This window comes from Schistocerca serialis, chromosome 2, assembly GCF_023864345.2.
Source record: "Schistocerca serialis cubense isolate TAMUIC-IGC-003099 chromosome 2, iqSchSeri2.2, whole genome shotgun sequence".
Lineage (NCBI taxonomy): Eukaryota > Metazoa > Arthropoda > Insecta > Orthoptera > Acrididae > Schistocerca > Schistocerca serialis.
Window position 1 is genome coordinate 1,154,717,700 of NC_064639.1, and position 144,179 is coordinate 1,154,861,878.

The following is a 144,179-nucleotide window of genomic DNA, read 5'->3' on the forward strand; positions in this document are numbered from 1 at the left end:
GAGCAGACGCGGACTCGGATCCAACTTAGCGAATATATGGGCTGCAAATGAGGAAATCCGTTGACACAAGAGACTTTGACAAGGAGCAGATTATTATGAAACGTCCCCTTAGAAAAATTATACATGACTGTGCTTAAACTGACACACAATATTTTTTACCGCAACGCATCTGACTTTCAATAATCCCTACAAAAGAATGGTCCTGACTAACATTAACCTACACCTTTCACAAATCACTTACCTCACAAAGATCTTCGTTACTCGAACTACTGCAATACAGCGAGCGCCACTACTGCTAACTAAATAAAAGGTTCTAACTATTGAAGGCACTAACTACTGATAGGCATAGTTAGCAAATGAAAGATTTTGATAGAGTACAAACAATGTATTTACCTTAATAGTGTTCAGAAGTCATAATATATATAGCAGTTCATGACGTTCATTCTTACAAACGTACTGTTTCTGATGGACACACGTCCAGATCATCCGCTCTCAAAAATCCGCCATCTCACTTCCCCACATCCACCACTGCTGGCGGCTCACCTCCAACTGCGCAACGCTACACGCTGTTAACATTCAGCTGCACAACACTACAATGGCAGACAACAATTCCAACTAGCCACAGACTGCACACAGCACAGCCAGTGATTTTCATACAGAGCGCTAAGTGGCGTTACCAATATAAAAACCTAAACAGCCTACTTACATAGCCCCCATGCTCCACACAAAAAATTTTACAAATTGTTTTGGGCAGTGGCGAATACATATTTGTTAAAATTTTTTTCACAATTAGAATAACAAAGAAATCAAATGCACACACTTATTGATACAATGTTGGTCAAAAGCTAAAATTTTCTCACAGTCCATAAAGACAGTCCTGATCATCCATCATAGTAAAATTGTAGTTTTCTTTTCCTCAAAGTCTGAGCAGTAAAAGGAAATGCACATGGAAGTAGTGGATTTCCATGCATTCTGGAAGAAGTAGTGTTGTCCTTCCAACGGAAAGACAGTGCTGACTCGTGACATGCAGACAGGTAATGGGCCACAACATAGCAAACCCCCAGCAGAGTCAGTCGAAGTTTTGAAGAATTGGTAGGTGGGTCATCACAGAGCAGACCCACTGTAGTCCTGGTAGACATTATGGTATTGGTGGGCCACCAGAGGTGCAGACCCACTGCAGACCTTGTAGAAATAATGGTATTGGTGGGTCATCAAAGGTGCAGACCCACTGCAGTCCCTGTAGAAATAATGGTATTGGTGGGTCATCAAAGGTGCAGACCCACTGCAGTCCTTGTAGAAATAATGGTATTGGTGGGTCATCAAAGGTGCAGACCCACTGTAGTCCTTGTAGAGACGGCTAGCAGCCATCTGTTACGACTGTGCAGGTGCACAATCACCTTCGAAGAGTTTTGCGGAGAATATAGCAAGTCCATAAACCACCACTTGTCCACTCACAAAAAATTTGTTTGAAATGTCCTTAGAACCAGCAATGCTGTTATCCAGTCCCTTGCTGAATTATTAACACACGTGCAAACACTATCAGTCCCTACTTCTCACATATTGTCCATATACTATGACCAACAGAAACGTGTGCAGTGAAATGTAACTTACAAGTTACTTAATTTGATGAAATGGTGTCAATTACAATTCTATAGCACAATAATAAAATAACAAAGGTACAAAATACATCATTAAAGAACACAACAATACAGATAACATTTGTAGTAATAGGGGCTTTGCAAAAGATCTGTGTTACAGGAATTTTGACATAAGTAAATACATAAAAGATGAGAATAACTTTTGAAACATCAACTTCACACATGAGCATTAAAATAAAAGAGAACAAATAATGTCTAAACATCTTTACAAAGTAAATAACATATTATCAGAAAAATTCTACAACGTAACTCGCACCAGATAAACACATAAAGACAGGAGGAACACAAATACGCAAGGGTACACAAAAACATAGTGGGATAACACAAAGAAAGGACAGGGTTTGTTTTACTGCAGTATTTTGCAAACAAAACTTTCTTTACTTCTCGGAGATCTCCCTTCATTCTTCATTATTTCCAAAAAGTCCTATCTATACCTGTTTTCTGTACTTTTTTCGTATAACTTCTCAATGCATTTCTTCCAATTCATCGCAACTCATTCTCTTATATAGTCTACCCCTGCTTAAGCTAATTTAAATCTACTGAGCTCAGATGCTAAACTAAGGGATGAGGCAATGCAGCAGCACAAAACAATTAACACAAACAGCAATGACAAAAAAATGCAAATTGGCAAAGCAAGCAGCAGTAAATGTAATAACTTTTATCTAAACATGACAAACCCACAAGCAGAAAAAAATAGTACACTAAAGACAACAATGCAGATAAAGGAAATGTCTATTCACATCTTAATATCTATGTCATTAAAGTGGTGCACCACAAGAAGTTATTCTACCAAAAAAATTACCCTTTGTCGAAGAATGTGGATCGTAAAATTATTATTTAATAGATCTGTTGACAGAAAGTGTTCACATTAGCAAATGCATTTAATTTTATTTTATAAAACCAATGTTGCAACACAGCTGGAAACCAGATATCAAATGAAATAATAACTATGTACAAAGTAAAGCATAAAAATATCATTCAATAGTCATGTGGCACTTCATAAATTCTCTCAACTCTCGTAGAAAGACACTTGTCATGATCAGGTGTGCAGATGTAAGTATCTTTCCTAGTAATGAGCGTGTCGTATTTGCAGTGCTTTCTAGAAAGGAATGTCAATAGTGAGGATAATGGCCTCTTATCTTTTTCTCCACCTGTGCCACTGAAAGGCACACACTAATAGCTTTTTTCCAGGCGACTGTCGCGCACCAGGGTACTTACAGTGCATTACATTAAGGTGACCCACGTTCCTTACCGAAATATTTACATAAGTTTCCGCTATAGTGACAGTTTGATACAAATAAGATTTCACAAGTCGAAATATTTGCATTACAAATCTGTGGAAACAAAAGTTTATAAATATAACAGTGTCCAAAAAATTTTCCCCGGCATTGTGGTACATTCACGCATTTACACACATTTCATAACTCTTACAGTACGATTCTTGGTTTCCAACATCATTTTTCACAAACCAGAGTCCCTAACTTCTACTCATCATTCCTTACCTTATTACACATATACATATTCGTCAAGACTTCTTCAATATTTCATCATAATAAATATGTAGCATAATCAAATTCCTCTTATAGCATCAGCTTACTGATCATAAACATACCTCAACAGCATAATACACATCGTCATCGTAATAATATCATAACACCTCAGTAAAATCTCAAAAACGTCGTAGCTTTCTGCAATAATTTCAAAGCCTAAAAAAATTCTCTGCTCATTTCAGTAGTGTCATCTACCTCAAACATACTTTAAAAATCATGATCTCATACCAAATACATCATTCAGAGATCTCATAGTATCACAATGGTTCCGAAAAAATATGAACAGTTCACAAAGCGCAGACAAAATACAATTTCATAAGTGTGAAATTATCCAACTGTGTAATTGCATAAACATGTGTCACTGACGTAGTAAAAAAATGTTTGTTTCTCTGTTAAATAATCAGATAGCTGTGTAATTCTGTGTTAGAGAAATATGGTACCAATGTGTAAAGTTGTATAAGCAAATACCATATTAGCTAGGGCTCCTTGTGCTTGCCACACACATGGTACACAAAGTAAGTGTGTACCCCCCTGAGAATTAATGTAATTATACCCTCAGGTGTTACAGATTACAGCAATGGAATGAAATGTATCACGGAAAACTTTCTTTGTAATTCAAAAATCTTGAAAAATAAATGGTTTAAGTACAAAATTAATCACTCAAATGCGTGTCCTGTAGCGTTAAATGTGCGTTTTGCTGTAAGATAATTCTATGGAAGTGTCGTAGTTATCGTCCTCTGTAAGCAAAGTTCTGCTGAAGTCAAAGTACTTACCTCATCATAAACGAAAGTGAAATGCTTTGCGTATAGATATCTTAGTTATTACGCTTATTGCTGTGATGAAGAAAGTACTGTGCTGTAATGTATTGTTGTGCTACGGAAAAGGCTGTCTCATTGTAGCTATACCACAAAAGTTACTACTAAAACATGTTCTACTTTCCTGAATAATACAGAAAAACTGTGCAGATATAAAACAGATACTGCGCAAAAGCAACAATACAAACTGTGTCACTCATTATTAGTGTCGTGATATAGTCGTGTAGCTGTCAAATAAACTAACAACTGTGTCATCTGGCATCTCTCAGAAAGTACTTTAAATCCAGAATGTATTTTCAAGTGAACCTAAATGTTGCATTAAAATCTCATTAGGAGTACCGGTACATGTTCTAAGTATGTGAGCCTTATGGTCGTTACGTAATCGTGCAACTAACAAGCTAGAATGTACACACACAATAACACTGTGTCGTCTGTTCACTATAACAATGCATTCGTAATTTCTGTTTAAATAAGTTGTCTTGGTTCTTGACTGGATGTTTAACTTCAAACATTGTTGCATGTTAACAGTTTCTAAGTCTGACAAAGCATACTAGTAACGTGAAGTCATAAGTTGTATGGCAAAGACAAAGGTAAAAAGTAGATTATCTCTCAATAAACGGTTTTACATGCGAAATGTGGTGCTATCCTTTACTCTTCCTAGTTCACAGAGTTTAAACTTCAATGCAATTATCATGTGGTATATGTCGGTAATTTTTCTCCCGTCTATGTTATTTTTCTCTGAGCCAGGAGGCGCACGCGGCTGCATGCGGTGCGAGTCATTGTCTGTCTCTTTGTTGGCGTGCGTCGTTATTGGGAATAGGAGACCTAAATTCTACAAATTCACCTTGTCGAGAGGGCCCTGCCCTGTTTGAATCCCGCCAGTTCTGATGATCTTCAGGTCGCTCGTTATAATTATATCGTCTGTCGTCATGTCGGTAGATTCCATAGTTTCTTTCTTGTCGGTCACGTGGTGGAGAATTTCTCCCTGAATCGTAACTGTGCGCTGGACCGTTGCGTCTAAAGTTATTTTGTCTCCCTTTATAATAATTATTTTGGTTCCCATATTGTCTGTTTCTCTGATTGTCTCTGTGATAGTCACTACCACGGAGAGGTGAGCTTTCCCTGTAGTTATTACTACTCTGCCAACGGTTGTCATACGGGTGGTGTCTGTTTTGGTCACTATTTGTGTTGTGAGAATAACCTTGTCGTGTCCAGTTATTATTTCTTTCATCGCAGAATTGCGACGGATGTGACCTGTAATTGTTGTGTTCCTGTTTTCACGTTCCGCGATTGTCAGTGTCAATTTCTAATTCTTGTAAGAGTCCCTGATAAGATTCAATGCCGTCTTTGCAACGTTCTGCCAAAATAATATGTCATAAATGTTCAGGTAATTTGATTAAGCAAATGCGGATGAGTTCTGAGGGGCTGTATGGGTTTGACAGGTACTGATTCTTGTGCAACATGTCTTCAAAATATTTCACAAGACTGGAGAATTCAGATTGTTCGAAATGTTTCATCATTATGATGCTATGTTTTACTCGGTCTTGTATAGCTTGAGACCAACATGCTGAGAGGAAGGCATGATAAAATTCTCCTTCACTGTGGCAATCGTGAATGACCGATCGCATTCTTACAGCTGGTTCATTCTCTAAGTAGCCACACATAAATTCTAATCTGTGCTCTAAAGACCAGTTGGGAGGAAAACAATGAGAGAATTGAGGAAGCCACGCTTGTGGATCAATGTCATTGCCAGAATTCGTAAATGTTTTAAATTTTTGTGTAGTAATGAACAGCTTAAAGTCAAAATCATCGTGTCGGCGAGTCGCATGTCGGTCATTGTTACGTCGTTTCGGCGGTTCCATTTCTAAATTCGGTGCACCTTTCCAATTTCTTTCATAATTTCCGAAATGCGCTGTGTTATTATTTTGTGGCTGTTCCGTATTTCTATGTCCCTCTCCCCGTATTGGTGCGCGAGTGTCCTCTGAAATATGAAATTCTTGTATTACTTGTGCCAACTGATCTTGTACTTCCCAGATATCTCTTTTGTGTTGCGTATTAATTTGATTCTGATTTTGTTTGAATTTCTAAATTTGTTCATACTCTTCTGTGTCAGTGAAGGCTACAGGTCTTGTGTCACTCAGATCATCATCCACCTTTGTAGATAAGTTAGTGAACTGATCCGAAAGTTCGGCTACTTTCTCCGATACTGAACTTATTTCCTCAGTGTGTTTTTCTGAACCAAGTTTCAGAGTGTCCATTTGTGTTGAAATCATATCTACTGTGTCCTTTAAGTTTTCCTGAGTTTTTGCAAGTTGCATAACCGAATCGGTAGACGCAGCTGAGTCAGTTTTAGCTTGCAAGATGTCGTGATTTTCATGAACAATAGTTTGCAGTTCCTTTATGGCTGCTTCGTGATTCTGTAATGCACTTTCATGACAGAAAAAAATAGGTTGGAAATGCTCACAAATTTGTGTTTTTACGTCATTACAGATTTTTTGACATTTCGATTCGATTTTCTGTAACTCAGTAGTTAAATCTTCACGTGTTTGTTCAAGCGTGGTGTCTAACTTTTGAAGATTTTGTTCCATTGCGTCTAACTGTTGCTGTGTTTGTCTCTGGTGTTGTTCCATTGTGTCTAACTTTTGAACATTTTGTTCCATTGTGTCTAACTGTTGCTGTGTTTGTCTCTGATTTTGTTTCATTTGTTGCATTAATTGCAATAATAATGTATTAGTGTCTGGAATCTGTTCCTCTATGCTTTTCGGCAGTGCATTTGCACCGGCAACATTCACATTTTGACGAGCAGAAAATGTGTCTTGACTTATTTGAGAAAACGGTGAAGACGCAAAACCTGAATCTACAGTATTTGCAAGATTGTGTCTTGTCATTTCGGATTCCTGAGGCGAACTGTTGCCGACCGATCGATCGATAATGCTTCCCTGTTCACTAATTGTTTCACTGTCTACACCATTATTTGCAGCCCGCTCCATTTCCCTATGCACAATTACCAAATTACTACTTTGAACTTTAGTTAATTCATTACTCGGCGGAGCTAACACACTGCTTTCGTCTTCACTGTCATTTCTCAGTTTACTTTGGAGCCTAGTATTACGTTTTTCACACTCCATTATTGTCACAATATTTCACACGACAACACAGAAAAGCACAATTTCAAGAGCAAAATAATATAACACATTAACATAGCATTGAAAATAATATCTCCTTAATTGCAAGCGCAGCTGCGAAATACTTGGTGCAAATCTACATGCATGCCACAACTGTTTTACTGTACAACAATGAAAAACTACAACTACAAAGGAAATTTTCTCTATAATTACGCGCTAGCAATAAACAATAGCTACACTAATTCCACAAACTACAAGAAAAAATCAGAAGATTCCAGTGAGGTATCCTCGGCTAAGGGTCGACATATGAAACGTCCCCTTAGAAAAATTATACATGACTGTGCTTAAACTGACACAAAATATTTTTTAGCGCAACACAATCTGACTTTCAATATTCCCTACAAAAGAATGGCCCTGACTAACATTAACCTATACCTTTCACAAATCACTTACCTCACAAAAATCTTCGTTACTCGAACTACTGCAATACAGCGAGCTCCACTACTGGCAGCTAAATAAAAGATTCAAACTACTGAAGGCACTAACTACTGATAGGCATAGTCAGCAAATGAAAGATTTTGATAGAGAACAAACAATGTATTTACCTTAATAGTGTTCAGAAATCATAACATATACAGCAGTTCATGACATCCATTCTCACATATGTACTGTTTCTGATGGACACACGTCCAGATCATCCGCTCCCAAAAATCCGCCATCTCACTTCCCCACATCCACCACTGCTGGCGGCTTACCTCCAACTGCGCAACGCTACGCGCTGTTAACAGCCAACTGCCCAACACTACAATGGCAGACAATAATGAAAACTAGCCTCAGACTGCACACAGCACAGCTAGTGATTTTCATACAGAGAGTTACGTGGGGTTACCAATAAGAAAACCTAAACAGCCTACTTACAATTATTACACAGATACTGTGAACCAGCATCTCTAAAACCGCGAAACTGGTCAGATGTTCACGTGCTGCTGTCGTGAGCACAGTGAAACTACCAGCGAAACTAGCACTAGGCGCTAAATGGTTGAACGTCCACGACTCTTCGCACAACGTGGGGTTCGGAGGCTTGCCTGCTCTGCAAAGTAGGATAGACAGTAATCACAGTTATCTGAAGCATCTCTGCCAAAAGAGCACAATGATGGTGCACCCACAAGTGTTTTAGAGCACACCGTTCATCGTACCTTGTTGAACATGCAGATCCATGGCAGACCACCCTCAAGTGTTCACATGTTGACCCAACGACATCGTCAGTTACGATTGGAGCGGGGCTGGGACCATCGATATTCGACCGTCGATCAATGGAAAAGTATCGTCTCTTCGGACGAATCACATTTTTGCAACACTAGGTAGACAGTCGTCTCCAAAAACGCCGTAATCGAGATGAATAGTGTGGCTCTAAATGTGCAGCGGGCAAGGAGCTCAGACTGTTGGGAGCAGTACTGTACTGTGGGAGTCATTCTGCGGCACTTGCGCGGGACCCGTGGCAGTAATCGAAGACACGCTGACAGCTCCGAACCATCTGCATACCTTCCTGCTTGACGTCTACCCCGACAGCGACATCGTCTTTCAGTAGTACAACTGTCCATGTCTCGCTGCCAGAACCGTGCTGCAGCGGTTTGAGGAGAATTACTGCGAACTCTCGTTGATGTCTCGGCGACCAAATTCGTCTGATGTAAATCCTATGGAACCCCTCTGGGTCGCTATCGGGAGCCATCGCCGCGAACGCAAATCAGTGGCCCCGATATTTACGAGAATCAGACATGTAGCGCCACATACCTCCAGAAACCTACCGTCGGATGTCTGATAAGCAGCATCAGTGATGTCGTTGTGGTCTTCAGTCCAGAGACTGGTTTGATGCAGCTCTCCATGCTACTCTATCCTGTGCAAGCTTCTTCATCTACCACTACCTACTGCAACATACATCCTTCTGAATCTGTTTAGAGTGTTCATCTCTTGGCCTCCCTCTACGATTTTTACCCTCCACGCTGCCCTCCAATACTGACTTGGTGATCCCTTGATGCCTCAGAATATGCCCTACCAACCGATCCCTTCTTCCCGTCAAGTTGTGCCACAAATTTCTCTCTCTCCAATTCTATTCAATACCTCCTCATTAGTTATGTGGTCTACCCATCTATTCTTCAGTATTCGTCTGTAGCACCACATTTCTGAAGCTTCTGTTCTCTTCTTGTCTAAACTATTTATCGTCCAGGTTTCGCTTCCATTCATGGCCACACTCCGTACAGAAACTTTCAGAAACGACTTCCTGACACTTAAATCTGTACTCGATGTTAACAAACTTCTCTTCTTCAGAAACGCTTTCCTTGCCATTTCCAGTCTATATTTTATATTCTCTCTACTTCCACCATCATCACTGTTATTTTGCTCCCCAAATAGCAAAACTCATTTACTACTTTAAGCGTCCCATTTCCTAATCTAATTCCATCACCATCACCCGATTTAATTCGACTACATTCCATTATTCTCGTTTTGCTTTTGATCATGTTCATCTTATATCCACCTTTTAAGACACGGTCCATTCCGTTCAGTTGCTCTTCCAGGTCCTTTGCTGTCTCTGACAGAATTACGATGTCATCGGCGAACCTGAAAGGTGGACTAGAGTGGCCACGCGGTTCTAGGCACTACAGTCTGGAACCGCGCGACCGCTACGGTCGCAGGTTCGAATCCTGCCTCGGACATGGATGTGTGTGCCGTCCTTAGGTTAGTTAGGTTTAAGTAGTTCTAAGTTCTAGCGGACTGATGACCTCAGAAGTTAAGTCCCATAGTTCTCAGAGCCATTTGAACCATTTTTGAACCTGAAAGTTTTTATTCCTTCTCCATGGATTTCAATACCTACTCCGAATTTTTCTTTTGTTTCCTTTACTGCTTGTTCAATATACAGATATGATGTATTTCGTTCCACACAAGAACAAACAAGCTATTAAGCAGGTAGTCATAACGTTTTGGCCCATCAGTGTATATACACTAGGTTCTTCAAACGTTACCGCACTTATACGCTATCGTTCAAACTTATCAAGTACAAGAAAATTTACTTTACTTTCTTTCAGTCGCTATTGTGAATGAGTGTGAGCATCTGTAGGATGCAAGGTTCGCAGGAGAGCTTCAGTAAAGTTTGGCAGGTAGGAGACGAGGTACTGGCAGAAGTAAAGAAGTAAAGTCGTACGTGCGTAGCTCAGTTGGTAGAACACTTGCACGCGAAAGGCAAAAGTCCCGAGATCGAGTCTCGGTCCGGCACACAGTTTTAATCTGCCAGGAAGTTTCATATCAGCGCACACACCGCTGCAGAGTGAAAATCTGATTTTGGAAATCTGTGCTTTTCTTTTTACTAATTCTAGTAATTATGCTCACTAACACTTCAAATTTAGATTTTTCGATGTCAGAGCACTGGGGAGGCCTATGGGAATCGGCGGTGACGTCATGCTTATGGAAAGAATTTGCTTCTAGCGGTGCTGGAATTAGCTCTGCGCTCCGCCGCAGTGTAAAAAGAGGAAAAAAAAATCAATACGCGTACGTAAAAACTTTTGTCAAAGCTGACCTACGCTCGTGCTCACAACAGCACTGGAAAGCTTTTCTGGTCGTTGCCTACTCTGCGACATGATAACAACTAATACTTCACACAAGCATAGTGTCTCTTGGGAAAAAAGTCGTTGATATTCACCATTAAAAATAGGTTGCTTCTTGGAAACCCACAGTCTACAAAGTTAGTGCTTTTACGAGGGCGTGCTGAAAAGTGATGCTCCCGAATCTCAAGAGCCGTTAAGATATTACACGTCACGCATATTTCTCGGTCGACTCCCCCGTTGTGAGGAAGCAGGTTGCATCCCTCTGCCACAAGTGGACTCCACATTGTTGCGTGTCACATGGCCGTGTGTAACGTAACTACGTCGGTGTACTGCGAGGCCCTCAGAATACTGAAAGCACGAATTCAGTGAGTTCGTTCACACATCTAGAACCCTCTCCTTCAGTATAACAACGCCAGACAACCCAGGAGTGATGCGACATCTGCAGCAACCCGACGCCTTGGGTTCACTCTCATCGATCATCCTCCATACAGTCCTTACTTGGCCCCATCCGATTTTCATCTGTTTCCAAAACTTAAAGAACGCCTTCGAGGACCTCACTTTGATGATGATGAAGCGGTACTTCGTCATCAGTGTAAATCATTCTACAGTGATGTATCTACAAACAGGTCCCTCGTTGACAGAAACATATTCGTCGCCGTGGTGACTATATTGAGAAATAAATTCTCAACTACATCAGGTGCTTTAACTTCCCTAGTGACTTGCTGATCATCCTGATTCCCTCTTCTCCTTTCCATATTAACTTCGATACTTATCCGTCATTGCATACATTGACTTCGACCTGTACGTGGAGCAACCTCTTTATTCCTTTCTACAAAATCCTTGAGACTACAATTCCAGTCTTCTTCGTTATCCTTGACAAATAGCTTCACCTTACTGAAATCCAAAAAAATGGTTCAAATGGCTCTGAGCACTATGGGACTTAACATCTGAGGTCATCAGTCTCCTAGAAGTTAGAACTACTTAAACCCAACTAACCTAAGGACATCACACACATCCATGCCTGAGGCAGGATTCGAACCTGCGACTGTAGCAGTCAAGCGGTTCCAGACTGAAGTGCCTAAAACCGCACTGCCACACCGGCCGGCACTGAAATCCAGTGTGGTTGATGTCTCTGTGAGAAAGTGAGCTCCAAGTACAAAAGTGACACTTAACCAAAGTAAATTAATACAGTCCACATCCATTCCATCTCTCCAATCTTAAATATTATTAAATCCTCCTCCTTTGTCACTTCACTCTTGTTCCTTATGGCACTAATGATACTGATTCTGCTAACTGGTAATGTTGGGATGTTTTCATTTTTTTTTAAATTGATTATGTAATACGGCTGATATCACACTGACCTAGCTACCAGACCCTGCTAACATATCTCCCTTCATTTTGTACATCTCAGTCTCAAAATAAGCGTTAACATATCGTTTATATTAATTTGTTTTCGTGTAATAGATATTGCTTCACATCCCTGCGGTATTCAAATTATGCGGCCATGGCCACTACTGATCCATTCCCAGTTTTCATTTCCAATTGGGTACCATTAGAAACCTCTTTCAGTTTCCCAGTTATTGGTGTGATTATCCGCTGTCCTCCTCCTATTATTCATAAGTCAGTGACGGTCATTTCGCTAGGATCCCTGCTGTGCGAACTGATTCCGAAAGACGTTGTGTCATCATCTTTCCCGTGCATGTTGTACACACTGCGATCATCAGAGTTACGACGCATATTTGCTCGCCGATAATCTTCTTTCTTGTGTGCCTCTCAGCTACGGAAGTCGCCACGGCCGCTATTTCTTTGTTCATGACCACACGCTCCGTTCTCTCGTCTGCCTCCTTAATTCCTCCGGCTCTCGTCTTCCGTTATCACTTCTAGTATCTTATCCAACATCAAATATACTTCCTGCACGTCCTGTATTGGCCATTGGATATAATGACTGAAATTTATGCATACTTAGATAACTATTACTTGAAATACTGGTGGTGACAACAACTTATTTCTGTTTAGCTTCAACCGTCGTGACAATCTGTATTCGAAAAGTTGCTTTCAAAATCGGTTGTTAAACTTTCCTCAGAGGATATGCAGATTTAACAATTTTGTTGCTGTGCCTTTGCACCCAGCTGATGATTTTAATCAGTGAGTCTTCGTTTTACTGGCAGACACCTCTTCTTTCTCCAATTACCCTGTATTCTTTCTCATTCGGCAAGAACGAATTTGTGGTTAATTCTTCACACAAGACTTCATGTTCTACATATTCCGCTTTTAGCTCTTAACCCTCGATTTTTTTGTGTGCTTTCCTCTAAATTCTTCTCGTTACATGTTATTATCCTTAAGAACTTCCGCGAATGAAGCCCTGACATTTTTCTCACTTGTCGCAATCATATATCTTGTACAGGATCAATTCGTGACGACAGTTTACAAATTTCTGGTTCAGATCATTTAACTGTATTAATTGTTGGCAGAATTTGTCTGAGGAGTTCGTTACCATCCTTATCTGTTGCTTCCTGAAGACTCATGGGTCTCGTGGTCTGCATTTTCAACTGTCATTTCAGATTCCTGAGTCACTCGCCTGACCAGAAAAATCAGAATTTATTACACTTTTTTCCGTTACTTCCACATCCCGATTGTCTTCCATTGCATTAACAGTTCCATCTTCACTCACTGGTGACTCTGCTGTGGCATTACACTCACTGTCCTAATCGCTTTTCCTGGTTCACTCATTATCGTACTTGGTACCCGAGGCACAGCTATACAGACGCTGAAGCACTTACGATTTGTTGATTCTGTAGATCGGTCGTTTCCGAAGACTGCGTGGTGTCAGTGTCTAGGTACGTATCGCCATGCTGTAACACACCCTTCTCCTTAAAAACATGTACACCACGATCAGAAAGTGTTACAGCGAGATGATTCGTAGTGTCTATGACTTACAGTCTGAGAACTCATGGGTTGATTAAGAGGAGAAACTGAGTGATATAACTACACTTGCGATCTTTATTAATACGTTTCGCTTCGGGTGTAACTAAAACAACTAAGAACGAAGCAAATTTGCCACGCACACACGCCTGCACTGTTAGCACAGCAAGTTACCTCCTAAATTAGCCTATGTACATAAATTAATATGCCTTTCTGTGCTATAATACTATTATAGAGATTAAGTTGCATATCTTACAACCTTTTATGCCTGGTGTGGTTTATATTCACTGCCGCAATTACCTTTTTGCGTAGTTTCTGGGGCTCGCGCGCGTGCGTGTGTATGTATGTGTGTGTGTGTGTGTGTGTGTGTGTGTGTATGTATATGTTCGGCAGAGAGAGAAATATAGAGAGAGGGGAGGGGAGGGGAAAACGAAAAAGGAGGGGAGCGAAGGAGGGAAGGACGTCATACTGTTCTTTCTGGGAATAAGAAAAATTGTGTCCGCAGGCCGAAAGTATAGGTTCGAGGCGATTGCGTTTTGATGGGGTCAAAGTGCGATAAGCTGTTCCAAGGCTACGTTCCTTGAACACTGAACAGTAATGGTGACTAGTATTTTTGTAATAGCAAATTAATTACGTCTAATGGAATTCTAAATACCATCACCAGCTGTTTTGGAAAGCGTAGACTAAAGTCCGATGTGCTCCGTAGACCCTGGATTTACACACGATAAAAAGTGGCATCACGTCTCTTTTCAGAGTGGAAAATACGTAAACTACTTATCACTAGGGAACGTAGACTAATTAACTGTGATACGTGAGGGGGGGAGGCGGTGGAGGAGAAAAAATTAAAAGTTGGCCTCTAGTAGATGTGTTTTTGGCCACAGTATAAGAAAAATGGTAGGACGTCTTTCGCCTTAGTGTGCGCTTAATTCAACTGGCGACCATGTCTCACCTAGAGTTTAAGTAGCTAATTCTAAGTCTTGCGTGCGTGCGGCACAGAAAGGTACAACCAGGATACAGTTCTATGAGCCTGAAACGTTACCTCGGTTTCGCCGCTGGAAATTCCATAGTGTCTCGCCAAGTACTATTCGCAGCCGCTGTCAAAATCTGTTCAGTCTTAGCGATGTCCGGTGCGCGAGACAAATTACGTCAGACTTTGCCCCACAGACTTACTCGGAAACGGTTATGGAGGGACTCGAATTAAAAGAGCTCTCCTACCCTACGAGTCATCTTCTTCCTAAACAATACTGGATAACAGGGTAAATCCAAAACTAAAAGGACATACACGAAAATGCAAATGTCCACTGGAAGGGACCGAATTTATTATCTCCCATTAGACGTCGCCAAGACCGCGGTGTTTATTAAGCAACTCTTCTGTCTAGCTAGTGACTCCGTTCAGCCTGTAGGAACCAACCGGAAAGCGGCCATGCCGGATCCCACATACCCCACAACGTTATACGTTTGCAGACTCTATTTAAATCTTTCTGCAGACGCTCATCAACTTCATGACTCACTCCCTACCTCAATACACTCACCACTCTCCGCCGTGGCTCGCTTCCTACAACCCCTAGGACTACCAGCCGCCGGTTTCATTTCAGCGAGCTCCGAAACAGCTCCACGAAATTTTTTTAACATCCATCCCTGTCAGACGTTTGTTAATGTTGACGTTGAAGCTTTTCACAAAGGTATCCTAGAAATGAGATAAAATTGGAAGGTAATATGACCTGAAATGGTGTAAGCACTACCAAATGTGGCTCAAGCGCCGGGATCCGTTGCTGTAAGAGACCTTTCGAGCTGTATATTTATTTCCACAAAAGCTGTTCACACGAACATGAGTACGTACTGACATTTGAAATAGTTTTCGTAAGCCACTTCTGAGGTGGTACAAACTAGTGTGCAGTTCCAGCTACCACAACCGTAGCCGATGCCGTATTTTTATCGGCTCAAGTATGACCAGGAGGAATTATGTTTAGTTTTACTAGTGTACATCTGTCGTCTTGATGCATAATTATAAGGATGGAGCACTATGATTTCTTCACCAGCTTAACCTGTTGCGTCCACCGTCTCTTTCAATTGTAGCATAATTCTCGGACACTTCTGCAGGAAGTTTCAACTGCAATTTTAACGAGCATTCTACCACTGCACGCGTCTCTTTAGAAAAATTTCTAACGCCTTAATAAAAGTATATAGTTCTATCTAAGAAAACCACAGGTGCTTCAATATCTCGGTTCATGCAACAGTTAAGTAGAGTAACATTAACAATATTAGTCGTAGGTGCTCTTCTGCACCGTCTCATTCACCGAAAACTTCGTTTCGATGTCTAGAACTATTCTCTGAACAAAGGAGCTACAAAGTTCGCGTGGTTCACGCTACAAGCTGTTATTATTATTATAAGGGTCAGGGACAAGAAACTAGTGATCACGTTTGTCGATTTTAGAAAAGCCTACGATAGCATCCATCGTGAATACTGTCAATTCTTAAAGAATATCGTTTACATCAGAAACTTGTCAACCTCGTTGCAGTTCACCTTTCGAAATACTAAAGCTAGAGTAAGGTTCAGAAATTAATTCTCTGAACCTTTTGAGATTCATACTGGCCTTCGACAAGGCGATGGATTGTCTCCATTATTGTTCAGTTTTGTGCTGGAGAAAATCATGCGTGAATGGAACAAGGCATGCCCACCATCTGTTAAGATTGGAAGAAAGATTCACCTTAACTGCCTTGCGTTTGCTGATGATTTAGCGCTGTTAGAAAACAATATTGATGAAGCAAAGGTTCAGATAGAACAACTAGAACGATTAGCGGCAAATGTTGTTTGAGAAAACAGAAATGATGCCCTGCTTCCCAGTTGACACTTCCCATATCATACTCCATAATGATCCATTAAAAAGAATAAATAAATTTTCCAAATTCTTAAAATGTAAAATAGGCTTTCCAGTACCGTATTTACCCGCTGAGACTGCTCAGCGAAATTCAACTAAAATGTCTCCACTTGTAAGGTGTCAGGCAAATCCAACACCTTCCATGAAAACCCTGACATGATAAGCAAATCCAGCAGTATGTCACATAGCTCCGAATAAATCGTGACATTAAATTAAGCAAAGTAATACGAGTAACGAGTGAGCAAATGGAATACCACAGACTAACACAAGAATGCCTAAATGCACGTCATACCTTCCCACCGTGAGACAGACGCAGTTCCGAGGGGAGAAACGAGAACAGAAGCCGAGAGCAGAACTGTGTTAAGCTAGAAGGCCCTACGATAAGGGACGAACATCCACGTCTCCATCCAACCACAAGGACCACCCCCCCAGCCCATGTTAAAAGATAGAGCCGGCCAGAAGAACAGTATAGATCTTACAATAACACTAAAAGGGCCACACCAGCTGCAAGTTTTAGCGTGAGACTTTTTCGCGTCTCTGTTACATTGCAAACGTTAAAAACATTGCCCCACCACGAAAAGTATAACGTTTCTCATTAGATAGACAGAATTTTTGTAGGCGGAGCTTAAGGTTACCATTGAGACCCTGATTAGTCAGATGAAAACACAGCCAGATAGTTTTTTTTTAAACCAACTTCGGTAAATTGTTGTAAGGAGAAGTGAGGAGAGAGTTGCTTCCAAGACGGCGAGGTGCGTGGAGCTGTGCCATCCGCCACCCCCTGACGAACACCGACAAGGTAATCTGTTAATCCCCGTTTTACGTAATACTAGTGTCGATCGTCAATTGAAGCTCATGGTATTCATGTTTGCTAAGTAAGTTAAAATCTGAAACGCGATGATTTTTCTGTTATATAACTATTGAGAAGCCACATCAGCCACTGTAATTTACGACAAGTTAGATAAGTAATTAAAAATAATTGAGGGTCACTGTAGACCATTTTGATAGTTTTCTCTTTTGTGAAACTTAATTTAAACCTAGATTATACATGTGATATGGCATAGGTCATCCTTCGATCCATTGTAGAACTTGAAAACGCACTCAGGGAATATTCGTTCACATTTTTGTTGAATGCAGTTGGTTTTTATCATCCTGTATTAAAATATTTCCTTTTATCAATAGTGCAAATTATAAACAATGTTTTGTGAGTAGAATAAAATTTCCAATGGTAAACTTAACTGCTTTTTCGATGTTATTTTACCAGATAACTAAAAATAGGAAAGCCTTGAACCAAATTTAGTTAGTATTAAGATTCTTTTACAGGGAGTGCAGTGGAGCTGACGCTGAAATCATTAAGTATTTGGTTATATCATCGCTAGTCTCACTGAACTCTTCTGAACTCTGCATGTCATGTGTGGTCTGGCGTCTCCTTCCCAGCAACAGGTCCCAGGTTCAAACTAGTCAATTCCCTAAAAAACACGCTCAGAGCGTCGTTGCGCGAAAGTGGTAGGGAGACACGACGTAGATCAAACAGACACCACGCAGAATTTTAGACAGGAATGTAGGCTACATAATGGATATTTGAAGTGCAGATTCTACTCACATGGTTTGGCGACGTATGGAAGTTTGGGTCTGGCCGGAAAGCGTGTTCGGGATAGCTTAATGGTCCACAGTCCGCTGTTAGCAGCGGTGGGGCAAAGTCGTCATGCCTGTGTCCCGCCTGTTTGCGCACCGCGCGCGCGAGTGTTTACTGTTTACCTTCCGGTGCGGCGAGTGTCACGCGTCCATGTCTCCATAGTGCCATGGCGCACTCGTACCGCAAGTCCACAATTAAGATCACATTTCAGGTGGGCTTTGCAAGACCTCCAGCACTTGATATCGAACGTTTAATCCAGGGAGAACTTCACATTTCACCCCAAGACATCATTGGGATCCACTTTCCTATAACACAAAGTGTCGTATACATAAAACTGATGAATGAAGAGGCGTGCACTGATGTTGCGTGCGTACACACGCATGGACTTAAATTTAAGCATCCTGATGGCCACGTAGGAACTGTAACGATTGACCACGCTGGATGAGGCCTTCGCACTCTGAGGGTCTTTGAGCTGCCATTCGAAGTCCCGCCAGATGTTGTGATGACAGCTTTCAGACCGTACGGCAACGTGCTATGCCACCTGGCTGAAAAATGGGAAACGTTTGAGACATACCGTGTCTTAAACGGAGTGCGACCAATTAAGATTACACTGACGAAGCATGGCCGGCCGGAGTGGCCGTGCGGTTCTAGGCGCATCAGTCCGGAGCCGAACGACCGCTACGGTCACAGGTTCGAATCCTGCCTCGGGCATGGATGTGTGTGCTGTCCTTAGGTTAGTTACGTTTAAGTAGTTCTAAGCTCTAGGGGACTGACGACCTCAGATGTTAAGTCTCATAGTGCTCAGAGCCATTTGAACCATTTGACGAAGCATGTGCCACCATATTTACTCGTAGTAATTGGCGGCTGCAGAGCCATTGTCATGTACGACGGACAACCGCTTACTTGCGTCGGCTGTGGCCAGGAAGGACATGTCCAATCGGCCTGCATTGAACGCCGACTGACCCAGACACCGGTTGGTGAAGTTACGTCCCCGGCGACACCTAGTTCACTCCCCATCACGTATGCAGCGGCTGCAACCGCAACAGCTGTTCCTGCCCAGGATCGCAACACCGTATTGCAGTCACTGGTCGATGACAGTGTGGCGGACAGCATATCCCCCTCTACGACGTCATCGGCAGACCTGCCTCAAGACGGTGATCAATTGTGCCACCGAGACGAGCCTAAAGAGAAGTTGGAAGTAGAAACGGAAATTGTCCCGACTTCTGCCTTCCTACCAATGGAGACCGCATCAGACGATTGCCGCCCGCACTCTCACACAGAACAACATGTCCGGAAACGACGGTCCCCTCGAAAACCCAAGAAACGGCGCCATACGCCATCCGATAATTGCCTGCTTCGGATGTGTGACCCGGACGAGCATCCGGCGTCGGACGACACTCACCCTTCCCATCACGATGCTACGGCGGATACAGTTTCTGAGCCTCGGTCTGGCAACACCACTTCTGCTACTGAACATGCGCGCGAACAATCTACTGACAGCACTAATCAACTGTTACCGATTGCTGCATCTGATTCTTGGGCAGATGGTGTCGAGGATGAGCCACAGCATCCGGAGGAGGCCGAGGCCAGAGATGCTCCCTCGGCTGTACCCAGCACCGACCAACCACAGTGACTACGGCTGTATCGTCAGCCTCTGTGCGGCCGCCCCTGCCGCCCACACCTGGCCTCCTAAACAACCCAGTTGCCGACCTGGCTGACCAAACATACCGTCTAGCGACGATTAACATCAATAACACACGTGCCCGACATAAACTAGCGATGCTACAGGATCTGCTCAACGCAGCAGACATCGACACTGCGCTCCTTCAAGAGGTGTATGTCGCAGACTTCAAGGAACCCTATGGCTACAAGACTTGGGTCTCACATACGTCGGCCAATGGCAGTGGTGTGGCGATCCTCCTCCGCGAAGAAATACACGCAGAAGACGTCGAGTATCTCCCTGACGCCAGAGGCATGGCTCTTACTATCCAAGGAGTCAAACTTATTAACATATAAGCGCGGTCAGGATCTGGTCGGCGTCGCGAACGATCCACCTTTTTCGCTCATACAATCACGCCCCTCTTTATGGGCCGTCAGGACACCTTGATATTCGGATGGGACTTCAACTATAGCCAAGACCTAAGGATCAGTTACCACATCATTCTCCCTGCGCAGAACTTGCGACAATTATAAATAATCTTCAATTGGTGGACTTGTGGGAACATGTTTGTGGCGATCGGCCCGGATTTACTCACTACACCATCCATTCCTCCATCCGCATCGTCCGGATTTACATCTCGCGCTCCATGGCTGTGGCGACAAGAGCTGTCGAAGTTTGGCCCACAGCTTTTTCTGACCACGAGGCCTACCTCTGCGCCATTACCCTCGGCCGCCAGAAGGTATGGCACAGCTGTGGTCCTTGGAAGTTGAACGTCGCCCACCTCGTTTCTCAGGAATGCCGCCGCCTTATAGAGAACACGTGGGACTCTTGTAGCCGCCGGCGTGGCACCTACCGGTCTACCCTGTCGTGGTGGTTACTCTGCCCCAAACCAGCCCTCCGGAAGACCTTGATAGGCTACGGCCGAGATGTTGCAGCATGGAAGAGACATACCATGGACTATTACTACAGCATCTTAAGGAATGTACAACATTGCCGTACTGACCTGCAAGGCAGGTGACGGTGAACCGTGACAAGGCACATATCATCAGATTAACACGTTGCCACCATGAGGGTGCGATCGTCAGAGCGCGCACTCAAGACAGAGTGGCCCAGGAGGAACAGTGCATGTACCACGTCATTGCAGAGCGACGGCGCCGACGTAGGACACTGATCCAAGCTATCACGACGGAAGACGGACGGCGCCTTGATACCCAACGCGATATAGGAAACGCCCTTCATGCTCACTACACTAGGCTGTACTCGGAACACCGGTCTCTCAACTCACTTATGGCACGATCTCTCCGACAGCGGCGGTGGATTTGACTGCAGATGTAACGGAAGAGAAAATCATTGAAGTAATAGAGGCGGAGGTTGCTCATAAGTCCCCCGGACCTAATGGCCTTCCTCTGTAATTTTACCGGACATATCAGCAATTGCTGGCACCAGCATGGACTGATATTTGCCGCGATCTTATGTCTCCCACGACGCAGATCCCTGAGGTGTTCCTAGAAGGACTGAGCGCATACACAAACCACGAGGCGGATCCAGGATCAGTGATTATCGCCCCTTGACCTTACTCAACAGTGACTTGAAGATTTTCACCCGGCTTCTGGCGGCACTCCTAAAGCGATCAGTACGATGTGTTGTGTCGCAGGACCAGGCATCGTTAGGTGGTGACCATAATATTCGCACTGCACTGTGCCGATGTCGAGATATGATCTTGCTAGCCAAAGCTCGCCAACTGCCAGGAGTTTTGGCCTCACTCGACTTTAGCCAGGCCTTTGACAGAGTCGACCACACATTTTTGATGGAGCTACTGCGACACATGGGGTATCCCGCCATTACAGTTAAGGTACTGATGCGTCTCCTACGCGGAGCGACGTCCAAGGTGTTATATAACGGCCGTCTCACGCCGCCGATACAGATCCAGCGATCGGTGCGACAAGGCTGCCCTCTTTCGGCGATATTGTACGCCCTCGTCTTGGAACCACTCCTCTGCGGCCTCCGACAGCGCCTGAGTTGGATGTCCCTTGGTGGACACACTTTTTGATGCACTGCCTATGCGGAAGATCTGGTACTCCTTCTTCGCAGTAATGACGATGTTCGTGCAGCACTGGCGTGGGTGGCGACTTACGGCGCGGCATGGGGGAGGAAACTCAATCTCCACAAATCGCACGCCCTGTCTATAGGCAGAGGCCTACCCGACGAGAGCGTCGCACCGCTACGAATCAGTGACACAATCCGCTGTCTTGGCATTTAATTCACATCTGACTTGAAGCGTTCAACAGCCCTTAACTACAGGCGTTTATTGAATCAGATGAGAGCAGGAATAAGTGATCACCGTCTTAGACATCTAGACCTCCTGCAACGGACGCGATCTGCTAACGTCTACTCGTATTTGGCGTCAGGTATCCCCCATTTTGGACGGATACTCCCGATACGAACTACTCTGGCTCACCGCATGTTGGCGGTTTTGGGATCCTTTTTTTAATACTTGCATGTTATTTAAGATTCGTTACGAGTCCCTAACCCTCCCGAGGAGCAGAGGAAGTTGAAGCCTCCTTCATGTTCAGAACACAGCGAAGGCCCTGTTCGTCAGCTGTCACCTGCAACGGCGGTGACGAAGCCCGACATACCTCCCAAGTCTCTTACTGGAGGCCTTACGACCAATCTCACTCGCACCCCCTGTGATGATATCGGGCATCCCAGCATCTTTCTTCTATATTAGCCAATTGTTCCTTGAATTAAGCTACGTCCGTACCGCACTACTACCCACACGCTTGATGATGACGAGGCGGATATATGCTGTCATGCAAATGAACAGGACGCCGAATGTGATTGAAAGCAAACACCCCACTACAATGTGGCGTGCTGTGTGGCAGGCGGTGAATGCCACCACCCTTGATAAAGACGTACAGTCTGCATGGTACGTAACTTTTAATGGGAAACAGTTGTGCCAGTCCCGCCTACGTCACATCCACCTAGCCCAATCACCCTTGTGCGTCACATGCCAAGTGATTGACTCGGATGAACATCGTTTCGAATGCGGTCCGGCAAAGGGCGTTTGGTATTTGGTGCGCCAGGTATTGGCTTTTCTTACACGCACGACTGCCGACAGGATAACTAGCCGATCACTTCTTTTCCCCGATGAGATTTATTTCCCAAGAGCAAAAACGAACTCTGTGACGTGGATCAGCTACCACGCTGTTCACTACCTATTCGGTAATGGCGAAAAGACAGTACCCGATTTTCGGTATTACATCAACGAACGACATTGTCCGATCGTCAAGAACCCTAAATACAGGCAATATTTTTCTAATTTTCTTTGGAGCGCATCCATAATCCTCCTTCCAGCTGGATTATCGATAACATGAGAAGATAACCATAGCACCTCTTTCCAGTTCCCTTTCTTTATGAGATTGAACAAACAACGGAAACAACACAACATCGAGACGACAGGCATCTAAAAATTCGCAGCGGGCTATAGTATGGAGCATCCTTCTACATCTACATCCATACTCCGCAAGCCACCTGACTGTGTGTGGCGGAGCGTACCTTGAGTACCTCTATCGGTTCTCCCTTCTATTCCCGTCTCGTATTGTTCGTGGAAAGGAGGATTGACGGTATGCCTCTGTGTGGGCTCTAATCTCTCTGATTTTATCCTCATGGTCTCTTTGCGAGATATACGTAAGAGGGAGCAATATACTGCTTGACTCCTCGGTGAAGACATGTTCTCGAAACTTCAACAAAAGCCCGTACCGAGCTACTGAGCGTCTCTCCTGCAGAGTCTTCCACTGGAGTTTATCTATCATCTCCGTAACGCTTTCGCGATTACTAAATGATTCTGTGATGAAGCGCGCTGCGCTCCGCTGGATCTTCTCTATCTCTTCTATCAACCCTATCTGGTACGGATCCCACACCGGTGAGCAGTATTCAAGCAGTGGACGAACAAGCGTACTGTAACCTAGTTCCTTTGTTTTGGGATTGCATTTCCTTAGGATCCTTCCAATGAATCTCAGTCTGGCATCTGCTTTACCGACGATCAACTATATATGATCATTCCATTTTAAATCACTCCTAATGCGTACTCCCAGATAATTTATGGAAGTAACTGCTTCCAGTTGCTGCCCTGCTTTATTCTAGCAAAATAATAAGGGATCTTTCTTTCTATGTATTCGCAGCACGTTACACTTGTCTACATGGAATTCAATTGCCGTTCGCTGCACCATGCATCAATTCGTTGCAGATCCTCCTGCATTTCAGTACAATTTTCCATTGTTACAACCTCTCGATACACCACAGCATCATCCGCAAAAAGCCTCAGTGAACTTCCGATTTCATCCACAAGGTCATTTATTTATATTGTGAATAGCAACGGTCCTACGACACTACCCTGCGGCGCACCTGAAATGACTCTTACTTTCCTATATCGTAACGGGACGAATTCCTACTATTCTGTTCAAATGGTCCAAATGGCTCTGAGCACTATGGGACTCAACTGCTGAGGTCATGAGTCCCCTAAAACTTATAACTAGTTAAACCTAACTAACCTAAGGACATCACAAACATCCATGCCCGAGGCAGGATTCGAACCTGCGACCGTAGCGTCTTGCGGTTCCAGACTGCAGCGCCTTTAACCGCACGGCCACTTCGGCCGGCTATTATTCTGTTTATGTACCCGAAGAGGAACGGCTTTCCTTTATCCATTTGCATAAAAATAAAAATAAAATAGAAATAAAAAACAGAAAAAGAAACCTTCCAAAATCGTTTTTCCTTTTTTTCATTTTTGTTATTAAAAAAAAGAAAAAAAGTGGTAGACGTCGCTAATTCTGAACATATAGTTGCGTGTTCGCGCCCAACTGTGTTTTTTTCTTTTTTTTACCACATTTCAAAAAAAAAAAAATGGTAAGGCGATACATCACGATAAACCGAAAATGCGGGTTCGACTCCCGGTCCAGCATATATTTTCGTTGTCGTCATTCCATTATACAACTCACGGTTGTCCATATTCGGAACTGCGAGCACATTTCGTGCATAAAAAGTACAAACACTGAAAAGAGCAGGTGGAGTGATTTCGTCCGATAATTCGACCCTGGGGTACACGATATTCTACTAGCGGTCATCTTCTCATATGAGAAGCCCTAGTGATTACTACTTTTTTTTAAAAAGAATTGTTTCGTCGACGGCACATACGTTAAATGTAACATCCAAAGAAATGAGCACAGACCGAAATAATCATTGCAGAGTAAGGGACCAGGTCAAATGAAGTTCACCTCTGCTCATTGCCTGGGAAATTAACAACACGGTCTACGAACAAGCGGTGTGAAGGCGGAGCTCGCTAACGCAGACCCGAATCGTTAGACAGCCATTAGCCGCCGGCGACAGTCACGCCGCCGGTGTCGCCTTCCGCGTTGTAACGAGGGTGGCGGCCGGACACCGTGGCTCTAGATTCCCCATCGGGGCGCGGTGCTGCCACCCATTGCGACGACAGGAGACCGGGCGGCTGTGGTGTAGGAAGTAATTAGGACGGGCGGTGGCGGCGCTAGCAGTGGTGCCAACTGCCGCGGCTGCCCGCACCCTGGCCACTGGCAGAAAGCCGCCCCGTCAGCGGTGCCGCTCTGAGAGACCGGCCCCCAGCGTGCATGCGAGCAGGCCTCATTACACGTAACGGCGCCGCACACCCGCGGCTAAATTACGCCGCCGATTATTTCCGCGCTGATAGCAACCCGTAATGGAATGGACTCTGAAACGTTTTCACCCGCTCCGAGGCGGAGGACCATTAATGCAGGTATGCATAGTTCTCGTTCTCGAAACTGCTCGCGCCGATTGCGCTACACGTGACACGTAGTGAACAGAATGACCGAACACTGCGCTGGATCAACTGCTGCGTGCCGAAAAATGTCGTCTGACCCCTGTCGAACTCAATAGCCTTGCAATTAAAGATCGGTATACTGCGAGATCGGGCACTTGTTACGTCTCGAGCTACATGCGTTCCATTCCGATAAAATACTTTCGCCCGGATCACGTACTTCGAATGTTAGTGATGTAACAGAAAGCGACAGTAACTACCCATGCAATAACTGACGTTGACTATAAGAAGTAGTTCGTTTGTTATAACCTTTAGAGCAATTTTCTAAAGTTGAAACTATAACACTTCTTTTGATCAGAACCTTGTGCAGAGACAGACAGAAAGACACACAAACACACACACACACACACACACACACACACACACACACACACACGTACACAGAGAGAGAGAGGGGGGAGGGAAGGGGAAGAGAGAGAGAGAGAGAGAGAGAGAGAGAGAGAGTGAAAGAGAGAGAGTCACCATATACAGGGTGTTACAGAAAGGTACGGCCAAACTTTCAGGAAACATTCCTCACACACAAATAAAGAAAAGATGTTATGTGGATATGTGTCCGGAAACGCTTAATTTCCATGTTAGAGCTCATTTTATTACTTCTCTTCAAATCACATTAATCATGGAATGGAAACACACAGCAACAGAACGTACCAGCATGACTTCAAACACTTTGTTACAGGAAATGTTCAAAATGTCCTCCGTTAGCGAGGATACATGCATCCACCCTCCATCGCATGGAATCCCTCGTACAGTTATTGCTTAAGTGCACAAGCAAAGTTATGCACGGGCTGGTGCCAGACACACGAGTGCAGGAGCAGATTGTCTCTCATGAAGCCCAGACGACAAGCATCTCATACTAGGAGGTTCTCTCCCCTGACATTCTGCAAAGTTTTCTGTGGAAATGTCCGTACATCTGATTGCAGAGCACAGAAATTTCATTTAATAACAAATTTCACTGTAAAACTCTTTTCCCAACCAAAGAATGCACACACGCTTGGCTCAAATAGCTCTGAGCACTATGGGACTTAACATCTGAGGTCATCAGGCCGCACACGCTTGAAATAAGTTCCTGTCTACAACCATTACTGTCTTACAGCAAGTTAGGTTTTTTCCAGTGTCTGCAGGCCTCATGTTTCTCCTAGTCACTCACCTGCCAGATATCTTGAACAAACACTTTTTATTTTGTGAATGTCTGTTTTGTCTCAAGCCCACTGACACACAAGCGAACCACATCCAGTTGGTCTCTGTGTGACACTGGACATGCAACATGGCCTCAGAAGGCAGAAGAGGTTGTTTGGAGGGGGGGGGGGGGGCAGAGGGGGAGAGGTTCCTATGGCGACTTTCTCAACTTCTGACTCGATGTGGTTGTTGTCCTGTCTGTTCAGCTTGGGCAACATTAGATACTCGTACTAAAGTAGCAAAAGTGGTGGCAAAAGCGAGTGAAGATGGTACTTGTTCATTAATTCATACGTTTTCCATCTTTTTGCATAAAACTTGCAGCACAGCTGCCATGATTTTCAGTGCAAGACAAGTCTAAAAACTACAGAGAGCAGCAACATTGACAAAGTTATCCTGGCTACATACCTAGTCATTTGTAAATCACGAATTTCACTGAGAAACATTGTGATATCAGCAATTATCTCTTAGTTCTGGGACTGCTTATGTTCTGGTGTAGTCTGTAGTGCTGCCAAATTTCCCATGACGTTGTCAATGACACTAATAAATAAACACTGTCTGCATCATTCTTTATTACCGACTGGTTGGTAATAAAACAAGTGAACGCCTCTCACCTCTCAGATCTGTGTGTGAATAGTGGGGTAATCTGAAAATGGTGGGAAATTTGAAATAATCCAGTTGAAACAAAAGATTTTACCCTCTAGCACAAGGACTGCCAATGCCGAGCATAAGATGGCGGGAAATTAAAAAATCTACATTGGACCAATTGTCCTTTTGGTGGTAAATTTAAAAAAATTCCAGATGGTGATCGAAGATGGTGCACCTGGGCATAATGGCACAGCCACATGGTTACCAGGTCATTTAAGCCGAACACAAAGATCCAGGATCACAGCCCCACAGACAGTGGCTCAGCCTGCATGGTTCTCCATGGTGATCCAAGGTGGTGGATATGGGATACTGGAGTAGCCTGCATGGTTGTCACATTTCCCAGCTCAATGGCAAACCCTACATTGTTGCCAGGTCACTTGTGATAAGCAGAAAATCTGATATGGCGAAATCAGGGATGCTGATGCTGTCTGCATTCTTGCCTAGTTTCTCAGCTCACTGGTACAACCTGCGTTGCTGGCAAGTCACTCACACTACAAACAAAATCCGGTCTTAACTTTGAAACGTTGGGGAGTTCAAAACCCCACCAGATTTCCCCAAACCAGGCCATCGAAAGTTTAAAATGCAGCTAAATATTTGCAGGGTGTGAGTATAACAGGATAGGAACCACGGCGTCTTTCCTTAAACAAATTCAGTGTTAGAAGGCCATCTCAATGCTTCTGCCCCTGGCACCTGTCTGCAATGTGCACCAAATTCACTCTGGTGGTGCATTCGTAAGTGTTAGCACCACCTAAGCCAGACACGTTAAGCCAGACAGGTGACGGATGACTCTGTAGACTGAAGGCCAATTCCGCTCTATGGGCACCACATCTTGTCTGCCCAGAAGCCTACTGCAGAACATGTGCAATGGTATATCAGCAGACGTCAAGTGACGCATATTTAGGCCCATGTCGTACAGTTTGGAATGTGGATAGATGTTTGTCGTCTATTGTCTGCTAGGGACAGTGCACCCGCAACACAGCCAGCACTTTCCAAAGCCACTCAATATCACACTTCACTTTGATCTAATTTTAGGAATTCAAGGCTTTAATCATCTAGCTTTCCAATATCTGTCTCCAGTGACTGACATACGTTCACCTATGCTAGTTATTCCTAACATTTTTTAGGACCTCCACACATGATACAAAATTTAAGAGGCTGAAATACCTGTACAATTAACAACACAGGAACTGCAATGACCACATCCTTTTTGATATACGGTAGTGTTAGTATTTAACCAATATACATTTTTGTTGTATGTAGAATTTGGTGTGAATGAAATTTGTCAGTAGTCATATTTGAGCAAGACAATATGGGTATCACAAGTGAAAATCTGCTTAAGAGCACGCTTGTTTACCTTCTGGACACAATGCAGCAGTGATTCTGCATGACACAAGCTCTTGGTATTTTTCCAGAGATATATAACATCAAATATTTACAAATTCTTTTCCGATTACACTTCACGAATTGCGATTTTCCGTTATTCCGGCAGAATACGTGGTAACCTCAAAGATATTTATTTATGGTTATACACCATATCCCTTAGGTCCATATTTTAAAGTAAATTCACTTGAAAAGTAATGACTAGTCCTGGAGACGCACATAGAAGCATTGTACAGACACCGGAAATTTTCCTCTCGACATGCCGGAGCTACTTGACAGGTAATACTTAATGCAACTCCAGTGTACTCTGCAGTATTTGATTCAGGATGCTATGACTAGAATAACTTGTCGAAGATGTCAAGTTTGCTTCACGTTACAAATGCACTGCTGTTTCTAGATACCATCGAAGAGTACTACCGTAAGAATAATTACCTTTAAGAGTTAGACAATGTAAAATGACGCAAAAAGCTCGAAACTGTAATAAAAATAGTAGTAAGCTTTATGGAAAGACGAGTAACATACAGTTTGTACAAAAACGAAGAGGGAAGTATAAGAGTGGAACACCAAGAATGAAGTGCAAGGATTAAAAAGAGCGAAAGACAGTAGTTTTTCACCACTACTGTTCAATCTACATATCGAAGAAGCAGTGCCTGCAATAAAATAAATGTGCAAAAGTGGGATTAAAATTCAAGGTGAAAAGATATCAATGATAAGACGCGCTGATGACTGTTGCTATCGTCAGTGAAAGTGAACAGAAATATAGGGACATCGTGAGTGAAATGAACAGTCTAATGAATACAGAATATGAACTGAGTGTAAACCAAAGAAAGACGAAAGTAGTGGTGACTAGCAGAAATGAAATTAGCTTCAAAATCGGCGAACACGAAGTAGACGAAGGAAACATTTGATATGTGGTGCTACAGAAGGGTATTTAAAATTAGGTGTACTGATAAGTCCCGGCGGGGTCAGGGATTTTCACTGCCTCGTGATGGCTGGGTGTTGTGTGCTGTCCTTAGGTTAGTTAGGTTTAAGTAGTTCTAAGTTCTAGGGGACTGATGACCATAGATGTTAAGTCCCATAGTGTTCAGAGCCATTTGAACCATATTTTTTGTACTGATAAGTTAAGGAATGAGGAGGTTCTCCAGAAAATCAGTAAAGAAAAGAACATATTGAAAATACTGACAAGAAGAAGGACAACAGGGAATAACTTCTATGGTACTAGGAGAGGCTGTAGAAGGTAATAACTGTATAGGAAGAAATAGATTGGAATACAACCCACAAATAATTAGGGAATAGTGTGCAAATGCTACTCTGATATGAAGAGATTGATGCAAGAAAGGAATTCGTGGTGGGCCGCATCAAACCAGTAAAAAAAGAAAATGTTCGATTCTCGATCACCGTAATTATATCCTTTTGTGTGCAAAAATACCAAAAAATCCCACATATGTCAGCAGTTCAAGGATGCTAGCGAACGGTGCTACAGCGGATCTCTCCAGCTTTCCCCCAGAGATGTACAACACTGCGTGTTTTACCCAAAATCTAACGATACAGCCACGTCAGATAACGACTATGCAAGAAAGGGTGAGACCATTTGTAAGAGCACTTTTAAGAGACGACTAAGTCACCTATCGAAATACTGCTAGCAACGTGGACTCGTTAGTCCTGAAATCAGAAAACACATGAAATTACATTTTGCGAAATCAGAGACCGATTCCTTGGTGCTTACAAAGAACATAAATTGCACAGCTAATGCATGGTTATTACATCGAAAAGGAAGGGAGAAATAGTCAGGATGAAGTTATGCAAACGTCAGTATGGGAATCCACCGAAACGAAGGAAGACAAATTGACGACAAAAGAAGAAATAAACATAAATAGTATATTGCATACATACAGAAAGTCAGTCACTTTTGTATAGGAAACAGTAAATATCTTGTCGAAATCATTGAATTTTTACTGAAACTAGTTGATATTATGTCAAAAATTAAGAAATATTATGCTGAATTCAATGCATTTTGAACATAATTTAGTAACTTTTGTGTTAGAAATACTCCACTACAGTTGAATCTGTACATCCAAGAACCAATTTTATTTATTCATTCAGTTTTAATCTCTGCAAACAACATCTAGCAGCAAGTCACAGGATATTTACATGTAATTTTTCTGGCGTCAGTGTGTATTTTATGTTGTACAATTCCGGTCAGATGTTTCCACAGTATTTCTAAATAATTTCTGACGACTACATTTGGGATTAAAAAGGGTTGCTCGAGACACATCTATAAATGCAGGATGGACATCAAATGTTTCCAAAGGATTTGTGGAACATTTCTGACGAGTGCAGTATGGTAGCTTCGTAATTTCACTTGGTTGGCAAGAACTTTCGAGTATTGGGAGATGGGACTGAAACAATTGGGCATGCTGACTTGGAGGAACTCTACAAGTCTGCTATATTGTGAGACTGTAATATATTCAACTGTAGGTAGATTTTGAAATATTTCTAACAGTCATCGAACTTACGAGGACTTTGTTGTTGTGAAGACTATTCTGAAATATTTTGGACAATGTTCAGGCACTGAATACTTTATGTGAAGCTGAAATATGGCGCAAAATTGAACAATACTTGCTTTCATTATCATTTAAACTACACGTGGCTCACATTGTGTAATTGTGTTGTGATACTAATAAACGCAGCGGATTGATAATACTAACTTATTCTATCAAACCATGGATACTACATTATATTGCACCATTATACTGACATGCTACATCAAAAATTGTAACAAATTGCCTATTACAACAAAACGGCTCCTCTTCTTACAGGAAAATTTTAACAAACCATCTATTTTTGATCAAAATCAGCGAATTTTGTGTGGAATCAGTAAATTAATTATTGGAATCAGCGAATTTTTTCTGAAAACCTATTTGTGTAATACTTAGGGGGAATTATCGTTACCAATTTCCAAACGACTCAGAACAAGCACAAACAGAATACATTCGTCGCTGTTCTACTGGAGCTTTATCGTGATACTGTATCATAGTTTACAGAACACCAAGCATGCTCCATGCAGGACATTTCATTTGCTACTGTAGGATAGAAAGAATAGCTAAATTTGTGACTATGTTAAAAAAGAATGTGACCAATCTGTGTCATGAAGGTGACAGGTGGGCTCCATAGAATCTAGAGAATGGTGTCAGTGAAAACGGTGGGACGGGAGCTGTCAGAAGCATACATTAGCAGCAGCGCTGCCATTGCCAGACCTCTTGTAAACCAGGTGAAAATAAACAGAGTGACTTAGAAGTGCTACAAACATGAATATCTGAGAACGACGTGATAATCACGAGGTTGAAAGAATATGCCTTCTCAGGACTGAAGTATTACATCCCTGTAGGAGACATCATACCGGACTGAGACCACAGCAATGATTGTTCAAATTGGTCCATACATCACAAAGTTAGCGAAATGCTGTAACAAAGCACCGCATGTTACAGCAAAATTGTAAGACGTCGTTCAGTACATCACTATGTTACAGAAAATTATAATGAATTGTGACATATGTAGTCATATTATGGCAGAAAATTGTAAATATGGCACCTACATCGCCACATAATTACCCAATGCATCACTATGTTACTGCAGAATCTGCTTAATGCCTGCAAGCTCTAGAGTTCTGCAAGAACTGTAGCTTAGACTGTGACAGTCCTGTACAAGTTCATTGTCACCCACATGCCAATCCTGTCGAAATGGAGGAGATGGTAGAGGCAACACCACAGCTTTCACAATCATTCTGGGCCATTATCAAAAATCTCCTAACTCCAACACCTGCATATCATATAAGGTTTTCCATGTTGTGACGTGATGTAGTGTTTGTGGGATCACGAATATTCCATAGCTGGTGTAGATCACGTGGTTGTCTGATTATATTTGTCCAGCTGTGTTTGAGTCTGGTGCCATAGTGAAGTACATCACTTGTGGTAAGCAGAGATACCAAGATGATCACCTGTGCTATTTATTAAATCCATGGCGATGGAAGTAGAGAATCCAAGGTGGTGGACACTCGAAAGATTTAGTCTGTAAACCACAGAAAAAGATTCATCATAATGAAGGGTCTGTCATCCATCTAATTAGATGTCAGACTCAGAAAATTGTTTCACGCATGTAAATATTAACACTTGTCATTTATCGTTATTATTGTTCATTGTGTGTTTGAGTATGTAGATTCTCATAGTATAACAGTTCACCTAGGATGACATTCAGCGTGGTGATTTTATTTCTCTTATAAATGATAGTGATAGGAGAATATATAACAAATAAAGCGTGAATCACCTAAAACTTGCATCATAAATATTGCAGGATTTGAAATTGCTGCTGATGTACGATTTTCACAGAATGGATTGGTAGTCAGTGTGTCTTATTGTTCACCAATCAGAAGACAGTAATATTATTTAGTAAAATGTATTTTTGACCATATAACCACTTTTTATGTAGAACAATTTCTGTAGACATTAACAAACTAGAGTGAACTAAAATGTCACTGTTGTTTGTTGTAGGATTCTAGTGCAAGTCGTTTGTGAGGTAACATATTTTGAAAAGTTCCTATACCGACACTTGTATGATACCTATGGTAGCACACACTAAAGATAAACACAAATGCATACATTAGTTTGGTGAATTTTGACCAGTAAGGAGACAGTTGACCATCACAGGTTGTCTTCAAAATTACCACTGGCAGTAACGATAGATGCTTCCAGCCTGTTATGGGCCGACTGTAGCATACATGTTAGCATTTCAGCAGAGATGTCTGAGCAGGCTGCAGTAATACGTCGCTGTATATTATCTGGTGTATTCCTAGTAAACACCGTTTTTCAGCTCTCACCACAGGAAAAGTCCACAGGTGTCCCATCTGAGGAGCGGGCCAGATATTGTACAGGTCCTCTGCATCATATCCAGTGAGTTTGGAAACCATTTGTGAAGACGTATCGTAGTACTATGTCAGCTATGGGCTGGACAGCAATCATGTTGGTATCAAAATTTCTTTCTAGTCTGCAGAGGAATGTCTTCTAACATTTATGGATGAGGCTGTGATGACTGTGCCCATTCCGTGTTCCATCTATGAAAAATGGGCATATGAGCTGGTGGTTTACTATCCCATATCATACGTTGACTCTCCATGGACGCTGAAGTTCCACCTGACAAAGCCAGTGGAGATAGTTAACAGACCAATGGGGCATGTTTCGGTGGTTTACCTGGCCGTGATTTGTAAATGTCACTTCATCACTAAAGAGGATATATGATACATCTTGAGTGTCCTGTCCTAACGTCCAATTATCGAAGTTAATACAACTCTCAGAAACATTTCGATGCAGATCGTGATGGAGAGAGATGTGATAGGGATGGAAACTATCTCACTGGAGAACGCATAGGACACTTGCAGGCGATGTGACACTTCCTCTTGTGACTGGACGGTAGTCAACGTGCAGATCAATCTGCAACAGTAGATTTCCCCCTGTTCAGTCGTCACCTGTTTCCTTCTATTACGTTGCCTGGGTGTTACGCTTCTAGTTTCACGAAACTGATTGAAGAGGTTGATAAATATTTTCCGAGACGGTTTACGTTTATTGGGACATCTTGCAGCATACACTGTACAAGAACAAACGGCATTCTTCCTACACTGTCCATACTCCTTCAACATGTTGGACTTTTCTGCATTGGTAAATCCTGTCCTCTACTTAGGACCTACTGCCTGGACTGTCACACACTATCTGACTAGCAAGTAACACTGAACCCAAGGAACACACAAGCAGACTGTAAGCAAACATAACAACATTGTATCTGTCAACTACGCAGGTAGAATGGCACAAACATGTGTCGCTGTGGAAAATTTTCAAAATACGGTATCTCGTAAACGACTCGGAACAAAATTCTGCAACAAACACCACTGACATAGTAATTAACCCTATTTTTAATTTGTTAATCTCAATAGGCATTTTTCTATTTATAAAAGTGTATGTTTGCACAAACACTACACCTTATAAGAATTATTATGATCTGTTGATTGGCTAAAAGTATTAGCCCATGACCACTAGTACATTCTGTGAAAACCGTACATCAATAACACTATAATTTCCGCAATATATTCTGTGCAAGTTTTGTGATTCACCCTGTATATGGTTGAGCGACCTGAGAGAGTCGAAAGTATAGGGGTGTTTCCTGTGATAATACGTGTAAAAACTGTTACAGAAAGATTGCTGCAATACCACATAGTATCCGGAGGTGCTGTGGAAGACAAAATTAACTGGGCTAGCCAGCATGAGGAACGACGGCAGGGCGACAATTTTCTAACAGCCATGGAGTGTCGGGGCGCCATTGTTATTGAACAAAAAATACAGAATTGAGTTTTGTACCATCAGTTGTTGCAATGTGTTCTTAATCTACTGATACATGCTATTCATTATGCGCTAGACGTAGATTCTTATTGTCTTAGCTAAATGGAAATCAACTGTTTAAAATTAGCCAGGAGGAAATGTGGCGCAGTGTACATAATATACGTTTTTCAGAATGTATCAGAACTGCATTACAGCATGTATCCCTTGGTTCTGATGTGTTGTTTGGATTTCTTAAGTGAAAGCGTTGCAGAAAGGTGTCTTATTTGAAGTTTAATACAATGAACAATTTTATTTTCATTAGGAAAAGGTAATTACGAGCAGTGCAAAACATTTACTCTTTGGAATATACAGATTTTTCTTAGAGAACCGAAGCTTTTATCTTTCGTGCGCGGGGCAGAAGTTTAGCTAATGTTAATGCAGCCAGAAACAGAACGTTCCAATCAGGGCCACTATTTTAATTAACCACTGCTCATTTACTGGAGACTGATTTTAGGCCCCTGTTGTATATTGGAATTTCTACTATCTCCAACATCTGCACCAGCTGATGAGCAGCTTGTATCGCACAATGGTCCGATAAATATGGTGTTATTCTTTGTTATGTACAAGCTGAATGCAGGCGACAGTAAACGGGTTGTTATGACGTTTTATCAGATCTAGAGTTAGGTGTAATGATAATTTTGAAAATTCATTAGTTAGTGGCACGAAAGTAGTACTGTCACATTATGAATGGTATCAAGTATGTCAAAATTCAGCACAAATAATTCTAACGTTAAACTCTCAAATGCTGACAGTCTTGCTGAATTACCATACAATTTGTGTTGGGATCACACAAGTACAGTGGAGTACACTACAACGAGAATACGACACACCCCACTCACTCTCAGGAATCTACGATCAGATACTTGATGTATGCTAGTAACGTGATGCAGCATGCAGGAGAACGAGAGTATTGTGTGATGTCATTACGTGCAGGGATGTACGAAAATATTTGGCATAGCCTTACAGAGCATTACCTATTAAAACATCTAAGAAGGAGAATTTGCTAAGAATTTTGATGCATGTTGTTCTACAGCATGCAGTATGTACAGTGTACCAGCATTATTGCCAAATATTGGTGAAGAACGACATGTTCATTTCAACTTCTTTGTACAGCTAAATATATGAAATGATATTTTAAAAAATTATACTAAATGACTGTCTATCTCTCATAAATGTGTTTCATTTCTCCCAGCCACCAACATGTTGAATAAAATATACATATATTATTACTAAAGTACAAAACACCTCCCCGCCCGGTTAGCCGTGCGGTCTAACGCACTGCTTTCCGGGCGGGAAGGCGTGCAGGTCCCCGACCGAATCCGCCCGGCGAATTAGTGTCGAGGTCCGGTGTGCCAGCCAGTCTGTGGATGGTTTTTAAGGTGGTTTTTCATCTGCCTCGGCGAATGCGGGCTGGTCCCCCTTATTCCGCCTCAGTTACACTATATCGGTGATTGATGCGCAAACATTTTCTCCACGTACGCGTACACCATAATTACTCTACCACGCAAACATTGGGGTTACACTCGTCTGGTATGAGATGTTCCCGGGGGGTCCACTGGGGGCCGAACCGCACAATAAATCTGGGTTCGGTGTGGGGCGGCGGTGGGGTGGGTGGACTGCTGTAGCCTGTTGTGGGGTTCTGTACCACTGAGGGCTACGGAAAGGACGAAGCCTCTCCGTCGTTTTAGGTTCCCAGTTCCAAACAGTACAATGCAATACAAAGTACAAAGGGCAACTAAAGCAACTAGAACGATTTAGCTCAGTAACCTAGATACAGAGAGAGTTCAGTCATATTTCAGGGAGAAACTTCAGACATTTACCAATGGGCAGGAGCATGAAATATATCTTTAACTCTAGTTTAAATGAGTACTTGACCATGCACTTTATACCTTTCATAGTAGAAGAGTTCGTAATGGAAAGGACCCTCCACAGCATACCGTCTCTGTAAAGGAACTCCAAATGAGAAATCACCTACTGCATGGTAGGTGTAAAAGAATGACAATATACCTCGAGAGAGAGAGAGACAGAGAGAGAGAGAGAGAGAGAGAGAGACTTTACAATCCAGTTGTTGCTACGTGAAAGAGACTTATGATATTTTACATGAGCTGAAACCTAGAAGTTCGGCTATTGCAATGTCGGAGAGAGTAAGAATTAACAGTTCATAAATTTTCTGTTGTTTCCTGTGTTATAAAGTTAGCAGTACATGCTTTTTTGTTCTTGTTGTAAGACTTAGTAGTTCATTATTGGAAGAGACAAAATTTGTGTGATCATTGCAGCGCAGCCAATTAGGGGTAATGGGGAACTATTTTTAGTATGAATGTATCTGAATCAAATGCCGTCACGCTAGGAGATTTTATTAGAGATAAACTCTTTTGCCTACGAATCTGTCAACTTACTAGGTAAGCTTAAGCTCACGCACATCTTTATGGCCCTGTACAAATGTTTTTTTCTCTCCACAGGTGGGTAGTGATGTACTGGCAAGAGAAAAGTTATTACTGTACGGTTATCAGCTTCAAGTTTCGCTATGCACTAATAATCCGTCAGGAATTGCCTGCCCCCACTGCAAGAACGTGGTTGCTCAAAACAGTTAAAGTACAGTATATCTGTGAGTGGAATGGAGAGTTCACCTCATGAATCGCACCCACAAGTGCAGTATAGTGCTGTGGGGCAGTGCCTGGATGCCTTCAGAAGTGTGAGAACTACCTAGCCACGCAGCTGCGATGCTAGTGAGAGTTGCATGCTTCGTCGCCATGCCACCAGATGCTGACATTGACCAGGCTAAATCAACACGTGTTACCATGTTACAATGGTCCAAGTAAAATCTACTGTCTTAGAGAAATGTAATAAGCGCTTGGCAGTCTCCTACACCACCACAGATCACAGATGCTCTTCTTTAACAGTTGTGGGAAATTTAAAATCTAAATTCATTACTCCGTTGCTACCACTAGTATTTTATTTTTGACGGTTCTCCACTCACCTCCGACAAAGCTTATGTGTCCGAAGTTAAAGTAGCAGGGAAATTTGAAAAGGCAAGCCGGCCGGAGTGGCCGAGCGGTTCTAGTCGCTTCAGTCTAGAACCGCGCGACCGTTACGAGCGCAGGTTCGAATCCTGCCTCGGGCATGGATGTGTGTTATGTCCTTAGGTTAGTTAGGTTTAAGTAATTCTAAGTTCTAGGAGACTGATGACCTCAGAAGTTAATTCCCACTCTACTCAGAGCCATTTGAACCATTTTACTAGGATCAAAATAGGTCAATACACCCTTATGAAACTGAAACAGAGTTGCTCTGAGAACTCAAATGAGGGAGTCTGGAATGAAGGGAAACATCTGTAGCCATATGAAACTGCATGTGGAAAATACAGATACAGACATGGAGGTGTTATCAGTAGAAACCTCCAGTGACGCAAAGATGAACACACCTGGTTGGAACACTTGAAGAATACAACTAAGTCATTTGTCAAAGACTCAAGCAAAATATAATCGTTTGTACAGAAACTGAAAACATACGATCAGTCAGCTATGCTGAGAAATGTTAGAGATCAGGTCGTTCATGTCATCATTTCAAACAGTGAGTGAAACAGAAAAGGGTTGTGAAACGACCTGTGAGGAAATGCGGAGGAGCTAGATCTTATAATGATTACAAATTTTCTTTTTATTGTGTTTTAATTAAGCTGTTCATCATGGAGTTAATATAATAAGCTGACTATAAATGTTTTAAATCTAATGAAGCAAAGACACATGTATATAAAACGTGCAGTCATAATGCATAAGGCCTGGAGCAATCATTTTTAAAATAATATATCTTTGTAAAACAAAATCCGTCTTGTTACGGACTCATTGCACTTGTTACTTCCTTCTTTATCTCTCCTCCTCCTACCTGTAAAGTGTTAACACGCGTGTATCAAAATAAGTTTCTTTAAGTAGGAGTAATCACACATTTTTGTTCAAACCTTATGTAATATTCTACATCTACATCTACATCTATACTCCACAAGCCACCAGACGGTGTGTGGCGGAGGGTACTTTGAGTACCTCTATCAGTTCTCCCTTCTATTCCAGTCTCGTATTGTTCGTGAAGAGAAAAATTGTCGATATGACTCTGTGTGGGCTCTAATCTCACTGATTTTATCCCCATGGTCTCTTCGCGAGATATTCATAGGAGGGAGCAATATACTGCTTGACTCCTCGGTGAAGGTATGTTCTCGAAACTTCAACAAAAGCCCGTACCAAGCTACTGAGCGTCTCTCTTGCAGAGTCTTCCACTGGAGTCTAAGTATCATCTCCGTAACGCTTGCGAGATTACTAAATGATCCTGTAACGGAGCGCTCTGATCTCCGTTGGATCTTCTCTATCTCTTCTATCAACCCTATATGGTACGGATCCCACACTGCTGAGCAGTATTCAAGCAGTGGACGAACAAGTGTACTGTAACCTACTTCCGTTGTTTTCGGACTGCCTTTCCTTAGGATTGTTCCAATGAATCTCAGTCTGGCATCTGCTTTACCGACGATTAATTTTATAAGGTCATTCCATTTTAGATCATTCCTAATGCCTACTCCCAGATAATTTATGGAATTAACTGCTTCCAGTTTCTCACCTGCTATATTGTAGCTAAATGATAAAGGATCTTTCTTTCTTGCCATTCGCAATACATTACACTTGTCTACATTGGGATTTAATTGCCATTCGCTGCACCATGCGTCAATTCGCTGCAGATCCTCCTGCATTTCAGCACGATTTTCCATTGTTACAACCTCTCGATATACCACAGCATCATCCGCTAAAAGCCTCAGTGAACTTCCAATGTTATCCACAAGGTCATTTATATATATTGTGAACAGCCACGGTCGTACGACACTCCCCTGCGGCACACCTGAAATCACTCTTACTTCGGAAGACTTCACTCCATTGAGAATGACATGCTGCGTTCTGTTATCTAGGAACTCTTCAATCCAATCACACAATTGGTCTGATAGTCCATATGCTCTTATTTTGTTCATTAAACGACTGTGGGGAACTGTATCGAACGCCTTGCGGAAGTCAAGAAACACGGCAGCTACCTGTGAACCCGTGCCTAAGGCCCTCTGAGTTTCGTGGACGAATAGCGCGAGCTGGGTTTCACACGACCGTCTTTTTCGAAACCCATGCTGATTCCTACAGAGTAGATTTCTAGTCTCCAGAAAAGTCATTATACTCGAACATAATACGTGTTCCAAAATTCTATAACTGATCGGCGTTAGGGATATAGGTCTATAGTTCTGCACATCTGTTCGACGTCCCTTCTTGAAAACGGGGATGACCTGTGCCCTTTCCCAATCTTCTGGAACGCTACGCTCTTATAGAGACCTACGGTACAGCGCTGCAGTTTTGTACAACTAATAGCCTTGTTATGTTATTGACAGGTTTTACAGCGTAAAGGCGGATGTGTCTGATTGTATGAAGACGAATAAACGGCTTGCTGGACGTCTATTTTGTTAAACCCATCCTGGTCGTCAAATATGGGGTGTCTAGGAAACCTGATTTCTCGAGTCGCTAGACAACATTCAAACAAACCGTATTGATGAGTTTTATCACAAATGGAAAGAATTTGAACCCTTAACTTTGTGATTACACAAATGTGTCGTAAGCAAAGGGCGACCTACGAAATAAACAAGCTTCTTCAGTATAAACGATTTCTGAGTCGCTGCTATTTAAGTGCCTAATCTTGAAGCTGCTATTCGACTGGCCGGGACGAGTCAGTCGCAGCCCTTAAGTCCTCTTCACTGCTGTCGCGTTGTCGTCCTGGAGAGGGTCGGTCAGCCTGCGACTGGCTGACCTCTTCTCACAGCCATCTCTGTTATATCGTTCCCAGTTGGAGTGCCGGCGCTTTACTATATGCCGTAACATATTTGGTCACTATTATGGCTTGATCACTGACATCGCTAGAAATTGTAGTAATTATTCAGAACCTGCTAGTTATTTAATTTACGAAGTCCATTTGCTAGTGCAGACAATATTGACCCTTTTGACATATTCGACGTTGACACGATCGCAGAAATAAGAAACCGAGCCACTTATTGCCAAAGGATGTGGCGTAAATTGCGATTATCTGTTAATCGTCAGTTTTACTCCCCGGTAGAGTTAAACTGACGACATCTCGTGCGTCTAGCACAACAGATCATTATTATGCTGTATACCTAATTTTATTTCAAAACATGTGTGTGTCTGATGATTGTGTGTTTCTTTTTTCATGTATCAGCGCCAATGATATATACGTGCGATGTTAATCTGATCTATAAGTATTAAATGTACGAAAATTTCGTTTTAAAAAGAGAACTAAAGTCATGTAAAATAAACAAAATCAAGAAGAAAGGCATGAAACAAGCAGAAATTATAACTGATCCATTTTGGGGAAGACACCATTTTCAACGATTGTAACACAAAGTGAGACGAAATGCATTGACCATTCAGCCGTAGTACTAGTCCCGCCTTTTGAAGCAGTAAAATCAATTTATTTGACGCTTGTAGCTTGAAAATTTTACTCATTTGCAAAATTTGAAATTATTATATAATTATTCCACATACTGTAAAGATGGACGCAAGATGGCGTGTAATCGTAATAAGGCCCTCGCTTAGTAGCGATAAGCATTTCTTTTACAAAGAAACGATTTATTGCGCGAAACTATCATCTGTAAACTGTTAGTTGCATTACGATAAGAACAGATTCGTCAGCTGCATTGTACGGTAGGATAATGGCAACCCATGAGCAGTTTAGAAGGATTGCTTCTTCACGTACAGAAACTGAGTCTAATCAGAGAACAGAAGACGAATTTACCACTGAACATGTAAATAATACGATAGCTGCAACGAGTGAAATTACGTCGCAGGCTACAGTCAAGAATATTGCCGAGCGTGTCAGTGCAGCGACAGATCCTATTATGCAGCTACTCGTGGAATTAAAAAATGAAAATTTGGATGGAATGGAAAATCGTATGTCTAGAATGGGAAACAGTATGTCCACTATGAATCAATAAACGCAAAAACGAGGCACTATAACTGAAGACTTCACCACCGCAATTCAGAAGCAAGAAAATTTGGTTAAGGAATACAGTGATTTAACTATTCACGACATGCACGTTTCCAAACCGAATCAAGATCAGTTTGAACAGTTCACTCAAACATGCATCCATCAAAACACTTCCACAAAGATCATCAATAGCGGCTTAGACCAAACGCAAGAAACATTTTTGCCTAAATGACAATAAAATGTCCAAACTCAGCTTAATGATCGCATGGATAACTTTTGAAAGGGATTAAACACAGTAAAGAGACAGTTTAGTAGTGACACAACACAGGCAGCTCAGCTACCTCAGACTTATGATGTTTATCGTAGTCCACCACCCAACGAAAATAATTATTTTGATGAAATGCATTACAGTGATCTGCACCACAAAACCATACAGCTAGGAGCGTGGGAGCAGAGCCAGTTTTTCTGATATTCTGCCAGACAAAAGTTTACAAAATGAACAACACTACTTGCAGTGCGAATTATTTCTTGCACATGCATGCAAAGTTTTGATGCGGCGCTACGTCAGAAGACGGAAATGTCATTTCGATGACGCGAGCGATGAGTAGCCACATGCTATAAATACGCCGCGCAGAGCGAGGTCCACCTTGTATCAATGAAACGAGACTGACAGAAAGCCAGAAGGTTACAGTCCTCCCGCTTATGACACAATACACTGAACATGACATATTGCAAATGGTATGACGTATTACACAAGCAACGAACCACCAGAATGGGTGGGGGCAGTTTAATTCTAAATCTGGTTATTTTTAGCATCGCCTGCCACTAAAAGGATTAAAGGGCTTCATTCTCACAGAGACTTTAAGAAACAATTTCACCCACTACCTAAGTAGAAAGTGAAAAACTGGCTCGGTAATTACAATTCTATTTATACATGATCGTATTTATTAGTTGTTCAGTTTGATACCGCTGAGTGCTTTCAAACTAAGGCAGAATAAAAAAGAACAGATATAGTCCGACTCTTATGAAGTTAATAATGTCGGGCTCGTCTCTGACATGCTTTGCCCATGTTCTACTAAATGAATCTTAAGAATATATTGTAAGGAACTAGCATTCATTGGTGGCTAGTTGCTGTCATTCAGTAGGTACACACTTGTTGTGGAGAGTAAGGATAGTTATACGACCAGTGTAATTTTTACAAGTTTGTAAAAGGGAACTGAAGTCAAACGACAAGGCCTAAATAAGTGCTTAGGAGCACGTTGGTCGAGAGTATGAAATGTTGGAGAGGAACGAATGGACCGACGTTCAGTACGGAATTGAATTCAACTAATGGAAATGTGAACAGATGTGTAAGGTTTTTTATAAAATGAGTATGAAATAAAGAAGATACTGTCTCATATAGAGCAGGTAAGGTTATCTGCTGATGTTAGGTAAAATATAAATACTAAAAGTCTCAGAGGTCTGAATGAATAAGTAATGTGGAAACAAACGCCTATATGGATCAAAATTCAACTGTGTAAGCTGATAAATTAGATTTTTTGCACGCATTGGTGCGTCTAATGATTTCGTTTGCGCATTGGAATTTATTGTCTTCACTTCTCAACGAATGAATGAGTGGTGTATTGTCTTCCTAAGCACAATTGATGAGTATACTACATGTACTAAACTGTGTTCGCATCTGAGCGGAACTGAAGCAAGAAATACTTTAATCCGATCACTCGAATAATCTCCCACAGCTAAAGAAAGTTGTATATGTATAAAATGTAAAAGCATCGGATGAACCCTTGGCTAAATGGTATTCAAATCCTAGTGAGCGACGCCTAGACGCGTATAAAATGTTCAGTAAGTAAGGCGAGGAGAAGAGAATACATTTGTTTAGTTCAGTCTTGGCAACTAACTGTGTTATGTTCTTTCACGACTGCTTGTGCTGCATGGAATGTAAAACAGCGAAAGGCAACGGTGTCCACACTCGAGGGAAACAAAAAATGTAGTGTTATAAGGTGTTTTTCTTTCAAGAAAATGATTTAAAAGTTGGTATTACGCAAGTTTTTAACAGTGTCAGAACGGGAACTATTCTATGACTACTTAAAAGTCGATATTTGTCTTCAAAATATTAAAAACACTCCATACCTCCAGATGTAGTCCCCCAGCCACCTACGGACTGTGGTAGGGACGCCGTTGGTGACAGATGGTGGCACAGCAGAGTAACTGTGTTGTGTTTTGAATAAACTACGCGAATATGAAAGCACATTTCACTTCCCGGTAGTGGGACACTGCACAAGTGAGCGGCAGTTACTCACAGAAGAAGTTCTTGCTTCGCCCAGTGAATAATGCTAAATACTGTGAATTGCTGGTGATACGCACATCTTGAACGTTCGCTGAATCAACAGAACGTGTGTACGCGCCAATCAGTGCGGCAACACGGCGCAGTTCAAACAGTCGGGTGCCTGGCGTGTTCACACAACACTCCAGTTATTGTCGGTGGTCTGATTCAGACGCCTGTATTCTTAACATTCAACGGACAAATAAAGTTTATTTTAAAATGACAAAATGAAGCACAAAGACATTATATGCTAGGCATTTCCCTAGACTGAACATTCCCAAACGAAAATGAGCTAAGAACTATCTGAAGTACTTACAAAGTAAACTGTGCTAAAATAAGAGTTATATAGACATGCAAGTATGTTGTAACCTCAAATTAACCCTCACGAGAATTGCTTAAAAAATAAATACTGATGCAAGTAAAAACAACTTTCAAAGGAAAAGAAAAAAATAAATTCATTGTACCCTAAAAATAAACTTTTCTTATCACACGCGCAGTCATTTCATGACCATTCTAATATGCATCTATCTATCTTCTCCAGTAATCCACAAAATGTGGACGTCGTCTTAAGCTCCTGGAATCATGTGCTGAACGGCTTTGAGGTATTTTGTCTATTACTTCTGGAAATACCTTCCTGGATGGTCCCGGCTTCCGATGGTGGGTCCTGAGACGCTACACCATCGTGTCAGCAGTCCTACGAACCTACTCCGTCGTCTGCACTGCACACACCATCATACCTTTCCAGCTGAAACTCCATTTAAAATTTACTTGAATGTTATAATTAATCAAATTCGTTCTATCACTTTTAAAGGAAGAACTAAAACAGTAACCAAGTCACTTATCTTTTAGTGTCACACATTGATAAACTAAAATAAGGAAGTGTAGAGTACAAATACTACTCGTGATAATTGTGAAACTGATATGACTCTCAAATCCACTGACAACTCACCATAATGAAGGACAGCACTTTCAAATCCGCTAACAACTCACCACATTGAAGAACAGCACTATTTTTTTTCTATGTGTGTTTGAACAATGCATGGTTCTGGTAAAGAAAATAGTCCAAGACTTTATTTCTGTTCACAGACGTATGCTTATTTCAACCTTTAGCCAGTTTATGACACGAAATATTTATCATGTATTTATCTTACCTTCTATTAGTGGAAGAATTTGAGTTTGATTTCGCACGTAAATACTATAATTTTCTTGTCTCAGTCAAAGGAGGCTGGATAACAACATATTAGTAATTTTCTTTGTTTCTCCTCGTTTTAATAAAATCATTTTTCCTAGTAAATATAGTAGTCCGACTATGATGTGTTATATGTGATGGAAAAATCAAACATGTTTACGTAACATGCAGCCATATTGCTTAAACTCAGGAGTAGTCATCTCATTTGTAAAACAATATCCGTCTTTTGTCAGACAGAATTCACTAGTTACTTTCCTCTGCGCCCCTTCTCTTCCTAGTCACGATCTGCTACGATATATGTATCAGTGTTAGTTTCTCTAAGTGAGAATAGTCACTCAGTTTTGTTCAAACCTTGCGTAATATTATTTTGTATCCCTAATACCCATGGTGCCAACGGCCTTTTCGCAGTGGTAACACCGTTTCCCGTCAGATGACCTCATGTAGTGTCACATGCAGACGGTTTGCCTGAAGAGCTTGCCCATCTGAAGAGGGTTTTCGAAGAGAATGGATATACTACCCGGCAAATTAGCAAGGCACTTGCAATTAAGCCAAAGAAACAGGGAGTGGAGAAAGAAGAGAGCACGTCTACTAAATCTTTAGCTTTTCTTCCCTTTGTTGCCAACATTTCCTTCAAAATTGCAAGAATCCTCCACGGTTTCGAAGTGAAAGTAATTTTCCGTCCACCACGGAAGATTTCCGACCTGCTGGGATCAGGGAAAGACGATCTGGTGTTGCGGAAGGCGCGAATTTATAACATACCTTGTCAGTGTGGCATGCCATATATAGGACAAATATTGCGAACAGTAGAAGAACGTTGCACTGAACATCAGCGCTGAACTCGCATTTTGCAACCTAGCAAGTCTGCAATTGCTGAGCACTGCATTTCCACTGGACACTCAATGGAGTATGACAAGACAACAATTTTGGCCACAGCAACATCCTTTTGGGACTCCGTCATAAAAGAATCAGTGGAAATTCGCATGACAGACAATCTTATCAACCGTGACAATGGCTACCAGCTAGATAATGCGTGGAACCCCGTCATCTCTAAGATCTCCTCCAGACGAAGACGTCAGACTACTCCGATGGCCGCGGCAATTGACAACGCCGAAGACAGCTGAGTTCTGCAGTTCCACCAGCGAGGGCGCTGCTGGCGGGCGGTGTGGTTCGTCTCTCCATACGATTTTGACGCACGCGCGGAAATACTCGCTGCACACTATATGTTACGGAACGGAGGGCGTCTTCGTCAGTCCTCGATGGCTCACCTGAGGATGGCTGGCAGTTGTCCAGTCGAAATATCGTGGATGGAAGCTAACGACGACCGTCTGCAAGCCCGAAATCTTTTTGAATATTCAGTTCACCGGGAAAGTTTTAAATTTCACATGAGGGAACGATTTACAAGAATGGAGGAAAGAAATACAGTAGAAGAAGAATGGGTAGCTTTGAGAGATGAAATAGTGAAGGCAGCAGAGGATTACGTTGGTAAAAACACGAGGGCTATTAGAAATCCTTGGGTAACAGAAGACATATTGAATTTAATTGATGAAAGGAGAAAATACAAAAATGCAGTAAATGAAGCAGGCAAAAAGGAATACAAACGTCTCAAAAATGAGATCGACAAGAATTGCAAAATGGCTAAGCAAAGGTGGCTAGAGAACAAATGTAAGGATGTAGAGGCGCATATCACTACGGGTAAGGTAGATATTGCCTAAAGGAAAATTAGAGAGACCTTTGGAGAAAAGAGAACCAGTTGTATGAATATCAAAAGCTGAGATGGAAACCCAGTTCTAAGCAAAGAAGGGAAAGCAGAAAGGTGGAGGGAGTATATAGAGGGTCTATACAAGGGCGAGGTACTTGAGGGCAATATTATGGAAATGGAAGAGTTAGACAGAGCACTGAAAGACCTAAAGTCGAAACAAGGCCCCGGGAGTAGACAACATTCCTTTAGAACTACTGACAGCCTTGGGTGAGCCATTCCTAATAAAATTCCACCATCTGGTGAGCAAAATGTATGAGAGAGGCAAAATACCTTCAGACTTCGAGAAGAATATAATAGTTCCAATCCCAAAGAAAGCAGGTACTGATAAATGTGAAATCTATCGAACTATGAGTTTAATAAGTCACGGTTGAAAAATACTAACACGAATTCTTTACAGCTGAATGGAAAAACTGGTAGAAGCCGACCTCGGGTGAAATCACTTTGGATTCCGTAGAAATGTTTGAACACGTGAACACGAATTATCTTAGAAGACAGATTAACGTAAGTGAAATCTAAATTTCTAGCATTTGTAGAATTAGAGAAAGCTTTTGACAATATTGACTGGAATACTCTCTTTCAAATTCTGATGGTGGCAGGAGTAAAATACACGGAGCGAAAGGCTATTTACAATTTGTACAGAAAGCAGATGGCAGTTATAAGAGTCGAGAACCATAAAAGGGAAGCAGTGGTTGGGAATGGAGTGAGACAGGTATGTAGCCTCTCTCCGATGTTATTCAATCTGTATATTGAGCAATCAGTAAAGCAAAAAAAGAAAATTCGGAGTAGGAATCAAAATGCAGGGAGAAGAAATAAAACCTTTGAGGTTCACCGATGACAGTGTAATTCTGTCAGAGACAGCAAAGGACCTGGAAGAGCAGCTGAACGGAATGGACAGTGTCTTGAAAGAAGGATATAAGATGGACATCAACAAAATCAAAACAAGGATAATGGAATATAGTCGAATGAAATCAGGTGATGCTGCGGGAATTAGATTAGGAAATGAGACACTTAACGTAGTAAAGGAGTTTTGCTATTTGGGGAGTAAAATAACTGGTGATGGTCAAAGTAGAGAGGATACAAAATGTAGACCGGCAATGGCAAGGAAAGCGTTTCTGAAAAAGAACGTCGAGTATACATGTGTCAGGAAGTCGTTTCTGAAAGTATTTGTATGGAGTGTAGCCATGTATGGAAGTGAAACATGTGCGAAAAAAAGTTTAGAGAAGAAGAGAATAGAAGCTTTCGAAATGTGGTGAGGCAGAAGAATGTAGATGAGTAGACCACACAACTAACGAGGGGGTATTAAATAGAATTGGAGAGAAGAGAAATTTGTGGCACAACTTGATTAGAAGAAGGAATCGGTTGGTAGGACATACTCTGAGGCATCAAGGGATAACCAATTTAGTATTGGAGGACGTCGTGGAGGGTAAAAATCGTAGAGGGAGACCAAGAGATGAATACACAAAACAGATTCAGAAGGATGTGGGTTGCAGCAGGTACTGCGAGATGAAGAATCTTGCACAGCATAGAGTAGCATGGAGAGCTGCATCAAACCAGCCTCAGGACTGAAGACCACAACAACAACAACATGTAACATGTCTTCGGCTTGTAATCTCACTGACTGAAGTAAAATTGTCTTAATTGATGAGTCCCGCTTCGTATTGAGCGCCGATGAAGATATGTCTGGGGGTGCCCCAACATAATGTTGCCCACAAGTACATCGCCCTTGTGTAGACCCTCTATATACTCCTTCCACTTTTCTGCTTTCCCTTCTTTGCTTAGAACTTGGTTTCCATCTGAGCCCTTGATATTCATGCAAGTGGTTCTCTTTTCTCCAAAGGCGTCTTTAATTTTCCTGTAGGCAGTATCTATCTTACCCGTAGTGATATGCGCCTCTACATCATTACATTTGTTCTCTAGCCATCCATGCTTAGCCACTTGGCACTTCTTGTCGATCTCATTTTTGAGACGTTTGTATTCCTTTTTGCCTGCTTCACTAGTTGCATTTTTGTATTTTCTCCTTTCATCAGTTAAATTCAATATGTCTTTTGTTACCCAAGGATTTCTATTAGCCCTCGTGTTTTTACCTACGTGATCCTCTGCTGCCTTCACTATTTCATCTCTCAAAGCTACCCATTCTTCTTCTACTGTATTTCTTTCACACATTCCTGTCAATCGTTCCCTAATGCTCTCCCTGAAACTCTCTACAACCTCTGGATCTGTCAGTTTATCCAGGTTCCATCTCCTAAAATTCCCACCTATTTGCAGTTTCTTCAGTTTTAATCTACAATTCATAACCAATAGATTGTGGTCAGAGTTCACATCTGCCCCTGGAAATGACTTACAATTTAAAATCTGGTTCCTGAATCTCTGTGTTACCATTATATAATCCATCTGAAATCTTCTAGTATCTCCAGGCTTCTTGCTTGTATAGAACCTTCTTTCACGATTCTTGAACCAAGTGTTAGCTATGATTAGGTTATGCTCTGTGAAAAATTCTAGTAGGCGGCTTCCTCTTTCATTCCTTACTCCCATTCCATATTCACCTACTACGTTTCCTTATCTTCCTTTTCCTACTATCAAGTTCCAGTCACGGATGACTATTCAATTTTCGTCTCCCTTCACTGTCTGAATAATTTCTTTTATCTCATCATAGATTTCATCAATCTCTTCGTCGTCTGCGGAGGTAGTTGGCATATAAACTTGTACTACTGTGGTAGGCATGGGCTACGTATCTATCTTGGCCACAATAATACGTTCACTATGCTGTTTGTAGTAGCTTAATCGAATTCCTGTTTTCCTATTGATTATTAAACCTACTCCTGCATTACCACTATTTAATTTTGTATTTGCAACCCTGTATTCACCTGACCAGAAGTCTTGTTCCTCCAGCCACAGAACTTCATTAATTCATATCATATATAACATTAACCTATGAATTTACGTTTTAAAATTTTCTAACCTACCTGCGCCATTAAGGGATCTGACATTCCACGCTCCGATCCGTAGAACGCCAGTTTTCTTTCTCCTGATAACGACGTCCTCTTGAGTAGTCCCCGCCCAGAGATCAGAATACTGGACTATTTTATCTCCGGATAATTTTAGCCAAGAGGACGCCATCATCATCTAACCATACAGTAAAGCTGCATGCCCTCGGGAAAAATTACGGCTGTAGTTTCACATTGCTTTCAGCCGTTCGCAGTACCAGCACAGCAAGTCCGTTTCAAGGCCGTTTTGGTTAGTGTTACAAGGCCAAGTCAGTCAATCATCCAGACTGTTGCCCCTGCAACTACTGAAAAAGCTGCTACCCCTCTTTAGGAACCACACGTTTGTCTGGCCTCTCAATAGATCCCCTCCGTTGTGGTTGCACCTACTGTACGGCTACCTGTATTGCTGAGGCACGGAAGCCTCCCCTCCAACGGCAAAGTCCATGGTTCATGGGGGGGGACATGTTACATATAGGAGAAAAAACCTCGGTTAGACACGTGTTTTGTCCTTTAACAGTTTCTTGCTGTAGTTGTAGTTGAACGAAATGGTTACATTTTTGTTTTAAAAAAGGGGGCTAGTGTGCGTGGAAGTCATAAGAAAGAAGTGGTAACCCTGCCACTTTGTGTAGGCAATGTTACATTATGCCTAGGTTCGTACTTCGCTAATAATCGTTGAAGTCTGATAAAAATTAATAAAAGTGGATGAAAGTGTCGACTGAGAGAGAGCAAATAATATTGTCTGAGATGAAATACGTCGAAATAATTTATATTTTAGTGCCACTTGAAGGCCCATGTAACTGTATTTCTAGTGAAAAGACGATGACATTTGGAACCAGACTCAAATGATCAACTGTGTAAATTACATCTATGCTTCCATTCACATGATATTTTCTGGCAGTGTGGAAATGTGACAAACATTACCTGAGAACGATAAACTTATGCGGAAGTATGTCTGATACTTATCACCCTGTGGGAAGAGAAACAGCTACAGTACAAAGACCACGAATAGGCAAACCGAGTAGTGCAGAGTGTTAAGTGTAGTTTGGTATTTCGATTGACTTTGTAGGAAGGTCGCGTGGTCATTCCTGCAGACCTTGACCCTTCCAAACGTCAAGGCGCGGTACACCACCGCTTCCGCGATAACATCTCGCACACGAAGTCGTGCCTAGCCCACATAGCAACGGAGCTGTCTTTTAGACTGTAAGCCACGTCCAACCTCTGCACTCCGACCCGAATAGCACATGTGATGCTCGCTAATGAGTGCTCATTTGCTACTCTGATCGGAGGAGACGCGCTTCATATCAGATGAATGAATAACAGACAGTTATACTGAGTCCTCATTACTTACCAGCTGAAAGGGGAGATAAATATTCACGCTCTTAAGATCAAAGTGCTGATGACTGTAAATGGTGGATTTGAAATTTATCATCTGACGAATAATTAATTTGTTGGGTGTTGAAATAGCTCTTGAGAACATAGATGCTTTGTAGACAACTGTCCCTTATTTAAACGTTACCATCAAAAATATTATTAAAACACTCAAATACAAATACTTGATTCTGTCAGAAGTAAAATGGGCCTTGAAGAAAATTTTGTAGAACAAGTTCCCCGCCACAGTCATCCAAGTACATTTCGCATAGTACTATTGCAGACAATGAAAGGTATACACACAGATTATAATCACAGCGAAGTACGACAAAAAGACCTTAAGAAACAGAGTGCACATTGATGACAAAAAAAAAAAAGAATCAAGACCAACTCTAACGCATGGATTCAAGTCTCGAAAAAGGTAACGGTGTGATCAATCCGAGGGTTGGTGCGAACTACACAGCGCTTTATTGACATATTTCTGTTGAGGGTGGTATTCCATTGCCTTTTTCCTCCGAACCTTTAAACTGACTTACCTAGTCAGTTATTGGGGCTGTACAGTTAAACGTGGTTTCATTTCGGTATTTTCCTCATTAAAAGCAAAAACTTTGTCAGAAGTGAAATAACTGATAAATGAAAGAAAAATGCCCTCTAAATGATTGAGGTCTTAATCCTTGCTTGGTAGACGTAGAAGTAACGGAGAATAGTTAAAATATGGTAAGGGATGTATGAGGATAGACTAATTTTGAAACTTGTACCTCCCCAACAAATGCATGTTCCTGCCAGTAATAAATAATCACCAATTCTAGGGATAACGGAGAGAAAACCCACTCAACGACTGGTGGCTTTCCATTATTCTGATGAAATTGTCTCAGAGGATACAGGTGTAAAATATTCGTAGTCTGCAGTCATAAGTCAAATGGAGTTACGTGTGGACGAGAGTACAGGCAGTAGTTGATGACGGTCTGCAGTAGCGCTGTATCAGACAGTGTTTTACAGATACCTGTTTTTCATGCACTGCTATAAATCCTTGTATACTGTTGTAAAAAGTAAAAGAGCTTTGTTCATTTAATTATCCAAAATACAATTACGGTAATTTCCAGCTAAAACAGAGACGTTTGATTTCGCGTAGGAAAACTGTTTACTACGTGTCAAACATAGGGAGGGACTTTACAGATATTTATGAAAAACAGTTAGTACCGTAGTTCTTTAGATATGCTACATTTTTTTTCCAGGTAATTACGAGCTGATGAGCTGTTATGTGAAGTATCCTTACTTAGCAACAAATAATCCTGAGTTAATAACCAGCATCAAAACCGATATAGTGATTAGTGAACACAGGGTTGACGTAGTGAGATTGAATATTGTAATCCCGAAATCCTCGAAAAATAAGCGAAAATTATACCCATTCAAAAAAGCAGATAAAAATTCACTTGAAGCCTTCCTGAGAGACAATCTCCACTCATTCCAAATTAATAATATAAGTGTAGACCAGATGTTGCTTCAATTAAAAGAAACAGTATCGGCAGCAATGGAGAGGTTTGTACCAAACAAACAAACGACGGAGTTGATCCTCCTCGGGACACAAAACGGGTTAGAACACTGTTGCAGAGACAACGAAACAAACATGGCAAAGTTAGCAGACGCAAAATCCCAAAGACTGGCGATTCTTTACAGAAGTTCGAAACTTAGCGCGGAGTTCAATGTGAGACGCCTATAACAGTTTCCAAAACGAAACTTTGTCTCGAAACCTGGCAGAAAATCCAAAGAGATTGTGGTCGTATGTGAAGTATGTTAGCTGCGAGAAACAATCAATGCCGACTCTGTGCGATAACAATGGAGATACTATCGAAGACAGTGCTGCCAAAGCAGAGTTACTAAACACAGCCTTCCGCAATGCCCTCACAAAAGAACACGAAGTAAATATTCCAGAATTCGAATCGAGAACAGCTGCCAACATGAGTAACGCAGAAGTAAATGTCCTCGGAGTAGTGAAGCAACTCAAATCACTTAATAAAAGCAAGTCTTCTGTTCCAGACTGTATACCAATTAGGTTCCTTTAGGAGTATGCTGATGCATTAGCTCCATACTTAACAATCACATACAACGGCTTGCTCAACGGAAGATCCATACCCAAAGACTGGAAAGTTGTACAGGTCACACCAATATTCAAGAAAGGTAGTAGGAGTAATCCACTAAATTACAGGCCCATATCGTTAACGTCGATATGCAGCAGGATTTTAGAACATATATTGTGTTCGAAGATCGTGAATTACCTCGAAGGAAACGGTGTATTGACACACAGTCAACATGGGTTTAGAAAACATCGTTCTTGTGAAACACAACTAGTTCTTTATTCACATGAAGTGCTGAGTGCTACTGACAAGGGACTTCAGATCGATTCCGTATTCCTTGATTTCCGGAAGGCTCTTGACACTGTATCACACAAGCGGCTCGTTTTAAAATTGCGTGCTTATGAAATATCGTCTCAGTTATGTGACTGGATTTGCGATTTCCTGTCAGAGAGGTCACAGTTCGTTGTAACACGGAAAGTCATCGAGTAAAACAGAAGTGATTTCAGGCGTTCCCCAAGCCAGTACTATAGGCCCTTTGCTGTTCCTTTTCTATATAAACGATTTGGGAGACAATCTAAGCAGCCGACTTCGGTTGTTTGCAAATGACGCTGTCGTTTATCGACTAATAAAGTCATCAGAAGACCAAAACAAACTGCAAAACGATTTAGAAAAAATATCTGAATGGTACGAAAAGTGGCAGTTGACCCTAAATAACGAAAAGTGTGAGGTCATACACATGAGTGCGAAAAGGAACTCGTTAAACTTCGGTTACACGATAAATCAGTCTAATATAAAAGCCGTAAATTCAACTAAATATCTAGATATTAGAATTACGAACAACTTAATTGGAAAGAACACATAGAAAATGTTGTGGGGAAGGCTAACAAAAGGCTGCGTTTTATTGGCAGTACACTTAGAAAATGTAACAGACCTACTAAGGAGACTGCCTACATTACGCTTAACCGTCCTCTTGTAGAATACTGCTGCGCGGTGTGGGATCTTTACCAGATAGGACTGACGGAGTATATCGAAAAAGTTCAAAGAAATGCAGCACGTTTTGTGTTATCGCGAAATACGGGAGTGTCACAGAATTTGGGCTGGAAATCGTTAAAAGAAAGGCGTTTTTCGTTGCGACGGAATCTTCTCACGAAATTCCAATCACCAACTTTCTCCTCCGAATGCGGAAATATTTTGTTGACACCGACCTACATAGGGAGGAACGATCACCAAGATAAAAAAGGGAAATCAGAGCTCGTACAGAATGATATAGGTGTTCATTCTTTCTTCGCGCTATACGAGATTGGAATAATGGAGAATTGTGAAGGTGGTTCGATGAACCCTCTACCAGGCACTTAAATGTGATTCGCAGAGTATCCATGTAGATGTAGAAGTGGCAAGAAACTTACGAAATATTTATTTATTTCCAGAATCTAGTTCTCATCCATCTTCAGGCTCTTACATGTAGGGTAGACGGTAAACTATTTACCGTATTGTCGCCCAACTTTATAGGGACGATGTTTAGGCTGTGCGCTGCAGGATATGCGTCGTTAGTCCCGTCGGTGTCACGACACGCCGTTAGACGCCGAAAATGGTACGGTGACGTAGGGCTGATAAACAATCATCAGTCCGCATCACAGCTGCAGACAAGCACCGTGGTCTGGACAAGGTGAACAGGGCTTTACTCGTAAAGCTGCATCATCCAACCAACAGCAAAAGTACTGCTGCTCTTGTCGAGCATCGACGCATTAAAGAAGCGCGCAGAGGTCCTGTTTCCGCATATGGGTCGAAGAACACGATTCGGAACTTCAAATTAATGGCGATTTCGGAATTGCTCCTGGGAGAGGCCGACAACCAACTGCGCCACAATCTGTTGAACAAGTTACTGTTGCTGAGAATGCTGGACGCAGCGCGCGATCTTGATGAGCTGCAGCACGACGGCTGAACATTCCACGGCCCAGCACTCAAAAAATGGCGCGATGAGTTCCGAAATGGTCTCTCTAGAGAGGTTCCAGACTGCCGTAGATGCAGGTGGTCGTGGCTTTCAGCAAAATTTTTAACCTGGAACGTAAACACGGTACTTAATTTACAAATTTTTTTTTGTAACCATATATATTTATTTAAATATTTTAACAACGATACATTTAAAAAAAGACATTTTATTCTATTAATCTATTATCCTAGTGATGGTTAATATTATTGTCATTTTATATGTTTTCGTTTTTCTCTTATTGTTTGTTCCTTAAACCCTTTTACATGGCCATTTGTCGTCTTTTTTTTGAGGGGGGTAGACATTGCAGGACAGGCATAACAGTTTATATTTGGCATCGTTGCATTGATTTGAGTTTTTTGTTTCTGTATGTGATGCACTTGTGATGACACAGGCACATTGTGTATCCTGGTTTTGATCTCTTCCTCTAGTTACACTGTTTAGTGGGACAGTATGAAGGAACGTCACCATGATAGGTGGAGCAGAAGTGGAAGAAACTTTTTTTTTTTTTACATATACTACAGAATATACCTAATTGAAGAAGAGAGAAAATTTTGTCATATTACATAAGAGAAGCAGAAAGGATAGTGTGAGTAATCAATAGAATTTTATAGGCACAAAGTAAAGGAAATCAAAATATCTAATAATAATGACTAGTTGGCACTTTCCACTAAGGAGCACTTTGTGTCACTGATTCCACTAGGAAGAAACACTTTATACTACTATACTTCACTATTTGATGCGAGAAGAGAAAGCTCTTTATCTTTTGTGTTGCACTTGTTCTCTATCACTGCACACGTTATTCTTGTGGTGAGTGTGGTGAGGTGGCTGGTGGCGGTGCTGAGGGTCACAGGCTGGGGAGGACTCTGGCGATTGCTGCCTGCAGTCGAATCTGCAGGAAGTTTTTGAAGTTCTGGTACCCTCTCATAATCAGGTTAGAGCGTTCAGAATGAGATTTTCACTCTGCAGCGGAGTGTGCGCTGATATGAAACTTCCTGGCAGATTAAAACTGCGTGCTCGACCGAGACTCGAACTCGGGACCTTTGCCTTTCGCGGGCAAGTGCTCTACCATCTGAGCTACCGAAGCACGACTCACGCCCGGTACTCACAGCTTTACTGGCAGAAGTAAGGCTGTGAGTACCGGGCGTGAGTCGTGCTTCGGTAGCTCAGATGGTAGAGCACTTACCCGCGAAAGGCAAAGGTCCCGAGTTCGAGTTTCGGTCGGGCACACAGTTTTAATCTGCCAGGAAGTTTCAGGTTAGAGCGTGTTTCAACAGTTTACTCGTTATTTCCCTCCTGCTCGTCCTTACAAATGTCTTCGCAAAATCTCATTGCTCTACGGTTACGCGCTTTCACGGGAGACCTCTCAAGTAGTGAAAGTTGAATTATGACCACACTGTACACAGATGATGTGACGGATAAGGTGGGCAGCAGTCTGTGGCTACAGTATGCGGGAAGGTATCGTCGTTGAGTTACTATAGAACGATACAGGACGACTACGGCAGACGCTAAATTTGGTGTCATTAATGATAGCTTATGGTTTGCACAGTGTTTGTGTTTTATACAGTGTCTGCATATTACATTACAATGTCCTTCAGACACACGTGGATGTCTGCAGAAACAGCCTCCGCTTTGACGATTACAGCCGTTGTGAATGTTACGAAATGGATTCGCATATTGTGAAGGCTTATTTACGTCTTCTGTACATTTAATTAACGACAGATGAAAGTTTGTGCCGTACTCGGACTCGAAGCCGCGTTTCCCGCTTATCGCCATCAGTCGCCTTCAGGGGACCACACCGTGGTTCGGGTCGAAAAAAATCGATTTTCGGTTGTCATATTTAGAAGGATTAAAGTTTTATTTAAGTACTCTCAAAAGGATTTTGCCAAAAAAATTTTTTTTCGAGCATTTAAAGAGCATTTTCCTACCTCTTGTGTTTATGTGCCACGCCCACTTTTCCTTCACGCACTTTTCTGCATACATTTTAGATCTTTATATCCCCTATATTGTACGTTAGGGATTTTTATTTTTTTGTTTCTGCTGTTTGTAAACGACACGCTTTCAAACACGCGGTTAGTTTTGTTCAAGTGTGATTGCGAGTAGTTGTTATACTTACGTTTGCAGTGCTTGTTTACGCGTGTTTTGTTGTGTTTGTTGAAGATGACGAAACGTAAAGGTACTTTCAAGAAACGACAATTTAGAGGAAACAAGTTTAGAAAGCTTTCAGTACAAGAGGTTATGTCACCTGGCACCGAAGTTTAAAATTGTAGTTCCTCATCAAGTGTATCAGCAAAGAAGCTCTCACCATTTCAAGAGAGTTACAACGAATTTACTGCAAGTGACAAGGGGTGCAGTAATATTATTATAAAAAATGGCTCTGAGCACTATGGGACTTAACATCTGAGGTCATCAGTCCCCTAGAACTTAGAACTACTTAAACCTAACTAACCTAAGGACATCACACACATCCATGCCCGAGGCAGTATTCGAGCCTGCGACCGTAGCGGTCACGCGGTTCCAGACTGAAGCGCCTAAACCGCACGGCCACACCGGCCGGCAATATTATTATAAATCTGAGAATATTATCAGATGTCATTTCTAAATTTGTACACTGTAGGCAGTGTGGTGAGTCACAGAGTATGAAAATTTGTGAGGGTGGCAATGGGAGAAAAGGCCTAGCAATTGCTTTCGATTTAATTTGCACTAAATGCTCAGCTGTGATTTCATTTATGAGTTCTTCAAAAGCAGATGCAAGTCGCCCTTATGAAATCAATACCAGATTAGTTTGTGCCCTACGATCCATTGGCAACGGCACGGCTGCAGGGAGAACATTTTGTTCAGTGATGAACTTACATCAACCACCAAATAAATTTGAAAAACTGACTGCAATATTAGAGAAAGCTGTATGTGAGGTCAGTGAGGAAAGCATGAAACTGGCTGCTAGGGAAGCAGTGGAAGAAAATGGTGGATGTTCGGATATTGCAATTGCACTTGATGGAAGTTGGCAGTAAAGAGGACATACTTCTCTGAATGGAGTAGTGACTGTCACGAATGTAGACATCGGTAAAGTGTTAGATGTGGAGATAATGTCTAAATACTGCAAATGTTGTAAAGTGAATGAACATAAAGGACACAACTGTGTGGCTAATTTTAGAGGAACAAGTGGTAGTATGGAAGTTCATGGAGTAAAACAAATATTTCATCGCCGATTATATTTCATAGCCGATGCAGACAGGTCTGCATCTAATATGGCCAAGAAAGCAAGACAAACATCCAGGAAGGTGAAAAATAAGCTGGAAGACCCGCCAGAGGCCAAAGAAGGGCCATCATATGCAGCAGAACAGTTTTAATTAACTGTAAGTAACAAATTTCAGAAGTTTTTTCTTTAAAGTCAGTTTCCCGCAAACTAAGATTTTCAGTACATGTGCCCCATTATAACAGAAACTATCATAGATAAATGAATGAAATTTTCAGAGACTCTGCGTAACATAAGAAGCCAACTCTGGTACTACATTCGTTAATATTCCCCCATTAGGAAGCTCACAAAAAATATTTTCTGCAGAAAAAACTTAATATTTTTTGTTAATAAATTAAAAAAAGTACTTCTTAAAAACTATAAAAAGGATAAAGCAGATTTTAGTACAGTTGACTCTATTAACATCGTGTAACGTACAGTAAAAATATTAAGGTCCTGGATCAAATAGTTTTTTCAGAAATGTGTCAAATACTGGCCTAAATTAATATGGGTTAGATAGGCAGGGTGTGGTCCCCTTAAACACATCGGCTCTCTGTGTGGATAACACGACCAAGGGCGTACCCAGGATCTGAACCAGGGGAGGGGGGGGGGGGGGGAGGGGCAGGTCCTACTAGTCTCAGGAAACAAGGACTCGAGACAGCATACAGCACTTCTTATTAAATAAAACAGTAAACCAGTGAAAAACTGCTTTTAATAAACATTTTAAATACAAGAATGCACTTTTACAATCCGAGAAAATATGCAGCATTTCTTATTAAATAAAACAGTAAATTAGCGAAAAACTGCTTTCAATAAACATTTTAAACATAAGAATGCACTTGTTTAAAAATACAACTTTTTAATTCAGTAATAATCTTCTAGGATTTGCCGAAAATTTCTCAGTTACTTTCTTCTCTAACATCTCGCAGTTTTCTTTTACATAATTGCGGTGTACGCTCATCGGGCACAATCCTGTGAGCCTTTCTTCTCCCATAGTACTTCTGAGCCACGTCTTCACTCTTCCAAGTGTGCTGAAGGATCGTTCCACAGTCGCTGTTGTGCATGGAATAGTGCTCAAAATTTTTAGTGCTTTTTTCATGCTAGGGAAAAAATATTGGTCTCGTTAAACACGTCAACGACTTCCATATCCTTTAATTTTGCTTCAATTATATTCTTTTTCCTCCACAAATTGTACCATAGTTCCAGTTCTCCGGCAATATCATCCAATCCATAAAATTTTTAAAACTATTCTGCACTTTTAAGGAAGTCTGTCACACTAGAATTGCTCATTTTCAAGGGATGTAGCTTATTTAGAGCAAAAGCTGCTGTATTTTCTGGTGAAAATCGTATATTTAATGATGACATGAATGGTTCGATGTATGGTATTACCAGCGAACGTCGCCAGTATTCGTTGTCATTTTGGGATGGTGGATTGTTTCTGAATTTTTGCTTGCAAGCAAAACGTGGAACAGTAATTTCTATTTCCAGTTCCTCTGCTATAACGTGTGCTTTTGCAAGTAATACGCTAGTTACTCTGTCTGCTTCCTTTCGATCATTACTGAGCACGTCAAGGATTTTTCTGATGTCTTCCCTCACCGCGTTCGTATCTACAGACTTAGAAATGGTTCAAATGGCTCTGAGCACTATGGGACTCAACTGCTGAGGTCATTAGTCCCCTAGAACTTAGAACTAGTTAAACCTAACTAACCTAAGGACATCACAAACATCCATGCCCGAGGCAGGATTCGAACCTGCGACCGTAGCGGTCTTGCTACAGACTTAGACTGCAGGACATTAGCTACTGGTTCCAAAACTGCTAAGTATTTGGCTATTGTTTGTAAAGATAAGATGAACACTGGATTGGTAACGGCTGAATGCAACTGATACGCAGATTTTCTCGTTGCGTAATTTCCCCCAGTAGACAATTTTTCTAGAGCTCTCAGAACCTCTGGGAAATTTTGATAAAATAGTCTGATGGATTTATATGTTTCAGACCATCTCGTCTCACATATTCTTGTTAAATTGGGAGCGTATTTCCGACGTGTACTCGATTCTCTAAAAAAGTTTATAGTGTCTTTCACAGTGGCAATAGTATTCCTAATTTCCGGCACTGCGCTTGCATCGTTCACCGCAAGGTTGAGTTTGTGGCTTGAGCACTGAAGGTATGATGCTCGATAATATTTCTTTATTAAAACGGTTTGTACACCACTCTCTCTACCTGCCATTGTAGAACAGCCATCGAAGCCAAATCCTACACAGTCTTCTGCTGGAAGATTATTACTGATCAAGAAACTGTCAATTGCTTCGGCAATTGACGAGGCATTTTGTGACTTCAGTTCTATAAAACCTACAAATTCTTCCCGGATTTTCACTTTTCTTTCGTCGTAGAACCGCATGCGTTCAAATGGCTCTGAGCACTATGGGACTCAACTGCTGTGGTTATTAGTCCCCTAGAACTTAGAACTACTTAAACCTAACTAACCTAAGGACATCACACACATCCATGCCCAAGGCAGGATTCGAACCTGCGACCGTAGCAGTCGCACGGTTCCGGACTGCGCGCCTAGAACCGCGAGACCACCGCGGCAGAACCGCACGCGTATTGATAGCTGTTCCTTCCCAGCTATGTCAGCTGTTTCATCAGCCAAGAATGCATAAAACGTTGCTTTTTTTAATGTCAGTGATTATATTCTCCTTAATAACATCGCCACACACGTTTTTTATAATTATTTTATAAATCACTTGCACTAAATATCTCGCCATCCACTGCTTGTCATAAGCTGCACGTCAACTGCTATTAATCTACAGTTAGCGTCAGCTGTAACTAAAAAACTAATAGTTTAGGAGGAGGAAAGCATTTTACATTTAAATATGGTCGGAGAAACGATGTTGTTCGTTGGAAACTTCACATACTCATGATCCCTTACTGCCTACAAGTAAATACGCTGTTCCTTGGCGGCGTAACATGGCTGTGAATAGCAGAGCGGATTGCTTATCGCTAAATTTATTATTTCTATAAACTTCCCTGCCGACAGTAACGTGCCGAAGACGCAAAAATTACTCCCGGATCTGCGCGAATGAGTTCGAATATCTTCTAGGGGGAGGGGGCGACAGCTGCCCCCCCCCCTGCCCCTCGCTGGGTACGCCCATGAACACGACCGCTCGCGGTAAGCCAGAAATCCAGTTTGGAGTACCAATATGGAACAAATTTCCGTCTGTCAGACACTGTATAAAACACAGGCACATTCCACCACTCTCCGGGGCGTTTCCACACACGTAGTAGGCCTGGACTGTCACTGAGTGGAGCAGAATTGTCATCACTGATGTGCCTCGCTTCGAACTGAGAACCGATGACCAGCGAAGAAGTGCGTGGTGACGCCCCAGACTTCAAGCTGACTGCCGCCCGGCATGCAGGCCGACAACCAGGAGTGGTGGTTCGGGGCGCCATTTCTTTTCATTGCGCGACCCATTTGGTTGTTCTCCTTGGCAGCCTAATAGCACGGCGGTTCGTCGACAATATTCTACGTCCCACTTTGTTGCCCTTCATGACAAGCTGTCCCGGGTTAAGATTTCAGCAAGATAATACCCGCCCGCTCACGGCGAGTGTTTCCATTGCTGGCCTTCGCGCTTGCCGAACCCTACCTTGGCGAACAGGGTCGCCGAATATCTCTCCTACTGAGAACGTTTGGAGCATTACAGGCAGGGCCTTCCTATCAGCCTGGGATTTTGACAACCAACGCACGAGCTGGACAGAGCTTGGCACTGCAGTCCTTCGGAGGAACCCTAACAACTCTATCAATCAATGTCAAGCCGAATAACTGCTTGCATAAGGGCCAGAGGTCGTGCAACTCCGAAAATGGAGAATGCATGGCACCTACTACCGATATATAACTTTTTTTAATTATATGTAAATATTTCTAATTTAAATTCTTTCTTTTAATAAGTGAGGACATTGCTTCACTGTATGTCTACATTTAAGTAGAAGTCTACTGAAGTTTTATTGTATTTATCTGTGTTTTACTGTGAAACTTATAAGCTCGGGGAAAAAGCCAAAGGAATTGTTATTTGCATCGACTAACAACGATAAAAACAGTGCTTGTGCGTTGTAAAATCTTTGGGTAGGGGGTTGTTGCGCAGAGCGCGCGAGGAGAGCGGGAGACGGGTTCCAGCGCTTGTAGTGTGTGGAAGTGTGGTGTTAAGGCTCTCGCGGTAGAGAGTACCATTTCGGCGGCATCATGTACGCGCGCCGGCCAGATGACTAGTAGCAGGAGGAAGGACAGTTGACGGGCGGAAGAGGCTGTATTAATTACGATTGCCCGTTCCTGTGATTAGCCGTGGCTCCACAAGATGCTACCGTCTTAAACAACCGCAGCAGTTCCAGCAACATAGATTCGTCGTCGGCTCCGAGTTTCGTCGTATTCACAGCACTGAAGTAAGACTGTTCATTGGTAGAAAGTATTGACGGCTAACCCAGTAGCACAACTGAATGTGATTTGAGTAATGAACTTTATTTAAACAATAAAATTCAGGGCGATTGTGTCCTCATTGCCACCAGACATTGTTACCAAGCAGGGTCCTTGTCCCCTTTTTTCCTTATATGCTAACCGAAGTTTGAGAATCTATCACTGGGAAAAATCCAGATCTAAAGAAAATGCACGAATTAAGAGTGCGGAAGTTTTATTTATTTTACATATAGCTAGGAGCACATGACTGGTTTGGTACGTATTCTAGTATTTAATTCGCTTCAAGTCAGTAAAAAAGGCTTAGTTGTTCAAACAATAATATGAAATCCAATTTGAAAATTAAGTAACTGCTAAGTAAAAAGTGCTTGCCTTTCTCTAAATTTCTTTGATGACTTTATGTCGAGGTCTCTGAAAGTCATTGTTCACGTAACAAAGTTCAATACTAACATACAGTTGAAGTGTGTGTTTTCAAATAATTAGTCGATTGCCTTTTTCAAAATTTAACGCCAAACATAACGTAAAAGTGACTTCTCAGTTCTCTTTATCATTACATACTCACTTAAAATTAGTGTCAAAAAACGTGAGAACCATCAGTTGCCACGTCAGTGTTTAATAATAAATGTTTTTCTTTCCCATCATCTTGTACAGGATTTTGGATGTAAATTGCCCTAGTGGGCTGGCGACCATTAATTATTTCCTTTTCGTTCGTTAGTGTAACTTTTGGATTCATGACCAGTGGTACCCCTTTTCTGTCCAGTGTTGTTCGTTACTGAATGCACAAAATAACTTTCATTTTTCCAAATTGTAGCCCTGTTCGGTTTTATTACTTTTTTTTATTTTTAGTAGACTTTTCTATCAGAAAGATCGGTTGTACACTTTTTCCCTACTTATCGGTATTACTTCTTCGGGAAAGATAGCTTTATGCAATTAGAACAAATCCATTAGGTATACACGCGATCCACGGTCATATTTTATATTGCAAGCAGGATAGGCCGATTAGTAAGGGGGAGGTTACGGTGGATCACGTTATTAACATTCTGAGTTTGTGAAGCTCTTTATTTTGAATAGAACATCCAATTTTTCTGAAACTGTAATCAGTTGTTTATCTGTACATGACACGAGATCTACCGATTTTATCCCAGCCGGATAATGAACAATTCCTTCGTGGTGCGTCGCTCTTTTATGCTTAGAGTATATTCCAACTATTCGATTGCTCTAACTGTCTAAACGTAGAAAACTGTAAGTTCATACAGATTAATGGGGGAAAGCATCGCGTAATGTTCGAATACATTATCAGCGGTGTGCTGCTTCACACAGTCGCATCGATTAAATATCTAGGCATAAGCTTGTAAAGCGATATGAAGTGGAAGAAACACACAAGTCCGGCAGACGGAAAGACGAATGGTCGAAATCGGATATTGAGAGAGTTTAAGGGAGATTTAGCTCGTCCTCAAAGAACGTCGCGTATAGAACACTTGTGGGACACACTCTTGAGTTCTGCTCGTTTGTTTGGCTTCCGCACAGGTCGGATTATTGGAAGGCATCGAAGCAATTCAGAAGCGCGCTGACAGAATTGATACCGTTAGGTTCGATCGACAAGACAGTGAAACGGAGATGCTTCGTAAACTCAAATAAGAATCCCTTGACGGAAAATGACGATCTTTTCGCGGAATACTGCTCAAAAATGGTGCAAATGGCTCTGAGCACTATGGGACTTAACAGCTGTGGTCATCAGTCCCCTAGAACTTAGAACCACTTAAACCTAACTTACCTAAGGACATCGCACATATCCATGCCCGAGGCAGAATTCGAACCTGCGACCGTAGCGGTTGCGCGGTTCCAGACTGAAGCGTTTAGGATCGCTCGGCCACACCGGCTGACGGAATACTGCTCAGGAAGTTTGGAGAATAGGCATTTGCAGCTGACTGCGGAACAGTTCTACCGCCACCGACCGCTAAGAGAAGAAAGAGAAATTAGGACTCGTACGGAGCCACATAGACAATCGTTTTTCCCTGGCTGGATTTGCAAGAGAAATAGGAAAGGCAGCGACTGGTAGGGGTATCTGGTACCCTCCGTCAAATACCATAGTCGGCCTGCGGAGTATGTAAGTAGATGTACTTGTAGATCTCCAGATGGGGTACGCTGAAATTACGTAATTATTTCTGTAGCACGATGCTGGATACTGGATTGCGTCCCTGTGGGCGGTATTGTTGTTACTATCCACAACGCAGCTTCCATTTTCGTAACCTGTCGACAATATACACTCCTGGAAATTGAAATAAGAACACCGTGAATTCATTGTCCCAGGAAGGGGAAAGTTTATTGACACATTCCTGGGGTCAGATACATCACATCATCACACTGACAGAACCACAGGCACATAGACACAGGCAACAGAGCATGCACAATGTCGGCACTAGTACAGTGTATATCCACCTTTCGCAGCAATGCAGGCTGCTATTCTCCCATGGAGACGATCGTAGAGATGCTGGATGTAGTCCTGTGGAACGGCTTGCCATGCCATTTCCACCTGGCGCCTCAGTTGGACCAGCGTTCGTGCTGGACGTGCAGACCGCGTGAGACGACGCTTCATCCAGTCCCAAACATGCTCAATGGGGGACAGATCCAGAGATCTTGCTGGCCAGGGTATTTGACTTACACCTTCTAGAGCACGTTGGGTGGCACGGGATACATGCGGACGTGCATTGTCCTGTTGGAACAGCAAGTTCCCTTGCCGGTCTAGGAATGGTAGAACGATGGGTTCGATGACGGTTTGGATGTACCGTGCACTATTCAGTGTCCCCTCGACGATCACCAGTGGTGTACGGCCAGTGTAGGAGATCGCTCCCCACACCATGATGCCGGGTGTTGGCCCTGTGTGCCTCGGTCGTATGCAGTCCTGATTGTGGCGCTCACCTGCACGGCGCCAAACACGCATACGACCATCATTGGCACCAAGGCAGAAGCGACTCTCATCGCTGAAGACGACTCGTCTCCATTCGTCCCTCCATTCACGCCTGTCGCGACACCACTGGAGGCGGGCTGCACGATGTTGGGACGTGAGCGGAAGACGGCCTAACGGTGTGCGGGACCGTAGCCCAGCTTCATGGAGACGGTTGCGAATGGTCCTCGCCGATACCCCAGGAGCAACAGTGTCCCTAATTTGCTGGGAAGTGGCGGTGCGGTCCCCTACGGCACTGCGTAGGACCCTACGGTCTTGGCGTGCATCCGTGCGTCGCTGCGGTCCGGTCCCAGGTCGACGGGCACGTGCACCTTCCGCCGACCACTGGCGACAACATCGATGTACTGTGGAGACCTCACGCCCCACGTGTTGAGTAATTCGGCGGTACGTCCACCCGGCCTCCCGCATGCCCACTATACGCCCTCGCTCAAAGTCCGTCAACTGCACATACGGTTCACGTCCACGCTGTCGCGGCATGCTACGAGTGTTAAAGACTGCGATGGAGCTCCGTATGCCACGGCAAACTGGCTGACACTGACGGCGGCGGTGCACAAATGCTGCGCAGCTAGCGCCATTCGACGGCCAACACCGCGGTTCCTGGTGTGTCCGCTGTGCCGTGCGTGTGATCATTGCTTGTACAGCCCTCTCGCAGTGTCCGGAGCAAGTATGGTGGGTCTGACACACCGGTGTCAATGTGTTCTTTTTTCCATTTCCAGGAGTGTATTTAACCATTATCTACCATTGACACAGTGTGCCAGTATAAATCCATCAGACTCCAACAAGTGGTTTACTGCTGATGTATACTATTATTATTTTATTTATCTGCTGGCGTGGTATTTTTTCCTACTATGTACGTGCTATAGCAGGTTGTCTTAATTTTACTATCGCAAATTTTAACTCATTGCACATATAGGATATTTTACAGATACGTTGCGTTAATGCTTAGTACACTACTATTATGTGTCTTAAAGTGGTATGTTGGTGTCTTACTATATTTTAATTGAGTTACAAATACACACCATACTAAAACTATATTAATATATTTAAATTTTCACTTCTCATTTTTGCATATTAGATAAATTGTTTACCATTTCATTTCCCAGTACTAGGGACCAAAACAATCTTTGATTGAGAGTGTGTTTCATTCAACGCATTAACCGGTTTCGATAGTTATGATCATCATCAGATTGATCTAAAACAGCATCGGCATACTTATAAGTACAAGCATTACAGTAATTTACAGAATTACAGTAGGACTGATTCACTTGAGCTGGAAAACATCCAACAAATAACATACCTTAATTTTGAAAAGAAAGAAATAAAAGGTGTGGGCGTTTTTCGCATCGCCACATAATATAAAAATACGGTAAAACTACGATGATGTTTCGTGGTACATACGTACCTACTCTCTTAGAGCGTCGGAGGATGCTCATAGTAATAGAAACCGCTTGTTGCATTGAGTGAAGCAAGAAGTGGTTTGATTTCCACGAATTCGAACTGGATCGCTGTTACTTTCAAGGTGTGGAAGTCAGCGCTCGTCACTTCTTTTCTAGTATTATTGTACTACATTTCTGTTTTCGTGACTATGCCTCCCGCCTGTGAGGGGCGTGAAAAGTATACAGTCTGACATGAAAAATAGCCGGACACCTATTAGCAGACATGAATGTGGAATGTGTCCACCCTCGCTCTTCTGGCGGCTTCAGCGCTGTCGAGGACACTTTCAATGAATGGCGAGCCGCTCTTACTCAAGAGCTGAAACCAGGGATGGTGGTCATGTTGGACGCTGTTGTCTGGAGCAAAGTCGACATTCTCACTTATCCGAAAAATATCCCATTGTATTCGAGTCGGGGATCTGGCCAGGTATGTTACTGTCCACAAACCACTGCCTCGCACATACAGCTTTGTCACAGGGTGCACTGTCACGCTGAAATAATCTATGTGTCCTAACTGTTGCTGTATTGTACCAAGCACACTTTACTGTAAAATGTTTTTCTATCCTTTTTCTTAAGCGCATTAAGCGGACTACAGCCTAATCACGAGAAACGTCCTCGTGGCGGAACACCATCACCTCTGTACTTTATTGTTGCACAGTATATCTTGGGAGGTAACTGTGTGTAAGCATTTGCTAAACCCTAACCCTTCCATCGGACTGCCACAGTATACGGTGTGATTCATCATCCCAAATCATTCGTTTCCAGTCATCCACTATCCATTGGCGTAACTATTAACAACCCTAACGACGTTCAACACTGGCTAAAGAAATTTCTGACTTACGAGGAGCTGATCGATCTTTGCACTCTCGCAGTCATCGTGCTGGCTGGACAGCAGGTAGCACTTTGTAACTCACGTATGAGAGCTTCTCTGACTTCATACGATGTTTTACTTCAACCCTCAGCAATGCTCAACGGTCCCTGCCCGTCAGTATATAATGTCCACCTGGTCATGGATTAGCTGCGGTCGTTCCTCCCGTTTACACTTCACAGTCACATCGCCAACAGTAGATCTGATCAGCTGTGGCAACACCCAATGACTAGTCCGCCTTAGAGGTCACAAACCTCTCCCGACCGGCCCATTTTGCTCATTTTGCTGCTATTCCTCCTCCACTGACAACACAAAATTCCACTCCCTGCTTCCTTTGGCACTGGCGAGTCCGCCTATCGTGATGTCTAATGCTCAACCTCGCGTTACCGGGGGCGGGGGAGTGATTATCCTGAAGTTTGAAGAGATAGTTGTATAGACCCCTCAGTTAAAGCCTCTAATTGAGTGACAAGGACTGATGTATACTGAAGCATACTACTCGTCTCTACAGTAAGCTACGGATTTTTAGACTTCCGGATCATTTTGCAAATCTTGATAAGACTATAGAGTCGCTGCTGCAGTTTTTCAACCGCATCAACGAGAGTACCGAATGCTTGACTGCTTAACCGACCGCAACAAATCAGGGGAGTGAAGTCAGGTGATATTGGAGGCCAAGGTACAGACACTACGCACCTGTCTTCGGTCATACTGGCCAAATAGAGGTCGACTGACATCGGCAACAAAATGTGTCCCATAGTGCATGCGCCACATTTCCTTACGACCACTCGTGGATGAAATTTGAGGCCAATTAGACAGCGACCTTACCGAAACGTTTACATTTCAAATACATTTGTACTGACTTTGATGATATTACATAATGAAGTCAGTGTTGGCTACTAACCACCACTGGGTGGTACATTATTCAGCTGAGTAAAAGCGTAACAGATGAAGCATGGATGCAGGAGGGCCCTGAAGGGAATCGTGAAGCCCTCCTCTCCAAGAATGTGTTTTACACGATCCAGTCACTTGACGTTGCGAGGTGCCGGGGCTAGCAGTGTATTTAACACTAAATTCTAGAATCTACATATGTAAATGATGCTCTAAGCCCCCCCCTATTCTAACTCCGACTTTTGCTGTTGCACAAGCATTAAAAAATATACGCGAACTGACTGTAATCAACCCTGCAAGTGGAGTAGAAAAGAGTTTGGCACCTGCAATAATTTAATTGGATAAGTAAGTTAAATAAAGGAAGGTTTCATTAACGTAGTGAGAATCGATGGGTTGCTCTACCGATTAACAGAATGAAAGTTCTGTCCAAAATAACAATATGATTTATTAAGACTAAACACAAAATAATAAACAAAAACACATGAAACATTTATAATACATCAAATTGGCTCAAATTGGATACTCAAACAAACGCTGTGAAGGTGAAGTTGTCCCTAAACTAGATTGTGAGGTTTATGACGAAGTGGTATGTGGAGACAATTCCTTGCCACTCAAATCTTAAGAGAGACACACAGCTAACCCAACATTAATTGCTGCTACTCAAGACAGAACAAAGTTAGAAAAAGACGAACAGGTGCGCTCTGCTGAGCTCTGATTATCACCTAGGAAAATCCCTGTCTGCCGGTGCTGCGGACGTACATTACCAAACTGTCTGCTTAACTGCCAGAACACGATCTGGCGTACCGGAGGCGATGGCTGGTTGCTTCGACGTCCTCGACCGAAAGGCGAGAGCCGGCTACCTAGAGCACACGTACAGGCCGAACCCACCTCATTCCCGCCCCCACGACAGTGGCCGTGGTTAAACGTTCCATTCAGCAACTCGAAAACCGGCGGAAAATTCCACTCTATTGCCGGAGCACTACCATTCCACCAATGGAGATTCTTGGCGCCAATTTCTGCGCTGATTTTGCTACGTCACGGAGCTATGCCCTGAGCAAGCCAATCAAAGTTACTATTTTGCAGAAAGCGCGGGAATTTTCCCGCCACAACTGCCTGGGTACACAAGTCATTCCCACGCCTCGCTGGTAGCCCGCCAAAAAATGTTTTCGCTAAGATTCTGCGAAGTAACGGAACCTCTAGCCCAGCCGCTACTTCAGACCCCTCTGGGCGTGTCTTTTGACAATGTCGGCGTCTGCAAAGCATTCACTCGACTTCCTCACACCCGTCGGCTTAACCCTTTCCAGATCAGCAGAGCCCGCCTGTCACCGGACCACCCGGGTGACGAGAGACGCTGCGTGGGAAGTCCGCGTGTGAAGGAATAGCGACTTTTCACTGCATGCAATTAGAGAGGAAAATCGTAAGATAGAAATATGAGAGGGGGCTCATGCCACCTCTCAACGTCACCATCTCGTATGTTCCAAGTCAACGTACAATAACCACCCACAGGCTGCAGGTGGCAGTAATAACATGGCAGGGTATATAAAGAGCGTCCTGGAGAGCGGAAAACAGTGCAATCGTTGTTGTTAGGGGGAAACACAACGCTTTATCAGACGTCCAGTACGGCTTGCTCATTGCCTTTCGGGCCAAGGGTGGAAGCGCATGCCTAAACGGCTAAGTTCGTAAGCCGATCGCGCGCAGCCGTGGTTAAAGCATAACGTGCGTGGCCAAAAGGCGGAATGCGAAGCCTGCGCGAGAGACGACTATGGTGCACCACGGGCCACACATCACAGAGGCGAACAACGGGCTATGGAAACGTGTACGAGCGAATACACATGCAATGCTGAGTATCTGACTGCCGAAACGAACCAAGCGCCGACCCACACAATCTCCTTAACGACCGTCAAGCGAACATTTTTGCGTCGTGGCCTCCGGAGCAGGCACCTGGTCTATGAGCCCATGCTGACTGCCGATCATTGGCGACGAAAGCTGGAATTTGCACGCCAGTACCGCAACCGGGAGATACAGGATTTTGTTTAGATTATATCATGGTCTGGCAGAGATTCTGAAATTAGATACTCGATTGTAAGGCTTACTCAGGGGCAAGTATGTATGACCGTCTCTTCAAAGTCGCTTGTGTCAGTGTATTTCCCCATTTACTTCCTTAACGACGTTAAAATGATTCCGCATAAGTCTCTCGTCGGCTTACATACCAGGTGGTTATAAGTGCACCTACTTACAGCAGCCGGCCGCGGTGGCCGTGCGGTTCTAAGCGCTGCAGTTTGGAACCGCGGGACTGCTACGGTCGCAGGTTCGAATCCTGCCTCGGGCGTGGATGTGTGTGATGTCCTTAGGTTAGTTAGGTTTAAGTAGTTCTAAGTTCTAGGGGACTGATGACCTAAGATGTTAAGTCCCATAGTGCACAGAGCCATTTGAACCATTTGAACTTACAGAAGTACAATGTGGTCTGTAATTATGGCATGTCAGTGAAATGTCATAGGTATTTTAATGCCTTAGTGCGGAACCGCCTTAAGCTGGAGAAAAAATACTTCCAATTTTAGCCATCGGATGAAACTATGGCGCTGTGTGTGCAAGAAAGACGTATACAATTGTTTCCATATGTAGTGGATTAGGAAAGGGACGTGGGCAGAAAAGGTCAGACAAGTGAGAAAGGCGTAATGTTGCTTTCATTACTAATTGCCACTTACACAATTTATTCAACATAAGCACTGTAAACGACGACGAGATTCTGCATCCGCAAAACGATGTGTTGTACAGTTGCTCGCAGCAGTTCCGGTATAATATGACCATCGTGTTCCAGTATACTATCTTTCCGATCAGGTAGAGACGGGACGTGTCCTTGCAAACGCGTCCTTTTACATATCCCAAAACCAAGGGTCACATGGACTCAGATCAGGTGGTACTGCATGTCATGCGTCGGAAACTGTGTGGAGGTAACACGTTCGTGGAAAGGTGCATTAGACAGATCCTCCACTGGGAGGTCGTGTTGCCCTATTTTGCATGAAGACAGCGGCGTTCACACAGATGCGCCCTTACAAGGCACGAATCACATGCTGTGCAAAGAGGTCTCGATGAGGTGCAGACGTCACGGTACATCTGCTCTGGGTGTATTCAATTCAAAGAAAAACAGACAGAGAATCTAGGTGCTCGTGTACCCTCATCACATAGTCACATACTGCGAATGCAGTGGCTGTTCTTGCACAACGCGTGTGGTTTAACAGTACTGCAAATTCTCCAGTTCTGTGTATTCACTGCACAGCGTAATGTAAAATGTGCCCCGTCACTCCTTAGACTATTGCCCAGCCACATGTTATCAACTTTGATCCGTGCCAGAAACTGAACAACAAACTTATAACGTCGCTGCGGGTCATGAGGTTTCAATTGTTGCACCATCTGGATCTAGGACGGGTACCAGTGTAAAAGAGACGGCAAAATTTTCCGTACGCTTGACAAAGGGTTGGACATTTCTCTTGAGACCGCGTGAGCATTTGCCCTACCCGGGCACGTGTTGCACGGTCAGTTGTAGCAACAGCAACTTCTTCAACAGCTTCCACCGGAATGCGATGACTTCTTCGTCCAGATGCCACACCAAGCTCACCCCTGTTTCCAAATTTCGTAGTCATCTTCTTTAAACCATTTAATGACGTTTCCAGTTGGCATTATTGTCTCATTGCTGCACCGTAAATGCAGCCGTTGACATAAAACAACTTAACTAACAGTGCACGTCTCTCTTCTCGAAAGACATACTGTTCGCTCGTGTTAAGCTTGTCAAATGGCAGTGCTGATATGCTGTCATGAAAACAATATACAGCGCCGGACGTGCACCTGGTGGTGACAATAGGAACTAAGGGTCTTTTTTTCAGAAAAAATGTGTCCCGCATTAGTATTTCCACAAGTTTCGTTACCATACGATAGTTACATCACACACTGGCCTTTCGAAATAGCTGCATACACAAACATAAAAAAAAGTTTTGCATCACCCCTGTTCCGAGAACTCCTGAAGATAGACATTGACTGTGGGTATTGTATCACAGAGTCCCTTTGACTGTTCAGATACGTCATTAAACCCGCCCAAAGATGCAAATAACCATTCATGTTCAGCGCCTATTAGACGGAGGGGGTCAGACAGCCTATCAGTTCCAGTCATTCCTCCAGGAAGGAGGCATATGGCTCGTGTTGTCTATAGTTCAACCATGCCTAGACGGTCAATACCGCGGTTCGATCGCGTCCGTATTGTTACTCTGTGCCACGAAGGGCTCTCAACAAGGGAAGTGTCCAGGGTTCTCAGAGTGAACCAAAGCGATGTTGTTCGGACATGGAGCAGATACAGACAGACAGGAACTGCTGATGACATGCCTTGCTCAGGCCGCCCAAGGGTTACTACTGCAGTGGATGACCGCTACCTACGGATTATGGCTCGGAGGAACGAATAATGCTTTTCGTGCAGCCAGAGGACGTCGTGTTACGACTCAAACTGTGCGCAATAGGCTGCATGATGCGCAACTTCACTCCCGACGTCCATGGCGAGGTCCATCTTTGGAACCACGACACCAGGCAGCGCGGTACGGATGGGCCCAACAACATGCCGAATGGAGCGCTCAGGATCGGTATCACGTTCTCCCCACCGATGAGTGTCGCATATTCCTTCAACCTGACAGTCGGCGGAGACATGTTTGGAGGCAACCCGGTCAAGCTGAACGCCTTAGACACACTGTCCAGTGGGTGCAGCATGGTGCAGGTTCGCTACTGTTTTGGGGTGGCATTATGATGGGTCGACGTACGCCGCTGGTGGTCATGGAAGTAGCTGTAATGGCTGTACGATACGTGAATGCCATCCAACGACTAATAGTGCAACCATATCGGCACCATATTGACGAAGCATTCGTCTTCATGGACGACAATTCGCGCCCCCGTCGTGCACATCTTGTGAGTGACTTCCTTCAGGATAATGACCGCCCGACTAGAGTGGCCAGCATGTTCTCCAGACGTGAACCGTATCGAATATGCCTGGAATAGATTGAAAAGGGCTGTTTATGGATGATGTGACCCACCAACGACTCTGAGGGATCTACGCCGAATCGCCGTTGAGGAGTGGCACAATCTGGACCAACAGTGCCTTGATGAACTTGTGGATAGTATACCACGACGAATACAGGCATGCATCAATGCTACATGACGTGCTACTGGGCGTTAGAGGTACCGCTGTGTACAGCAGTCTGGACCACCATCTTTGAAGGTCTCACTGTATGGTGGTACAAGATGCAATGTGTGGTTTTCACGAGCAATAAAAAGGGTGAAAATGATTTTCATGTTGATCTCTATTCCAACTTTTTATACAGGTTCCGGAACTCTCGGAGCCGGGGTGATGCAAAACCTGTTTTGATGTGTGTAATTGTAACCACCTACTACTTTGGTTATAGCGTCACGTGCCCACAAAGCCAGCAATCAGCATTCTGCCTTGTGTTACCAGAACAGGAAATTCCTCTGGAATGTTGCCTAGTGAGATTCTCTCTTACCCGCCAACACCGAGTGAGAGGGCGCATTGGTTAACGCAGTGGTTTCGATTTAGTCGTTGCCACGCATTACACGGTGGTTTCTCGAAGGACTGCAACTAAAATATAATAAGAGATATAAAATAACAGAAGAAACGCGGTTTACAGGTTATGAGGGCCTTGATGAATTACGTTCCTGTATACGTCTGTACTGTTCAGTTAATTAAGAAAAGTGCATCCCACAACACTTGTAGCAGCCAATTAGTTGCAGAGTTTACGAGAGTATTTAAACGGGCGACATGCGGCCCGGTGTTTCCCCGTGTCCGACGGTACACGAGGAACACGGCATTGTGGTTTACTGCGGTGTAGCCGCCGCGCCGCGCGCAAGGTGTGACCGCGGAGGCCTGTTGTGCTATCGCTGCCGCCGCCCACGGGGCCGGCGCGCCGCCCACGGGTCGCAAGGTGCGCGGACGAGCGCGTGGGAGGCCCCCGCCTGCAGCGTACCGCACCGCACCGCCGGCCGTCCTGTACTCCTCTGCTGTGCCTCGAGGCTGGTGACTTTCCACTCTCGCCACTTTCGGTCTCACGAGGATTTGCTGGTCCAACGGCGTAGGCGGCGTGCGCTGCTGCGGTGAAGTGACCTTCGTTACAGTGGGCTACTAATACAGCACATTTCATGCTACGATACCGCTGAGTTATTCGGTCAATATGCTGCAGCCGCGATTTTAATTTAATGTACGTTTTGGGCGCGGGATGAGGAGGGAACACTTTCTTGCTGTCTCTCTCTTTGCCCTCCCGCCCCCCAAAATATAGCTTTGCGTCGTAACCAATTTCAACATATGAAAGACTATTAGAAATTTAAAAACGGTAGTGAAATACATATGGTGCGATCAAAAAGTTAACGTTTGAGGGCTTTGCGGCCGCGTATATGCAGCGTAGCGCGTCTCCGATGCGCTTATATAACCACATTCGTATTCTCCCGTCGTGCGTACTGTAAATGAAGAAACGGGAACTCTGAGGACGGGGACGTTATTACCAAATGCGCCCAAACAGCACTAATGTGCCATTACTCCTTTCTTGGCTACAATAACATTATTTTTAATTTTTTTTAATAAAGCCCACAAATAGAGTAACATGTCATACTTTCACTTTGTCGCCATGATACGACGAAAAGAATAAGCACATACAATATGCTACAACGAAAAGAATAAGCAGATACAATAAAAGATGTAGAAATGTACAACAACAAAAGTAAAAACAATATCTTTGTCTTTTTTGGTAGATAAAAGGAATAATGTCTCTTTGTTCATACCTTATTTTTTGTTCGATGCCACCCGGATTAAAGTGAGCTATATAAAGGGTGGTCCACTGATCGCGACCGGGCCAAATATCTCACGAAATAAGCGTCAAACGAAAAAACTACAAAGAACAAAACTTGTCTAGCTTGAAGGGGGAAAGCAGATGGCACTATGGTTGGACCGCTAGATGGCGCTGTCATAGGTCAAACGGATATCAACTGCGTTTATTTAAATAGGAACCCCTATTTCTTGTAAAATATTTGTGTTGTACGTAAAGAAATATGAATGCCTTAGTTAGACCACTTTTTTCGCTTTCTGATAGATGGCGCTGTAATAGTCACAAACATATGGCTCACAATTTTACACGAACGGTTGGTAACACGTAGGTTTTTTAAACTAAGATACAGAATGTAGGTACGTTTGAACATTTTATTTCCGTTGTTCCAATGTGATAGATGTAGCGATGTGAACTTATCATTTCTGAGAATGCATGCTGTTGCAGCGTGGTTACCTGTAATTACCACATTAATGCGATAAATGTTAAAAATTATGTCCCTCAACCTTAATACACTTCCCAAAACGTATAACGACATTCCTCTCAACAGCGAGTAGTACGCCTTCCGTAATGTTCCCACATGCATTGACAATGCGCTGACGCATGTTGTCAGGCGTTGTCGGTGGATCACGATAGCAAATATCATTCAACTTTCCTCACAGAAATCCGGGACGTAATACCCGGTGAAAGTGCGGGCCATGGTATGGTGCTTCGACGACCAATCCACCTGTCACGGAAATATGCTATTCAATGCCGCTTTAACCTCACGCGAGGTATGTGCCGGACATCCATCATGTTGGAAGTACATCGCCATTCTGTCATGCAGTGAACCATCTTGTAGTACCATCGGTAGAACATTACGTAGGAAATCAGCATACATTGCACCATTTAGATTGCCATCGATAAAATGGGTGCCAATTATCCTTCCTCCCATAATGTCACACCATACATTAACCCGCCAAGGCCGCAGCCATCGTGGATTATCCGTTGCCCAATAGTGCATATTATGCCGGTTTACCTTACCGTTGTTGGTGAATGACGCTTCATCACTAAATAGAACGTGTGCAAAAAATTAGTAATCGTCCCGTAATTTCTCTTGTGCCCAATGGTAGAAATGTACACGTCGTTCAAAGTCGTCGCCATGCAATTCCTGGTGCATAGTAATATGATACGGGTGAAATCGATGTTGATGTAGCATTCTCAACTCTGACGTTTTTGAGATTCCCGATTCTCGCGAAATTTGGCTGCTGTTGATGTGCGGATTAGCCGCGACAGCAGCTAAAACACCTAGTTGGGCATCATCATTTGTTGCAGGTCGTAGCTGACGTTTCACATGTGGCTGAACACTTCCTGGTTCCATAAATAACGTAACTATCCGGCGAACGGTCCGGACACTTGCATGATGTCGTCTAGGATACCGAGCAGCATACGTAGCAACGACCGTTGGGCATTTTGATCACGATAGCCATACATCAACACGATATCGACCTTTTCTTCAATTGGTAAACGGTCCATTTTAACACGGGTAATGTATCACGAAGCAAATACCGTCCGCACTGGCGGAATGTTACGTGATGCCACGTACTTATAGGTTTGTGACTATTACAGCCCCATCTATCAGAAAGCGAAAAAAGTGGTCCATCTAAAACATTGATATTTCTTTACGTACTACACGAATATGTAATAAAAATGAGGTTTTTATTTTAAAAAACGCATTCTATATTCGTTTGTCCAATGGCAGCGCCATCTAGGGGGCCAACCATAGCGCCATCTGGATTCGCCCTTCAAGCTAGACGAGTTTCGTTCCTTGTAGTTTTTTCGTTTGATAGTTATATCGTGAGATATTTGGCCCGGTCACTAGCAATGGACCATCCTGTATATGTACACTGAATCGGCAAAGAAACTGGTTCAGGAACGCGTATTCAAATACAGACATAAGTAAACAAGCAGAATACGGATCTCCGGTCGGCAACGCCTATATAAGACAACAAGTGCCTAGCGCACTTATTAGATCGTTTACTGCTGCTAAAATGGCAGGTTATCAGGATTTAAGTGAGTTTAAACATGGTGTTATGCCCGCATCTCGTGGTCGTGCGGTAGCGTTCTCGCTTCCCACGCCCGGGTTCCCGGGTTCGATTCCCGGCGGGGTCAGGGATTTTCTCTGCCTCGTGATGGCTGGGTGTTGTGTGCTGTCCTTAGGTTAGTTAGGTTTAAGTAGTTCTAAGTTCTAGGGGACTTATGACCACAGCAGTTGAGTCCCATAGTGCTCAGAGCCATTTGAACCATTTTTTGAACATGGTGTTACAGTCGGCGCATGAGCAATGGGACACAGTATCTCCAGAGGTAGCGATGAACTGGGGATTTTCTCGTACGATCATTTCACGAGTGTACCGTAAATATCAGTTATCCGGTAAAACATCAAATCTCCGACATCTCTGCGGCGGCAAGAACGGGACCGACGACGACTGAACAGAATCGTTCAACGTGACAGAAGTGCAACCTGTCCTCAAATTGATGCAGATTTCAGTGCTGGGCTATTAACAAGTGTCAGCGTGCAAAACATTCACCGAAACATAATCGATATGGGCTTTTGGAGACGAAGGCCCACTCGTGTACCCTTGATGACTGCCTACATAAAGCTTTACGTCTCTCCTGGGCCCGTGAACACCGACATTTGAATGCTGATGAGTGGAAGCATGTTGCCTGGTCGGACGTGACTCGTTTCAAATTGTGTCGAGCGGACGGATGTGTACGTGTGTGGAGAGAACCTCATGAATCCATGGACTCTGCATGTCAACAGGGGATGGTTCAAGTTGGTGGAGGCTCCGTAATGACGTTGGACGTGTGCCGTTGGAGTAATACGGAACCCCTGATACATCTAGATACGAATCCGGCAGGCGACACGTATGTAACCATCCTGTATGATCAACTGCATCCTTTCATGTCCGTTGTGCGTTCCGACAGACTTGGTCAATTCCAGCGGGACAATGTGACACGTCACACGTCCAGAGTTGCTACAGAATGGCTCCAGGAACAATGTTTTGAGTTTAATCACTTCCGCTGGCTAAGTCGCAGCGATCTCCGTGGATTATTGTAATGAATATTTTACCGGGCTGGGTAGGGAGTATATCGAGAGTTAACGGCATCACAGGTTGAGTGATCAATTTGAAGGACACAGAAGTGCCAAGTACTCTAGAGTAAACGTTATCAGAAATTGATAAAGCTTGAAAGTGACCGAACTGCTGGTCTCCAATGGATCGGATGATTGAGTCTTGCAATATCCAGATTTCTAGGGTATGCGGGTATGATAGTTCCCGATGTCGGACCGCATGGGAACGTGTGTCAAGCATACTCATCGTCAAAATTCCGGTCGACTGCGTCTGAGCACAGCGGAGGGTCGCTGTATTGTGCACCAAGCACATCGTAACATCTTTTACTCCTGCGGCTGCCATCCAGGAAAAAGTAACGCACTCCCTGCAACATACTGCGTCATCCCGAACCATTGATCAGCGACCAGCAGTAGCTGTGGTAAAGGATAATAGAGCCATGCGTAGGATGCCGCTAACAGCACAACACGAACAGCTGCGTTTGGAGTGGTTCTGTGACCAGGAAGCACGGATGAATGACGACGCATCGTGTTCAGTGAAGGACCACTATCCTGTACTTTCCTGGATGATCATGGTGGGCGAGTACGACCGGGACCTTGGGAGAAATCCTATTCTTCCAATGTTTTGGCTGTACTCGGCGGTTTTACTCCTGATTTCATGGTACGACGGGTCATCGTGTATGACTTTCAAGTAGCGGCTGGAACTGACTGATGAAACTCTGACGGCGTAATCGTTCGTCACAGACCTTTCGCGTGATGGTGCAGTGCTGTCATTTTTTCTCAAGACAATCCTCATCCACATATGGCACGTGTTACTATAAACTGTCCGCAGTAGAATATGTATGAGTCTAGCTCTGATATTAACGATTTTCCAGTGCCATTCGTAACGATTATGGCGGTACTGCATACTATTAAAATTAACTACTGTTTAACATTATCTTCGTATGCTACACAGTGCGTTCCTGAATGCAACACTTCCCACCAAAATGATTTGCCAGGGTCAACCAGCGAGCTGGATTTCAGTAAGTAATGTCCACGCTGACTTTCCCCGGCAGAACTGCAGGCAACTTGCTTACTACTTGTTTTGTAAAAGACGTCTCGTAGTCGACGTCGCTATTGGTTTCTTCTCCTTTGCTGTAGGCTCTGACGTGCATGCACTTAACAGTGCACAAAGAAGAGGCTAGTGGGAAAGAATTCAGTGCTGTTAAAAATGAAATTACGGAACATTAGGATGCAATCATGAAGTCAAGGAAAAGATTCCGAGAGCCATTCTACTATCAGTATTCGTGGCAGCGTTTCCGCAAGCTAATTGCTTCTAGAGCATCCGAAAAAGACACAATAAAATGATCAACACGATTCTAGAATTCACACGGAATTAACGTAAGAGCTAGCAAGTTGGTCATTCAAGGCAATTTTAATAAATTATTCCGTCTTCATGCGACGTCACATTTTACACACGGATTCACGTATTGCCTCCTCCAAAACCGATCGCTCTGGTAGTGAGCTGTCTGAGGAGTTTGGTGCCTGCCCGATTAGGAGGCACTGTGACTGGTCAATAGTTGTCACAAGTGACTTTAAACATTAACTGAAATCTGCATTCGGTTTTTGCATGTGGACTGAAAGTTGCTGAAATTATTATTAAGAAGCTATCAGTGCAAGGAATGTCAGGAGCACGGTTACTGATGTATATTAAAATTTCAACAGAAAATGTAAATAATTAAGTTATCCTCCTTCGTTCAAAGCCTCGCAGGCGAATCCCCACTATCGGAATAGTCCAGCACGGTTCCTCTTACTCTCCCCATCATTCTTACACCCTGAGACCATCTGTTGAGTGACGTCAATGTACGCTTCTTGCTACCTTACAGAGGTGTGCATCTTCCTATAATGAAAGTTAAAAGGTAGCTATAGAAATGTAATGAAATGTAGATGGAGATGAGGCGTAAACGCCATACAGTAACCGCGTTATTATGGAGCAGTTGCATCAGTTATCGACCAGCTTTCATCAGGACAGGATACAAAGAATTTATGATTCCATTACCAATAAAACTAGCGCCTGCATTCAGGCCAGAGCTGTTGCTCATTCAACCAAGTTCTATCTACATTCCACACAATTTCATAATCACTGAAACAATATCACATAATCTCTCAATGCTTAAAGTTTAATTTCATTTCCTTCTTTCCTTCTGTGTGCTTCACTATTTTCTTCCAGGCAGTGAAGAATTGTTTCTCATTTAATACTGTTGGTAGATGTTCGCTCAATACTTGACATCCGTCTTCAAGCTATACCAGTACAGATTCTTCAGCATTTCCGGCACACTGTTCTATGAATAAAATAAACATGAGACCATTCGTGCTGCCTGTTTTTGTCTACGTCTATTAAGAGCTGTTAGTTCAATATGGCATGGGTACCACACAATTCAAAATTCTTGAATGGGTCACTCCGAGTACGTTGTAAGCAGTATCTTTTGATTACTGTATATCTTTTACCATGAAACTACCTCGTTAATTATCTTTATTAAACAATGCCCTACCTATCGAATTTTCCCTGAAAAAGACAACTCAAACCTAACCTATTCGTCTGTTACCCATAATCTACAAGCCCAACGCAAAGTTACTTCTATACTTTGACAACATGACTTGCAATAATTAACACAAAAGAATGGCTTTGAACTGCACGATATTCCAACAATAATACAAATCTAAAAAAAAAAATGAAATGAAAGAAATATGAAATTACCGCCAACTCTCGTTATTTGCCTAAACTCATTTCAGTCACGAATCCCAACAGTGCAAACCCCATTCATTTTCGTAAGTCACTTACGCCAAAGAAAATCTTCATAACACGAACTACAGCAAATACAGCACGTGGCAACTACAGGCAGCTAAATAAAAAGATTCAAACTACAGTAGACTCTAACTACTAGGAGGCATGAGGTTAGTGAAAGAAAGATTTTGTTGAATAACAAACAATTTATGTAGAAAGTTTTACCTCATTCATGTGACATCCAGTACCAAGAATTATATAGTAGTCAATAATTACATTGGCCAAGCATTATCAATCAAACATCTATCATCATACATTCTCTTGCGTATTTTCTTATGAACACATGATTTCATCTCACTGTACAATGTATGTCCTACGAACACAGAGTCACCACTAAGAATATCATGTCCATACACTTTCCTATACAGTCGATAACTGCTAGTCTGTCCAACCACAGAATCTCTTGCTGAGGGTGCAGAGAACTGTGTGATATATCACTGCCAACATACATCAGACTACTTAACAACGAGCACCCTGTCCATGTAAAAAAGTCTGCCCCCTGGTTTACTTACGACTAAGTGTATGTGATTGCTCAGTAGTAGTAGGGCTGTACTAGTTTCAGCTCAAAGGGCTTTAAGGAACCATTTGCACTCGAGCACAGACAATATTTAATTTAGGTAACTTCGATTATATGTATCGATTTTTTAAGACAAGAGAAAGCAAAACAAATCAATTAACACCTCTCTCTTGTCACATCCAGCAGGCATCTACACTATTATGTCATTCGTTGTCCTAGAAGGACTTAATATTTTGTGTGGCTCCACAGTTAGCCATATTGATATTTATTTGCAGAAGAGAGGCGCAGAATTAATAAGTCGCTCTCATTTGTGAATGATCTGCCATTATTTATCTAGAATTTTACGTAAGTGTCATTTACATCGTAATATATGTTAAAATGAATATATGTTTTATTTAATCATATGCTTTTCTCTGTTTTAGTAGTCTTAGTCACTCCATTCTCATGATTGAAGCTGAGGTCAGATAGCAGACTTTGTCTACAAAAGATATATAATGAGCCCTGGCTACGTTCCGTACATGTTCGGACGTGGGAAGCTCGATAAATTCACGGCGTAAATTTTAATCTCTCAATTACTCATCTAAACAAACAAACAATAATAATTATTATTATATATTATTATTGTTATTTTATTTTATTTTATTTTTTATTTGTTAAACTGGCGACTGTGTGCCAGAACACATTATCGTATCTGTACTACAACTAAGTGTTCTTTTTCATGTACATCCTGACCGGCAACCAGCTATGTGGCGAGAATATTGAAGAAAACGAATAAAATCTGGAGACGATTTGGACTGGGAATGCAATCTTCGCATCAAGACGACATGTACGGTAAGACGCAGTACACGCGCATCCACAATTGATTCCAAGCACATTTTTAATTCAAAATTATTTTTCTCAGCGTTAAATTCAGTATTCAGTTTCCATTCAGTAATTTCTTCCATAGTCTTTGCTGTCGCTGACTGTATTACACTGTAACCAGCTAACTTCAAGGTATTTATTTATTCTCCCAGAATTTTAAGTCTCTTTCTAAATTTGTCTCTGGTTTCCTTTACTTCTTGCTCAATCGAAAGTCAGAATAACAGCGGTGAGATATGTACAACCTATCCCATGCCCTTTAACTCTTAAAACTGCAGTCTGGTTTCTTTACAAGTTGTAGATAACTTCTTAGTCTCTGTATTTTACCCTTGCTTCCTTATTCAACATTTCAAAGATTGTATTTGTCAACAATGTAAAAAGCTTTATCCACTCACTTGCCTTAAATGTAGGTGTTTCTTCAGTCTGTCTTCTAAGAAACGTCACAGTGAGAATTCCATTACCCGTTTCCACATCCTTTGGAACCTAAAATGTTCGTCCGTGAGGTTCCTTTCTATCAGCATTTCTTTTCTTCTGCGAATAATTCGTGTCAAAATTTTGCAACCAAGCGTTATTAAGCTAATGGTTCGAAAAGGTTCATACTGTCAGCACCTGCCTTCCCTAGCATAGAGATTATTACATTATTCTTGAAGTCTGAATGTATTTCACCTGTGTGTCTCCCATACAATGCTTTGTCTTGACAGGCTCTTCTGAGGATATTAGTAATTCTGAAAGAATGTATCTTCTCAAGGTGACTTCTTACGACTCACATGTTTCAGAGGTCTTTCAAATTATTCTCACAGTGTCGTGTCTCCCATCTTATCTTCATTTACTTCGTCTTCATTATCTGTATTATCATCTTCTTCGTTTAATTCATGTAGACCTACCATGTATTGTACGTTTGAGCCTCCTCCTCTATGCATAGTAAGGAAAGACCATCTCAGCTCTTAATATTCTCAGAAATTCTTCTGTTTTCTCCAAAACTTTCATTAATTTTACTGTGATCTGCTTCTATTTTTCCCATTGTGTATCAAATCTGAGGGCTGTAAATTCTACTAAATACTTCGGGATTACAATTACAAATAATCTAAATTGGAACGATCACATAGATAATATTGTGGGTAGAGCAAACCAAAGACTGCGATTCATTGGCAGAACATATAGAAGGTGCAACAGGCGTACTTAAGAGACTGCTTCCACCACGCTTGTCCGCCCTATTGTGGAGTACTGCTGTGCGGTGTGGGATCCGCATCAGGTGGAACTGGCGGATGAAATCGAAAAAGTACAAAGAAGGACAACTCGTTTTGTATTATCGCGAAATACGGGAGATAGTGCCACAGACATGATACTTGAATTGCAGTGGCAATCATTAAAACAAAGGCGTTTTCCCTCTGCGACGGGAACTTCTAATGAAATTTCAATCACCAGTTTTCTCCTCCGATTGCGAAAACATTCTGTTGGCACCCACCTACTTATGGAGAAATGATCATTACGATAAAATAAGAGAAATCAGGGCTCACACGGAAAAATTTAAGCGCTCGTTTTTCCCGCGTGCCGTTCGAGAGTGGAACGGTAGAGAGACAGCATGAAGGTGGTTCATTGAACCGTCTGCCAGGCACTTTACTGCGAATAGCAGACTAATCACGTAGATTTAGATGTATTTTTCCCATAATCATGCTGCATTTATTATACTTTCTCCTTTTGTCAGTTATATTGAAATCGGGAAAACATTGGTAAATATAAGGCGCGATAAAAAAAAATTGTGTTCGAAATCCGTACAGTCTGGAGTCGGAATGCTAATCAGGCAAAATCATTGTGAGCATTGAGGCAATCATCCCAGCGATGCACCAGGTTGGAGATAACTATTTGGTGTCATGCTGCATGAAGAAAAAGTCCACAAGTGCCTGCTGCAAATCTGTGTCTGATAGGAATCATTGATCCTTCAAGACATTTTTTACCAAACTGTATGCTTCACAATGGCCTGAGGAGACATGAATACTACAGGGCGAGTGTTCGAGTGTTTCCGTCTTGAACTGGCGTAACGTCTGTATTGTGACATTTGCGATATGTGAACGTGTGTTATTATGAAGTAACAGCATCTCTTGTATCACCATTCCACAACGGTGGTTGTCGACACACATGCCATCGCATTCACATTCTTCATTCTTTGATAGATGTCGGCTGGTGTTCGTCCTTTGCCAGCCAAGAAAAGAATAACAACACGTTGGTCCTGTTTGGACGCATTTGGTGATAAATTAATTATAGTTCAGGTTTCCACATTTACCACACGAACACACGCTGGAAAGACATGATTGCCACACTGATGCCTTGGCTACATGTTAGTGTTATACACGCTCATCGGTGGCAGTAATGCCCAGAAATGTCGAGTCCCGGTCCAGTCCTGCTCGACCTTTGTACACTGCTCCATGTCAAAGGTGTCTCCCTGTGCAACTACCTAAGGTGAAGTGACTTCTCAACAGCACACCTGAAGTAGCAAGTGAGTGTTCTCTGATTATGCTCTCCGAAACTAGGATGGGTCTCCCAGTGTAAGAATCTTGGCAGCCAGTTGCAGCAGACCTTGCGAGTTCCAACGAATAATAATTTCATAAACAAGTTTAACACATCAGTATCTCAGATTTTATAACGGTTAATCAATAATGGTGGGAATTTGAGGAGATGTGATCTGGATAAACTCAAAGAACCAGAGGTTGTAGAGAATTTCAGGGAGAGCATTAGGGAACGGTTGACAAGAATGGGGGAAAGAATTACAGTGGAAGAAGAATGGGTAGCTTAGAGAGACGATTTAGTGAGGGCAGCAGAGGATCAAGTAGGTAAAAAGACGAGGGCTAATAGAAATCCTTGGGTAACAGAAGAGATATTGAATTTAATTGATTTCAAAAATGAGATCGACAGGAAGTGCAAAATGGCTAAGCAGGGATGGCTAGAGGACAAATGTAAGGATGTAGAGGCGCATATCACCAGGGGTAAGATAGATACAGCCTACAAGAAAGTTAAAGAGACCTTTGGAGAAAAGAAATCACTTGCATGAATAACAAGAGCTCACATGGAAAACCAGTTCTAAGCAAAGAAGGGAAAGCAGAAAGATGAAAGGAGTATATAGAGGGTCTGTACAAGGGTGATGTTCTAAAGGACAATATTATGAAAATGGAAGAGAATGTAGATGCAGGTGAAATAGGAGATACGATACTGCGTGAAGAGTTCGACAGAGCACTGAAAGACCTGAGTCGAAACAAGGCCCCGGGAGTAGACAACATTCCATTAGAACTACTGACAGCCTTGGGAGAGCCAGTCCTGACAAAACTCTACCATCTGGTGAGCAAGATGTATGAGACAGGCTACATACCTTCAGACTTCAAGAAGAATAAAATAATTCCAATCCAAAAGAAAGCAGGTGCCGACAGATGTGAAAATTACCGAACTATCAGTTTAATAAGCCACGGCTGCAAAATACTAATGCGAATTCTTTACAGACGAATGGAAAAACTGGTAGAAGCCGACCTCGGGGGAGATCAGTTAGGATTCCTCAGAAATGTTGGAACGAATGAGGCAATACTGACCCCACGACTTATCTTTAAGGAAAGGCAAACCTACGTTTCTAACATTTGTACACTTAGAGAAAGCTTTAGAGAATGTTGACTGGAATACTCTCTTTCAAATTCTGAAGGTGGCAGTGGAAAAATACAGGGAGCGAAAGGCTATTTACAATTTGTACAGAAACCAGATGGCAGTTATAAGAGTCGAGGGCATGATAGGGAAGCAGTGGTTGGGTAGGGAGTGAGACAGCGTTGTAACTTATCTCCAATGTTATTCGATCTGTACATTGAGTAAGCAGTAAAGGAAACAAAAGAAAAATTTGGAGTAGGAATTAGAATCCATGGAGAAGGTATGAAAACTTTGAGGTTCCGCGATGACATTGTAATTCCGTCAGAGACAGCAAAGGACCTGGAAGAGCAGCTGAATAGAGTGGACAGTGTCTTGAAAGGAGGATTTAAGATGAACATCAACAAAAGCAGAACGAGGATAATGGAATGTAGCCGAATTAATTCGGGTGGTGCTGAGGGAATTAATTAGGAAATGAGACGCTTAAAGTAGTAAATGAGTTTTGTTATTTGGGGAGCAAAATAACTCATGATGGTCGAAGTAGAGAGGATATAAAATGTAGGCAAGGAAGCGTTTCTGAAGAATGCAAATTTGCTAACATCGAGTACAGATTTAAGTATCAGGAAGTCGTTTCTGAAAGTATTTGTATGGAGTGTAGCCATGTATGGAAGTGTAACGTGGACGATAAATAGTTTAGACAAGAAGAGAATAGAAGCTTTCGAAATGTGGTGCTACAGAAGAATGCTGAAGATTAGATTGGTTGATCACATCACTAATGAGGAGGTATTGAACAGAAGTGGAAGGAAGAGAAATTTGTGGCACAATTTGAATAGAAGAAGGGATCGGTCGGTAGAACATATTCTGAGGCATCAAGGGATCACCAATTTAGTACTGGAGGGCAGCGTGGAGGGTAAAAATCGTAGAGGGAGACCAAGAGATGAATACACTAAACAGATTCAGATGGATGTAGGTTGCAGTAGGTACTGTGAGGTGAAGAAGCTTGCACAGGATAGAGTAGCATGTAGAGCTGCATCAAACTAGTCTCTGGACTGAAGAACACAACAACAACAACCAATAATGATGTGGCATAAGGAGCAAGGCACAAAATTTCTTCTATTATATGACATGTTTACAACATCAGCCAACAGAATGGCTTGCACACAAATATGTGCCAGCGCCATAGTGAGTAAATCACAGGCTCTGTTACTCGGATTCATATGAAAATTCCTTCATGGTGTGGCTGTGGACAATGGACAATCCCACGGCCTCAGCTTCTGAGCGCTTTTCCTGGCTTCCAGATCTTTGCAAAAAACGATTCCATCTAGCATTTTTCAGCGTGCACTTTTCACAGGACACAGGGCCTGCTCCTACGTGCCCGCTGGGCGGATTCAAGGCACAGTGACTCCCCTGTCCTCTGGGGCTGCTTTCGGTGCTAAACTTTTTTATGACACTTATGAACTTTCGGTCCTGAGTCAGCCAACGACTGCAGAAAATAACAGATCCCACTTCGTGCGATAAAAGCAAATGAGAAGAGGAAATAATTGGCTTTGAAATCGTTGGCTGTAGTCAATACTGTCCGCATTTTACACGCAGTTCAGATGCGCAAATTAAGTTATCCAATACACAGGTAGTGTGACAGTTCGGTATAAACGTCCACATAACTGCGTGTACGGTATTTATTCAGCTACCTCACTGGTAGTCAATCATGAACTGTTTATGAAAAAGCCGGGCGGGATTAGCCGAGCGGTCTTAGGCGCTGCAGTCACGGACTGCGCGGCTGGTCCCGGCGGAGGTTCGAGTCCTCCCTCTGGCATGGGTGTGTATGTTTGTCCTTAGGATAATTTAGGTTAAGTAGTGTGTAAGCTTCGGGACTGATGACCTTAGCAGTTAAGTCCTACAAGATTTCACACATATTTTTTTTGTTTTTTTGTTTATGAAAACAGAAAACTTGAAGGTGTGACGAAATTAGGACTACAGGAAATTGGTATATTGATAGACGGTACAAATTCTGATGTAGCAGGAGTGCAATTTTATCTTCTGGCTGCTATCATTAGTACAACCAAAATCAAGATATACACTGTGTTTTATTGGCTGGAAGAATGGTTAGAAGTATTAGCTACGGATAACCTGACTTTCTTTGACACGATCTTGAACACTGACTATCACACTCACTCGATGAACTTATAGCATCGCAGGGAAGACAATTTCAATGTAGCAAATGTTCCTGTTTATTCAGAAATACCAAGATGAACAACGTTATAACATTACAACTACAAATGTTGCAACTACTAATACTGTCGTGGTTCCACCAACAATTTCGGTCCATGGTCTTGCTTACAAAATTACACTGCCCATCTCCCTGAGTTACCAGTAAACCAGATTCCCGTGGAGTGGCTAACAAGTACAAACAAGGAACAGAAACCGTAAAGAAATGAAACTGAGAATTTGTGTTAGTACATGGGGAATTAACAGAGAGAGACGAGTTTCATCAACCAAACATAGAAATTTGTGTTATCGAATTAAGAAACGAAACAAGAAACTTGCGGTTTGGTTCCCATGAGCATCCAAGTAATAAAACTTGTACACTGTGCAGCTGCAATGTAATAATACGTGCGATGAGAATGTTTCAAAGCTAATCTGATGGAAATTCAGGGTGAATCTTATAAAGGAGAGGAGAATGTTGCAGCACAGAAAACTATCCTAGGCGAATGTAAAATTTTTGAAGTCTCTCCTTGACCAAGTCAGCCCAAGGCAGGCTCGGGTGATTTATCTGCCTTGGAATTTCAAACAGACAGGAGAGGTGATACTGCGAGTAACATGACACACAACCAAGACCACTGTTTTAAATCAGTCGAGTGAGGTGTCTGAACAGCCGGTGCTGCAGTGTGACCTCCATGTGAAGGGATCATCTCGTCATTCTGCCAGCCACGTACAACAGAGTAACAACACGTAAATCATATGCAAGAACAACTTTTCAGACCACTGAAACTGCAGAAATTAACGAGCTGAAAGCCTGAAATGGAAGGTTTCCGAGATGCTACTCCAGGCTGGTGTAAAATGAATGTGCGCAACGAAAAATACTGAACGCGAAAATGAAGATTTGGCCCTGTCAGACTACGCACTGAGGTAGATCTTAGGATCTCTTAGTGGTGATATTATCTCCTCCTTCTTGCTCTTTAAGATATAAAGTACAGCATTAACATAAATGAATGATTAAGGAAACTAGTAACTACAAAATAATAAATGTTTCTGCTTATACATTTATTGTAGATCAAACCCCCTTTATATACTACAAATGTTAATATATCAATGTCCAATGGGCATAAAGCGATACAAATAAATTTCGTAACTAATATTATTGATCAATTGACCAAATCTGCTCCTCTTTATGGCTACGCGATCTAATAAAAAAATAACGTGAGATGACTGACACCATCTACGTACCAAACACTAGAAGACACTACTTTCAAAGGTGTTCTGCAGTGGTGTGCAACCTCAGAGGAAATAAGATTTACGTGATCCCAGCTGTTTAGCTTTATAGCCCTAATAAGCTGAAGCAATTAGCAATACCACCGGATGTACTGCATCCAGTGAGTCGGAGTGATGGTTCTCGTACACTTCTGTGACGACGGAAGAATTCCAGCCACAAAATATGAAAAAAAACTCATTCAAACATTAGGACGGTCCTTGACTAGTATAATCTAATACTGTCTTCTCCTCTCTGTGTTCTGCAGATGAGAAACGCCAAGTCCCAGCCTCAAGTAGGGAGTTCAGATAACGTCTCTACATGAGTGTAGGCAGAAGAAGTGCTCTCAATCACTGAATGCTGCATACTCAATGACGACTCCCTACCTGGAGGCGAAGTCCAGAGACGTATAAGTTCGCAACAGTACAGTGCCTAACTGTTCCAACTATAGAATCGCCTGAGAGCAAAGACAGCAAGTCCGTCCCCAGCAACAAAGCTGATACTGAGTCATCGTCAGACACGGGCGCTCAAAATGGAAGACCATTTGTCTCTCTCCACCACTGGCTTCCCAGAAAAGCTCCCCTCCCCTCCCTCGTAACTGCAGAAGGCGAATCATATTCTTGAAACCACGGAATAGTCTCCCTCTCTATAGATTCTTCTGAAGGCCGACCAACCACATTTTAGTCTTTTGTCATCCAGCACGGAAAGTTTGCGAGGATATACACGTTAATTAGAAATTCATACAATGGTACGCTTCTCAGAGTAAAAATCCTCGGCAATAACCCAGCCTGCGATTTCCGAGGTAACGCTTTCTCGTTCCTCTCTGCTGCGTCCAAGATTTTCAGAGTTTCCAAAGTATTATCCTTTTATTCTTCTGGCCCTGCTACTATACAGGCCGGCCGCCGCTGCATTGTGCTTCAGCGCTCAGGTGCCCCGACCGTCCGTCTTGGGATATTTCCTGTGTTCAAGCAGACCAACACACCTGTGAAGGCTTTTCCACCCAGGGCCTGAGTTACGCCTGCCGTTTCATTTCCACTGCCATTCGAAACTCTCTAGTATAGGCAATCATTCATTAAGCCGTTTTGATAATAAAGACAATCCATCACCTTTCACGCAGTAAGTGTTACCAGCTATTGTAGATAGGTGTACGTGACAATGTCAGTCTTCTTTAAATATACATATATACGATGTACAACCTATCAAACGATACCTAATTCCTGTTGTAAATCACGGCAAATTGGATAGATGAGCGCTTGTAAGGTGCAAAATTGTATCCATATTAGAGATTGTGACGCTGCGACATGGTGAAGAATGTTGATGGGTCCAGAAAACCAGGCCACATCAGACATCCTTGCCCCAAGAGATAACATCATTGTCCAAGACAGACAGCTACAAGTACTCGGACTTTTGGGCCCTACTTCTCTTCAGCTACAGTGGGCCAGTACTGAGGTGGGACATGTGGTGTGCTGACTCATTTCCCAGGCTACTATCTCTGAGACAGCACCCAGCCTGGCCTGCTGGAATTAATTGACCATTATGAGCTGCTACCCTTTCCTCTGATGATAAAAAGACTTGGGGTCTTCTACCACCTGCTCACTGGTGGACATACTGAGAATACGATGTACATTGTCGAACTATTGCTGTTGTGGGGAGCATGCTAGCTGCTGCTGGTATCGCTCACATGAATATGTGAGTGGGCACTGGCGTCACATACTGAGAATATGTCGTATACTGTCGAACTGTTGCTGTTGTGGGGAAGCATGCTAGCTGCTGCTGCTATCCCTCACATGAATATGTGACTGGGCAGTGGCGTGCACGGCCTTCCTCTGGTGCCGAGGCCATGACCTAGTTTGGCACCAACCTCACCAGCTGGTGCAGAGCTGCTGAGACCTTAGTGAGACCCTTTGATGACCGTGAGAGCACTCTAGTAAACTGTGATGTCACTTCGGTGGGCGTCAACACCAAATGGGCAATGCCTGGCACCAACTGGACTGGCTACCTGGCGAGGCATGCCTTCTGCTGTGCTGGTGTTCTTGACTAATCCGACACTCGTGACATCGCTGAGGTGGACATACCAACACATTACAGACCTGTGTGCTCCATCAGCTGACGCTGGCACTGTCACGGAGAAGATGATTCAACAGTAAAACCAAAACCAATAAGTGTGTAGACCGCTAATGTTGTCTCTTCAGCATCCCCGGGCAGCCAACAGGCCCTCTCTACTGCACTCCACACTTCTTCATCCGGCATCCGGAGGGACGACGTCCCACTGACCCCTGCACTAGAAATTCGGCACTCTGTCCCTGTGTCAAAGAAGTGAGATGAAGAGAAAGACTGCCCAAACAGAACTCTGTGTCTGCTCTTCCCTCAGTTTTGAATCTAACTTCATCTATCAAAGAGAAAAATTTATTCATCCCTAGCCAACGGCGTGATTGTTTGTTGTTATTTTTCTCCTACGAAATCTACGAAAACAAAACCTCAAATCGACCAGTCTCCCATCTCTCTGCTCAGAGAATTCTATGCTCGTGTGCCTACGACACCGTTTCACATCTAGTTTCCATCAATATGCAGTTTTTTAAGAACACTCAACACGTGTTTCTCTCGTCTATAGGAAAAGGAAAGAATCACCCATGTGACCAAGGTTTTGGCGCCTGTTTGTCGCACTCCTTCAACAAGTGGCAAAAAAAGTTTGGAAATATTTTGCTGTCCGTTGGACATTGACAAATAAACATTTGTAATATATAATGGGGTTTTAATCTAGAATAAATGTATAAGCAGAAACAACATTTATCATTTTGTAGTAACTTGTTCCCTTAATCATTCATTTATATTATGTCAAACTTTTCAAATGGACCTGCTCTCACCTTTCTTCTTGGAGCTCCTCGGACGAAATGCAATACTTTCAGGAGGAGACACCTCGCCAGAAGGGACTAGCTGTAAATAATTCATTTAGCCGCTGAGGCGAATCTCTAAGGGACACCGTTTATTATGCTTTGCGCTGAATTCGTGTATTGTGACTCGCATCTTAAAACGCGTAAGTGAATAAATTATTCTACAGGTCGCTATCCTATCATCAGGGCTCAAATGATACAGTGGTCCAGTTGCCTTCTTGTCTGGTGTCTGGATGGAGTGGGTGAGGGGCCTACCCCGGGCAGCCGGATTACAAATTCCTCAGCCAGACATAGAATGGGGTTCTCAGACCGCACCCCCCAATCTGACAAAAGTTGCCTTCCCCTAGATCCTCCTCTCACTACCGAACGAAAGAAAAACTACCATTACATGCACAGAGACCCAATTAGAATACAGAAAAGAAAATGCACGTCCAAAGCAACAGGTATTGCTGCGGCAGAATAACACATTCACTGCAACATCTTATTTCTCTGCAGATGTACAATGTCTGACCTGTACGGGAATATACATGATGGACGTACGAGTCCAGATCGTAGACACGTGGTTGATGACATATGGAATTTTCCATATGGCCGGATGTCGTGCACGGATAGCCGAATACATTAAGGCGACCGCCCGCGATAAGCGGAATATTCGGGAGCGAGTCCCGGTCCGACACAAATATTCGTTGTCGTCAGTCCATTCTACACGTGATAGTTGTCATTATTCGCAATTGCGAATACGTTTAACATATTGTATGCCATTTTTTTAACTTCGTACACACAGTCACTGTGTTAGCTAGGCTGCCTGTAACACTTCAGAGCTCGCAAATAGTTCCTTCTGCTGATTTCATGCAATATTTTGTGACTACCCTCCACAATTCTGAACGGTCCCTGTCGGTCAGTGCATGAGGCCCGTGTGCGGGTGGGTTTTGTTGTGGCTGCTCTTTCGCATTTCCTCTTCTCAGTTACATCACTGTCAGTCGAAGTTTCAAATGTCTCATAGGGATACGTTACCTGGGAGACATCCAGTGACTAGTCGATGTTTCAAGACATTGAATTCTCCTGACTGACCCATTTTGTGGTTATTTCTTCTCTAATGACAACACAATACTCCCACTTGGTCCACCTCTAATAGTATATATTGTTCAATTCCACATTGCATCCAGTGTCCGGTTAGTCAGGTTGGTCCATTGATCGTGACCGGGCGAAATATCTCACGAAATAAGCGTCAAACGTAAAAACTACGAAGAACGAAACTTGTCTAGCTTGAAGGGGAAACCAGATGGCACTATGGTTGGCCCGCTAGATGGCGCTGCCATTGGTCAAACGGATATCAACTGCGTTCGTTTCAAATAGGAACCCCAATTTTTTATTACATATTCGTGTAGTACGTAATTTTTTCACTTTGTGATACATGGCGCTGCAATAGTAGCAAACGTGAAAGTACCTGGTATCATATAACATTCCGCCAGTGCGGACGGTATTTGCTCATAATACATTACCCGTGTTAAAATGGACCGTTTACCAATTGCGGAAAAGGTCGATATCGTGTTGATGTATGGCTATTGTGATCAAAATGACCAACGGGCGTGTGCTATGTAAGCTGCTCGGTATCGTGGACGACATCATCCAAGTGTCCGGACCGTTCGCCGGATAGTTAAGTTATTTAAGGAAACAGGAAGTATTCAGCCACATGTGAAACGTCAACCACCTGCAACAAATCATGATGCCCAGGTAGGTGTTTCACTTGCTGTCGCGGCTAATCCGCACATCAGTAGCAGACAAATTGCGCGAGAATCGGGAGTCTCAAAAACGTCGGACTTGAGAATGCTACATCAACATCGATTTCACCCGTACCATTTTACTATGCGCCAGGAATTGCATGGCGACGACTTTGAACGTTGTGTACAGTTCTGTGACTGGGCACAAGAGAAATTACTGGACGATGGCAGATTTTTTGCACACGATCAATTTAGCGACGAAGCGTCAATCACCAACAGCGGTAACGTAAACCGGCACAATATGCACTATTGTGCAACGGAAAATCCACGATGGCTGCGACAAGTTGAACATTGGCGAGCTTCGCTGGTTAATGTATGGTGTGGCATTATGAGAGGAAGGATAATTGGCCCCCATTTTATCTATGGTAGTCTAAATGGTGCAACGGATGGTGATTTGCTACGTAATGTTCTACCGATGTTACTACAAGATGTTTCCCTGCATGACAGAATGGCGATGTACTTCCAACATAATGGATGTCCGGCACATAGCTCGCGTGCGGTTGAAGCGGTATTGAATAGCATATTTCAGGACAGGTGGATTGGTCGTCGAAGCACCATACCGTGGTCCACACGTCTACCGGATCTGACGTCCCCGGATTTCTTTCTGTGGGGAAAGATGAAGGATATTTGCTGTCGTGATCCACCGACAACGCCTGACAACATGCGTCAGCCCATTCTCAATGCATGCGTGAACATTATGGAAGGCGAACTACTCGCTGTTGAGAGGAATGTCGTTACACGTATAGCTAAATGCATTGAGGTTGACGGACATCATTTTGACCATTTATTGCATTAATGTGGTATTTGCAGGTAATCATGCTGTAACAGCATGCGTTCCTAGAAATGGTAAGTTCACAAAGGTACATGTATCACATTGGAACAACCGAAATAAAATGTTCAAATGTACCTAGGCACTGTATTTTAATTTAAAATACCTACCTGGTACCAACTATTCGTCTAAAATTGTGAGCCATATGTTTGTGTGTATTACAGCGCCATCTATTACAAAGCGAAAAAGGTGGTCCAACTAAAGAATTGATATTTCTTTACGTACTACACGAATATGTGATGAAAATGGGGGTTCCTATTTAAAAGACGCAGTTGCTATGCGTTTGACCTATGGCAGCGCCATCTAGCAGGCCAACCACAGCGCCATCTGGTTTCCCCCTTCAAGCTAGACAAGTTTCGTGCTTTGTAGTTTTTTCGTTTGATGCTTATTTCGTGAGATATTTGGCCCGGTCACTATTAATGGACCACCCTGTATATTATCACCTTCTGTAAACTGAGCATTGGTGTCAAATCAAGCTTTGTTCATGAAATTTATCAGACATAAAAATAAATCTGTTACTGCGAATAGCAGGTGGTTCAAATATCGAAGAAATCCAAAGGGAAACTAAATCCGCGAACCTAAATCACGTTAGGGGGAACAGATAAAGCAAATACATTTAAGTAAAGGCGCACCACGAATAATTTAACCAAATGGGACGAAAATCAGCACATGTACATGTACAGAAAATGAATGATTACATACAGAAAAACTGCATGATTTATTCAAGAGAAACAGTTTCACGAACTGAGAAAGTCAGTTAGACGATGGTTCACCTATGACCCCCACGCAAGCAGTTATTTGACTTGGTACTGACTGATAGACTTGATGGATGGCGTCCTGAGGTATATAGTGCCAAATTCTGACCGATTGGCGCATTAGAGCGTCAATATGCCGAGCTGATTCGAGGAACCTGCGTATAGTGCTCCCAACGTTCTAAAATGGGGAAAATTCGACGACCTTGTTGGCAAGGTAGACACGAAGACAAGCAGCAGAAACTCTCGCCTTGTGCTGGTGGCCATTAATTTGATGAAATGTAAGCCGAGGATGGCTTGTCACGAAGGGCAACCAAACACGGCGTAGAATATCGTATATGTACCGCTGTGGTATGAGGCTGCTAAGGACGACAACCAAATGCGTCCGGCTATGAAGAGAGTTGGCACCTCAAACTGTCACTCCTGAATGTCTAGCCACATGGCGTGCGACAGCCAGGTTGGAACCCCACCGCAGTCTGCGGCATCTCCAGACACGTCTTCGGCCTGGAATCTCATTGACTAGAGCAGATTTGTCTTCAGTGATGAGTCGCACTTCGAACTGAGCCCCGATGACGGGATATCTCCTGAACTGAGAGCGTTAGAGCATTATGGACTGGGTTGTCCAACCTACTTCTGATTCGAACAACTCTGTCATTCTATGTCACGTCGAGTAAATTCTTGCATAAGGACCAGATGTGGATAAATACACTGTCGACTTGCTGAGTTAGTGAAGCACTTTCTCTTGAATAAATCATCCATTTTTTCTGAAATTTTAATCATTCGTTTGTCTGTACATGTACATCATGTACCAATTTCCGCTCATTTGGGTAATTCAAAGTGCGTCAATTTTCTTTTGTTTTTTTAAATGTAATTACAGATTGTGATACGAAAAGAACTGACTGTTTCAGACAGTTTTATGTTATAACCGAATTTGTCTATTATTGTTAAAAAAAGAACTAGTTTTTACTATTGTAGTCATGCGTGTAATATTACGGCATATTGTTAATTTTTACTTATTGACCGTCTGATGTCAGATGTTGGAAGTATGAAACAAACCATTCGACATTTTCAGAGCATTTAAAACACCATAACCATCATCCTACTATCGTGGAACTAGAAATTAAAAAAATGAGAATAAGCAACCATGACAAACATCTTATACAAACGCAAGAAAACTTTCACATCCAGAAAGCCAAAGCAGAAAAGAAACATGTGATAAATGAACAAACACACATCAGCACAGCCTCCCTACTACACTTAGTAAAGGAAATGATAACATAAAACAAGAAAAACATCTTCCCCACAACATCTGGACACACACACACACACACACACACACACACACACACACAAACAGCATTAAATAATTATATCACACCAAAACACACACACACACACACACACACACACACACACACACACACACACATATATATACACATACACACAAATGCATACACGAACAGATCACATATACTTCAATAATTACACTCGAAAGTTTGGCAATAACATTTTATCTTTGGCAAAAACATTTGACAGTTGGCAACAGAAACCAAAACATTGCATTGAAACAAGCGTTCAGTTCATAGTGCTGTGGAATGTTGGAAAAAACCGCATATTGGCATTCCTAAGAAGAACAACAACACCAAAAATGCAACAGGAGTGTAATACGTAAGAAATTGTCCACGCAAACTGTAAGTACAGTTCAAAACATTACTACTTAATAGGAAATACCAATCACCAGAACTGTTTAGAACCTATAGGCTCAGTGACAAAAATGTAAATTAAATAGGTAACATGTGTACATATTCCAGGCCACTGATGATGCCTTGAAGAAAATAAAGGCGAAACGCGTATGGCACTAAATTGTGTTTTATTCAGTTTCTGTCAGACGGTCCATAAGTAAAAATTATCAATATACAGTAATAGTTTTTACTAAGTGAAGATGTAAGTTTTGTTAAACAGAGAGCTCATCGTCAGCAGCAGTCGATTAGATAGAGGCTATTTTCGCTGTTTGTCTTTCAAAAAGATCGGAGCAGCCAACAGAATTAGAACGTACTAGCCTCGAATGGCGTGCAGTGTAACGCCATAATGTAATGTCATATCTGATTACTATGAAATATTCTAGGCACACAATTTAATTTACATACGGAGTTTGTACGTATTCTGTTTGTACACAACCGTGTACGTTTCAAGTCGTCCTCGATAAGATAAACGAAAAATGCAGTCCTGCTGCCGCAGCTTGATTTACGTGGTTGCTAAACGGATTTGTAGAGCGCAGAGGTGACCAGAAACGCTAAGATAAATACGCGAGGGCAGAGAGGCTGTAGAGCCTCCTTTGCGTGGCGTTGATATGATTTGCGCGCTCGGCTGCTGCCGCTGGTAAAGTGGTGCTGGCTGTGACGCGTGCCCCGCTGGGACCCCTGGAGAGCGGCGGCGGGCGCCACGCCCCGTGAGCTCAGCCGCTCACAGCGGGAGGGCCCGGGCAAGGCGACACAGTGGCGGCGGCCCGCACAGCACTACCACCACACAGCACATTACCGTGTGTCGCTTTCGACAAACCTATCGTCCACTCTTTTGTCTCTTTATATGCTTCAAGTGATTCAAAGGAGTTTGCCACTTCATCTAACTGGTGTGAAATAACACTAGGTGTTCCACAAGGTTCAATCTTGGGTCCCCTCCTGTTCTCGATATATGTGAATGACCTCCCTTCTTATATGAAACAAGATGCTGAACTGACACTATTTCCTGATGATACAAGCATAATTATTAATCTAGTAAAAGAAAGTAGGACAGAAAATGATACAAATAAGGTCTTTGGAAAAGTTATTAATTGGTTTTCTTGGAATGGGCTTCCTCTGAACTTCGAAAAAACACAGTTCATCCATTTCGAAAGTCTCTTCGGGTTTGCTGCCGGATCCTAAAATGAAATTGACTCGATATTTCTGCGATCCAACTGGTCGCCATCTCCAGGAAATGCTGCTTCCGCTGATGAGTCCCACTGAGAACTGACGCCTGGCTGCAAATCGACGTCCTATATGGCCCAACGTTCAGTACACGGCGCATGCGCCGCCCATCACGGTTGCTGCCCTCCAAGACAGGGAGGTGGCGCCACCCTTAGTGGAACACTGCTGACAATGATATATCGCACTCAGGGCCGCACCGCAGAACGTTCAATTTTGATGCGAGATAATACAGGATTCCACGTCTTGCTAAGAGGAAGCCCACCTAAGAAACTTCATTCTGGTGCCGCCGTTCCTCCTAGGTAGTGTGGTCTGCCTAAGTTGCATAAGGAAGGGGTTCCTCTACGCCCTATTGTTAGTAATTTCGGTGCACCCACTTATAACCTGGCAAAGTACACTCCTGCAAATGGAAAAAAGAACACATTGACACCGGTGTGTCAGACCCACCATACTTGCTCCGGACACTGCGAGAGGGCTGTACAAGCAATGATCACACGCACGGCACAGCGGACACACCAAGAACCGCGGTGTTGGCCGTCGAATGGCGCTAGCTGCGCAGCATTTGTGCACCGCCGCCGTCAGTGTCACCCAGTTTGCCGTGGCATACGGAGCTCCATCGCAGTCTTTAACACTGGTAGCATGCCGCGACAGCGTGGACGTGAACCGTATGTGCAGTTGACGGACTTTGAGCGAGGGCGTATAGTGGGCATGCGGGAGGCCGGGTGGACGTACCGCCGAATTGCTCAACACGTGGGGCGTGAGGTCTCCACAGTACATCGATGTTGTCGCCAGTGGTCGGCGGAAGGTGCACGTGCCCGTCGACCTGAGACCGGACCGCAGCGACGCACGGATGCACGCCAAGACCGTAGGATCCTACGCAGTGCCGTAGGGGACCGCACCGCCACTTCCCAGCAAATTAGGGACACTGTTGCTCCTGGGGTATCGGCGAGGACCATTCGCAACCGTCTCCATGAAGCTGGGCTACGGTCCCACACACCGTTAGGCCGTCTTCCGCTCACGCCCCAACATCGTGCAGCCCGCCTCCAGTGGTGTCGCGACAGGCGTGAATGGAGGGACGAATGGAGACGTGTTTCTTCAGCGATGAGAGTCGCTTCTGCCTTGCTGCCAATGATGGTCGTATGCGTGTTTGGCGCCGCGCAGGTGAGCGCCACAATCAGGACTGCATACGACCGAGGCACACAGGGCCAACACCCGGCATCATGGTGTGGGGAGCGATCTCCTGCACTGGCCGTACACCACTGGTGATCGTCGAGGGGACACTGAATAGTGCACGGTACATCCAAACCGTCATCGAACCCATCGTTCTACCATTCCTAGACCGGCAAGGGAACTTGCTGTTCCAACAGGACAATGCACGTCCGCATGTATCCCGTGCCACCCAACGTGCTCTAGAAGGTGTAAGTCAACTACCCTGGCCAGCAAGATCTCCGGATCTGTCCCCCATTGAGCATGTTTGGGACTGGATGAAGCGTCGTCTCACGCGGTCTGCACGTCCAGCACGAACGCTGGTCCAGCTGAGGCGCCAGGTGGAAATGGCATGGCAAGCCGTTCCACAGGACTACATCCAGCATCTCCATGGGAGAATAGCAGCCCGCATTGCTGCGAAAGGTGGATATACACTGTACTAGTGCCGACATTCTGCATGCTCTGTTGCCTGTGTCTATGTGCCTGTGGTTCTGTCAGTGTGATCATGTGATGTATCTGACCCCAGGAATGTGTCAATAAAGTTTCCCCTTCCTGGGACAATGAATTCACGGTGTTCTTATTTCAATTTCCAGGAGTGTATTTATCATCTCTTCCCAGTACATTCGTTGGCAAATGTGAACACCATATCTCCAGTTAGGTTGATTTTATTCGACGATTGGGTTCTTTGAAGTTGGGTCCTTCAGATCTGTTAAGTTTCGATGTGGTATCCTTTTTTACACGAGTTCCTCTGGAAGAGTCCCTTAGTATTATCAGTGAAAAACTGGATGAAGAGCTGGTGAAGCTTTGTCGTCATGTGCTGACGTCCACGTACTTTTTATTTAACGGTAACATTTTTGAACAGAATGACGGAGTGGCTATGAGTAGTCCTTTATCACCCATAGTCGCCAATTTATTTATGGAGGACTTCGAGGATATGGCACTGAGGACTTCAGCTTTGCAACCAACGTGCTTCTGGAGGTATGTGGATGATATCTTCTTCGTCAGGCCGCATGGACGTGATGCTCTTAATAGATTATTGGACCACTTCAACTGTCTTCATCCCCGTATCAAATTTACTATGGAGGTTGAAAATGATGCGATGCTTCCATTTTTAGATGTTATGGTGTATAAAAAACCAGATGGTACTTTGGGACACAGTGTTCACCGAAAGCCAACGCACACAGATTGGTATCTGCATCCTAAGAGTTGTCATCCACCACATCAACGCAGTGGCGTCCTTAGGACATTGGTACGGAGAGCATATGCCATTTCCAACGCGGACAGCTTAACCCAAGAACTTCCGCATTTGATGGCTGTTTTAAAGGAAAATGGATACTCCGAGAAGCAGATTCGTCGGGCTATGGAGTTTGGACCATCTCCGGAGGTGTATGAAGAGGAACATAGATCGGTGACCTTTCTTCCTTATGCTGGAGGCTTATCGTGTAAGATTGGACGAGTTTCAAGGAATTTTAACATTAAGAGTGTGTTTCGTCCACCTTCTAAGATTACTGCACTGCTCGGCTCTGTGAAAGATGATTTAGGGCTTAGGAAACCCGGCGTGTACAAAATTCCGTGTCAGTGTTGCAAAGCTTACATTGGCCGTTCGATTCGCACAGTGCATGACAGGTGTGTGGAACATCACCGTCATACGAGGCTACAACAGCCGGAAAAATCGGCAGTAGGAGAACACTGCTTAAATGAAGGACACAGTATGAAATTTGATGAAACTGTGGCAGTTGCCAATATTTCTGGTTTTTGGAACAGTGTATATAAAGAGGCGATCGAAATTAGGTTGGCTGATAATTTAATCAACAGAGACAATGGGTTTCCTCTTAGCAAGACGTGGAGCCCTGTATTATCTCGCATCAAAATTGAAGGTTCTTCGATGCGGCCCTGAGTGCGACATGTCGTTGCCAGCAGTGTTCCACTAAGGGCGGCGCCACCTCCCTGTCTAGGAAGGCGGTCACCGTGATGGGCAGTGCATACGCCGTGTACTGAACCGTCGCCTATGTAGGACGTCGATTCGCAGCCAGGCGTCAGATCTCAGCGGGACTCATCAGCAGAAGCAGCATTTCCTGAAGATGGCGACCAGTTGGATCGCCGAAATATCGAGTCAATTTCATTTTAGGATCCGGCAGCAAACCCGAAGAGACTTTCAAGACCTATTACGCCGGGAAAGCCTACGTAATCACACAGTACATCCAATTTTCTGGTGCAAAACGTATAATTCCTTCAATAAACATAAGACATCAAAATAAGTCAGTAGCCAGGGTACAGCGTACTAAGTTTTTGGGTGTACATATAGAAGCGAATCTTAATTGGAAAAGTCATATTCTGGATCTCCTAAGGCGACTAGGTTCAGCAACATCTGCAATCAGAATAACTGCCAATTTTGAGGATGTAGAAATTAGTAAGCTAACATACTTTGCATACTTCCTCTCTCTGATGTCATACGGAATAATATTCTGGAACAACTCAACACTTAGGCAAAAGGTATTCACTGCTCAAAAGAAAGTTGTTAGGATAATGTGTGGGGTTCATAGTCGCACATCTTGTAGGCATCTGTTTAAAGCAGCAGTTGTAAAGCGCATGCTGGATGCTGGTAAAGTGTCACTGTTAAAGCGTGAACTAATATAGTTCGTGTGCAAGTGTTCTGGACATCAAAATGGAGGCAGACAGATACGAAAAAAGCCGCCTATACTGTCGCAAACCAGCACCCAGCATTATGCTACTACCAGTAATGATGTAACTTCCCGGATTCTCCCGAAATCATCTGAAGATGAACCTGAAAGGGTTCGAAAACCGGTTAATGTAATAAAGCATTATTAATGGAAAAAGTGACTGGTTGCAGTTGTGTGTAATTTATTTACATTAATATACAGTCACGGTTCTAAAATATCCGTAATGGATAAGCATAATCTGTTTAAAAGGTTAGGAGTTCTTACAACTGCTTCACAGTACATTTACTCAGTAATGAAATTTTTTCTCAACAACATGGACCAGTTTAAAATCAACAGCGACATTCATGATTACAATATCAGAAAAAAGAAAGACTTACACTATCCTTTACTTAACCTATCTTTGGCACAGAAAGAGGTAAAATATGCTGCTGTAAGACTTTTTGATACATTACCAGATTAAATAAAATGTCTGACAAGACATCAGTAACAGTTTCAAAAACTCCTTGACAACTCCTTCTATACCATGGATGAATTCTTGAATATGAGTAAATAAATCTGGAGATATAACATATGCATTTTGTGTCATTTAAGGGAATGTGATAGATAACAGAAATATTTAGGTATAAAACTGTAATGTAAAAAAAAACTAGTTTCCTGTGCATTTGACACGTTCCATCATAACGGTTTTCCGTGCTATTGATCAATGGAACACATAACTAACTAACCCTTTTATCAGTTTTTGTCCTTCAGAATGTTCAGTAATCTGGCTTCTTACTGTTATCTCAGCTCCCTAGCTCCGCCAGAAGATTTTGCGATCACTAGTCTTTTCTTATAGTCGCTGACACCCTTTAGACGTTTAATTAGTTGTTGAAAAGACACAGAGTGCGTTTTGTACAATATTTGTATGGAGTTTGAGATATTCCACCAGTTGCAATAAGTTCATGAAATATACACTACTATATAAAGGCAAGTGGTTGTTTAATGTTGTTACCGAAAATCTGGAAAAGTTCTTGACTGATTTACTTCAAATATTTACACGATGCATTCATAAGCTATTTGTAGGTTTTGATGTTGCTGAGCAACAGTTAAAAGGGTACAGTACCGCCCAACATTGAAAATAGGTACAACATACTTCATTATTTTTGTCAGAAGAACACTTTTTTGTAAAATAAGTCAATTTCAATTAATACCAGTGTAGGAAAGAATGACATTTTATTTATTTAATTGATCACATGTGCACTCCCACAAAATATATCCCTACATCCAGTTTGGTGAGATCTGTGAAATGAATGAATGTATGGTCGTCTGCTAAAAGCAGATAGTGAATGTGAATATACGATCATCTTTGAGACGATCCTTTGGCCACCTTTGGTGGGACCAAAGAGATGAAATTAACCTCAGCCTTGAGCGCCTGAAATGTGGCTGACCAATATGGTAGCAAGGTGCTCCCCCACTTCGACAGAGGTGCGAGAGGACCTGAAGAACGGCCATGTTTCAGCACTCTGCCGCTGGATCTTGTGCTGTTAAGACCTGTCTTAGTTGTGCTCCGTAAAGACAAAAGAGTGGAGACATGGTATGCATGTGGAATATTTAAGAATAGTTTGAAATAATAATTTCTCTATTTCAGGAACTTTTGTGGGGAGAATTAAATGTCAGGCAGGTAATATTAATGGGATCGTAGTAATCTTCGGAAGTGACCAACGGTCGCAATGAAACCACGTGTAGCAATAAGTTGAAATACTTCCGTGTGCTTAAGTTAAGCTGAATTACTAGCGTGTGTACTATAAGTTGAAATATTTAAGAAATAGCGTGTGCAGAACTTGAAATTAGAGGCGAGTACTTCCACGTGGTGAGTACTGTGTGAGTCTCAATCTGTGTATGAGACAAAGAATAAAGAGAAGTACTCGGCCATGGTATCAGTTGAGGACTCGTGTGTGTGATGAATTTGTTCTTAATATCACTTTGCGAGATATGTTTCCGTGTGACGCTTGATTCAAACTATAACACTCTGAGAGAGAAACAAGGTGAGTCAGCCGTCTATCCAGCAACGCCACTTGGCTTGAATTGCACAGGAAGACGTGCATATATCTCCAGAGTTCATAGTAGGAAAGTAGAATTACGAAGTGGGGCAGTGTCGTGTGAAACTGGGATAAATATTAATTGAAGTGGGAAAGCTGAAAGTGATAATGTTGTGACTATTCCCTGTGTAGTTTTTCATGTTGTAGTGTGGTGTATGTCATGTAATTTAAGTATGTGTGGTTTGCATGGGAGAGTAGCAAGGTAGTTTCAGAGGTAGTGGGTTATGCGTGTTCCTTTCGTACTGCTCGGTCTGGAGGAAAGTTTCGTGATGATGATTGTGAGAGTCGAAGTGTGAGAAATAATAAAAGATCCACCATCCTATCCAGAAAGTGCACTGTAGCGTTAAATAATTACGAGACCATAAGATAGAGATTCACCAATGTAAAGCCGTGCCCACTGGGCGGAATTTCTCATGTGTTATTGTTGTAGGTTATAGAATTTGTGTGTTTAGGTTATAGAATTTATCGGAATAAGTAAGATAGTGAAAAGAAAAAGATTGGTGGCCTTTTCCTTCGAATTGTATGTTGTCATGATATCCAGAATTTATAATGTGTGCGCCACACATATTCAGTGCGATGGCCACGTGTTGATAAAAGCCGTTAAATAAAAAAAAGAAAATGTGGTACTGCCAGTGCGTAGTGAACAGTCAAGAGTTCTGTAAATTACTGATAGTCAGATGTGCGTTTCCGTTGCGTATTATTCATAATTTGTAACTTGATTGTGAGTACGAGAGTTCATGTTACTCGATAAATAAGAATGAATCCACTCGCTTGGCAGACCACTCATCTTGCAGGCCTGACTGCTTGATGCCACAGTATGAGCAAGGCATGTGGGTGCCTCTCACAGTCACACAATAATTTTTAAATGAACACACCGCCATTTGCCTGTATTGTTGTTCATTTAATTACGACTCCGGTTTCGGACTTTTATACCATTTTCAAGTGACTGAGTCTATGTCGTTAACATATAATCTGAGCTTGATGTCGTGCAGTACATGTTAATGACACAAACTCAATCACTTGAAAATGGCATTAAATGTCGAAACCTGAGTCGTAATTAAATAAACAATAATACTGCCAAATGGTGGTGTGCTCATTTTCAAAAATAAGCTATATTTATTTTATATACGTAATGTAGAAACATATATGTAATATATAAAGGGGAAACTTCGTTGGCAGAAATCTGGAAAGGTTTTGGACTAATTAATTTCTGAGTTTTACAAGATTCTCTAATGAAAATTCAGACGAGCATCGGCTGTATAATTTTTAATATATATAGTACATAAATATGTATTTAATTTATAAAGAGGAAACTTTGTTACCAAAACTCTGGACAAGTTTTTGACTTATTTACTTGGAATTTTTATATGAAAGTCCAAAGAACATTCGGAAGGACATAGGCTATGTCTTATTTAAACAGCAATGCTCAGGTTTTCTGTTGTTACCAACTGCTAGAAAGAAAATGCAGTGCCGTACTCTACAGCGAAAATGACCAGTTTTCTTCGCAGTTTCAAGTGGATTTTAAGTAAGACAGCAGGGCATTTAAACCATTAGACAAACTCTTTCATCTATACAGGGTGGTTGGAAATTCCCGTTAATGAACAGGAACCCATGTGCGGAAACGTCGTACACGGGGTGATTGCGTGACGATGTTACAGACATTCTAGGATGATGGAGAACGATAGATGTTTTAATTTGAAGTAAGGATCCCTGGACTAGAAACGAACGAGTCTAAAGTTATAAACGAAAATCGATCTGATACCTCTGACAGTTGAATACATGTACCGGTTCTTGTGTTGCCAGGAGTGTACGGTTGGTGACTTTCAGTGGTGGTAGCAGTAGAGTACTATCTGTAAAACCGAATTGGAATCCCATCAGGACCTGGCGATTTATTTTCAGCCCATTCACCTGCTTCACAACCCCAGGGATTCCTATCACTATGTCCTGCATACGGAAATCTGTACGAGACTCAAACGGCGGTATGTATGTACGAAAGATTTCTAAAATGCTAAATTTAAAATTTCAGCTTTCGTTTTGCTGTCTTCCGTTGCCAGGCCAGACTGATCAGTGAGTGACTGGATGGAAGCCTTCGACCCGCTTACCGATTTTACGTAAGACCATAATTTCCTTGGGTTTTCAGCAAGATCTTTTGCTAAGGTATGACAGTGGTAGTTGTTGTATGCTTCGCGCATCGCTCTTTTTACAGCAGCACGAATCTCTACTAACCTTTGGCTGCCTCATTCTCCCGATCTTTCTCGTACAGCGAGTGCAACTGTCTTTGCTTACTGAGCATTCTCCGAATTGTGCTGTTAAACCACGGTCGGTCTTTTCCGTCCGTAACCCACTTTTTCGGCACATACTTGTCCAATGCGTGATTTACAATGTGTTTAAAATTTGCCCATAATTCTACCACGTCCATCGTACCGGAAGTAAATGAAGTCGATTCATTTACTAAGTGGGATGCTAACAACTGCTTATCTGCTCTTTCTAGTAAGAATACTATCCTAACCTTCTTGGCCGACTTTTTAACTTTCGTAACTATAATCGTAATGACAGCATCATGATCACTAATCCCTGTCTCAACACTGACACTGTAGGAGGAGGCCTGTGTCCCGTAAAGACTGCACGCTGAAAAACGCTAGGCGGACCCGTTTTTTGCACAGATCTGGAAGCCAGGAAAAGCACCCAAAAGTTGAGGCCGTGGGATTGTCCATTGCCCACAGCCACACCATGAAGGAATTTTCATATGAATCCGAGTAACAGAGCCTGTGATACTCACTGTTGCGCTGGCACATATTTGTGTGCAAGCCACTCGGTTGGCTGAGGTTGTAAACATGTCGTGTAATGGAAGAGATTTTCTGCCTTGCTCCCTGTGCCACATCATTATTGGTTAATCATTATAAAATATGAGATACTAATGTGCTAAACTTGTTTATGGAATTATTATTCGTTGGAACTCGCAAGGTCCGCTTCAACTGGCTGGCAAGATTCCTACACTGGGAGACCCTTCCAAGTTTCAGAGAGCATAATGAGAGAACACTTACTTGCTGCTTCAGGGGCGCTGTTGAGAAGGCACTTCGCTTTAGGTAGTTGCAGAGGGAGATATCTTTGACTCAGAGCAGTGTACAAAGGTCGACCAGGACTCGACCGGGACTCAACATTTCTGGGCATTATAACACTAACATGTAGGAAAGGAAAAGTGTGGCATTCATGTCTTTTCAACGTGTGTTTGTGTGGTAAATGTGGAAACGTGTGTAACCTCCCCCTCGCTAATCGAACTTAATGACAGTGAAAAATTAAACCGTGTGTACCTAATGTAAATTTGGGAAAAGCAATCGTCACCGAAGTTAATTTGTCGGTAAAGAGGGAGGAAAGGGTTACATCTTAATGAAAGGAAAAATGCAAATGAAACTGGTGGAAATTAATTTTGAAAAGGGGTAAAGTTAATAAAGAAAGTAAATGTGCGGCCGTTACGTTAACAACTAACTAGCGGTAATTAGATATTTGAGATTTGGGGGCCGGCCGAAGTGGCCGTGCGGTTAAAGGCGCTGCAGTCTGGAACCGCAAGACCGCTACGGTCGCAGGTTCGAATCCTGCCTCGGGCATGGATGTTTGTGATGTCCTTAGGTTAGTTAGGTTTAACTAGTTCTAAGTTCTAGGGGACTAATGACCTGAGCAGTTGAGTCCCATAGTGCTCAGAGCCATTTTTTGAGATTTGGGGGAAATTACGGTCGCCAGTCCTATGGACAATTACTATAGTAACTAAAAAAGAAAGGTTATAACAATTATAATTAGCACTAGAAGCGTGGCAACTGAAAGTTGACACGTGTAGTGTGAAAACTGAAAGTTTGTCAGAAGTAATAAATTTCGCTACACTCTGACTTAATTTAGCAAAAGAATTAATAAAACTGGAAAATCGAAAGTTAATTTAGTGACTGAAATTAATAGTGAACTTTGTTTCTGAAGCATATCGAAATTCAGTAAAATACAGTTAGTCTTGGGCTACCTCAACAATCATTTCAAAAGCTACTTGAATCTACGCAATTTAGAAATAAGAGATTTAACTTCAAACTTGAATTAAATGATTCTGAACAATTAACAATAGTAAAATTTAGTACGTACCAAGCTGAGCTGCAGTCACAGGTAAGCTAAAATACGGTAACAAAACTCGCACTCTTAATTTGTGCTCGTGTAATCTAAATATTGTAGCCACCTATGTATACCTTAACTGAACTTTGAAATTAAAGCAGTGAAATCGAATGATGCTGGCGTTTGAATTTCAACGACACTCGGGTTCATTTCGGAAAAGGAAGGGACCCTGCTTGGCAATGCAATTGGGACAATGAGCAACAAAGGTTCATGCTAAGTTACTGTAATTTGGTGATGCAACAATTTTAAAAGCTGAGGTCTGCCATACAGTTCTGAAACTTTACGTGCTTTTAGTCTTCCTTGTTGGTTGATTGAAGGTTTGAAGCCGTCGATCGAGGAGGTGGCGACAGTCACTCATTGTCGGCCGTCGCTGTTGCAGAAGCTGGATGCTGGCGCGCCTTCTTCTCGACACGGTCTCCAGCCGAAACGGGCTCTTGATGTGTGCCAGTTAATGCTTCCCGTCCGCGACACCGTGCTAGAAACTATTATAGCCAGTCGAGCGCAATTACATGCTGCCCAACACCGAACGCGCGGCAACTCGCGGGAGCGTCACACAACACACCTGCTCCACTGCACTACTCCAGCCAGACCCTTTCTGCTCAGCCCGCGCTCCACGTGACAGAGTTAACACTCCCAAAGACCCTAAACACTTTCGTTCTCCATACGACCTATCGATGTATCTGTTCGATAGCATAGTTTTCCCTAGGCCAGACCCAGCGTATCAATACAAATAATATTCACAAAACAAACCAATTATACATCGACATAAATGCATATATATACAAATAGTAAAACAATTACAATATACAAAGACACAGAAATGTTATATCTTCAGGTAACAAAATGAGGAAAAAAAATTGCAGTGCAATACATGGAAATAGCAGGATATGCATTTCCGGCGTTACACGTGAACTACAGGGTGTTACAAAAAGGTACGGCAAAACTTTCAGGAAACATTCCTCACACACAAAGAAAGAAAATATATTATGTGGACATGTGTCCGGAAACGCTTACTTTCCATGTTAGAGCTCAATTTATTACTTCTCTTCAAATCACATTAATCATGGAATGGAAACACATAGTAACAGAACGTACCAGCGTGACTTCAAACACTTTGTTACAGGAAATGTTCAAAATGTCCTCTGTTAGCGAGGATACATGCATCCACCCTCCGTCGCATGGAATCCCTGATGCGCAGATGCAGCCCTAGAGAATGGCGTGTTGTATCACAGCCGTCCACAAAACGAGCACGAAGAGTCTCTACATTTGGTACACGGGGTTGCGTAGACAAGAGCTTTCAAATGCCCCCATAAATGAAAGTCAAGAGGGTTGAGGTCAGGAGAGCGTGGAGGCCATGGAATTGGTCCGCCTCTACCAATCCATCGGTCACCGAATCTGTTGTTGAGAAGAGTACGAACACTTCGACTGAATTGTGCAGGAGCTCCATCGTGCATGAACCACATGTTGTGTCGTACTTGTAAAGGCACATGTTCAAGCAGCACAGGTAGAGTATACCGTATGAAATAATGATAACGTGCTCCATTGAGCATAGGTGGAAGGACATGGGGCCCAATCAAGACATCACCGACAATGCCTGCCTAAACGTTCACAGAAAATCTGCGTTGATGACGTGATTGCACAATTGCGTGAGGATTCTCGTCAGCCCACACATGTTGATTGTGAAAATTTACAATTTGATCACGTTGGAATGAAGCCTCATCCGTAAAGAGAACATTTGCACTGAAATGAGGATTGACACATTGTTGGATGAACCATTCGCAGAAGTGTACCCGTGGAGGCCAATCAGCTGCTGATAGTGCCTGCACACGCTGTACATGGTACGGAAGCAACTGGTTCTTCCGTAGCACTCTCCATACAGTGACGTGGTCAACGATACCCTGTACAGCAGCAACTTCTCTGACGCTGACATTACGGTTATCGTCAACTGTACGAAGAATTGCCTCTTCCATTGCAGGTGTCCTCGTCGTTCAAGACCTTCCCCAGTCGCGAGTCATAGGCTGGAATGTTCCGCGCTCCCTAAGACGCCGATCAATTGCTTCGAACGTCTTCGTGTCGGGACACCTTCGTTCTGGAAATCTGTCTCGATACAAACGTACCGCGCCACGGCTATTGCCCCGTGCTAATCCATACATCAAATGGGCATCTGCCACCTCTGCATTTGTAAACATTGCACTGACTGCAAAACCACATTCGTGATGAACACTAACCTGTTGATGCTACGTACTGATGTACTTGATGCTAGTACTGTAGAACAATGAGTCGCATGTCAACACAAGCACCGAAGTCAACATTACCTTCCTTCAATTGGGCCAACTGGCGGTGAATCGAGGAAGTACAGTACATAGTGACGAAACTAAAATGAGCTCTAACATGGAAATCAAGCGTTTCCGGATACATATCCACATAACATCTTTTCTTTATTTGTGTGTGAGGAATGTTTCCTGAAAGTTTGGCCGTACCTTTTTGTAACACCCTGTATGTATGTGTGTGTGTGTGTGTGTGTGTGTGTGTGTGTGTGTGTGTGTTTTTGTGTGACCATCTTCCACCGTGTACAGACTCTAGGGAATGATCGATCAGACGATACGGAACAAAACATGTCGAATGAACTTACGTTCGGAAATGCATGGTCTCCATACTAGAGACCATTTATTCAATCATACTTTGTTATGGAGACTGTGGTCTAATGTGCGCCGTACCCACAGTTACAGTATGTGTTGTAAATGTTTTCCATGACCCTCAGTGCCTACATGTACGCCCCGTATGATGCTCTGTCTCACATGTTCGCATTCGCCAGGCTGCATCCGAACAGTGTCAAAGGCAGCAGGTATAGGAGCTTCAGTGTCTCCACACCTGGAATGGGCTCTGCATACACGATACTTCTGAGATGGCCTCAAATCCAGAAATCGCACAGGTTGAGATCTGGTGAACAGGCAGGCCATGCAACTGGACCCCCTCGTCCGATCCATCGACCAGGGAAGGTGCGATCGAGATGCGTCCGAACGTTAACGGCGAAGTGGGCTGGAGCACCCTCATGTAGCAGCCACATAACCCTTAGAATCATCAGTGGCACTTCTTCCAGCAGGGGAGACAAAGTCACCAGCAAGGAACTCCGATAGTTACGGCCTGTTAGGCGACGTGGAATGAAGACTGGCCCCAAAATGCGGTCGCCAATTATCGCGGCCCACAAATTCCGGTTGCACCGATGCTGACGATTCGCTGTCACCATACCATGGGGGTTCCGCAAATTACCCCACAGATGACTGTTATGAAAGTTGAAGATACCACTCCAGGTAAAGCAAAAGTGACCTCATCTGTGAATAGGACGGATGACACAAAACCCGAAATGAAGTGAATTGGACACAACATTATCAATGACAACGGCAGGAGACGGCGCTAGGGCATGTCTTATGAGGAATAGCGTCATCCTCTAGGAGGAAACCATGCATACTTAACTGTGGCTGCATGGTACAGCGCGTATTAGACCGCAGTCTCTGTATCAAAGTATGACTGAATGCACGGTCTCTAGCAATGAATCCATGCATTTACGGACATAAGTTCATAGCACATTTTTTGTTCCGTATCCTTTCGTCGATCAATCCCTAGAGTTTGTACATGGAGGAAAAGAATCATCCTGGGTTGTTGGAAGTTAGACTCCGCAAGGGAATTCTTTCACTTTTATCAGAAATAAATCCCGCTGAAAATTTTAAAAAGTATCCGCTCGAACGCATACATCTGCTTCCGCTCTATCATTTGAACACGTGTCGCAGAATGTGACAAAGAGAGTACCTAAGAAAGACTGAACACGGCAATGAATTTTACTAAAGCATATCCTATGGTTGCAGCTAAGATGAAATTACGTTAAGGGATGGTTTCGTGTATTAAATACTCCTTCGGCTATAATTAATATTTTTTTATAACGTAAAATGCATTCCGATGTCTGTCGCTTTATCCTCAGGTACACGTTGGTGGAACTATATTTTTTTCCTGCCTCAAAATGACATGCTACTGGGCTTGAACGACGAAACTTGTCTATTTTACTAAGGCTCTGCAGTGAACAAGTAAATTCCATATGAAATTTTGTTACGGAGCACTTGTTATTGACAGCTGGTCGCACAGTAAACGTATTTTCCGTTAAAAACCGTTTTAAAAGGATCAAATAATGTTGAAGACAATTAGAAGGTAGCAGGAAACAAAGAAATGGGTCACAAGACCACTGGAGCAGACGAGGTAAATATATTTGTAATGAAAATAAAATTGATGACCGGGGTCTGTCGACAGGCGAAGGATTTAGCAGTTTCTATATTGTGATTCTGTAAGCCACTGTGTAGTGCATGGAGGAAGATACTTCCCATTGTTACACTTCCACTCCATTCGCGTATGGAGACTGGGAAGAGAGATTGCTTAAAGACATATGTGCGCAAGGAAATCAGTGTAACCTTCTCTTCCCGATCAATAGGGGAGTCTTAAATAGTGTGTAATGCTTTCCTAAATTTATTACTTTAATTTGGTTCTCCAGATGTCGTAAATAGGCTTTCACGGAATAGATGGTGTGTGTTTTCTAGAGTCTGCCAAGTTAAATTTTTCAGCATATCCGTGATTCTCAAACATTAGTGAAACAAAGCTATGAAGATTCGTGCTTCCTTCTTCGTTCAACATTCCCTGTCAGTCCTGTTTTATACAGCTCCCACGCAGTTGAGAAGTTTTCTCGGGTGGACTAAACAGTGTTTTGTAGAATGATCGCATTTTGGTAGTATGTTACCACTGAACCGAAGTCAGCCTCCTATATAATCGTTCCGATTCATTTCCGTACAAATTGTTGCATTCTGATATTTGTATGAGTTCAAATACCTCCCCGACTGGACTCATTGACAATGTATTTATAGAACGCCAGGAGGTCTTTTCGTTTTATTAAGTTCACGACTTCACAGTTTTCAGCATTTAAACCAACTTACCAACGTTTGCACAACTTTGAAATCTTATCAGAATCTTGTTTAATGTTTTGAAGCTTTTTTTCATAAAGTACAGATTATAGTTTTGTGCATCATGTATGAAATATCTGAGGTTATTAATAGCACTCATTTGAATGCAAGGTGTCTGTTCTTACGCAAGAACAGACACCAGGCAGATACCGCATCTGTGAAAAATCATGTGAAGAGGGATCACTGCTATCAGCTGCAGTGGGACATTCAGCGCAATCAGCGGCGTTGGGCGGAAACGTTTACCGCACAGGGATTCGAAACCGGGTCCCTCTGCTTACTAGGAAGGTGCGGTAACCACTGCGCCATCCGGGACACAGCATTATCGCAGCTGTATTTACAACACTGACTGAGAATTACGAAATTGACAGTCCTTCTGTCATGGAACACACAATTAATGACATATCCTCATACAATAGATATCTCTTTGTCCACATCATCAACACAAGGCGGAAAGGAATGCTTACTTCAAATGTGTATTGGGAACAGCTGTTTGCTTTTATTAAACTGTCGCAGGAGACCAGCTCACAGCAGCTCGAGATGGATGGATAAATCTGAAAGGTAAATGTATAATATAAGAATAGAATTTCAACTTTTTCATATTGTCGTGTATGACTGTTTCCTTATACATTTCCCTCCACATCGACCATATTGTTCTGAAACTGAAGTTCCAATCCCACACTATACAAACGGTGCCGTCTCGGGTCCTGTTACGTGACAGATTCATCGCCATTCTCATTAAACTACAAACATACAAGCACACGGCATTTACAATTTGAATACATGAGTAACGCATGTGTAGTATCAGCAGGAAAAATATATTTTGATTTGTTACACGATTTTTTAACTACCGCTGTACTGCACACATGTCGATAACGTAGTACCTCAGTGAGCACAAAGCAGGATGCAGGACTTGAAACAGGTTCTTGTTATGGTCATGCATGCCAGGCGCAATTGTCTAAGGAAGCTGTAGACGGCTGCCAAATGGCGTTCGCGATGCGGATGTAGCGTTCGACGGCCAAGGTCAGCCGACGCATTTATTTATGCGCTTCCACGAGCCAACCCAGCCTCCTTTTGTCCCGAAGCCTTAGGCGGTACTTGAAGCACGCAGCAATGGACGCTGGCATTAGCAAATGAAACTCTCAACGAAGTTTATGATTGGTCAATAAGTAATGAAGTGACATTGAACATAAAGAAAACTAACGCCATGAATTTCAGTATGAAGAGGAAAAATGACAATGTTAAATTAAATGTGGATGGCACCTCTATAGACTGCGTAAGAAATGCAAAATTTCTAGGAATGAATATTCATTCTCATGTGAAGTGGTGTGAACAAACAAAGGTACTTGCAAACAGAGTGTCATCAGTATGTTATGCCCTTAGAATCCTATCATCAGTGTGTAACATGCAGTGTCTTTTAGTTACATATTATTCACATGTACACTGAATTCTTAGCTATGGAATTCTTTTTTAGATAACACATGCACAAAATATGAACACAATTTTCAAACTCCAGAAAAGAGCCATAAGAATAATAACTAAATATACTAGTTGAGTTCATTGTAAGGATCTGTACAGAATGCTGGGGATTTTAAATGTTCCATGTGAATACATATACCAGTCAGTTGTACAGATAAAAAATAACATTGGTAATTGCTGCACAAACAGCTCTGTCCATGACAATGCAACAGGAGATAGACTCAACTCACATTTACTAATAAAAAATAAACAAACAACTCAAAACAGCATTTTCTACAAAGGAATGAAACTTTACAATAAATTACCAAAAGAGATTAAAGAAATTTCCAAAATACACTTATTTAAAAAGGCAGCTAAAAAGTACCTGTTATGCAGTACATTTTATACATTGAAGGATTACTTAGCTAAAACAGAGTAGGGGGCTGATAAAAAATGTTATACAAATAAATAATAATGATTATAAAATATCCAAGATTCCACATAATACTTTCACTCTTCCTCTTCCTGAGCTCAACATCTCACTCTTTACGGAGGGACGCAGACTCAGTTTTTCAGGATAGCAAATGGGAAGTTGCGGTACAGAAAATGGCCCAGAGATCACCAGTGTGCGTATGCGTGTGTATGTGTGTGTGTGTGTGTGTGAGTGTGTGTGTGTGTGTGTGTGTGTGTGTGCACGCGTAGAGAGTGAAGTGATATGAAACAATGTGTGCACATCGTGTGCAGTAACTGATAGTGAGATATGAGTGAACAATGTGGCATTACATTATTAGATAAGTTATTTGTAAAAAAAAGTATTGTATACCAGGATTTCTAATGATTGTCTCTAACTAGAAGTCTATAATATATGTGAATACGAGTTAGGTTATTTTAAATTGATCTAAATTTGTAAATACTTGTCACTGTGTTAGCTAGGCTGCCTGTAACACTTCACAGTTGACGAGTTCCTTCTGTTGATTTCATGCAATATTTTGCAACTACCTTCACAATTCTGAACGGTCCCTTTCGGTCAGAACACGAGGCCCGTGTGCAAGTGGGTTTTGTTGTAGCTGCTCTTTCGCATTTCCTCTTCACAGTTACATCACCACCAGTCGGAGCTTTAAATGTCTCTTACGGATACGTTACTCGGGAGACATCCAATGACTGGTCCATGTTTCAAGGCTGGTCCTGACTGACCCATCTTGTGGTTATTTCTTCCCCACCGACAACACAGTACTCCCACTTGGTCCTCCACTAATGATATCTATTGTTCAGTTCCACATGTCCTATATCCTTGTAAAAAGATATCTGGGGATGAATAAAACTACCACTACTACTGGTAGTAGTTCATACGAGGCAGGAAGCGATGGAGTAACGTGCTTCACATTAAGTGGCAGGATACTCGTTTCGCTTTGTCTAGCGATAAGTTTCCCTCATAATGGAAATGTTTTACATACTCGGTACTCCGTAGCCGGGAGGAAGCAAATGCTATTTACAGCGGATCTTCATTTTCGAAAGGCTTCAAATAATTTCCGTTATGTCAAACCTGAGTGTCTCCTGGCCTATTGATGTTCAAGTAAGAGGAATGAAGTCTTGTAACGTCCTCAGAGACCGTCGATATTTCGACAGCTGAACGTCTCGCGATTTTCAGGGCGCAAGTGAAAGAAGAGATGGTTTTGCACCTTGGTTACTACACGCTAAGACATAAAACATTCACCATGAAAGAATTATCAGAATGGGAAGGGAATCGGTACATGTGGTGTACATTGTGGTGTCACAAGGCTTGGGCCTATCCCACCCCTCGTTAAATCGACCAAGATTTATACGAACAATTGTAAGAAAAGTTATTATTATTATGTTCTTTAAGTTTGTTTTTGGGAAGAAAGTTTATTTATGTTGCAGATAACATGGAAGACGTTGCCCAACGATCACCACGCAAGTTCGACTTAGCGACAAGTGGGCAAGGAATAAAACGAATGCTGCAAACTACCGCGAGCCATGGAAGAGCCTGGGCCGCGAGGGCGTCGAGCTTCCTGGGTCGTTGTTGGAGGACGTCAAAGGAAGAGATGTTCTGCTTTCTCTTTGTAAACAGATCGATCGTGTCTTGAAAGGATCATGTAAAACGTATGGGCGGGTGACACATTAGGTAGGACCCGATGCCTGTAATACTTCCACAGTTATTGAAAAGTTGTTAAACGGCAAAACCAATACTTCATCATTTATATAGATAAAAAAGTAGTAAAGATATAGGAAAGGAAGAGTTGCGGCGTCGGAACGAAAAGTGATACATCGCTCAGCGACGAAGAAGGACGTGAACAGAGGGCATTACGTGGTGAAAACAAATCAACTGATAAAATAGTAAGTCTGTAATTAAGCATAAAGCCACGTAACACTGCAACATGTACAGACAAACAAATGATTGTACTTTCAGAAAAAAATTGGATGATTTATTCAAGAGAATGAGCTTCACAAATTCAGCAAGTCAGTAATGGGTCGGTCGACCTCTGGCCCTTATGCAAAGAGTATTTCAGCTTGGCACTGAACGAAAGAGTTTTTGTACGTCCTCTTGAGGGATACCGTGCCAACCACTGTCCAATTGGCGCGTTAGATTGTCAGAATCCCGAGATAGCTGGACAGGCCCTGTCTATAATGTTCCAGATGTTGTCAGCTGGAGACAGAGCTAGCACCCTTACTGGCCAAGGTAGGGCTTCACAAGAACCAGCACAAGCACTACAAGTGTGCGATGTGTGCGATTGGGAGTTATCTTAAATGAAATGTAGGCCCAGGATGACTTGTCATGGAGAACAGCACAACGGGATGTAGAATATCGTCGATGTACCGCTATACTGCAAGGATTCCACGGATGACTACCAAAGGCTCCATTATGAAAGGAAACAGCACCCCAGATCACCACCCGTGGTTGTCTGGTCGTGTGGCGGCGACAGTCAGGCTAGTACCATACCGCTGTCTGGGGCATCGCCAGACTGAAGTAGAATTGTCTTCACATGATTTCCAAACCCTGCCTGGACCAGAAAGTTCGTCGCATCTCTCCCAATTGAGAATGTTTGGAGCATTATGGACAGGACACTCCAGCTGGCTCCGGATTTTGACTGTCCAACGCACCAATTGGAGTCTGCACGATATGCGCCATGAGGTCATCCAACAACTCCATCAGTCAATGCTAAGCCGAATAACTGCTTGCATAAGGGCCAGAGGTAGACCACCAACACGTTACAGACTTGCTGAATTTGTTTGAAGGTTCTTCTCTTGAATAAATCATTAATTTTTTTCTGAAACTTTAATCATTTGTTTATCTGTACATGTACATCACACGTACCGATATGAAAGATAATGATTACTATAAATATTTTTTGTCATAATAATGAGTTACGTATTATTTTCGATTAACAGACTCCACATAAGTGAAACAGTTTAAAAAAAAATAAAAAAAACCATGAATTTCAAACGTGAAATAACCGTCTGAAATATAAACAAAAGTAAGTGACACGGATAATTAGAATAATAATGAACGTTTCGATATGTTTATTAGATATGTTGAAAACACTCCAACAACCCACTGTGTAAAGCCTATTTTCCTGAAATGGTATTTCAGAAACCAGCTTTATATACATGTATGGATCTAGCATGAAATGTTCTTTAATTTACGTTGTAACAAAGGTTCTAATCTTTCAAAATTAATTAATTATTGTGGGGTGGTTTCCAAAACTTCTTATTATTATAGAAGTTGGTTACACAGTTCTTAAGAACGTTAATTACCTTTTAATTTTTACTTGAGACTCATTTGTTACATAACTTGATTTGGAAGACATTATCTCTAAAACTGAAATGCCAAATTATCTTTTGGGGTATGCTTTACTCCTTAAAAGAGAAAGTGAACAAAGACGAAAAAACACGTTTTGCACTATCTTGACCAATCTACGTCCTAGCCAAGCTTCATCAAGATTGTTTATTTGTGCCTGGGAATGTTCCCTTGTGAGTAGTGTATTCTCTTGTTTCGCTACAATACTTATGTATTAAACCTACTCTGAGGGAAATTGATACACTTTACTGCCACAGGTCTGCAGTTAGCTTTTAAAGAGACAACATCCCGGAATATTTAGAGAATGGAAGTTCTCTTTTGCCAAGTGTCACGAAAGTTTCTGTCTCTTTTTAAGTCAGCATAAATGTACCGTCCAAACTAGAGGTTACTTTCGTCCGCAGCTCCTGCCGATTCGTCTCTTCCTAGCGGAAACCGAGCGAGGTGGCGCAGTGGTTAGCACACTGGACTCGCATTCGGGAGGACGACGGTTCAATCCCGTCTCCAGCCATCCTGATTTAGGTTTTTCGTGATTTCCCTAAATCGTTTCAGGCAAATGCCGGGATGGTTCCTTTGAAAGGGCACGGCCGATTTCCTTCCCAATCCTTCCGTAACCCGAGCTTGCGCTCCGTCTCTAATGACCTCGTTGTCGACGGGACGTTAAACACTAACCACCACCACCACCACCTAGCGGAAATCGTAACATTGAGACCCTTGCTCAAAAGCTGTCGTAAATAGACAGGGGTCATACCCATGTAATAATTCAAAACGGGATAGCCAGTTTCAGAATTAATTATAATTTCTACATCTTAAGTCCTGATCTAAAGCTAAATACAAAACTGAATGCTGGCTGTCATACTAAACAATACGTCTTTAACTTTGTTGTACGTTTTACAATTTTCTCGTAAAAGGATAATAGTTCATTTTGTGACTTTGGACAATCAGTACCACTCAATAAAACTATTAACAAATGACATATGAAAATACAGCTCTCACATTATTCTTGCGGTATTTGCAATACTTTTCCACGCGACGTTGTCAAAATAATCGTATGCAGCACATTTTATGAGATATTACCTTAATTGACCTAACTGCCGATTTGTTGTGACCTGGCAAAACTACTTGCGCCCGGCCACAACAGCAGGTTTTTGATTACTCTGAGAGAAGGCTCTTCATACTAGAACCCTTGAAGTGTGAGTTCATTTTATAACATTATGCATAAAAAGTTATTTAACTTTGGCACAGATCTTCGCTGCAAAATTGCACGAAAAGTTACAACTATTATTGACTATTCAAGCATCACTTCCTGCACAGATGAACTAAGTGTTTCCAGAATGAGATATCCACTCTGCAGCGGAGTTTGCGCTGATATGAAACTTCCTGACAGATTAAAACTGTGTGCAGGACCGAGACTCGAACTCGGGACCTTTGCCTTTCGCGGGCAAGTGCTCTACAATCTGAGCTAGCCAAACACGACTCACGGTCCGTCCTTACAGCTTTACTTCTGCCAGTACCTCGTCTCCTACCTTCCAAACTTTGCAGAAGCTCTCCTGCGAACCTTTCAGAACTAGCACTCGTGAAAGAAAGGATATTGCGGAGACATGGCTTAGCCACAGCCTAGGGGATGTTTCCAGAATGAGATTTCCACTCTGCAGCGGAGTGTGCGCTGATATGAAACTAACTGTTTTCTTTTTGTACAGTGGCCCGTACTTATATGAACGAGTCCCTCAGAGAATTTAATCATAATGTTGCTTCTGTACTATTACGCTGACTTCTTCACATGACGTGACAAACTGGGGCAGAGCTCTTGCTAGCTCGACCCTATATTGACCTCAGTGTGAGGGCGCTGCAGTGGGGAGGCGTGGTCTTCTGGAGGCCTCGCAAATGTCGTTGTGGATTGCTGCGAACCCTTGCTAATGTCTGTTGTATGGAGCTTCATTGCCAACTCTGGTGTGGCAACGCGATCTCCATACGATACTACACTAATAACATGCAAGAAATCTGGCTGCAATAAATAAATCCTAAAACGTTACATCGTTGAGTTTCTGTAAATGTTGTTGGATTGAATAGATACCATGAGAGTGGTTATTCATTTCTGTGTAAAAAACTTTGATATCATGGTTTGATTCTATGCGATGTAGTGTATCTACGAGGGCAGTTCAATAAGTAATGCAACACATTTTTTTTCTCGGCCAATTTTGGTTGAAAAAACCGGAAATTTCTTGTGGAATATTTTCAAACGTTCCTGCTTTGTCTCGTATAGTTTCATTGACTTCCGACAGGTGGCAGCGCTGTACGGAGCTGTTAAAATGGCGTCTGTAACGGATGTGCGTTGCAAACGACGGGCAGTGATCGAGTTTCTTTTGGCGGAAAACCAGGGCATCTCAGATATTCATAGGCGCTTGCAGAATGTCTACGGTGATCTGGCAGTGGACAAAAGCACGGTGGGTCGTTGGGCAAGGCGTATGTCATCATCTCCGCAAGGTCAAGCAAGACTGTCTGATCTCCCGCGTGCGGGCCGGCCGTGCACAGCTGTGACTCCTGCAATGGCGGAGCGTGCGAACACACTCGTTCGAGATGATCGACGGATCACCATCGAACAACTCAGTGCTCAACTTGACATCTCTGTTGGTAGTGCTGTCACAATTGTTCACCAGTTGGGATATTCAAAGGTTTGTTCCCGCTGGGTCCCTCGTTGTCTAACCGAACACCATAAAGAGCAAATGAGAACCATCTGTGCGGAATTGCTTGCTCGTCATGTGGCTGAGGGTTACAATTTCTTGTCAAAGATTGTTACAGGCGATGAAACATGGGTTCATCACTTCGAACCTGAAGCAAAACGGCAATCAATGGAGTGGCGCCACACCCACTCCCCTACCAAGAAAAAGTTTAAAGCCATACCCTCAGCCGGTAAAGTCATGGTTACATTCTTCTGGGACGCTAAAGGGGTTATTCTGTTCGATGTCCTTCCCCATGGTCAAACGATCAACTCTGAAGTTTATTGTGCTACTCTTCAGAAATTGAAGAAACGACTTCAGCGTGTTTATAGGCACAAAAATCTGAACGAACTTCTCCTTCTTCATGACAATGCAAGACCTCACACAAGTCTTCGCACCCGAGAGGAGCTCACAAAACTTCAGTGGACTGTTCTTCCTCATGCACCCTACAGCCCCGATCTCGCACCGTCGGATTTCCATATGTTTGGCCCAATGAAGGACGCAATCCGTGGGAGGCACTACGCGGATGATGAAGAAGTTATTGATGCAGTACGACGTTGGCTCCGACATCGACCAGTGGAATGGTACCGTGCAGGCATATAGGCCCTCGTTTCAAGGTGGCATAAGGCCGTAGCATTGAATGGAGATTACGTTGAAAAATAGTGTTGTGTAGCTAAAAGATTGGGGAATAACCTGGTGTATTTCAATGCTGAACAAAACAACCCCTGTTTCAGAAAAAAAATGTGTTGCATTACTTATTGAACTGCCCTCGTATCATTTAAATTCTTTGTCTCATTTGGAGGGAACAAAACGTAGTGAATGTAATTGTAATTTTGTTTAAATAATTTTTTTGTAGAAATACCATATGTGCAAATGTTCTGTTTTACTTAATATGCTTGGTAGTTATTATGTTATTGCTGATTCTCACTTAGGGTTCTTAGTTATATTGTATGTAAAAGGTGTTGTGGTTCCCCTCCGGAACGGAACTTAGTAGCGCGCGCAAATTGTGGTTGGCATAGGTAGAAGAAGTGGATTAAGAGTCAGTCGGGGACGAGCTACCAAATAGTCAACTGCTCATGTAAAAGTTGTGTATTGTGCTGGTGCCGAGAGAGGCTTTCCGTGCCGCGTTGCAATGCCCCGGATGGATGAATAAAGAGCTGGAACTGTTCTGAAATTGGTATCTATCATCGCCACCAAGAAATGACAGAGTCCAGCAGTTCCAACTTCAAATCCACCTACCAACATGCAATCGCCACCACATTGCGCAATCACTGAAAAGGAACCAAGGAATAGTAGAAAATGTATGGCGAAGGATCAGCTCATTGGATGTTTTAGTGTGCTCAAATATAAGGTAACTTATACTCGAATTCTTATACCTACCTTGATTTTATATCCCTAGTCACACAACCACTTAGGGTCCTTCCCATGCTAAAGTGATTACCGAGTGTCCTTACTGAAAGAACATTAAAGCTCAGTGTTTTAGCAGAACTGAGTAATAGTAAATAATGCTTGCTGAAAATATTTTTTCTATTAATACTGCTTATTAAAATTCTGTTGCTAACTTCTAAAGTGAAAGTTCTCAAAACTGAGGCGTATAAAGTTTTACTTAGTAAATGATCACAGTGCAGTCTGTTGAAAATCAACTAAAGGTGAGCTATTGTCTTATAACCACATAAAGTTGTGTTCTACTGCAGTAAGAGTAAAGAAGTAATACTGTTGAAGGTTACTTGTTCATACTTGTTAAGGGCTTGTTCCTTTAGTGTATTGAAACTGTGTATAGTTTGCTCTGCTACAGTGGTCAAGATTAAGGGCCACCCTCCACTGAAAGTAGTTCAAATGCACAAAGTTACTTAATTATAGCAAATTTCAATTATCTTGCTATTCAAGTGAAATTCTGTACAATATTGGGCTCCCCTTGTGTATTTAAAGTGCTTATTAATGGTGTAACGGGATCAACAGTTTGTTTATCGTGCTCATACTAGATAAAGATTAATAGAAAGACCACTATCTATGAAAATAATAATTTCTTTATTCAAAAGACAGTGAGAAGTAATATGTTAGTGAATTCCATTTGATTTTCATTCTAAGTAGAAAGACCTTTAGTAGCGAAAGACTTAATCTATGCAACAGTAACTAACATATCTATATTTCATGTCAGATAGGAATATGTTTGGAAAGTAATATTGAACCTATGTACAATTTTTGATTGTAAAGTGCACTGTAATAGTAATATTATTGAAACCACTGAGTTTGACTAAGCCCTGAATATAGTAGTGTGTACCGTTATCTGTTATATTTATGCAAATAGTTTGCTCTGCTCTAGCTGTCAACTCCAAACTTAACGTTAACATATGCAGGTGTCTGAGTTCATTGCACTCGCCTGTGGCAAAGTATAGGTTGTGTTTGTCCGTTAAAGTTACTCATACTGGTTTTCTTGAACAAGAATGTCAATCATTCTATTGCCTAATTAGGCTGGCGACGGTTTTCTTTGTTCTTTGAACAGTCTAGATAGGTAAAATATTGTTTGTTACTGTTTAAATATTTACGCAATTTTGACTTTCATTTCCGATAAGCCATATCCGTTAGGTACAACACGGTCAACAAAACAAAATTCCTCTCAGAGGGTAACACTGCTCTGCTTGTTTACCCTATAATTGCTGAGTAATAATAATTTCAATATGCGAACTGCCGCCAGCTTTAATGTTATAGTAAAACAGTAGTGGACGTTAGTGTTATAAACTTACAGGAATCCTCACGCTGGCGGAGGGAATTATCAAGGCGTTTACCGCTCCTTAAGTAATGGATAACGGCCGCAGAACAAGACACCTCCGAATCTGCATTTCGAATGCCAATGGAGCAAGACGTAAACAAACTGAACTGAACGAATTTGTTAGTCGGCACAGGATGGACATAGTTCTGCTTTCGGAAAAGCACCTGACGGAGATGGCTAGTTTCAAATTACGCAACATGCATGGTCACATGACGGACCGGGTCGGACAACGAGGTGGCGGAACTGCAGTGCTCGTCAAAAACACTGTACGGCATCATCAGGAGGATCTATCGCCCCTGGAATCACTGGAAGCCACAGCGGTTAGAATCTTCACGGAAACAGGAAACATAACTCTGGTAGTGCCTTATCTAAGCCCAAAGAAACAGTTGGTGGCCGGGGAACTTCATGCTCTCTTCGACCGATTCAGGAAGGTTTTGCTCGGAGGAGTGAATTCCAAAGTAAAATTCTACATACCGACTTGACAGAAAATCCTAGGACGTTCTGGTCTTACGTTGAATCAGTAAGTGGATCGAAACAGCATATCCAGACACTCTAGGATGATAATGGCATTGAAACAGAGGATGACAAGTGTAAAGCTGAAATACTAAACACGTTTCTCCAAAGCTGTTTCTCAGAGGAAGACCGCACTGTAGTTACTTCACTAAATCACCACACTAAGGAAAAAATGGCTGACATCGAAATAAGTGTCCAAGGAATAGAAAAGCAACTGAAATCACTCAGCAGAGGAAAGTCCACTAGACGTGACGGGATACAGTTCGATTCTACACAGAGTAAGCGAAAGAACTTGCCCCCCTTCTAACAGCCGTGTACCGCAAGTCTCTAGAGGAACGGAAGGGTCGTCGAGCAGATGCGCAAAACTATAGACCTATATCTCTGACGTCGATCTGTTGTAGAATTTTAGAACATGTTTTTTGCTCGCGAATCATGTCATTTCCGAAAACCCAGAATCTACTCTGTAGGAATCAACATGGATTACTGAAACAGCGATCGTGTGAGAGCCAACTCGATTATTTGTTCATGAGACCCAGAAAATATTAGATACAGGCTCCCAGGTAGATGCTATTTTTCTTGACTTCCGGAAGGCGTTCGATACAGTTCTGCACTGTCGCCTGATAAACAAAGTAAGAGCCTACGGAATATCAGACCAGCTGTGCGGCTGGATTCAAGAGTTTTTAGCAAACAGAACACAGCATGTTGTTCTCAATGGAGAGATGTCTACAGACGTTAAAGTAACCTCTGGCGTGCCACAGGGGAGTGTTATGGGGCCATTGCTTTTCACAATATATATAAATGACATAGTAGATAGTGTCGGAAGTTCCATGCGGCTTTTCGCGCATGATGCTATAGTATACAGAGTAGTTGCAGCATTATAAAATTGCAGCGAAATGCAGGAAGATCTACAGCGGATCGGCACTTGGTGCAGGGAGTGGCAACTGACCCTTAACATAGACAAATGTAATGTATTGCGAATATGTAAAAAGAAGGATCCGTTACTGTATGATTATATGATAGCTGAACAAACACTGGTAGCAGTTACTTCTGTAAAATATCTGGGAGTATGCGTGCGAAACGATTTGAAGTGGAATGATCATATAAAATTAATTGTTGATAAAACTGGTGCCAGGTTGAGATTCATTGGGAGAGTCCTTAGAAAATGTAGTCCATCAACAAAGCAGGTGGCTTGCAAAACACTCGTTCGACCTATACTTGAGTATTGCTCATCAGTGTGGGATCCGTACCAGGTCGGGTTGACAGAGGAGATAGAGAAGATCCAAAGAAGAGCAGCGCGGTTCGTCACAGGGTTATTTGGTAAGCGTGATAGCGTTACGGAGATGTTTAGCAAACTCAAGTGGCAGACTCTGCAAGAGAGGCGCTCTTAATAGCGGTGTAGCTTGCTGCCCAGGTGTCGAGAGGATGCGTTTCTGGATGAAGTATCGAATATACTGCTTCCCCCTGCTTATAGCTCCCGAGGAGATCACGAGTGTAAAATTAGAGAGATTCGAGCGCGCACGGAGGCTTTCAGGCAGTCGTTCTTCCCGCGAACCATACGCGACTGGAACAGGAAAGGGAGGTAATGACAGTGGCACGTAAAGTGCCCTCCGCCACACACCGTTGGGTGGCTTGCGGAGTGTAAAAGTAGATGTAGATGTAGACCTTAACTCCAAACATGGAGCTTGGCATTCAAGAAAGGCCAACTGAAAGGGACAGCTACCCTACGATCTAGAGAACGATCTTGAAGTCACCATCTATGGGACACGGGAGCAGACACGCATCCCTGAGTTCGCCGTCCAGGAGGCTGACGTTCTCGATAAAGCGATTGTTAAAAACATCGTGACGGTGAAGACGATCCCTATTCCCAAAAGAGGGAAAAAACCAACGTTGGGAGACAGCTACCGCCCGATTAGTCTGTTGCCCACACTCGGCAAATGATTGGAACGGGTTTCTGCGAGAGCGTCTCAAAGACTATCTGGAAGAGAATAACATCTTCCGATACGAACAGTTTGGCTTCCAGCCACGGTTATTGGAGGAGCTTGGGCTGATTCGGATCACAGAGTCCATACAACTCAACCTGAATAGACGGAACTCCGCAGTTCCAGTTTTCCTAAATACCGAAAAGGCATATGCTCGGGTGTGTCGTGACGAGCTTACAGTCAAACTAGTCGATCAAACCCGTCTCTCCGACTGTTACATTAAGCTGATTGATAGAGTAATGCAGGACAGGCGTCTGTATGTACAAATAGACGAGAAGCAATCATTACCGAAAACTGTCTCAGCTGGCATCCCACAGGAAGCGGTGACATCGCCATGCCTGTTTAATTTGTATCTTAACGACATTCCCACCACTCAACACGTCACCGCCAGTCTGTACGCCGATGACACGGCCTTCCTATCTTCTGGAAGGAACATTAAACAATTTGTCAACAGTATTCAGCGACAACTTGTCGTCACCGAACAATAGGCAAAGAGCAATAAAATCACCATAAACCCTACGAAAACTGCAGCAATACTGTTTACGGAAGAAACGGCCGGAACTGAGGATGCGACATGACATCAATGGACAGCCAATACCCTGGACTACAACGACGAAATACCTGTGAGTGATAAAGGATAAAGGAATGACTTTTATACCACACATACGAGATGGAAAACTGAATACTACGAAGATGATCCGGGCACCTATGCCGTTTTTCACGAGCAGGAATGTAAACCCGTCAACGAAATTTAAACGTTATAGAGCAAGGGTACAACCTTCCCTGCTGTACGCCTCGACATCTTGAGGAACGACATGTGACTCTAATATACGCAGTTCGCAACCACTAGAAAACAGGTGTTTGAAGTGGAGCCGAGGCGCCCCATGGTGGGCCAGGACGAGAGAAATTCACGATCTGACTGGAGAAAAATACATCTCTGGGAAGATAAGAGACCAGGCAAATCGTCTTTTTCACAAATGAGACGAGTATCAGGGAAAGGTCGGCCAACTACCGAATGTAGGCCAGGCCCTACCACGACATTGTCACAAATACAAAGTGCCTCTAGTCATTGTTGTTTCACCCCCACAGTACCATGAATGCTGACGTAATCTTCAGCTACTCGCTATTTTACATCAAATATACGACTCGCCATTAAAACTGCTACACGAAGAAGAAATGCAGATGATAAACGGGTATTCATTGGACAAATATATTATACAAGAATTGACATGTGATTAAATTTTCACGCAATTTGAGTGCATAGATCCTGAGAAATCAGTACCCAGAACAACCACCTCTGGCCGTAATAACGGCCTTGATACGCCTGGGCATTGAGTCAAACACAGCTTGGATCGCGTGTACAAGTACAGCTGCCCATGCAGCTTCAACACTATACCACAGTTCATCAAGAGTAGTGATTGGCGTATTGTGACGAGCCAGTTGCTCGGCCACCATTGACCAGACGTTTTCAATTGGTGAGAGATCTGGGGAATGTGCTGGCCAGGGCAGCAGTCCAACATTTTCTGTATCCAAGAAGGCCCGTTCAGCACCTGCAACATACGGTCGTGCATTATCCTACTGAAATGTAGGGTTTCGCAGGGATCGAATGAAGGGTAGAGCCACGGGTCGTAACACATCTGAAATGTAACGTCCACTGTTCAAAGTGCCGTCAATGCGAACAAGAGGTGACCGAGACGTGTAAGCAATGGCACCCCATTCCATCTCGCCGGGTGATACGCCAGTATGGCGATGACGAATACACGCTTCCAATGTGAGTTCACCGCGATGTTGCCAAACACGGATGCGACCATCATGATGCTGTAAATGGAACCAGGATTCATCCGACAAAATGATGTTTTGCCATTCGTGCACCAGGTTCGTCGCTGACTACACCATCGCAGGCGCTCCTGTCTGTGATGCAGCGTCAAAGGTAACCGTAGCCATGGTCTCCGAGCTGATAGTCCATGCTGCTACAAACGTCGTCTAACTGATCGTGCAGATGGTTGTTGTCTTGCAAACGTCCCCATCTCTTGACTCAGGGATCGAGACGTGGCTGCACGATGCGTTACAGCCGTGCGGATAAGATGGCTGTCATCTCGACTGCTAGTGATACGAGGCCGTAGGGATCTAACACGGCGTTCCGTATTACCCTCCTGAACCCAGCGATTGCATATTTTGCTAACAGTCACTGGATCTCCAACAACGCGAGCGGCAACGTCGCGATACGATAAGCCACAATCGCGATAGGCTACAATCCGACCTTTATGAAAGTGAGAAACGTGATGGTACGCATTTCTCCTCCTTACATGAGGCATCATACAACAACGTTTCACCGGACAACGCCGGTCAGCTGCTGTTTGTGTATGAGAAATCGGTTGGAAACTTTCCTCATGTCAGCACGTTGTAGGTGTCGCCACCGGCGCCAACCTTGTGTGAATGCTCTGAAAAGCTAGTCATTTGCATATCACAACATCTTCTTCCTGTCGGTTCACTTTCGCATCTGTAGAACGTCATCTTCGTGGTGTAGCAATTTTAATGGCCAGTAGTGTAGTTACTATCAATCACTCTCACAACTTCGTAAGCAGCACCCTGAAAGGACCCACAGAGAGACCAAGTCCCTTTGCAAGCGAATACATAATGAAGAGAGACTGCTTCTCATACCTTGCCACTCCAGAAGAAAAATTGCGAAAGGTGATCACTCTTTGGACACAACATGCCACAAAAAAGGGGAGGGGGTTGGAACTAGCAGTTCAGGACACACTTCTGGAGCCATTTCTATCCGTGTGTCTGGGGGTAACTTAAGTCTCGGCTAGAATTATGTGCTGAGGATGGATGTTGTGCGCCCGAACAAACATCGATGATGGTTGCAAGGAGTGCTTTATTGAGGACTGTATACAATGATTGGTTGGTGGTGCAGTAAATATGATGGTGTTTGGCCAGTGCTACTGCCTCCGGCAGCAGGCTGTGTGTCCCGTGGCTGTTGCCGTCACTGCTGCCTCGTCGTCAGGTTCCCGTGTCTCCCGGCCATAGCGACTGCGGCCGGCTGCGTGGCTGCGAGGTCGTCGGACTGCGTCACGCTGCAGGGTCGGGATCGTAGTGGTCCTGTGTTGATGCCCCGGCGAGGTTAAGGACTGGCTGCATCCACACGTAGTACTCTCGGGACAGCGGCCAAGAGCACGGCTACCCCTGACGCCCGTATGCCTAGGCGGCAGGCAGTGGTTCGTGTTCTGGCGTTGGTAAAAGTATTCGCGTCATCGGCGAGGTGCGGAGGAGAATAGGTTCGACGCCCCACAACTGCCCATCTGTTCGAGGATTATGAGTAGACTCCGCCGCGTATAAATAATGTCTCTCCTTGCTGACATCGCGGTAATGTCGGCGTTGGTGGATCGCACTGTGCGTCCTGGTGCGGGATTGGCTACCCAGTTTTCGAAGTCAGACTGGAGTATTTCCCTGTACGAGCGCCCAGAGTCGGCTGTTTAAGCGTATCAACACAGAAGCAGTTGGGAAGCCACTGGCCATGCAGTCCACTGGCCATCCCCTGATTGCGGCGTGGCATGATTCTGCCTTACCGCTGAACTGCTTGTTGGCTGATCTCATTTAAAAAATGGTCCAAATGGCTCTGAGCACTATGGGACTTAACATCTGAGGTTATCAGTCCCCTAGAACTTAGAACTACTTAAACCTAACTAACCTACCGACACCACACACATCCATGCCCGAAGCAGGATTCGAACCTGCGACCGTGGCGGTGGCGCGGTTCCACACTGAAGCGCCTAGAACCGCTCGGCCATACTGGCCGGCCGATCTCATTTCAAATCTTACCCCTTCAGGGTACGCATCTCATTTTAGTGTGAACCAGTTAGTGAATCTGTTCAACTTCTGACATGCTACGGCAATTATTTCAACTCAGGAGGATGTGATGTAGTTAAACTCCAAAATTATTTTCTCGTCTAATACATATTTTTAACTCACGAAAAGACTTGTGGTTCTACATGGGCACCTGCAGAAGTGACTGTGGTTCTGTCCACTTCAGCAACATCGTCTGAATTCTTTCTCAAAAGTTTGGAATACATGCATACATAACAATTACTGTAGACAAAGGAGATCTTTTTTCCTTATTCGCCGAGTCATCGAAGTTATGACGAACCTTTCAAGTCCTATCTTCATCATTTCTCCTTCTTCTGTTTTGCAATTTCGTGAGAATCTCACACCTACGAAGAATTCATCTACATCTACATGGATACTCTGCAAATCACATTTAAGTGCCTGGCAGAGGGTTCATCGAACCACTTTCACAATTCTCTATTATTCCAATGTCGTACAGCGCGCGGAAAGAATGAACACCTGTATCTTTCCGTACGAGCTCTGATTTTCCTTATTTTATCGTGGTGATCGTTCCGCCCTATATAGGTCGGCGTTAACAAAATATTTTCGCATTCGGAGGAGAAAGTTTGTGGTTGGAATTTCGTGAGAAGCTTCCGTCACAACCAAAAACGCCTTTCTTTTAATGATTTCCAGCACAAATCCTGCATCGTTTCTGTGACACTCTCTCCCATATTTCGCGATAGCACAAAACGTACTGCCTCTCTTTGAACTTTTTCGATGTACTCCGTCAGTCCTATCTGGTAAGGATCCGACACCGCGCAGCAGTATTCTAAAAGAGGACGGTCAAGCTAAGTGTAGGCAGTCTCCTTAGTAGGTCTGTTACATTTTCTATGTGTCCTGCCAATAAAACGCAGTCTTTGGTTAGCCTTCCCCGCAACATTTTCTATGTGTTCTTTCCAATTTAAGTTGTTCGTAATTGTAATACCTAGGTATTTAGTTGAATTTACGGCTTTTAGATTAGACTGATTTATCGTGTAACCGAAGTTCAACGAGTTGCTTTAAGCACTCATGTGTATGACCTCACACTTTTCGTTATTTAGGGTCAACTGCCCCTTTTCGCACCATTCAGATATTTTTCCTAAATCATTTTGCAGTTTGTTTTGATCTTCGGATGACGACAGCGTCATCTACAAACAACCGAAGACGGCTGCTCAGATTGTCTCCCAAATCGTTTATATAGATAAGGAACAGCAAAGGGCCTATAACACTACCTTGGGGAACGCCTGAAATAACTACTGTTTCACTCGATGACTTTCCGTCAATTTACTACGAACTGTGACCACTCTGACAGGAAATCGCAAATGCAGTCACATATCTGAGATGATATTCCATAAGCACGCAATTTCACTACGAGCGGCTTCTCATAACAGTACTCAAGACGATGGTTCCGAGTGTGACTTCCAAAGAATGAATCTTATTTGCAGCTGCAAAGACGAACAACCATCAGCTGTGCAGGGGAATACAGTGCCTGACCGGGACTGGAACCCGGATTTCTCGCTTTACGCGAGCTGTCGCCATAGCCGCTTCGGCTATCCGTGCACGACTCACGGGCAGGGCTCAAACTTCCATATATCGTCGTTCCTGCGTCACAACCTGTACTCGTACACACACTCGTATACAGTTTAACTGAACGCCACTGCCCGGTACAGGCGGATAAATCCAATATTGCAGTGCATGCATGTCCAAATGCATCGTTCTTCTTAACAACACAGGCACTGCAGTTTCGTACTTCCAAAGGCCAAAGGAAGCATACCGCCGCACTCGTCAGTACCTCTTTTCCTGACGTCGTTCCAACTTCGGTCGCTCCAGCTCGGTAAGTCTAAACTGTCGACCGCTGCTACTGACTCCCGTGTCTCAGAGCGCAAATGTCGAGTCACGGGAAAGTGGTTGGCGCGCTAAGCACGGTTACCTGAGGTGCAGCGCCTTGCTGGTTGCCTGTTGATTAATTAAGCGGTCGCGGAGGTGCGGGGTTTCACGAGGCGGGCAGTCAGCTGGGTGCGATCCGAGAGTTGCTCAGGTTGGTGGGTGTGGCCGGCCGCCCCCCGCTGAGCGCGCCGCCTCTGCCGCCTCCCTGCCGCCTCCGCGCCGCCTCGCGCCACCTCCGCTCCAGGCGCTGACCTACCGCATCGCACACACCGGTCAAACTACTTCGTGCGGGAAGCGACTGCCGTTTTGGAGCTCTCAGTAGGAATATAAAAAGCTCAGAGTAAATGTTGCATGATCTATGGGGGCTTACGTTTAAGGTAGGAATGGAATAACACAACTAATCAAATTGAAAAGTAAAAAAAAAATATTACCGTGCAATGAGAAGAAAGATATAAAATCAACTCCTTGTATAAACATTTCTGTTACTTGTAATGTATGTACAGTTTTTAACAATCACTGTCTGATAATTTCTGGTGAATTAAATAAAAACTTAATTTCTACAAGGAATCGTATAACTCTCTTAGAAAATGCCTTTCCGAGACTGATGTCTGAAATCCTCCTCTGTCATTCTGACAAGGGGGTGAGTGAATCAGTAATTAAATCACTGAAGACTGAGGACTCTCACGTATGTGATGGAGTACCTAGCAGAATATTAAAGCACTATGGTACGCATGTTAGCCCTGTTCTTAGCCATATCTGTAATTGTTCCATTAACAATAGTCAGTCTCCTGAACGATTAAAGTACTTAGTAGTAAAGCCGATTTATAGAAAGGGTGAAAAGGATAATGTAGACAATTGTAGACCAATATTGATGCCATCGGTTGCTGAAGTTATTGAAAAGGCTGTGCATGCAAGGATAATTTATCGTTTTATTTTACGTAATTTGCTGTCAGACGTACTTTTCGATTTTAGAAGTTGTTTAACATCTGAAAATGCTATATTCTCTCTCCTCTGTGAGGTACTGGAAGGATTAAACAAAAGTTCTCGAGCGCTAGGCATATTTTTGTATTTAGCTAAGGTGTTTGACTATGTTGATCCCAAAATATTGCTCCAGAAGTTGGATCATTACCGAATACGGGGGGTAGCTCATAATTGGTTCAGCTCTTACTTTAACAACAGACAGGTCATTCATTATTCACAGTGTTGAGAATGGCTGTGATGTGGCGTCTGAGTGGGGCAGGGTCAAATTCGGGGGGGGGGGGGGGGGGTGCCCCAGGAATCATGGGTACTACATGTGACTCTAAAATATTTCTGTTTGCCGATAATACTAACTTAGTAGTAAAGGATGTTGTGTGGAACATTGGCAGTGTTTCAAATAGTGCCGTTCATGACGTAAGTTTATGGCTTGTAGAAAATAAATTAATGCTAAATCACACTAAGATTCAGTTTTTACAGTTTCTGACACACAATTCAACAAGACACGGCGTTTTAATTTCACAGAATGGGCATATCCTTAGCGAAACTGAACAGTTCAAATTTCTAGGTGCAGATAGCAAACATTCGTGGAAACCCCCACGGTCAGGATCTTGTTCAAAGACTTAATGCTACCATTTTTACTTAATGAAGTAAGTGATAGTTTGACACGAAAAGTAGTCTACTTTGCTATTTTCATTCGCTGATGACGTATGGTTTTATATTTTGAGATAGCTGTTCACATCCTCAAAGGATATTTTGGCCCAGAAGCGGGCGGTTCGGGCGATAAGAGGTGTCAGCTCGCGAACCTGTTCACTACTCGGGGTCTTCTGAAGTATATACATTCTTTACTGTCGTTTCTTGTTAATAATATCAGCCTATTCCCAAGAACCAGCAGCTTTCACTCAGTTAATACCAGGCAGAAATCCAATCTGATTTGGATCGCACTTCCTTGACTCTTGTTCAGAAAGGTGTGCAGTATACTGCTGCTTCCATTTTCAATAAACTACCACAAGAATTTAATAATCTTTGCAGTAAACCACGCGCCTTAAAATCGAAACTGAATAATTTCCTCTTGGGTCACTCCTTCTATTCTGTCGAAGAGTTCCTTGAAAAATTAAGCTTATTCCTGTGTTATATCGTCTATTGCGTTTACCTAAAGCTATGGCTTGTCTTTTTTGTGTTCATAAACATTTTATCTCTTATTATACTTGTGTTGTAATTTTATGTACTGATTCCTTGCATGACTTTGTAGATTTGCTCCTCAGTTGGGCCCTACGGAACTAGAAGTGTAATAAAATAAAATAACAATTAGAGGTAACGAGTGATGGCAAAGGGTGATGTATCGCTGTGCCGTCACAGTTCCCTCAGTCATTACTAATGGTGACCTGAAGTCATACTCGATGGTTCCCCGCACCATGCAGCCAGAAATAACACTGCTGCACTTCTCTGTAGTACTGAAGGAATGCCCCCTCTCCTCAGGCAGTCGTTGTACTCGCCGACGATGGTTGTCCTGGGTTACGCAGAAACGCGTATCATAATTTAATATTATGTGACGCCATTCATCAGTTCTCCACTCTTCCAAGTTGCAGACACTACTTCAAAAGCAGTTGCTGTGTTGCGGTGTTAACAGCAGCCGTCGATTGGGACCGTAATTCCCTACCCTGGCTGCGGCTAGTCACTGATCAGTGTCGTGATATGACACAGGATAGCGCAGGCATTCCGTTACCTGTTCTCGCGTGGCAGGCGTTGGTGAGAAAGGGTTACGATGTGCGTGACGCACAGTACGGTGATTCTCCATCGCAGTGGTCAGACGTGGTCCATTTGTCAGCTACTGATAACGCTGTCTCACACCAATACGTGGCATCTCCATATACTTCACAGTGATCACTCAACATCTAACGTTGTTCACGCCACTTATGTACCTCACAATGATTGGTCTCAACACTACAAACGAACCAAAGTACTGCACTCTTGTTGTTCTACCTGTCACAAAGAAATGTAACTCTAATCATTCACATACGTTCACATGGTGTGTACGCGTGCGAAGTTACGCTGGCATCTGACCATGTCTTCTGGGCTCTTCAGTTCTTTTGTCAGGGACTATACATTTTCCATTTTAATTCTATACCCAAGCAGCCGCATTTATTACCTTTCAATTAACTGTAGTCGATTTCGAATCCACAAGGCATCACCTACAGGCAAGAAATGAAGACATATGTACAGAGTAAATACGGAAACGTATAATGTGAACAATAAAAGGTGTTTGCATACCCGTTAAGCTATGGGCGAGCTGCCTCATATTCGGATGATTTATTGCTGTACGTACCTTTCATTCATTTCCGTATTATGACCACTGTGTCTTGGAAATCAGTTGCAATTAAACTGAAAACCAATAAATATACTAGCTTTGATATAGAAACAACAAGGGAAAAACAGTATTTATTTTTCGCTGAAAAATTTAAGAGTGAAATCTGGAGCAAGATCACCTGAAAGTCATTGCAGAAACGATAAGCCAAATCTTCAATAGCAAAATCACAACAGTGAAACATGTAGAGGAAGATCTGCAATCGAAACAGTTTTTATGAATGTTCATCAATGGTTGGTTGGTTGGTTGGTTGGTTAGGTGGAGGAGACCTAACAGCGAGGTCATCGGTCCCATCGGATTAGAGAAGGGCGGGGCAGGAAGTAGGCCGTGCCTTTTCAAAGGAACCATCCCAGCATTTGCCTGAAGCGATTTAGGGAAATCTCGGAAAACCTGTATCAGGATGGCCTCTGCTATACATTTCCAGAGTGACGGACAGAATCGGCCATAAATTGCGCAAACATGGCATACAGACGATTTTCAAACCGACAAAGAAGATCAAAGAGTGTCGTAGATCGGCGAAGGATAAAGGGGACCCACTTGCAATGTAGGGAATATAACGTATACCATGCACATGCGGAAAAGTCTATGTCGGAATGACTGGACGATCCGTTAACACCAGGATGAAAGAGCATAAACGACATTGCAGGTTGGGGCAGGTGGAGAAATCGGCCGTGGCAGAGCACGCACTGAATGAGACCGACCACGTAATAAAATTCGCCGACACGGAAGTTCTAGCTGTAGAGAAGCACTATCTCACGCGCTTGTTTAGAGAAGCTGTAGAAATACAAAAACACGCGAACAGTTTCAACAAGAAAGAGGAAAGCCTTAAGGTAAACGGATCCTGGCTTCCCGTACTGCAGCGAACGACCGTCGCAAGTAGCAAGAGGAGAACCGCATCGGAAATGACCGCGGAGAAGCCCTCGGACGTTGGCGCGCCAGGTACATATAGTCTGCGGCCGCGAGCTCGCCTCCAGTTCACCACCGGCAATGGAGGGTGAAGCTTTGACAATGCCAGCCACTCGTGCTGGTGAAACGTCAGTAAAATCATTAGATGAACGTCGGCCGAAGAACCCGAGACAGAAGCCAATAGGCAGTTTGTCACTATTTTACTGAAACGTAAGTCATGGATGGCTTGGAATGAAGGGCAACAAAACGGGGCGTAGAAGATCGTCGACGGACAGCTGTACTGTAAGGGTGCCACGGCTGAGAACCAAAGGGCTGCTCTACTGTAAAGAAGTGGCACCACAGACCACCACTCCTGGTTATTGAGCCGTACGGCGGGCGACGTTCAGACGTGTCCCACCGCCGTCGCGGCGCCTCCAGACACGTCTTCGGCCTGGAAGCTCATTGACTAGAGTTGAGCTGTCTTTAGTGATAAGACCCGATTCGAAAAGAGCAAAGACGTGTACGGAGAAGATCCAGGTAGCTGTGGGGCAACAGCCTGACTGACGCTCGCCTTACGGCCCGGCAGCCAGGAATGATCGTCTGCGGCGCCATTTGTTTTCACAGCATGATGACCCCTTTGATCGTCGTACTTGGCACTCTTGCAGTACGGCTCTAGATCGACGATATTCTACGCCCCATTCTGTTCCCCTTCTTGGCAAACCATCCTGGTTTACCTTCCAGTAAGGTAATGGCCTTGCAGCCTCCCCCTCACTTATTAACCTTAATTACAGTGAAAAATTAAACCGCGTGTACCTAATGGACATTTGGGAAAAGAAATCGTCACCGAAGTTAATCTGTCGGTAAAGAGGGAGGAAAGGGTTACATCTAAATGAAAGGAAAAATGCAAATAAAATTGGTTAAAATTAATTTTAAAAAGGGTAAAGTTAATGAATAAAGTAAATGTCCGGTCGTTACGTTAACAATTAACTGGCGTTAATTAGATATTTGAGATTTGGGGAAAACTACGGTCGCCAGTCCTTTGGACAACTACTATAATGACTGAAAATGGAAGATTAATGCACATATAATTAGCATTAAAAGCGTGGCAACTGAAGGGTGACACGTGTTGTGTGAAAACTGAAAGTTTGTCAGAAGTAATAAATTTCACTACACTCTGACTTAATTTAACAAAAGAAATAATAAAACCGGAAAATTGAAAGTTAATTTAGGGATTGAATTTAATAGTGAACTTTGTTTCTGAAGCACTACGAAATTCAGTAAAAGAAGGTTAGTCTTGGGCTACCTCAACAATCATCTCAAAAGCTACTTGAATCTACGCAAATAGGAATAAGAGATTTAACTTTGAACTTGAATTAAATGATCTTGAACAGTTAACAATAGTAAAATTTAGTACGTACCAAGCTGAGCTGCAGTCACAGGTAAGCTAAAATATGCTAACAAAACTCGCACTCTTAATTTGTGCTTGTGTAATCTAAATATTGTAGCCAGCTATGAATACTTTAACTAAACTTTGAAATTAAAGCAGTGAAATGGAATGATATTACTTTAATGCTGGCGTCTGAATTTCAACGACTCTCGGGTTCATTCCGGAAAAGGGAGGGACCCGGCTTGGTAATGCAATTGGGACAATGAGCAACAAAGGTTGATACTATGTTGCTGTATTTTAGTAATACAAAAGGAACAGTTTGAAAAGCTGAGGTCTGCCGTAGAGTTCTAAAACTTTACGTGCTACCAGTCTTCCTTGTTGGCTGATTGAAAGTTTGAAGTCGTCGATCGAGGAGGTGGCGACAGTCACTCATTGTCGGCCGTCGCTGTTGCAGAAGCTGGATGTTGGCGCGCCTTCTTCTCGACACGGTCACCAGGCGAAACGGGCTCTTGATGTGTGCCGCGACACTGTGTCAGAAACTATCACAGTCGAGCGCAATTCCATGCTGCCAAACCCCGAAAGCGCGGCAACTCGCGGGAGCGTCACACAACACACCTGCTCCACTGCCCTCCACCAGCCAGGCTCTGCTCTGCTCTGCCCGCGCTCCACGCGGTAAAGTTAACACTACCAAAGATCCTACACACTTTGGTTCTCTACACGACCTATCGATGTAATCGTTCGATAGCATAGTTTTCCCTAGGCCAGACCCAGCGTATAAATACAAATAGTATTTACAAATATATATCAATTGTAAAACAATTACAATATATAAAGACATAGAAATGTCATATCTTCAGATAACAAAATAAGGAAAAACTTTGTAGTACAATAGATGGAAATAGGAGGATATGCATTTCCGGCGTTACACCCTGATGCACACATCGAGAGTTTCTGGTGCTTGTCTTCGTGCTTCGTTTGGCGCACCGTGGACAAGACCCTCCAACCAGCTCGGTAGTTTGACGATCTAACTCGGTCATTAGACAGAATTTGGCATGATATCCCTCAGGAGGTTGTTCAACAAGTCTATCAGTCAATGCCAAGTCTAATAACTGCTTGCATTAGGGCCAGAGGTGGACCAACAAGTTACTGACTTGTGCAGTCTATGAAGCTCTTTTTCGTGAATAAATCATCAAACTTTTTTCTGAAACTGTAATCATCTGTTTGTCTTTACATCTACACTACTTCCCACGTATGTAATTATTTCCTCTGTTATAGCCAATAAGCGCCTGTTAGCTCTCGATTTTCTAATGGTCATTTAACCTACTTTCCTATCTGATCATGTTTTGGATACGTTCGATGACGAATTGGAAGAAGATAATCCCCTAACCGATCACTGGTTGCAATAAGACACCGTTCTTAGTTTTCCTAACAAGTTATCAGACACACCGTCAGCAACGGTATCTGTACCTCTTTAAGGAGGGGAAGAAGTTACCTCACCTGTTGTGTCATGTCCTCTGGATACTGTTAAGTAATATCCCCGGTAGCAAGTACACTAATCTGCTGCATAGCAATCACAAAAATACCATGAACTTTTTTATTTCCTATTGAATCTACCTTCGTGTAGCTTTATAACGGGAAGAGTAGACTCTAACACGACCGTTGTGGAAACTTCAACATACAGATAACATCAAAGCCTGCGGAGTATTGGCACTGAAGTAAGTTCAGTGGACATAAGAAGACTTCTGGACAGACCTTTGGCCTCGAAAATGTTTTATCTATGGAATGATCACGGCATTCGTTTCAACTTATTAATGAAATCCATAAAGCATAAAAAATAGAGCAGTCAGGTTCAAACTGAATTATTATCACAGCTGAAATGATATCGGAATTTTCACTTATGTCTAAGAAAAAATGACTTGCAAGTACGCAGAATATATTTCGTTACCTCATACAGTAATCACATTTTACCTTCAATAGGTAAGACGTAGCTTTCCTCTCTTGCAGTATATGATATCGATTTATTTCTGGCCATAAATTCTTTGTCACAATAATTATTAGTCGAGTACATATTTCTACATTCATAAGCAAAATATTTCTCAATCCGGTCGATGTTGTTTTTAAACTCCTGTCGATGGACGAAAAATCAATAACAATGAAAGTCTACATTATCTACGCCGCAGTTTCCACGAAGATTGTCATAATTTTATACATATTCCGTTTCACTCATTTTTACGTACTCCAAAATTTGCTGCATTAACCAATAAAGAGTAATACTAATTTAGTAAACGGCCTTTTTGAAGTAATTCCGCTACACAGCACGTCCACGCAAAAAAAAAAAGAAAGATATGAGGACTCTTCGTCAGATAATGGGTGTTTCGAAGTTTGACTGTAACACCATAACTCTAATGCTGTACTGATTTATTTCGTCTTTTGTTTTGTTTAATGTTATAACGTTGAATTTCTGTAAACGTTGTTGGATTGAATCGATGTCATGAGAGTGTTTATTCTTTTCTCTGTTGAAAACTTTGATTCTTTTAGAGTGTAGGAAGTATAATCTCTGTAATATGCACGATATGACCAAATGATATGTTTTGTCTTTCTCACATAATCTCTTTGATTATCTTTAGGTTGAATAATTTTATTTAAATAATTTTTTGTAGAAATGTCAATATGTGCAAATATTCCGTTTTATTTAATATGTTTGGTTGCTGTTATGTAAACTGCTGACCTTCACTTAGGAGTCTGAGTTATTTTGTAAGTAAAAGGTGGTGTGGTTCCCCTCGGGAACGGAACTGTGTAGCGCGAGCAAAATGTGGTGGGTATGGATAGAAACGTGGAACCAAGAGTCAGTCAGCGACGAGCTACCAAACTGCCAACAGCTTATGTAAAAGTCATGTATTGTGCTGGTGCCGAGAGGGGCTTTTCGTGCTGTTTTCCAATGCGCCAAAGCCTCGGATGGATGGATTTGTAAGCTAGCTGGAGTTCTGTTGGAATTGAATCTATCATCGCCACCAAGAAATGACAGAGTCCAGCACTTCTACCTGCAAATCCATCAACCAGCATGCACTGGTCACTACATTATAATCACTGTAATTGAACAGAAGAACTATAATTTACAGTGAAAGATCAGCTCGTTGAATGTTATAGTGTACTCAAATATAAGGCAAATTTTAACTGAACTCTTGTACCTACCGTGATTTATCCTCAGTCACATATCCACTTAGGGTCCCTCCCACGCTAAAGTGCTTACCGAGTGCCCTTTATTGAAAGCATATTAAAGTTAATATGGCAATAGAGTGTGCTAAAATTAATATTGTTTGTTGAAAGGATCTTACACATGTCTCAATTTTGTGTTTCACTGCAGTAAAAGTTCAGAACTGCAACTGTTGAGAGTTATAAGTTCATACTAGCTAAGTGCTCATTTCACTAATGTAATGAAAGTGTGTTCACTTTGCTCTGCTACAGTGGTCAAGATTAAGGGCCCGCCTCCATTGAAAGTAGTTAAAATGCACAAATTTACTTAATTATAGCAAATTACAATTACTCTTGCTATTGAAGTCTAATTCTGTACAATATTGGGTTCCTCTTGTGTATTAAAAGTGCATATTAATGGTGTAATTGGATCCACAGCTTGTCTATTGTGCCCGTGCTAGATAACGATTAATAGAAAGAACACTACCTATGAAAACAGTAACTTCTTTATTCAAAGGACAATGAGAAGTAATTTGTTAGTGAACTCCATTGAATTTTGATTGTAAGTAGAAAGATATTTAGTAGCGAGAGATGTAATCTATGCACAATAAATAATTTTGCTGTGAACCATATCCATATTTCATGTCAGATAGGAATATGTTCGAAAAGTAATATTGAACCTATGTCCAATATACGATTCTACAGTGAATATTAATATTAACGTTATTGAGACCATTCAGCTTGACTGTCCTCAAAGTAATAGCGTGTTTCGTTATCTGTTATATTTATGCAAGTAGTTTGTTCTGCTCTGTCAGCTGCAACCTTAACGTGAACATATGCAGGTGCCAGAGTTCATTGCATTCTCGTGTGCCAAAGTAAAGGCTGTGCTTGCCCATTGAAGTTACTTATTTTCAGTTCCTTGAACAAG